Source organism: Vanessa cardui, chromosome 4, assembly GCF_905220365.1.
Source record: "Vanessa cardui chromosome 4, ilVanCard2.1, whole genome shotgun sequence".
NCBI classification, from domain to species: Eukaryota; Metazoa; Arthropoda; class Insecta; order Lepidoptera; family Nymphalidae; genus Vanessa; species Vanessa cardui.
This window is the reverse complement of record NC_061126.1, coordinates 7,249,441-7,392,945: the sequence shown is the minus strand read 5'-3', so window position 1 is coordinate 7,392,945 and position 143,505 is coordinate 7,249,441. Positions and strand designations below refer to the sequence as shown.

The window sequence follows — 143,505 nt, the reverse complement described above, 5'->3', positions numbered from 1 at the left end:
TTTCACTTGTGTGCACGAGTGTGTAACATTTCAGCAGACCTCGCAGTTGTTTGTGGCGCGCATCTCAAGGCGACGGGCCCTCCGCCGCAAATAATTCTGCTATTGTGAAACAGACGTCTTATCACCATTCCGAACCTTGCTCGGATCATACGAATTACGGTCAAGTTGACGATTTCAAGATTATTTTTATATTGATAATAAAATTTCCGTAGATGTATACAGAGATATATGTAAGTAAGTAATAATTCGATAGAGATATTATTCATACTTGATCTTACTCTATTAAGCATTTAATGACAAAGTTTGGTTACTTTAAATATCATATAAATAAAGAAATATATGTAACAATCTAATCTTTTAAGTGTCCCACGAACATGCTATAATTATGTGAATATGTAATAATTCATAATTAAACGCTTAGGCAACTATTAAAGTTTTAATAACACGTCTATTTAATTGAAATGCGATTAATGTTTCCTTCAAAAAATCAAATAACGAATTTGTAATAAACTAATTAATCTTCTAATATATATTATACTTTTACATAGTTTTCGTTTAAATAAATAAATACTAAATCATTCTTACCAATTCCATTGAATACGGTAAAATACCATTAGGTATACACTTTAAAAAAATCGTTATAAGATACATTAATACATAAGTGTGTCTTCTACATTATTCCGCAAGGCACACGCTGAAATGGAATAAATGATTCGGTCGTCTGCGATTAATAGAATCTGGGGCTTTTGAACTTGGAATTTATTCAACATTGACATGTAAACAGATGTCTTATTCATCACAAAAAATGCATGTTATGCATTATCTCAAAGGCATGCTGGTGATAAATGCGTCGGAGGCGGCGTCAATGCACTCTGTAGCATGCTAGGTCAGTTCCCTGTGACTCAGTCACTAATGCACCGTTACGTACATAGCGCATCGTGGTCTTTACTTTTATTAACAGACTTAGCCGCCAAATTGAGAATATTTCATATCGCTGTTGATCGCTGCTTTAGAACCTTCCCTCCTTTTTCACATTAAACTCAGTCAGCAATGGACGGTAAATATAAAGAAGTATTGTATTTGATTTTGTTTTTTGGTAACAAAATTCTATAGAAACGACTAGATGGATGCAGTCTTAACAGACAATTATCATTACCCACTGCTCCAGTGACTTCACAAAATGTACTTCCTCTGTTAATACTTTCGTTTTCAGTGTGTTTGTATTCTTAGCCTTAACCAATATTTATAAATATATTTTACAAAGTATAGAAAACCCAGCAATAAAATATTTTAAGCAATAAATTCTATGTTTAAATTAAATTAGATAATAAACAATTTGGTAATTTTATCAGTTTATTCAGTTAAAGATCTGCTTTTGAATTGAGAACTGAGCTTTACGAAGACTTAGATCCAATATTGATGCACTCTCATTTGAATACGATAACTGTTTATTATGTAATTGAAGCTACGACCATCTGCTTGTTTGCTTCACTTTCTCAGTTCCCTCAGGGAAAAGTGAGCAACCCTTCCGCGGACACCGGCCACCCTTCGGACATAGATTTTTTATCGAACACTAAATAAACTGCTTAATGAGAAATATCAGTAACGGAAACACTTCACTGAACATATCAGATTGTCCAATATTTAATTTCGCTCTTCATTTGTTTAATATATGCACTATATTTGAATTCCGATTTAACGGAAACGTTTAATTATAAACATTTAATTTGTAATGTGCATAATATGCAGATTAGATTATGTTTGGAAGGACATTGAGTTTTTTACACTATGAGATATACTTAACTATGAATATTACCAGTTCATAAATTTGGTAAAATTTATACTAGATGTAAAATATGAATATTTTTCCACAAACTGACTATCGATATAATGTTATGATTAGTTAATGATGTTACGGACACATGAGGACGTTAGTTGAGTTTGTTACCGTTAAATATTTAGATGATAAAGCTAGAAAAGGTACCTTAGTAGCTAAGACTATCTTGTACGAATAATATCTACTAATAATTTTGTCATATTTCTGTATTGTGTTTTAAACATATGAAAAACCATCTAAATACTGTCCTGACATCAGAAATCATTCTATATTTTTTTAATACATATACAACAACAATAATAAAAATATATTTAAAAATAACATGACTGATTCACCATTTTATTTGGACAATCAATAAGTTCAACAAGTAATTCAGATCACAAAGTAAATTAAGTATAAAATCAATAATTTATTGATTATCGTAAGTCAACTGATGAAACATATAAGGTAAATTAAATTTATTAACTACGATTAGCAGGCAGATGGTTAAAACTGCTAGGTAAATTTAAAATGAGCATGATATCGGACATGATCTGCAACTGTATGCGTCGGCGCAGCTTGTGTGCTCTGACCAATGACGGCTTGGACTCAAACGCATAAAATTAATTCACCACAAGGCAAATTTAAGGCACCCATTTAACAAACAGCCGAATGCTTTGTGACTGATAACTTTGCTCGGCGGATACCAATTAAAATAATTTGGTTTTATATAAATTATTGTTCATATAATGTTTATATTTAGTTATACTTTTATAAGAAATCGCGTCAAATTTCTAAGAACTTAAATATTCTTAGCTATTCGCTGTGTATCCCGTCTTCGTATTTAAGGAATAAAGTTACTTTCCCTTTTCCTTTATACTTTAAAGTTTAACTTACTATAAATTCTTTATTAGACAATACTAACGCAATAAAATAAATCATTGTTCCAAATTCCAGCTTTCTAGATCATATATTCAGCTGAGCATTGATAGTCAGGACTAAGGATATTTCAATGGAATCGTCTTGATGATATTCATATATAAGTATATTATGTTCTTTTTGCAAATATGGCAATGAAAATCCATTGTTCTTTGTTTCATAGTGAATTTATATACTTAAACCGGAAGGAATTCTTTTCATTTATTATGCAAATAATGTATTTATAAATCTTTTTAATTACGGCTGACCTACATCATACACGGAACGGAAACATTTTGTAGGATTGCGATTTATTGCGGACAGCTATGAGCCTCGCCAGACGGTGACCCTTTTGCTTTAATTGGCTACAAAATACAGGCAGCAAAAAAACTACGTAAAGAACCAAGGACTTCGTTTAAACTTGAATGAAATATCTTATACTTTAGATCGCACTCAGCGATTGCTCGTCGTAGTTATAAATATTTTCGTCTTCAATTACTTAATTATATAATAGCATTCTAGTAATAAACATAATTAACTGATACTTAAACTTTTATTTAAGCTTAGTAATTTGCTAACTTCAAAATCTATAGTGAATGTAATTTATAAAGTAGATATAATAAATATTTTATAACATATATATTTTTCTATCAACTAACATATGTATATTACAGTTATTGATAAACAAAACAATTTAAAAACAGTTATTGTTAAATAGAACGCAAGAGTTCGCTTCAATTAAAATTGTAATAATTTTTCAAATACATAATTGTTTTTAAAGTTCAAAGTAAATTTCTTTTAGCAATCATTTCTCGTTTTATAAAGTACAATAAGATAGAATATATTTCGTTTCTGTGCAATGAAGGTTGAATATGAAAAACGATGCTAAACATATGACATAATATACAAAAGTGTGTATTAGGCAAAAAACATGGGAAGATTGCATTAAATCTACAATAAATCTAATGACACGATGCTGTCTATAAATATAATCGAGACAGGTAGAATTTTGAACTAATGATACAGTGAAATTAAAAAGGTCAAATGTGAATATATTCTGTCAAAAAATAATGTATTATATTCCTTAAGCATAAGGTCTAATTTGTAGAAAAAGTCTTTGCATTCATCTTTTAGTTTTTTACGAGATTTTGTAGGGATGAGGGGGCGGCGAGAAGCAAGAGGTCGCTCGCTGAAAGGGTTGTGTGGGAACTGAGGGCACCTGCATCTGCACATGGTGCTCGCCAGTTACTTTTTTATGCATTTGGCAGGCAGATTAGACTGCTGCAGTATTTTTGTATTAATCCATCTGTTGTTGGAAATAAAACAATGACAAAGGCCTTGATTGAGGTAATTATATCGTTTGTGTATTAAATATTTAAAAATCAGAATGATCGTTGTTTACATAAATAATTTTAGTATTGAAATAACCGTGAAGTTTCTTTGAACGAGTTCTGACAAGGAAAGGGGCGGTTGCGAACTGTCGATTGCAACTGTTTGCCATGGCATTATCGTGTCGACGAACAAACTCATTACTAATGCCTGTTTCGCGTTATTGGATGCGCGACTAGCTTTAAAAGAACTACTTTACCATTGCAAATACTGTTACCTGTGGATCATTGAATAGGAAATTACAATATCGGTTGCATTATTAAGACGTGATGGTCGTTACCTAGCGAACTGCCCCTATTTCTCGCCACAATTTATTCATTTTGCAACACATCGACTTACAGCCTTTTCACCCTCCGCTCACGAGTTGCCGCCGATGAATTGTTAATGAGGCTAGCCATTAAAGGCCGCGAAAATTCACCCAATCGTGTACTAACGCGTTAACGAAAACATGGCACGCACGCTACCTCGAACGACTTATCTATTGAATCTTTTCAAGGGAAACGTTTCTTCTCTTTGTTTAATATTTAATACTGAGATGTTCTGACATTAACTTATGATTATATACTATACTAATTTTATACACAATATTTTAAGCGCATTGGAAAGAGCTTTAAAACTTTATTTTTAACAGAAAACGAGTTTTTAGCCGGGCCGGCCGAAATAAATATGCGCTTGAAACTCTACGTTTATTTTGAAGCAGGCTATATGTTATCTATTCATTTAAATTGTATTTACTAGTTTAATTTATTAATATTTGATAAATGATAACTCATTCAACATATCTGATTTATTCCTCTTTATATAATATGTAAATTTGAGCAAGTCGCCTTCATTCGTATAAGTTACAACGAATTAATTCATATTTATAAATTACATGTTAATGATCGTCGAAATGCTAATCAGCACACGCTAGGGATAAAGGCGTAAGCTCTTAATATAATCATTTACATGTAAAAGGCAATTCATGTGGAGTGTTAATCGGACGGCATTGTATTTTTTGCATAAGCGGATAACCCTTTCGAAGCTACCTGCGCCCGCGCCTCGACAATGAACTTGCGCATTGTATGCAAGCCGGGTTACGCAAGTAGGGTGACTAGGCAATAAACTATGAAATAGATTTATTTTTATTATAAATGTCTGTTCTTGATCGCATTTCTTGTAATTCTGGCATAAAAATTAAAGTTTCGTTAAAGTCTGATATTGTAATGATGAAAGTAGATTTTAGTTTTTTTTTAGATCTTGTGAATGTATACATTTAAGATATAGCGAACATTTTACATAATAGTAAAAAATCGGTACGAATTCAATCTATATTTTCCATAAATATATTTCTTTAAAAAATAACTGTTGTGTTTATTTAAAAGTACTATCTTATGGTAAGGTGTACCTTTACGCGGTAACAATGTCCAACCAATACTTGAAAATACAATTGTCACCCTACTTACTTTGAATTGAAAAGTACTATAAGGGAATTGAAGCGCAAAAAGTTTGTAAAAAAAAGTTTTTTATGCGATGCAATCTAGGTCAGGTGTATATTCAACCCTTTCAGAGCGTGGGAGTTGTACTTTTTTGCTAACAAAATACTCCATGTTGTGAATTGTGCAATACAGTTTTTTGTGAATTTATACAAGAGAAGTGTTTGCGATAATTTGTTCTCACAATTTTCAAAAGGATCGAGGAAGTGATGACAGTTATATAGATCAGAATCTCTTAACAACCGTTATATTCTGCAAAAACTTTCGAATCTCGAAATATATATGAGCAAAATACTAATCGTTAGAGGTCCTTAACTTAAATAATGATAAAACCCGTTTTTCTGTTTTACAGGTACCTACTGATGTTTTTTTGTTTCATAATTTGTTATAGACATACAACATTTTATAACTTCTAATCAATTTTCATACATACTACTCAGAATAATTAAGTCTGATAAGTATTTTGTCAGTAAAAAAAAATACAAGCTAACGACTTATAGAATGATTTCTTCTGCCGATAAGTTATTTGAAATAAATTAATGGCGTAGACAAGGAGACCGTTGGATAAACACGAGGGCTTTATAGAGGGGATAATGGTTGTAGTCAAAACGTATTTGCTGAAAGAATAATGATAGTTCGCGGCGGGGCAACCGGAAATCGTACATTCGCAGCAACTTCACTTCCGTTCCGTCATGTGTGTGACATGATTGCATCCATAAAAAACTAAATTTACAAGGATTTTCTTAATTATATCATAAATAGTTAAAGTTATTAAAATATGGTTAAACACTTACAGCATTTTAAGTATAAAAATAAGTGATTAGAATTTTAGGGGATTAGGATATCCTGACGTCGTCGGTGTTATTGATCGATCGTTTGCTATTGATGGTCATAACATACTCGTAGATTTACACTTCTATATGTATGTAACGTATTTACGTATGTTTGGCATGAGTATTGGTTATTAGTTTATAGTATGAGTTTATAGATATAAATATGTATTTAAACAATCGCAGACATGTCAAAATTAGTCTTAGTAATTACCAATAATTATTTTTTGTAAATTACACTGAGATATCACAGAGACAGGTTTCTTCACAGACGTCCTAATTTAAAATGTTGTATAAAATATTTGGTTGAAACTTATTCAAATAGCATAGTACTTTTTGTAGGTGCACAGTTCAGATTAGTGCGCGGCGTGAGAACGTGCTGCGTCGACTTACAACGCTGAAACTTGCAGGGGAGTTTTTGTTCAGGACAGTTCAATGAACTGTGCAAATGGCCCAAAATTTAACATTTTGCGTTTCGTTACTGAATATAATAACAATTTGAATATAGGCTGTCTGTTGTATATAAATTGGTTTCTCTTTGAATACATAAATTTTAAATACACAATAATGTTAATTTAAGTAAAACTTAGGCAAAAAATTATTAAGTTCTTTTGTATTTACCAAAAATCTTATAAAACAAAAAATATACATAATCTACAGCAATAGAAAATATTTAATAGATTTGTCTATTCTAAATATAAATATATTTTTGACAGTTAAATTGTGGTTATTAGTTTATCAAGTTTTATAATTATCGTAAGTATTAAAGTGTTATTAAATGTATAGTAAAGTTCTGTCTCTTGTTATTTTGGTCTCCATTTCAAAATAAACGAACTTATCACGTTGCATCCAAAATCAGAACGCGTTTCTTGTTTTTGTTGCCCTTTTTGCACAAAATTCTTTTTCACAAAAACGAATATACTAAATGTTTGCTTAGTGACAAAGCAAACCTTACACACGAAATATCTTAATCTTCTCAAGGGTTTTTATAAGTTAAATTGAAGCCAGGCAAAAAATACGATTAGAGAGACGAAAACCGCTCTGAGCTTAGGTATAAATACCTACCACTTATGTTACTTAAATTTCTTATTGCTTGTAGTTATTGGTCTAATAAGAAAATTGAAACATCGATTTGAAAATATTTCTTAATTAGTATTTATGTTTATGTTTTAAACTGCAGGTAAGTATAAAATATTTTTTAAGCATTTAATGTTCTTATACAAGAAAACAAATGTCTTTATAATTCATTTAATATCTCAGCTGCAGAATACAGTTATTCGACGACTCCTCCCACGGTTTTGCACACTTCTAATACAAAAAATTGGAATTTTATAAGATTTTCTCTACCTGCTCGTGTGGCTTGCAGATTTGATATCTTTTGTGAACAATTTTTTGCTTTAATTTGTGACAATTATACCGGTATATATGACTTTTTACCTGGGATCGCTTTTTTTCGTATTCTTTATTTTTAACGTTTCGCACGTTAGTTTGTTTTGGTGAAGATATCGTACGATGTGCCTTTACAGTTATTCTGTTGATATATGTGTTATGAATTTTAATGTTTTTATTTTTTCTTAACGAAATGAAAAGTATTATAAATAATTTTACTTATTAGTAACTGTGCTGTATTGAGATTTCTCGCAGAAATGTAAGTTCACAGTAGCAAACATCTCTCCATCACCTTTGACCCACGCTAGGCCTGTAAATCAAATCTAATTAAATGTATTTTATTGAAGCACAATAAGCAACAAAATTTTTTTGAATTATCAACATGTAAACCACAACTATGACCTTTTCAGAAAGCAGCTCCTAGTAAGAAGATTACGGGAAGCAAATGGTATAATTTTAGAACTCATTATTGTAAACTTTTTCTCTTTAAAAATGAAATAAACCTCATACTTACTAACTTACATCGCTTGTTTAAACCATTTTGGTATCAAGTTGAATAACTTTATAATCCTGTTGTGTTATATTTGCTTAAATAATTACTTGAATTAATGAACGTCGATACCTTTACCTTACAATTAAGAATACATACTTTATTCAGTCACTTTTTCCTTCCCATTTTGGAGCGTAAATATCAGTGTTAACATATGTATCTTAGCAAACTAGAGTAACACCTACCTTACTTTTTCCTACTATATTTCATTTCCTAAGATTTAAATAAGATATAGGTATAACCTATAGTTAAAAATAGAACTATAGGTACATTTTCAACTTAAAATTAAAGTGCACAGAATTGCATAGAAACTTCTGTCCCCCTTTTTAATACTTTGTGGGACGAACAAAATAAGTTTAGTAGCCCTTGTCCTTTCTTGACGATCATACTTTTCATTACCTACATTACAATTCGGCAACAAATTTTATCGAAATCTGTTCAGTGGCTTAGCCTTTCTAGGGTAAAAACAGATAATTCGTTTATTAAAGCAACGACTTAAGCTCAACACTAGTGTAGAGAAAAACACAATTTCACTCATTTTCATTGTTAGAATTTATGCATATTCTCATCGCGCTTAAATCGATTAGACCCGATCTATTAAAAGAAAAGAGTCTCAGGGATATAAATTCAGGTAGACCGATGATACTGCGTTTTATCAAACGGGTCGATTTTAAAAAACTCGATCTCTCTGCATTTGCCATTTAAAAAGGAACTAAAAAAACGCGATTGCCAGGCAAAGAATGGCTGAGAGACCGCGGGAAGGGTTAAGAATAAAACGTATGCTAGTGAGCAAAAAATTTTATAAAAACAATGTTTCTTATAAGACGGACGTAGAGTCATGGTCGTTGAGATAATTGTCCAAAAAGTTTCTATGGGGTAAAATTGTTTTAATAAATACTTCAAGTAAATCTCAATAAAATGTATGGAATGATTTTTCTAGAGGACTTGTACAATCTGCCATTGATTAGACAGAGTTTAAGGGACCAATTCTTTGCATCCGCTTTATACAACTTTAAGGGTATGTACAAATTGCAGCCAATAATCAAATTTTTTTTCACGTGTGGAAACAAAGCTGTAAAGAGGGGTATTTTTTGCGTCGCTTTCACAACATGTGCAATGCACAATCGTCTGACCCAGTTATACACTTCCTTTGCATTAAACTGTTAATAGAATATCCGCATTGATTCTAATAAAAACTGAGCTTTTTGTTTGTTTATAAACACTACTATTATGGCAGGATTTCTCTAAGTAGTATGCAATTTCATTTATAAAGAATTATATAACATTGATTTTTCTAAATAGCAAAGTTTCGTTATGTAGTGTGAATATTAACAAAATACTATTTCTTGATACTAATAATGTGCTTGAAAAAAATCATAAAAATTTAGTAATCTTATTTTAGAAAGTCATTAAAGAATTCCCAAGGAGTTTGACATCGGTCTGAAGTTGCCTGCGCACAATTATTTTAAAAGAGTTGACACACTGACAGCTAATTGGAATGCAGACATCTGCGGTGTTTTTGCCGAGCTGATGGCTAGAGGGCTAATCGCGACATCCCCTCGATAGTTTCTATTTCACGTAGCAACTTTTAAAGGGTTCTAAATTTTATTTATGCTTAGGAATTCCATTAAAATAAGACTTACCTATAATTTTACTTAAATATAGGTATATTTAAACATTCTATTCGAAGTTTCTAATATTGTGTTACGCATACATTTCTCATATGCATTGTAAACTATTTAAAATAAGTTATTTTACAATTCATCACATTAATTCATCCGCTAACTAGTGACTCATAACTTTAACACATACGGGCTTAAAATTCAAAAGTATTTAAAAAATATATGTAACGATTAACTAATTCAAACTTCAACGTGGTGGCTCTCTAATGTAGATGAATTAATATAATATATCTTACGGATAATATAGGATTTTAAACTAACATGGTTATTTTTATTATTAAAGTTATTAATTGAAAACGACATTGTCTACGAATGTCTCGTGAACAAGACATTCGTAGACAATGTCGAAATATCGAGCTCCACCGAACAAAAATAAAAGACATGGTAAATATCCCGAAATTAATAACTTACGGATAATGTCTGGATTTTCGTGTAGAAACTTAGGCTAATTCATTTTCAAGTCTCTACCTAATAAAAACATGGTATAGCGCTGAATATCAAGCATTTGCTATTGTTGATATTGATTTTAGTTAATTGATATTGAATGTAGGTACTAAGTAAAAATTTACTGTATATATCGTTAATTTCTTATTTTAAACATAAAATGTCTAATATAAAGTAAAAAACATACTCCATTATGATTGTGTCATAGTAACTAAATATACTTTTCTAAACTACATTAATTTGAAATTAATTCTACAATTTTAATAGTTTTACAATCTATTAAATTATTTAAGTGCAAGGCATTTTATTTTTGTTGCGTTAACAGATGATTAATGGCAAATGCAAACGATATGTTATTCCTAGAGTCTCCAAGGATTATAGCGAGTAAACATGTGTTTTAAGTTCTCTAATGGCGATGTTTTACAGAGAAGGGTTTCCCGCACTTCGCCTTTGCTATACATAGACTGGGCCCTCCTCAATACTCCGCACTAATTTCTAACCTTATTGTATGTAATCCTTCTTAAAGCAGTCATTCTTAACACAAGACCGGTATTGTTTTTATGTTTCCGGTGAATGAAATCGTTTCGATTTTGACGTTTTGACAAGCGCGATTGTTCTTAATTTCTTTAAAAAAACGCGCCATAATGATTCGTATAAAATATTGGATGTAAAAAAAATTATGACGCGATTTGTAGAACTTCGTGAGCGTATTCATGTACCAAGGTCTCATGTCTCGCAGAAGGTAATCGTAAATTAACTATTACGTCGTCTCAATACATAAAAACAATTTACATTTTACATAAATGTATATTATATATGATGTACCTATATAAATAAAACTGCTCGACCAATAAATGAATACTAATGTATATATTTAACTAATAAATATATAGCGGTATCTACAATATTATCTATTTAATATATAAAGATAAGAAGAACGAGTGTGCTAATTTATTCGCGATACCATACAACAGTCCGATACGGAGCGTGCTCACAGTCTAGACGTCTTCCGATTGGCTGGCACTGCGGGAGGGCGATCCTCCTTCCTCTCGCATGATGCGATTCGCGAACGACTACATACGACTCTATGGCGAATCGCGTCCTGCGAAAACAACATAGCGGAGCACGCACACAGACAAGTTTTATATCTTTACTTCTATAATCTCAATGCTAAACACACATACAAAGACTACCAGGCGCACATAAATATTTAATTTCGGAATATGTTAATACGTTAGGTATACTATGTTTTATCAAATTCGTTTACGAATAATTCGCTTTGCTAATGTCGGTATCGGGTTTTCTAATGTAATTCCGATTGCGAGGTGACTAAAATATGAAGAAATAGATAATAGAATAAATTGTATTGTAATCAATAGACTCACATGCACATTTTAATGAAACCAGTCTGCACGGTTGTGTAACGGCTGCCTTCAGAAACGCAACGGAGGTCAGAGGTCAGCGCAAAGCAAGTATGCATTATTTATAAGTTTGTTCGGTTTGATGTTATTCGTGTAAAGTTTAAAAAATATATGTTAGGATTGTAACCTTACTATCGCACATTAAAACATGTTAATAACCTCCAATTGAACTATCAATAACTTTGAATTTTAATAACGTTGTAATACGTACGTAATTTTAATAAAAAATTTTAATAAATGATGTGTTTTGCGGGAAAATTTAAATTGTTTTTGTGTAATGGGAAATAATTGTGATGTTAAAAATGATAGACACGTAATAGGGACTGCATGATTTTTAAAACTGTATTCAATATTCATGTTATTTAAACAAATAGTTTAATTTATTATAATTAAACAAAAACGTAACAAAATAGTTTTTTGCAAATACTTTGCGGAGATATCTCAGCATTTTTGCGGAGATATAAAATATCTCTATATCAATATCTATTCCATAACTAACGGTCCCCGTAGTTTTATATCTGTGAGAAAAAAACTTCGAAGCGGTCAGTGCAAAACTGCCCACTGGGCTAATGATCACCTAAACAAAACGCCAAACAAAAAACGGACCCGCAAATCCAACAATGCAAGGAAACAACAAAGAACAAAGGTGGAGTTTCCGTACAATACCCGACCATATTAATTACCCTTCTCAAGACTGTTTAACAAAGGAAAGGGTTTAATAAGCTTAGAGTAAATAAAGCAGTCGTAACTGGATGAACTGACCGCTGTTCGCTGACCGCTGCGTTTTATTTGCATTTATGAAATTCGATTTGACGTTTATTATACAAATTTTCGAAAGTAATTGCTCACAAAAGAACCACGGAACCATTAACTTTAAATTCTTAAAAGGAATTTAATAAAACTGTGACTTAATAGTGGTCAAAATTAAAACTAACTAGGATTTTTATTAATTCTAATGATTACGTGTAAAATATTAGGAATTTTACTATTCTAAACACCATGGGAAGATGCTACTTGTAATACATGTATTATTGATATCAATAATGATAGAAATAATGTAAGAAGTTCTGACCAAAAATTTTTTTTAAAGATTTTTTTGTTTGATTTACCTATTTTTTTACAATTTTTTTGACATGAGCAATTATGAGTTAATAAAATTTTAAGGTAACTATCACACGAATATAAAACTCAAGGAAACCGTTCTATAGTTAGGTATCACATTGTGCTCACTATACCTATGATTATGAAACGAGTTACCGTACTTTATAAAATATTCACTACCAAGGCTAAGGTACTTTCGCAGACCTTGTAAGGGACATCACTTGTCAAGCGTGGGTCAGAGGTGACGAACGGACAGAAATACAATGTTTCGATCGAAGCTATTTTAAACCACCCCAAAGACATGACCACTGACTGAATGCCGTATTTTATCACGAAATGTTTAAAATGATAAAAAATGTTTTTTAATTTAAACAATTTCACAATATTTCGCTTTTCAAAACTTATTGTTTTACACGAACTGATTGAAAACAAAGATAATTTAGTATGTTAACATATTTGTATTTAGGTATTGTTTAACATACAATAGCTAATGAGATATATTTGTTTGCAAAAGTTACTTTTACGAAATGAATGCAACTGATAAAGTTTTGCGATTAGTTTCAGAAATTGTGCAACAAAGGGATATTTTGTTTAACAAAGGCACTCGCAGGTGTGGGGTGAAGGCAAGGAATTCGCTAAAGGATTCGCGTTAGCCGTTGGTCACCTCTGACCGATGACCACCGACCTCATGTGACTGAGAACTTGAACCTAATCATGACATTGAAATATGAAAGATTTGGCAACCTTTCCTATTATTACTTTACTATTAATAAATAAAATTTAATAACTCTTTACAATTGAAGAGTTTGAAAAATTTAATCGTTACCCAGATTAATAATTAAAATATTTAGTCTAATATCAAATACCTCATACAAATTATTTGAATTTAAGTATGTACCTACAAAGTTACATTTCTATCAATTTATTTCCCACTATTTCATAACGTTTTTATAAACTATAGGTACAAGTAAATAACTACTTGGAATGTTAATTATTCTCGACGCAGTAAAATCCTAAATGATTTTTTTTATATTTTTTATTATTTATCTTTTTAAGACAAACAGATTAATATGGAAAATGTAATAATAAAACATCGCGATGGCTTGTGATTAATTCCCGTCAATGATTCGCAACCCCTCAACGAGCCGAGTCCAGCCGTTGACCACCTCTGACCGATGACCGCTGACCTCATGGGATCTACAACTTGTTTTATCTGTGCAAGTTCTGACATTGAACTTTGCAATCAAATTTTTGTAACGAAAAAAATAATTTCGACTGGTGTAAATAATGCCTGTGCGAAACTAGGTATAAGCAAGATATCTATATATCTAAGTTATGAGGAAAGCGATTTTCATGTCCTTATTAAAATATTTCTATGTTACAAAATAAAACCTTCAAATATAGAGTCACAATAATGGTGTTGCAATAATAAAATATCTAAATACCATCCAAACTCCAAAATCCAAAAAAAAGTTTTTGGCAACATTAGGTACCTATGTATTGTCATTAATGAATTCAAACCACTAGTTCGACATAAAAATTTAGTTTTATTATTTGTGATAACTTTTCAGAGTTTTATGTTGTTACCAGTATTTTTCTTAATTAAAAACTAAAATTTAAAGTATTTAATGCATCAAAACCAAACAAAAAAAATTATCACAATAAATTATATTGTAAAATGGTTAAAGATGTATTAATGTATTATTCCCCAGTTTAAAGCAATATAAAATCGGTTGCGAAAGGGTCGTATGTTCTAGCCGTTGCTCACCTGTGACCTGCCTATTGCAGCTATATTAGCATAACAAGAAAACGTATCTACCCTTAATATTAATATCAAAGATACATCTGAAATAAATTCGATCCTGATATTTTACGGCCTTCTTAAAAATAATTTCTATAGTGCATTTTTTAAAATTAATTTCCTTTTTGGATACGTATGTATTGTATAATCAAAATATAATTTTGTCTTTTAAATCGAATCAATGGCTTAATATAACATTAAACGGTTTAAGTACTTCAGACCGTTGCGTAATTGTCCGTTGTATTATGTATGATTTTTGGTAATTAAATTCTTAAATATTGTCACAGACGATAGTCTTTTCAAAATAATTATTAACAACATTTCCGTTTAAAATCTATTAAGAAATATGTACATAAAATTCTTATACTGAAATTATTTTATAAATAATGACGATTCAAACACACACAGAGAATAACATTTTTATTTAAAGCACAAGAAAATAAAATGGCAAAAAGAAGCACGTTTGGCACCATATTTAGTAAAAAAAAAAGTAAGTAAGTAGTTATTACTAAAACTGCTGTCAAAAACATGTTGTCCCGTTTAATAGCACAATCACAAATTAATAGATAAATCGGTGTACTTAACGTTTACTTGCATATTCTTTCAGAATGTTCTCGATCCTCTCTGGAAACTACAAGATTATAATTTAAAATGAATTTACGGTCAAATGTTACAATTAACATGAAATTGAATCGACTCTGACGATACCCACGTCAGAATTTCATATATTATAATTTCGCGATTTCTATGCATTAACTCACGCATTTATACCACTTTAAATACCCTGTTTCGCAATTTGAAACAATAAAGGTCATTGTTCGACGTGACATGATTTATTTTAAGCGTTTCCCCAGTCAATATCCTTTTAATTAGATTCGTACCTTTATTTTTGCGAGTGGCTTAGTATAGATTTTAATATGTATTGTATTTAGTTATTCAATTGACAAATATATTGATAATATTTAGCTCGATACCAAATCCCACAATTAGGAATTACGTAAAAAAAGGTCATATATATTTTAAATATTGCTTAAAAGAAGGAACTCATCGGCGAACTACCACGATTTTGCAAAATGTATATAATATTATTAATTTTACACAATTTTGTCGAACTAAAAATATTTTAAATAAATTCATGTCTATATATAGAATTAATTTCTGTAACCCAAGATGAGATTAATTAATCCGGAAAGCCGCGAGGTGTTGCCTGAAATAACTCCGCTTGTCACAGGTCTTAAACGCAGCCGGAACATCATTTGATACTTTTTATACTATTTTATTGGGCAACGTGATTGTACATAGACTTATAAAGAAGTTAGAATTACTTGACAATTAGATTTATATTCTACAATAAAACGAATATTTATATATATATATAGATTTATATATTATATATATTTGTTCTTATTGAATATTTCAGTGAGAAAAAATATGTAATTGAAGGATCAGGTATAAAATTATTGTTGATTTTTAACACAAAATTTATATCTTATTTCTTATGAAATATCTTTGCGGATCAGTAGAACTATTCAGTGAGATTATACTCGAAATACACGTCATAAAGAAGCATAAAATTCTAAAAGTTATATGTGACTTTGTCTGTAACAAAATTACAAACATAGTGCTTTTATCATCGTCTGACGCATTGGATCTTGGCCGTTTTGGATTTGCCATCCCATCGGATGATGCGAGGGGATAGAGAGTGCAAGCGGACTATCCATTGCGCACATATTTGCGCGCACTTTAGTTTATTACATCTTTGCATACTCTACGGCTAATATCTCTTGAGATCGGCCACCGCGGTCGAATTTGTTCAGGACAGTATCAATCGAAATTCAAAAAGAATATGAGCAAATAAAATGCGATGTTTTTATTAATATTATTCGTATTACAATTATATAAGTGTTATACGATAAGGAAGTTATATATGAGTTAGCAAGTCTTTTCTGATGTTTCTGTGTCTTTAACTCTGTACATGTGGAATGTAATATGTATTTTCATAGTATTTACCGGTGAGTAATAATAAGCCCGATCGCGCACATGTTACGCATGCGCTTTGCGCCCTTACGTGGGAAGTAGGAAGCTCGGATCTTTTTATTGGAGCTGTAATTAAGGAAACCTTCGTTGTAATTACAGGGGTGACTGCTATATTTAATTGCACTCTTTTTAATCCTTTTATTAGAAGACAATTTCGGAAGCCTCTATTTATTGAGTATACCTCAAAATTAATTTAAATTTCGAACATGGAAAAATATTACCTGGCAATTAAAAAATGGGACCAAGTATACCTTCCGAATATTTTTAATTTTCCATGTAAGTAATTGTTTTCAAACGTTCTTATTTGTGTACAATTTGCATTGACATTTTGATACGCATGTGTATATTAAACAAATTGTGACGACGAAACTCATTTATCGTTGTTTGTTTTAACTATATTACAGATATTTAGTTTAATTAGCCATTTGGCCATTTAAAGGGCAATTTGCATAGTCCGATAGCACTATCTCACTACTATTGTCAATAAACACAAGTTAGACAATGTTGTCGTAGGTTATGTGTTTATAACGATTACCTACTAATTGAACCAGTAGATACATTTTTAAGAAACTGATATTGTTTTTATTACAAATGGTATTAAACAAACACAATATAAGTATTAAATACACGTAGGAACATAAATTTGATTTTATATTCAATTTATTATTTTGTTTATGATACATACGAATCTTTCAATTCAATTGGGATACATGCATGTAGGTTAAAGTTTTTTATGTGTATAAAACTTTTAAAAAGCTAAATATCTTTAAAATAACACATCGTCAACTCTGTAACAAAATCGTTGTTAATGACGTCAAGGGCGCCATATTACATACATACGAATATAAATAAGAAAAGGAATATTTGCTTAACTCTACAATTCCTTTTGTTCTTCATAATCAAAAGTAAATTATTTACTATCACAATATTCACATGTGACCCAAATAATAATCAATCCTCATATATGAACAGACTAGTAACCCGAAATGTTTTATGTCATTTCACCTGTTTATGTATATCGGGAAGGTTAAGGATTTACTGTACGATGGTAAGTGGTGAGCACTTGTACGGTGATTTAGAAAAAGTCGTATCTGAGTACACCTCATTTATAATTTCTCTAAACGTTGGCTGGTTCACTAACCAACCAAAGTAAGACTTTACTTACAACAAAATCTTAGTCTCTATTTCCTTACTTTTTTTCTGAATGCGAAAATCGTCGTACTGTTATTTGTTATATAACCTACATAGCCTTTTGGAACAAAATATATTATATGGTCTTAAATCGGATTACTGAAGTAAAGGATTTATGTGTCCGATCAAACATCTCAGTTTTATAATGAAGATGTAGATTGGTTTTAAGACTTTTGCTAACTAATAAGATTACCAACAATCTTGACTATAGATATATGTATAGGTACCTCTTCACGTTAAAAATGACAGAAGTATGTTACGTTAAAGCGTGTGGGTCGAATAAAACAAGAAAATACAGTATTTTTTGGTTGTTTCTTTATGTTTGCTATTTATATTATTTGGTGTATGTCGGAGTCAGGAAGCGACGTCACGATTCGGGGCGCTGTCCGTAGCGAACGCGCCGCGTGTTGAGGCAGGCCGGGCTAAGCTCGTCATTTTTTAGTGAGTACAGACTACATATAAAACAGTTTTATTCTTGTGTCGTTAATTTTTGTTTAAAACTTAGGAATAGGGGCGTGTAAGGCATCTCGATCGGGTTCTTTAAATGTCTTATGAATTGGCTTATGAAAAGTGCGATTGTAACCGGTTTGTAGTAAAGTGACAATGACCGTAGATAAAACTAATGGTATTGATAAATCAACCGGAATATGTGTGAGCGAATAGACAAATGTCTAACGCAATGTTGATGTCGACAATAACGTAGAGTCATATTGTCAATTATTTAATAATTTTTCAGTAAAAATAGTAAGTAATTAGGCTCATAAAATTAAAAATTTTTATAATTATATTTAATGGAATTACTTTAATTCACTCAAATACGAGAAAAATTAAAAATTATAAATATATGTCAGTTATTCTGTTGACGGTACAAAATAAATGAAGAGACGCTACATAGAGTATGTACGGTACATAATGAATAACGGGATTGCTCGCCTTGGTCGACGCATCACAGATGCAATCCTTCATTCAATACTTAACATCTTTGATCATTCCTTATAATTAATAAAATAATAATAATAAATCAACCCAAAGAAAATATAAACTGCATTGATAAAATGTGATTTATGACTTTAGGTTTTCAATTAAAAAGAAAGGAAAGGAAGTGTTGTTAACAGTCTGTATATAGTTTGCGAAATAAATATGTTTATTCCTAATTATCTTTACTATAGTATATGTTAGGCATGCAGGTAAACATATTGGACCAATTTTTGACCATATTGATGAAAATACATGAAAACAAACACATTGTTTAACAATTAGAAAGAGTTCATCCAATTGGGTAAAATATATTACTGTGTTAATGATATGTATTCAGTTATTTTTTGTGATCAAATCCATTCTAGCATAGTATTTCTGGTTTCTTCAAAAATTGAAGGGAGCTATCATATAATGAAGTAGAAATGTATATATTTTTGAAATTGATTGGTACTGTCTACTGATGTATAATATTCATATTATAATAATTTATTATTATTTTACGCATGGCACTAGCAATTCGTGTGATAACACAATTTATTGTTGTAAAAAATGTTAGAAATGAGACATTACGTGTTAATCTGCTAAAATATACATCATAGGCACAGATATGCACAAACGTGCTAAACAGGTCGTCATTGTATTAAAACAAAATAAAATATCGCGTAACAAATAAACATTATACGCTAGCATTGAGCGAGTCTGCCTAAATAGTAAAATCCGGTCGGGATCATTGGCTAGCAAGTTTCGGCTGGCGAAGGGGGAAGGACGAAACGTCAGCGGGGGGACAGAAGTGCAATGTCCTCGCCAACATCGCCAGAGATGCCTTCCTTGACTCTTAGTCGCTTATCTAAACGTCGAAATTTATAAGGAAACATTCGAGGGCTTTGTGTACGTGACTAGCGCTTGATTTTATAAAGAGTTTATTCTTGATTGATGCTATTTGTTTTAGTAATGTAACGTTTCCGAGGCTACAACTATGAATTAATTGATATCTTAAATAATATTATATAAAATTGAAATTATTTCTTAAGCTGTTAGTTTGCTTCTAAGGAAGGACTAGTCAGTTGAAATTTTTAGGTAGGTACGAAGTGAATCGAAGTACCTACTATAGTATCCCTAATTAGTGACATTCGAACACGAGTATCCCTACTTTATCGGTGTCGATGACCAAAACTAAGGGAAGCTGAAGCCATAAAATCGACTACCAACCAGCACGAGGGTGAAACCTGTTATTATTCAGTTACAACACGTTCTTCATTAGTATTATGTTTTCAAACAATGTTATCTGAAGTTTTCATCAAGATCAGTACGACGAAATCGTCAACTTTAAGCCAAGGCATTTGATCTTCGCGTTTAATACTTGTAATGTCTCAATTTAAGTAATTTTATTTGTAACTTATTACGAATCTAGAATAAGAACTATGGGATATTATATCAATACATTCTTACGACATCTATTGGCGTTAGTCATGTTGAAATAAATTTTACGTTTAGTTCTTTTTGGCACTATGATCATAAGTATATTTAAATGACAAATATTTCATGTGAAAGTAATGTACTTTGTTGTATTTCCTATCGATCTAAAGATGTTGTAATATCCTAACATATTAAATAAATATCTGTATATAGGTACTATAAGAACATTCGCTTAATTTATTATAAAATGAAAACAATTACGCTTATCGCAAATTTCGTGAGCTATTAGCTGAAGCATACTTCGCGCTGTTATCTCGAGACGTCTAATGGAGTATTCGCAATTAAGAATCGATTAAATATTGGAAGGGTCACGTTTGCCAACATTAGTTGCGATAACTAAATTCATAAGTCGATTGAATTGTCGATAACCACAGTAGGTCCGCATTTCGGTGAAATTATATGCCGATTACAATAACATGCACTAAAGAACGTGCACTCTGAGTGTATCAGTACGAATATTTCTTGATTTGAACTAGGTCTATTAACCGACTTTATGTTCTTACAAAAAAAGATGTCCGTTGAGGTAATACGACACAGAGCAACGGGTGGGGCAGCTATTGAGTCTTGACCTTGGGGAAGGATCGAGACGTTCCTCGCGGTCCCTGACCTGACTATTTCGAGTAGCAAGTGCAGCGATGCCGCGCTGCATGCAATGTGCATACCGAAATAACCGCTTGGCCGCACGCCCCGCCCGCGCCCACGCCGGCGTCCGCCTTCGTCCGCCATTGTGCCAGGATGCGCAAGCGCTGCCTCGCACCCATACACGCCTATTAACGAACGCAATGAGCACTCAAGCCTTGAACACACATACGATAATGTCTTAATCTTTCAAATAGAAATAACTTCAGTCATAGACCCCTATATTTGGCTCAACTTAATGTTGTTGAAAACGGACTTTAATTATGTGTTAGATAAGTGTCCGCTCAAATGTCTACCTAATGTACGGTTAAGAAAAATGGTGAGAGCGACCGCTTGTTTGATCGACGAGGGAAAGGGTCCGCTCAAGGCTGCAGCTGATGCACTTTCTAGAAAAGTAGCACAGTACATTTAGATGCATTCATTATACTTTAAGTCGTTTTATAGATAAGTGTCACCTTCAAATATCCACTCATTTTTAATTGATAAGGTATTCATGTGAACTTAAAAATATCTGACATATTACGTTGTGACCCATCATAATCTACTTAAAAATTAGTCTATCAAGCTTTGCAAGTGATATTTTTGATACGATATTTGCTTGTAAGCAAATATCGTATCAAAAATATCACTTAGCAAAAGGTGTTTTGCATTTTAGTCATAGTTCTCTGAAACCAACTCTATTGGCAATAGTTTTCCTTTCGAGGCGCTATTTTAAGGCGAAATTGTGAACGAAAGAATTAAAGTTTAGTTTAGTTATGTTACTCGATGCGACAATCAGCCCTTCTTTAACTCACACATTGGTATCGCATTTGGATACATAATGGTGTGCGTGTGTTGTGTCTAATCTATTGCGCCCGCGCTGCACTCAAGGTCACTGGCCAACGCTGACGCGGCCCAGCGACCAATTTTAAATCGTCTGTCATTGCTTCGAAAGGAAATTTAATGATGACATACATTAGTACCTCATTAACGCCTAACATATTATACATGTTATGTAGGTATAATAAAAGTGCAATGATATCAAATGAATACCTATCATTAAAATATTGCGTTTTACTAAATGTTATGTTTATTACTAAATTAAAACTCGCTAATTTACTAGTAATCTAACCGTCAAATTGAATTTTAATAGGTTTTTTAATGAAATCGTCTGCATTGTGAAATGTTCCGTAGGTGAACAGTTTTAATAAGTTTACCTATTTTGTTTTACAAAATGTAATGGTAGATAAATATTATAGACCTATAGTATTATTTCAAAGCCATAAAAATATTATCTGTGACTAATTCAACTATTCAACATAGTAATAATGAATACTTTAAAGGGAGAACAGATACATTTCAACTAGATCATATCATCGAAGTAAGGGCGCAGCGAGGGTGGACCGCAACTTGTTCTGCCGAATGACTCTGTAGCGTCCGGGAGCGCGGCCAACGACCTGCCCAATCTCCGCTGCATTAGCATAGCAAGCAATATTCTTGTCAAAGAATGCATCTGTGTGCGTCCGCTGTCTGTTTGTGTGGTGCGCCTGCGCGCCCTCATCGCAAAGCAACTCCGTGTCTCATGTATACAGTTGAAGATTAGTCGCACACATGAACGTGAAGGTAGACATTTTTAACAAAAAATGTTGAATTTTAATCCAATAAAAATCGGTTTACGTATAATTTTACTAAAAAATATAAAATATATAAAAAAGATATATACTACTTATAACTTTTTCAAATACTTTTTGTATACACGTCTTAAATTCCGGTTTGATTAAAACATTGGTATGCCAATATTAACAGTTTGCACTATATTTACGTGCCTATAGAGAAAATAGCGATTTATTTTTAAATTGCCACTATACATGCATAAAAATATGTATATGTAGTTGGAATAATAACATTCAGAGCTCATGTGTGAACGTGGAATGCGGCGACACTGATACGAGTATAATTTTTAGTCACACTTGATAAAAAGATCAAGTTCAAAGGGCCAACTGTCTTGGTAGATATAATTTTCAGAAGAACTAGTTTTTTCTACTACGAACGATATGTATTGTTTACTAGTCGTTGTCAGGCGATCTTTACTCGGCGTATATTCTGTTTTTTTTTTAATAATTAAAAAGCATCAACTATGTTATTGCAACGTGTAGTCGACTTTTGTCAAATTCTATTAAAATTCATCAAATTCGTATATAATTTAGTAAAAACATCTAACAATGCAAGTTGCATTAAGAATATTAGTGACTACCTAGTAAAATAATTTTATATCAGAATCTGACCTAAGAAAGATCATAAAACAATAAAAAAAATTCACACGGTATAAATATTACGTAATTAGAAATAAAGAGAGTAGTTTTTATAAAAGATAATTAGTTTACAGCACACATAATCGAGTTCGGTAGCAGTATTGGCACATTGAACAAAGAGTTCATTGTACTCCTATAAAACCTTTTTGCAAAAAATTGCACCTATTTGCATACTCTCTTTGGAATATAAAAAGCTTAGGCGGCGAAATCTTTTTATACAAGTGTTTATCCCTTGTTGTTACGAATGGTTTGTTTTCGTACCTGCGAAGTTTTTTTTTCACTCGTGCTTTTGACGCGTCCATAAAACTAGTCATTGCGTAATTTTTCTGCATTGTAGAAACCCTTTCCGTCTGTTTTTATTATACCCCTTTATTTAACCCTGTGAGTCTTTAGTCGGCATCTTTGCGAAGATCTGCAACGTTAGAGGTGTATCGTAAAATAATAAAATTGCGCTATTATCTGCAGGAACATGCGCAATGTAGTAAAGGGTTGTCCGTAATATTGCGGCCTAGAGTTTCTCTTTTATTTGGCGACTCAGTGATTTTAAGGACCGTAAACGTAACGGTACTTTCTTTCCAATATACGATTTCAGTAATAGCATTCTAATGGAAGGCTCGAACTAAAATATATTATAAGATAAGTGAAATGTGACACGCACCCGACTATTATTTATCAAGAACATTGACATAAACTAACGCATTTAGAAACTTTTTATGTTAATTATCATTTCAAGTAAAGTATGATATTTCTTTATATGTCTTAAGAAATGTATTACTGTTCTTTTGTACTGAACTTTAAGGCTATATAGCATGTTTTGGCATTGAAAGCGGGTAGGATTGTACCTAGAAAGAAACCGAACACATAATAAACGGCAAAATATGTCTTAGGTGTAGTTTTTTAGGGCCTTAATTCAAATCACCGATAATGTTTTATGCGATCCTATATTTTTAAGTTTTATTCTTACAATAAAACATTTGTTGACATACAGCGTGCGTGTAAGTGCAAGTAAGAGCTTCGTAACACTAATTTCATGGTTGGATTCATTGATATAACAACATGAGGAATGTTTTATACTTCTAACAATGCCAATGTTTATGGGTAGAGCCACTTATCATTAGTTGACCCATTTGCTTGTCTGTCCTCCAAAAATAAAAGAATATTGATTTATCACTACTTAAGAGACTCATCAAGCATTTTTCGACCAAAACCTTATGTTTTTAAGGATATTCACAGATGTAAATATTGTTTGTCATATTACGGGATATATATTTGTGTGGGTATAAATAAGTTCTACTCGCACTTTGTATGTGTGTATAACTGTATATGGCTAAGTTTTAGTTTGAGTGGTGGGTAAGCCAGAGTAGTAAAGGCAAAAGGGACCTATCATCATAGATTCCGTGGTTGATGGCATATCGATGGTTGGATAAGTGGTTCCTATAAATTACATTGCTAGTCTATTGAAAAAGACATTTACAGTACCGTGTCTGCCTTACTAAAATAAAGTAAAAAAAAATAGATACGGATCTTATAATATTACACTAAGAATAATATATACTTACCTCTCATATCATTCGATGAAATTATAAATACTCAGCTAACAAAATATGTATAAATATATGATTTAAGTTACTATATGAGATATAAATTGATGTACAATAATTTTTAAGACACATTTTAAATATTATATTCATAAGTCGTCTCAAGAAAGAAGTAACTGTTTTATTTTTAATAAAACTTTCTTTCAATGGGCTAACTTAACCGGCGCTTGTTCAAAGGGACCGACATTTTATATCATCCCTATGTAAAGACGCCGCCTTTATGACTTTTTACCGAGCCTTTCTCCGACCACCCGTTAGATTTGCACAACGTACCTTAACTCTTATCATTTGTTTCCTTAACTAACGGTTACTTATCTTTGAAGTTAAAAAATGTAAAATTGCACAAAAGCATCCCTCTACATGGTCGTTCCTTACAATACATGTACATTAACACCTTATCAGCATTCGTGTATTTGTAAAGATCTGTTTGTTGCTCCGAGGAAGAGTTTTGCGAACTTTGGATAAAACAATGCATATTTGTGTATAGAGTTCACTCAGGTAATGAAAGGTCATTGCAAAAATAAATATTTTTCTTAAAGATATACAATATACAATGTTCTGCTAATGTGTTTGTTTTTAGAAATATAATAATTAGAGTACAAGTGAAGGTACCTTGTCAGTAATGGTCGAGTTCCTTATCACTCGCTTACATAAATTACAAATAATATAAAATCGTTGTAGAAAAATTGAGAACTTTCACGTTGTTGTCAAGTTGCTTTGTTAATAATTTATTACAAAACAAATAAATATTAGACTCGAAATGACAATCGATTATAGTAGCTTAGTAAAAAGGCCCTCAGAGAATAACGTACAACTTTCATCCATCACCCGTCCAATCAGATATACGAAGAAATAAAAAGGTACATATTTAAATCGCCTTAGTCCATTACCCGAACCACCTTAATTGAGGAGACGGCATAGAAAAACATTTTTACTGTTTGACATGACCGAGGTAAATGACAAAAGTCAATCTACACATCAATCGCCAAACATAGGAAATTTGGGAGGCAACACGCGACTACTCAATAATGTACGAAATATCGATGTGGGGCATCGCCACCACATGCGTGGTCGCGGACACATCCCTGGCCAAATGTTGTTTTAAACCGGAAAGTCGGAATTACTGAGTCGTCCATGCCCCCTTACGATCAATCGCAGATATCCAAGTGTTTTTTAATGTATGTTGCTCCACGACTATTATTTTCCTATTTCGTAATGATTTTTTAATATATTACTTCATAAATTAAGAAAACGTTTGAAAATTAAATTTAATTACACTTAGTTTTAGGTTTAGTATATTTAAATATTTGTAAATATAATACTCAAAACTACTACGTACCTACAATGGTGATCATTAAATTCTTCTGTCGAATCTGCGGAATGAGAGATATTACAAAGAACAATTTTATTTTCAATAGATTTTTCGGAATCTATTTTGAAATTTTATAAATATAATATTGTAAAATTAAGATTTGTTACTTTTAATGCTTTTCAAAAACTGGTGTGTTGACTTTAGTGACACGAGGCCGCTGGGCAAAAGCTTGGGGTGGAAGGGGGAAGGTGGTTGCCAAATGACACGTTCCTATCAATTATTCACACAAATTTCCCCGCTACATTTGCTTGTACAACACGAAATATATTTTAACGCATCAACAATCTACTACGTTTATAATTTCTACAATCTTAAATAAAAATTGTTTTGCGTGACAACGTTTCATAAATTCTAATGATGCTGTTAATTAAATTAAATTTAGATGCAACTATTTTGATTTTGGTTTTTAAAATTGAAGGTCATTGGTATAAGCAGTCGTATTGGGAGCAAATTAAAAGTAAGTCGAGCAGGGTGGGAGTGAAGCTATAGGTTTCAATAATTCAATGCACGTATTTTGGTCATGAGGTTGGTCGGCATTTGGTCGCTATATTTTGCTAGAATGTCTCGTCAATACTCTAATAATTAATTCCATACATTCTACTTTATGTGTCTACTTAGAAGTAAAAAGTTTTTATTGCCAAATTAAAACTTGATTGTCATGATAATGTGTGTTAATTTCATGTCGTTTTTATTTATATAAAATGCAAGGAATCTGTTTATTGTATTATCATTTTGAATATTACTATATATTTAATCTAACATAAAAATATCTACATATTAGCGTTGAAACCTTGGCCTCAAAACGGTTGTAACCTCGACAACCCGTAACTCGTGTTGTTTAACAATCTGTTGGTCACAAATATCGCAACTGTTTAGATAAATATTTAAGTTTTATGTTTGTTATTTCCTTCCGAACGCCAATAATAGTGGCACGTTACAAATTAATGTTCTTCATTAAACCAAATAAGTTTTTTATTAGATACATTTTTTGCCATTGTTTTTTTACTTCGTCTAAGCTTGTATTAAATGTACTAGGCGAACATAAATGTTATCCGAATATTGTAGGTATATGTGCGAAGTATATGTGTTTGATAACTATACGTCGCAAAAAGGCAACGCCCACAGCCAATCGTTGCCAAAATGATTCACGTTTAAACATATATCTATTTATGTAAAATATACATATGTATCATCCGATAAGATTATATTTGAATAGTGGTTCCGTTACTCTTCAAATGTATGTCTACGTAATATTAATTTGTATGATAAATTAAATATTGTTTTTCTATTACTATATAAAAATTAACGTCAGTAATTTCGCTTTAAAATAGTCACCGTATTGTATAAAAACGTTTATGATTATGTTCAAGGTGAAAAAAGTATTGATTTTTTGAATTATCATTATTCCAATAATTATTTCAAATAACATTCATACTCATATATGGATTATATAAAAGGAACCCCAAATTGACGCGTTAGATAATATTATATATAGAATAATGCTAACTCCATTATTCGTATGATGTCCTAGTACTTGGTTTGCTAATATAATTCATCGATGATTAGAAAACTAAGTCTTATTTAATTCAGTAGTAGTAGAGTTAATCCCTTGTTTGCCCTGTAAACTTGTTAAAAGTAAATTTAATTGAATAATTCGTCATGTAAAAAAGCATCAATATTGTATAATTAGGTAATCAAAATACATAAGTGTAAAAAAGTTTTTTTAAACTATTGAAGATTCGCAAATCTCATTTGCAATTATTATTTCATCTAAACATAAACATCTCTTTAAATTTATAATACCCTAGTACAATTGTGCGAATTTGACGTAATTTCGACGTTGTTACAAAACAAAGTTTTTTTGCATGTTTCGGAACTGGCACGCGCCACTCTCCAAACATCCGTCATTGTCGTGTCATCATTACGCTTGCTGCACAACAAAAGTGGACTGTACAAGACGACGGTGCATTTCTCAGTAGGTCGGGGATACCCTCATTCATGTACGAATTAGAATGTGCGAATTCTTGCCGTGTCCTTGGCAAGTGTGTGATAAAAACATCATATATATTTTTACATATGTGTGTGTGTGTGTGATCTGAGGTTGTCTATGTATTGGAATTGTTTAGAGGTTAGACTTCATATAACGATTATATTAATGTTCAAATTGGTAAAGTTATAATGATTATCAAATATTTAAAAACACGGATATTGTGTTATCATTAAATAACGTCGCTGTTATCGGACGAACGCACTTTATCTGCACGTACCTACGCATCGTGCGTGCGTATTGCATTTCGCGCCATACGCACTGTCTTCTCGCACGTTTACAAGTAATGTTGCATTCAAATGATTACTTTCGCAAACGAATTTCTAATGAATTCAACTATTATACGTGATATTTATTAGGAAACTATGTGCGTTACGCATGTATGAATTATGAAATAGAGAGATTTAAAATAAATCTAAATAAAAATCTATAAAACGCTGTAATAATTATTATGTAAATTTTGTTCTGAGAAATTTGAAATTATTTTTATCTATGTTTTGTCTATTTCAGACAGGTCATTGAAAAACTTAATTCAAATATAAAATTGTAATTAAATGTTCGAAATTCTGAATGGACTTAAGCTAACATTATACTCTGGTTTGTAGAACATAAAAAACACAAATTTATAGTCTAGGCATTGAATGAGAAGGAGGTCAGTTCGTCCTTAATTTAAAGTGAACTTATTTATTTCATTAAGTTGGAAAATAAAACATTTATTTTCAGGTTTTATACAAATGAATACCAAATTATATGTGTCAACAATAGTCGTTACATACAATGCAAATTTTGTTGATAATCTTACATGAGCGAACTGTTCAACTATGCCATACAAAATTTATATTATATAACGTTTAGCAATGTACGAATACGTGTTCGAACTTGATAATATAACAGCGAATACTAGCAACAGATAGTACTATCGGTACTGAGAACTAATGCACGCGATAACGGACGATAACGGAATGACAAATTGCAATATCAGCTACGAAAATAACCAAAAATGCATGCAACTAAAGTTGATGGCTTTCCTGAGTTATTAATGAACTCACTTTAAAACGTTCATTCGATATTGAAATAGTATTTCCGTACCGCCCATTTATTTACCTAGTCGTATTGTCAAGACCTAGTAGTAGTTTAGAGTGTATTATTTCTATTTATAAATGGTAAACAAAATATCTCAATTGTTTTTTGATAAAAATATAGTAAACTTTTTATGTATATAAAATGAACGACTTTTAGGACCTTGCGTATGGACCGTATAAGCATGTACTAGTAACATAAAAAGTGTAGTTCATTCATTTATTAATTGAATCTTTCTCTTCATTTAATAAAAGGTAGTATTAGTAGTAAAGTTTAATACTTTATTATCTATGAACAAAAAAAAAAACATTTCGTATTATGGTATATATTCAGGTTATGAGGTAAAGACATTTTCACCGCATTATAGGATCAGGTTATATTTGCCAACAATATTGTAGTCGTGAACAATCTTTTTTTGATACAAAAATGAGAAAAGGGGTTTACACTAAGCCTTTTGAAGCGGGTCGAATTGGGTATGGACAGTGAGACACATTCGCCTGCTTTTTGCTATTATTTGGATAATAAAACTGTCAGCATATTTCATGCTTAAGTGATATTTGCTACCAGACTTTTGTGTTTTAAATAAGCATTGGCGATTATAATGTTGAAATGAACCTTTTTGTTGTATTACGTCATAACAGTTTAAAAATATTTTAGCTACGATACGAACATTCCCAATGAATATCAATTTTTTTTTACGATATTTTGTTTTAATTAGTAAGAAGCTTAAGCTTTAAAGTAAGTAGTTTTTATATTGTGGTTCGTAATAAACATTATTATTCATAAGTAATTATACGATACAATCATGAGTTGTCTATTGTAGTGAAATACAACCCTACAATATTTACCCTAGCGGACATGGTCTCAATAAAACGGAGCTATTATAATAAAAATACAATTTTGGCCACAACCCCATGTCAACATTAATACGGGGTGTTTGCGAATAAACCGCTCGTAAACTTGCCTGCCTGTGATTAAGGTCCTTATAAACATATGTTAAATTTTTAAATGGTTATTTGCTCATAGTTTTAATAAATATGGAGTTTTAATTCACAATTAATGATTTCATATAGTAGCGTAAATAGAAAAAAAATCTTCACTTTATCTACTGATTACATTAAGAAAGTTTTAGGTATTACTTTCGGCTTATAATATTTCTATAATTTTACAGATAATTTTATTTTGAGATTGACAAGTATATAGGTTTTAGAATCTGAGAATTTTGGTATTATTATGAAAATTAAATACAATCGTACGTATAGTCACGTATTGGAATGTTATAAAAATATATAAGTTACTCACATTTACCGTAGTCTCAATCAATATTCGTCATTAGTTGAAATATAAATAAGTGAGTTTGACCGTTATCGCGGGCTATTATATGAACCTGTATATTTAGCTGAATGCGGACTAGTTTGTTGCGAATGATACCTGTAATTAGGGACTATCCGGCTATCGCGGTGTCATCTATTCGCACCACTGCGGTACTGTGCACGCGCGACGGAAATAACACATGACCATGTGTTATTGATTTTGTTTAAAAAGCGCACTGGCCTTCGTTTATTAATGTTTGCATGTTTACCAACACTGGTCGATTATTTTACCACTAAGATTGCAATGGCTGAAGAATTAAAACTAATTGAACGAAACATCCAAATGTTTAAACATTATGCAGATTTACTTTAATATTTTACATGTGAAAAATAACAAATAACGTAAAGGTAAATGATAACCTATGTAATATTAATTAATTAACATTTAAATAATGACCATCGTAGATATTTTCTTACATTTATTTCGTTAAAAACTACTTTCGATGGACGATTAAATAAAAAGTGTTTAAGCAACTAATTGAAAAATATATGTTAAACTGTGTTATTTAATTTGCAGGTGTTTTTCAGTCAACCAATTGAATATGCATCGACTCTACTATATTACTCTAGCAATCATTATATTATGGAGTTATAATAACTGCACGATCAAATATCAATTGTGAATGGAATTCAATTGCACGAACAATATTTATTAAGTAAATTACCTATTCTTATTATAGAGCTGAATTTAACTCAAATTCATTCATCTTATTACTGTTTTAAATTATTTAAATTTACAGGTTTAGCTAATTAAACTAAATATTTTGTAAAGATTATATTCTAGTTTCTGGTTTCAAGAGATCTTGTGTATGTAAAGCAGCTGATTTTATATTGTTTTTTAAGATGGGTGTTCCAACGATTTGGAAAGTTTGTTACGTTTCAAAGTAGGCTTGTATTTGTTTGGAATTTTCATAGGTATTACGAAATCGAGGCTGTTTTTTTTACATTTAGCGACATGAGTCGTAAATTAGTGAACCTTTTTATGGCTCATTAACGATGGGTGCGTAAATCAAGAACTACTTTACTCAATGCCAAAATAAGTGAATAACGACAATGGCTCTTGCGTAAAATAGAATGAGCGTTATGTACGAGTTTTTCTTTTTGAGCATGAATTTGTTTACTTATAACTTAGAATTTTTTGAAGTTACTAAACATACAATTTAATTCTATTTATAATAAGAACAGACTAGAATTAACCCCAACGTAAATGCAGTCCGAAAATGATTATTAATCTAACAAGCCATGTTTAGTATAGAAATAGTGAAACATTTGTTCCAAAACTTGTATAGGGCTCAAAATATTCTTTGGTCACATTTTCTACTTTCCAATGCATTTAAAATGCATCGTATCAGTGCAACGACCATGCTGCGATGGGACGATCTCTCGCGGCTAGCAGATCGAGTCCGTCCAAGGACGTCCACTTCGACATTACCATATAAAACACATAACGACTCTATTGCATACGTTAAAAGACTCATATTCGTTTGACAGGCGATAACTTTAATCCGCCGACCCAGCCAGTAAGAAAAATGATCCTGTATAAAAAAAATAAAAAAGTATAGAGCTCGCGGTTGTTTTATTTTGTAGAGCTTCGAGCGAAGCCAACATGGCCGCGACTCGGGAAGCGAATTATTTGAATAGTTATATTTAACTATACATAATACAAGTGTTTGGTTGTTTTCTAAAATTGCTTTACACATATGTCGAATTCATACGTTATATATCTTTTACTTGTATGGGAAATGTAGAAATAAAAATATCAAAAGTTGTTGACGTCGAAAAATATTAACCACTAAGAATTTTAATGTAAAAAAAAATTGTGAATAAACGCTCTTGACTTTTGGGATTTAAGTCAGGAAAAAAAAGTTCGTTACGCGCCTCATAGTCTGCAAGGCAGGTGCTCGCCGATATTTTGACAATGATAGTTAGCAGGACCGCCCTCGTTTAATTTAATAGTTAGTTTTTTCTATACACTCTTGACCCATTTCCAGTTCCGAATTATTATATGATAATATCTCTACTGAATTATACATTTTGATTAAAAACATTCATGTATTTTGATAACTCAACCTAATTAGTGCAATGTTCTTAATAATTGATCTTATTTATCACCGAGTAAATTTAAACAAAAGATGCTGTAGTGATTTTCATATTTAGTTAGGTAAATATATGTATAGTAGGGCATGGTCTCTTACAAATATAATTAAATAACAAAATAATAATAAACCATGTTTTAGGGATAGCAATAGACAATGACAGGAAAAAGTATATTGTTTCACCTCGGTCTCGGCTCTCGGGGAGTTTCGCTACAATGACTCGCATCCGGACTCGCCCGCTACTAGACGACGCTTACGAATTTCTGAATTAAACATTGTCAATTGTATAATTATATCAATAGAATCCTTTCTTATACCGTAGTTCAACTGCTGCGTGGGGAAATATACTTCGTACCTTTTTAACTAAATAACTTTGGTACATTTAATGTCACTGTAAAAAATGTATCATTAATAAATTGCTATTAAACAAATTGTAATCGAATTGAATAATTAACGAATTAATTTGTAATTATATCATAAATCTTTAATGTACTTAGTTAATTTAAAATTGATTTTCTATCCGTCATAGAAAAATAATTTCGCGTTAGGAATAATTAAAGAGATACTTTCATTAAATTAACTTTTGTTTAATATACGTCACGAGAGGGTTTACAACCCCAGATGATAGAGATAATATAAAATAATAAATTCACTAAGGGCGCGTGGCGGGAAGCTGATGACAAATGACGAAGCGGTCGGTACGCGTGAAATCACAATTATCTCTTTATACTGGCCACCAACCCTTCACTCATTATGCAAAGTTAATTCTGTAAATACCGCTAATTCATTTTAAAATGTATTCAAACCTAAAATATGTATTAATTTGCTTATAATTACATATTTTCATTACATTTTTCGTTACGATTACTTATTTAGCCAAGAACAATTTGATTACATTCGTTTCAAAATTCTTAACTGACCAGCAAGATTTATGTGTGTTTGCATGTAAATTATGAAATATATTTCGTATAGATTTTTAAAATCGAAAGTACAATAACTTTTTTCGTACGTCATCATCCTTTTCCGAAGGTTTACATAGACGAATAGTTTATTTATTTTTTCTATTACAATGATTACTGATTACAGCGTAATCGTATATTGTTACGATCACTTGATCCCTTATTTTCGGTTCATCAGTCGCGTCAATTTTGGAACTCAACAAGCCACCATGCGGGATCGCATTATTGCTTTTTTATTAGTTTTTTCTTTAACCCCCGCTTCGCATAAGTTTTTGCTGCGCGTGCGTCGTGGGATAGGTCGCGTCGCGTCGCTGTTTATGCTGGTATTAGCATAATGCTACTTTGGGAATACTATTGTTTATCAATTGTCACTTAAATTTTTATTGCAAATTTAACGTGGTTCCGTTTAAAGTTGACAGTGTACTAGTTGTTATAGTCTTATTTACCGCAATAAAACAAATAATTACGCTTGTCCGTGCCAAAGGTCGAAACTGTTAGAAATTTTAACAAAGGCACATTTGCATTTCTGCATTTGTATTTCCGGGGCAATAACCAAATTATCATCAAATTTAACGGTCGTGCGGTTGACCGCTGTTTTTACTTCTTACTACGTTTGTTATAACTAATACACTCATTAAAATTATTGCAAATACAACTGATCATTAGTTAATAATGTTGATTCATTTTCATTTCTTTATACATCATTTACAAACTAGGTTTGTTTTCTAAATAAGTAAAGTTACCTAGTTTATTATCACTCTAGTAAAATACCGTTACTGGAATTTCCCACAAATTCAAATAATAACCCAAAAAATCAGATCCTGTACAAAATGCAATGAATGAAAACGTCATCGATATGCAAATGATTGCGTCAAGAGCCCTCAACGAAATGCTGTTGAGTAGAGTGCCGCTGACATTCGCTGCCATTGTTTATACCCAAGAATTCGTACTTGAATAAATAGTTTCATGGGAAAATAAATTTAGCTGTTTAGTTATCGCATATTTAAAAAAAATACAGATTAATTGATAACCTCCTCCTTTTTGAAGTCGGTTGAAAACGATTAGAAGTATGATGATATACGTACTTGTCTTATATTAATGTTTATACCTATACGTAATACGTCACAGACAACTTTAGTGATATACGACTTTTTGTTTATGATTGATTCAATTGATTAAAATGCTTTTTCTTTATTGCTCGTAGCTACTTCGGCAATCCGCGTGTCCCGTATAATTATTAATAGATTAAGATTGACACAACGTACTATTAGTGTATTGTATTTATAGACAATTTGATGTCCTCCCATCACCAATTCAATGACACCCCCTTTATTTTTGTTTTTAAATCGGAAGATATCATGGATCAATCGAAATCCATCACAAATAATCCCTAAGTGTTGTTCACTTTATGCTAAACATTTTTTTTATATTATAACTTTAATTCTTAAACGTTGATCGTCCAAATATTGCCTAAAGTTTTCATAGATAATATTTCGTTTAATTCAATGAAGCGGGGAGGAAATTTTATTGAGTTATTTTATATTAAATTCTTGAAACTTCTTTTGCGTTACTCTTCAAGTTTGTTCATTTTGTATCAACTTACGAGTGTGTAGATACATACATACATAAAGCGGATGCTAGTTCTGTTAGACAAAAAATATTGCACACAGCTTGATCTATTTTTGAGTGCATTTCGCGCTATTTTGGCGTTCCCTACGCAGGCAATGTGTCATTGACCCCGTTTCACGGCGTTTGTTCACGTACTTTTGGGAAGTTTTAGGACGATTTACGTCGAGACGAATAACGCAACGAATGATATTTTGGGGCAACTTATATCACAGCGTTTTGAAGTCTTTAACTTTTTCCTCAATTTATCGAATGTACCTACTGAATTGTAAAGACTTTCTTATGTATTTATATACTTGTCAGAAATTTATTTTTTTCATAACATATGTTTTTTAATTGTTATAAGTACATATATAAATAAAATTGCGAATGCGAATTATTTCGTTAGAAGTAGCTTGTTATGTTACATTAAGAGTCGTAATAAGCAAAGAATCCTATATTTTTATATAATTAAACAAATTGCAGCTGTAAGTTATAGGCATTAGTTTATTTAATATAATTTGTGAAAGTATCTACCTCCCATCTAATATAAATGCTGGAAAGCATATTAATTCGATTTTTATGTTAATTAGCAAGACAAACTAAAAGAATACTCGATTTCGGTGACACGATGCGAAGTTCAACGTTAGCATACAAAGGGCCGGGGCGAGGCTACAGCTTTTTATGAGCCGATTTCGGCTTTAATCTATAGTGGATAGTGCACACGAGCACAACGCGGGCGTACAATGCTCGTGCGCACTCACGCACACATAGCAGGGTGCCCTCCTCAGCGGGCTGCAATTCGTCGTCGCGCCGCGGCCCCGCGCCTCCGCCCGCACGCAATTGCACTGCACTCCGACGCGGTGCGTGCGTAAAAAGCGCACGCAGGAGGTGCGGGGTAAGGCGGCGGAGAGGACCGCGAGCGCTAGCCTGCAACCAACAGTCACCGCTAGACGCTCGGAAGAGCACACCGCCCCCATAGGGCGCACAACTAACTCTCTCGCGCGAAACCACCCCCGATCGTGCTACGAACTTCGTACAGTGCCAATGCGAACTCTTGTAAAAAGTTTAAGAAGATTCATTTGACCGGCTTTCCTGAAACTGGATCTAAGTTATTTTCTAAAAACGGTAAGTTCAATAATTCTAATTAGTTTAATTTGTTTGTTTGGTTAAAATATTTTTATCAAAATAAAGTTCGAGAGAAACTTCAGTGTCATCGATTAATAATGGAACAGGTTTGTAAAATATTTTAGTTTTTTTTTTAATTTTCAATTTACTTGGATTTAAATGGACGATGAATAAGCCGTGTAGCTGAAACTCTTGTATTATGCAGATTTCTTTAGCTTTACTGGACTTGATATTCTTTAAGTTGATCAAGGGTAGTTGTTTGTCGTTCCCCCATGTTCGATATACCTGCCGAATAAAAGGTAAAAGTCAATTTGGCAGTAAGGAAGGGCTATAAAGCGATATATGTAAATGGGGAAGGGCGGTGCAGTCGGGCAGTCGCGCTCCTTCATGACATACGCTCGCACTTCGCGCTGACTGTCGGTCATAGCGCTTTTAACTCGAGACGTGCACGCATCGTTTAATCAAACATTTTTTTCGTTGGTGTTTTTGTAATAAGTTTATATTTTGTTGCTATCTACGATGTATCCTGGTTCTACATATGAAGGCGTTTTGCCAGGTACGTATTCGAATAATATAAAAATTATATAGTGTTTTAAAAGTGTACTTCTAAAGTGATGAGTTTATTTGTTTATTTTTGTTGCCAATTTTATGTTAATGTTATTAAAGTTACGAATATTTTATTAATTATGTGAACATAAATTTACTTGTAAACTTTTTGGTAGAGAATTTACTTTGATTGTAAATAATATAAACTTAATTTAGTTTAAAATATTAAGATTTATTATAAACTGTATATATTGACATAAATAAAATCTTTCATATTAAATTAGGATTGATAAAATACTTAAAAAAATGTTTTATATCGAAACATAAAAAAATAAACTTAAGTTATAAAAAATGTACTCGCTTTTATGCTAGTTTAATAATTTTTTTCACGTTCTAAAATATTTCATCGTTTTATTGTCATTTGTACTTATAAGAATTGAAAAAGGTTTATTTCAATATAAAATTAATTCTGGTTTTTATTTACAGAATCACAACTAAGAAAAATGGGGAGCAGCGAAGGGCAGCAAACTTTTTGTTTGAAATGGAATCACCATAAGACAAATTTGGTTGAAATCCTAGAGGCTTTAATTAAAGTCGAAACATACGTTGATTGTACATTAGTAGTTGATGATCAAGTCACATTTAAAGCACACCGGGTAGTGCTTGCTGCAAATTCTCCATACTTTCAATCAATACTCGCAGATGTGCCAATGGACCACTGCAGTATCCTATTTCCAGGAGTTAAGGATTTTGAAATGCGTGCTCTCCTCGAGTACATGTACACGGGAGAAGTTAATGTAACGCAAGCACATATACCTCGTATAATGAAAGTTGCGGAACAACTTGAGGTTAAAGGTTTGTTTGACATGACAGAACTACGTCGGCGGCCTGGAAGTAGCGAACGCACTCCGGCTGCCTCACCACCTCGCGTAGTACCAGCAGCGCCTTCTAGCGTTTCTCCGCCAGTACCTACTAGCCGCTGGCCACCTCCGCCTATCGCTCCTGCCCTCTCAGCCGCTTACGACTCGGCCGATATGAACCCGTTGAAGCGCAAGAAACTATCGAGTATGTTAGCTACTCGCGATACTCCAATATTAAGAAACGTTTTGGCTCAGGCTACACCCGTTGATTCATCCCAACCTATGTCACTCGTATGCCACCCTGTAAACCAGCACGAGTCAACACGCCTACACTCCAATGGATCAGCACATGAATCTGAACGCCCTATAAGTCCGCAACGTCCGTTTGATTATCGACCACGTCGATTGTCGTCCAGGGCCTCTTCTCCACACTATAATCGCTCAGACCGCTCGGAGGACGCACATTCGCCTTACACTGAAAGGTCCTTTGAAGATGACAACCAGAGATCTTTCCACCCCTCTCCTCCACCAGCAAATTTTCAACAAGATGTAAGAGCTGGATTAGCACCTTATGTTCCACCACAACAAAAACCTGAATGGAAACGGTACAAGCAATATACAAGGTCAGATATTATGTCTGCTATAGAATGCGTGCGTAATGGAATGAGCGCTCTGCAAGCCTCGCGTAAATACGGCGTTCCCTCACGTACGTTGTATGACAAAGTAAAAAAATTGGGCATTACGACGAGCCGGCCTATGAGTCGCGGAGTCAAAAGAGAATCTAACGGAGCCGCTTTTCCTTACGGCTTAAGTGGGACTGGAGGCAACGAAGACGGAACACCAACGACGCCACTTATTGATCCATCGTTCCTGCAACAAGCTTTAGAAGGAGCTACTCGAGACGGCGGGCGAGAGGCCTTACATGCAATGGCTTTGGCAGCAGCTGCCCATGCAGCATTAGCTCCCAGAACTCCACCTCGCTCAGCGCCGCAGTCACCGCGATCACCGATTGCTCACGACGATGATCATGTTGAGGACTTATCAGTGGCACGCCGACGTGATCCAGACCCACCATCAGGTGTTATTGTTCCACCTCGCAATTTCGCACTCGATTGTGGCAGCGAAAGAGATTGAATTGTATTGCGAAATCATGTAGAACATTTGAAAAGACTGACTTAGGCGTACAAAGTTAGAAGTAAGGCACTTATTGGTAGGTTACTGGTAGGACGCGCCGCGCGCGCATGCCACGCTGACCGGGCGCTCCGGCCGGGCGATTGCAATGGGCCCCGCGGCCACACATTTTCTACCTCTGTTCTTCTCTATTTATTTCCAAACGCTACTTATACCTGATAACGAAATCAAATTTCCGTTAACGGTATCGCAGCGTCTTTTTGTGATTTATTTTTGTTTATTTTCTTCTGTATTTTTTTATGTTTTATAACTTTTACGTCTTTGTTAATGTATAGGTTAACTTTTAATTAGCATATAATGTGTAACTTAAAGCGGTGACCGTACGATGATAGTAAGTACACCGCGTGCCTCGAGTAGGTCCACCTAGACGAGTTATTGTGCAATTTGTTGTCCGCGACTGTGATGTTTATAGACTGAAACGCCGCCATTACCTCACGCTCGCTACAGTTTTACTCTAGTCCGCAGCATCGCACAACAGGATCCTTTTCATTTCGAAGGTAATTTCAATCTGAAGGACCAGTGCGATGTATAAAGCTCATATCACTATATATAGCGACGTATTGATATTCTATCTACCTAATGTTACGGATTAGATTAATTTCATTGTTTGCGATTTGCCATAATTGTTCATTGTTGATATCTAGTTGTATTCACTTTTTTCTGAATATTGATTGATTTGCACAAGCACGGACGTTTTTTAGGTATAGGTAAGAAGTTCATAAGCACTTGAGAGGTGTGGATGCTCAATCATAAACATACTAAATTAAAAATAAATCGAGTTTCTTATTAATACGTAATAATTTTACCTAAGTATATTAAATTACATAGTTATATAACTAAATATCATTAAAAACTAAATAAATCTTCGTACCTTTTAACAATGCTAACTCTAAAACTGAAATAAGACCCGTTGTAGAGCCTATTTTATTTATTGAGTATAGATAACTATGTTGCACTTCTGCCTGTTAACTACTATAAAACAAAGCTATAATTTTATCGTATTGTTTAAGTTAATAATACTAATACTTTTATTTTGTAATATTTTGAAGACTGATTTGTTACTTTAGTCTAGTTTGAAAATGCCATAGATACTTGATAGTATTTGCATATAATATTTTTTTAAGTTATCGCGGGTTTGCGTAGTCACGCACTACTGAAGTGTCACAGTATTGTGCCTTGTTTGTGGAAATCTAGAAGTTTTACGGACATTCCAGTAGTTACAAATTGTGTTCTTTAGTAATTTATGAACACATCACATAGTCTTATTTAAATTTTATCCAATAGGTAGTTGGGTGGTTTTTAAAAACGTTTTCTTGTGTCGGGAACACAATATTATTATAAATGTGAATGTGAATTATTATTGATAATAAGCCTTATAATATACCTCATGATTTGTTTAGTTAAACAATATGTTATGTGATTATATCATTAATACCTACTTTCGTGCCTATATATAAAGTTAAGTATGATGTTATGCACTAGAGATCGTCATGTAGAGTTGTAGAAGTAAGTACTATATCTATAGTTGGCTATGTATGTACCTCTATTAGTAGATTAAATTAAATCGAGTTTGTTTTATCTCGTACCTAAATATTATAGTAAGAACTATATTTACAGATAATATAATGTTATAAATACAAATTAAACGTTTAATAACTGATGTTATGGATTTTATTGTACCTTAATTATTCCTATAAAAATTATAAATGAAAACCATTTGTGTCACAATTTTAATGTCTATGGTTCTCAAGATACTCTTAGAAAAATAACGTAACGTTCATTTACTAAAATTCGAATTAGATGTATAAATTAAAATATAGAGTATGTACCTTTTTACTAGGAACTCTTTATTAATAAGGTAGATAAGTCGACTAATTACACAAAGCTTTTGTCTCTATCTTTTGGATGTCAAATTATTGATGAGGGAAATAGATTTATGGGCGGTTATGTATTCACCTGCCATTCAGCTATTTAATGGTCTGTTAACTAAATTAATTCATTCCAAATTAAATCATTTATAATAATCGAATAACGTAAGAAAATTATAAGAGGTGTTGCGCCAGGTTAAAAGAATATTTATCTTACTTATTAACTTGTCAAAGATTTTTTTAATTAAATCTAATGAAGTTGAGTTACATAGTTAAATTAATATTCAATTTATATACGACTCATACAGATGTAAAATTTTGCAAGTTTGCATGTTGGAGGTTTGGATGGATGAAGCTTGTTCCAAATATTGAGTTGATTAATATTTGGAATGAAACTTTAGGATGGATATTAATTATCATCCTTAGAATATTTTCACCCTATATGTTATTGTTTGGTTAATATCAAGGGGGTTTTCGTAAAGATTCATTCTCCAACGTAAATTACTGAAAAAACGGTATTACAAATGCCAATTTGACAACCGCTGCCCTAATGGTAAGAGCACATAATTGTAGAGTTTGAATAGACTTAAATTCATTTTGTTTAGGCCTGTAAAACAAGGTGGGTATATAGAATCTATATATAGTCCTAGCGTCCTATAGTTCACATAGTACGGAGGGTAATATTTATCGGACTTGAGTTGCTAGCACTGTTTAATATCATTTTTATAAATGACATTATATTCCTTGCATAATAGTTATAACATGTATTTATTGTAACTATAAATATGCAGAGAATTTGTTAAAATAAATAAATATTACAATTAATTTGAAAAGTGATTATATACGAGTAAAGGAATATTTAAAATTAACTTTTATACAGGACAGCGTCTGCCGGGCTTAATTGTTAATGATGAAGTTGTCATAGAATACTATTTGTTTTGAAGATAATGGTTTTATTGTTTAGTCCAACTTAAAGTTTTTTAATCAAATAAGTTAAAAAATTGTAATCATAATAGAAAAATAGACACTTCCTATATGATTCGAACATCGAGTTTACTCACCGGACTACTTACTACCGGTAAAATTAGTATATTGTGCAGCAATCCTGTTTCATCGGCTAGTAAGCCGGGTAAAAGGAATATTACACACACTTTAGTAGCTTAATTTAGTGAAATAGCAAAATGTTTTTCTTCTTAATTTTCCTTCGATATAATAACGTATAAAGATCATATTCAATGACGTAAAAACAAATCACAAGTTCCAATTGGATAAAGCCGTAAGACATAACAAGAAAAAATGGTTTGATAAAATAGTTTATTGGATAAATTATTGTCAGTAGAATCGATCATTTAATATGGAAAAGTGTGTAAATACAATTAGTGCAACACATTATTTAATAAGAAGTTTAGACTTCAATTATTCTGTTTACTTCCAAAGATGTTATCGTAATAAGTAATTTGGATATATCATTTCATATATAATCCAATTAAAAATTCGAATCAGAGACAATAACTGACCCATTCGTATCCTCTTCCAATAAATATTTATGAAAGACTTCACTATGTCAGTTCAGCCAAGTTTTCAATATATTTTATTACTAGATACCTATGTAAGTATATATGCAATTGAAAAAAGTTCTTGTACTTAAAGAAATGTACTTGGATATAGACAGCAGATTTTATTATACTTTTCGAAGACCAAAACGTTACACACACGTAAACACACAATTGTTTAAAAACATAGGTAATACCTCAATGATTTTCTTTCTAGTTGACAGATATGTCAACGCGCAAAAAGTGAAGACTAGAAAACGTCCTAATTGGGACGTTTGCCTTTAGTCGCTTTCATCATAATTATACCAGTAATACTTTATAATACATCATTATTATGTAGTAATACGTTTGCGTAATTAAAACATCTAGTTATCCCTTTTACTTATTGTTTTTATCAAGCTATCCTTTTTACTTGTAACGAAATGTAAAATAAACGGTCCCCGGCGCGGCACACTTTTTCTGTAGTTTAGTATGGGTATAACATATCTGTTTATTAGAATATCATTGTAATACCTATTAATAATAATTAATATTTATTTGTGCTTAAAACTGTTCTGAAATTGAATTGATTTAATTGCAACGAGTAATAGGCCACCTGATGGTAAGTAGTTGCAGCCGCCCATTGACAATGGCGCTGTAAGAATTTTTCTCTACATCGCTAATGCGCCACTAACCTTGAGAACTAAGATGTTATGTCTTATATACCGACTCACTTACTTATCCAATCAGAACATGTCAATACTGTGTACCTATCATACTGATATTTGGAACTAGAATATTGAATATACAATACGGGCTTGCACAATGCCCTACTACCACCAAGAAAAAATAGGATTTTACCTAATAATATAAAAGGCAATCCCTCGCTGAATGCCGACGAGTAACTATGATACGTTATAGTATTTCAAAAATGACATATATAGTGCGTTTAGTGCTAGTTTTCGTAAATACCTTTTAATATTTTATATATTTTTGTTACATTACCTACAATTCTTACAATATTATAACTACCTGTAAGTGCTCAGTTGTCTTTCAATCGCTTAGGATTAAAAGTCCAACAAACCGTATAACGCTATGATTTTTTCGTAGGCGTCAACATAAAAACCGGAATTTGTAGAAGTTTCCAAAATACTTTTTTTTTTTTCATGCAATATTGTGAGTTCTGTGGATCTTAAAACATTCCCGATCCGGATTGGTTCTAGAATACTTGAGTTTAGTTAGAAGCTAAAAGCTTAATTAATTTAGTTTTAAAATTGCTTTTAAAAGTAGCGCCAAAGATTAGAATACCTACCTATACCGTACATATTATGATTATAATAAAATAATGTAAATGACATTAATAAATAATATAACTAACATAACATTCAAGTTTATATTTACTTATTAACTTTTAGCCAATACGACTTGTACTTAAATATTCTCCGTACAGTTTATGCATCTAGTAATCGCCATGGTAATCGCTTGAATTAATGTAGCAGCGCCATCTAGTGGTAAGTTACAACAAAGGCAGATATAAAAATCTTCTCAACAACGTGCCAACTTCATAGTAATATTGTTAAACCGGTGTCGAAATATTTCAGGCTTAAAGAAATATAACAAATATGATATATTATATTTGTTACTATGGTTTAACTCTACACTATGTCTTCGTATGAAAAAGTGGCATAAATATAAACTACTTTACCTTTCCAGATTTTTCTTTTGATGCCTTTATTAATTATTAATTGGGATTTATAAATTTAATTTAAATGAATATGAGGAGATTGCCTTTTGAAGATAGCTGTCTACTTTTATCTCTAATTTCATTTGACTCTACAGGTACCGGGCATTAACGTGTTTCGAATTTTAACTTTCAGTTTAGACACTTCAAATGCATATTTCACAAAAATACGTATTATGAAGCTTCGTCACTACCTCAACAATTTTTTTGTTACAAAAACGCGCCATCTATTAGTATCTATAGAACTAAGTGCAGTTTTTACGACAAAAGTTAACTTTGTTCGTTCACAGAGGGTACTGATTTCTATTCATAAATTGAAAGAAAATTTTAATTCAAAAAAATCAACTGGCCGTACTATTATTATATTGGCCTTAGACCGACGTATATTTTTTGTTAAGTTAAATATTGAAAATGCTTTTATAAAAATATTTTTTTTACATTACATATTTTTTAAACGAATCTGGCATTATGTGACGTAGAATCGTACCACTAAATTTCTATGTTTTGATTGGACGTTCTAAGTCACATGTCAAAATATATCAAAAGTACTATGGTGCTAGAATATTATAGTAAACAAGTATTATGGAATAAATCGTAATACTCTGTAAAAAACAAAAATATTACATATGCTCGGCCATAAATCGATAGTAATTTGTTTTGGAGGATTTCGACCGAAATGGAGCCTGAAGAATCATTTCTAAATAACGACGTATTTAATGTTCACGACATCGCAGAAATAGAAGGTAAGTAATGTGCGTATAATCGGCATTTAAAATGAAATTATGACTCAGAATAATAAACCTATTTTTCTAGATTTTCTGAGCGGATGTGATGGAGATTTTATGAAAAAGTTAGAAGAAGAGCTGGCTTATGTGGATCCTGATCCTGGTCTTTTGAATATAGATACGAAATTTAATTCCAATGTTTCATCACCTCAACTATCACCTTATTATAATGCACCGGGAAATCCTTTGGTGTCACAACATCCTCGTAATCGAAAGTCGCAAACTCAAGCTCCACAACCAAAGAGTAGTCCTGTATTAGATGCCTATGGGAGAGAGGAAGGTTATAATTTGAATATAGAAGCTGAAAGCACACCATTGCCGGATGTGACACAACATGGCCCTAAGCAACCAGCGCAAACACCAATGATTGTGCAACAAGTGATCCAAAGTCCTCTGTATGTCAACTTAGGGCACGGAAGCTTACAAAAACTGCCCAATGGCAAGGGATCACTTATACAGTTGGACAAAGTGTCACAGTTAAATCAAGCAAATAAATCACAAAAACCTTCTCAGCCTTTGCTCCTTCCAAATAATACAAAAGGAGTAACACCCGTTATATTAAAAAGTGATTCTAATTTCTCCCCTGTGATATTGCAATCAAATATTATAAGTCCTGAAACACAGACATTGATGTATACAAGTGCTCCAGTACAGAGTAAGTTTTTAAAATCTTTTAATTATAAACAAGACATAAAAGATAATTCTAAATTATTTCAACTAATGTCCTTATAGGTCAAGGAGTCATCACAAGTGCAAAATCTGGTAATGAGGGTCAGCCTATACACACTTTCTTTACAAGCAACAATGGGCCCACATTGCTAACTACAGGTATACCAGTTGTACTTGATGGTGACAAATTTTCTTTCAACCAAACATCAAATTCTGCTCCGCCTAAAGTCAAAGAAGTAAAGAGAAGTGCCCATAATGCTATAGAGCGCAGATATAGAACAAGCATTAATGATCGAATAGTAGAACTTAAGAATATGTTAGTTGGTGAAGAAGCTAAGGTAATCAAAATGCATTCTTTTTAATTAGTATAATATTTGCATTAAATAATGTTTAAATATTATATGTATACCAAACATTATGATAAATATTCTAATAATATACCATATACTTTTCATACCAGCTTATCAGGGTAGGTACTACCTAGCAATACTTAATATTGTTGTGTTCAAATTTTAAGGGTGAGTGCTGGTACCTGCAATTACATTAGTGTCATGTAACTGCAGGCACCAGGAAAATAACATCTTAGCTCGCAAGGTTGATGGCAAATTAATGTGTAAGCCATAATTAATATTTCTTACTATGCTATTATTCTCCATGGTGACCATGGTAACCTATAATATAAAAATATGACTTAGATTTATATTTAATTTTTATTGTAGTTAAATAAATCTGCAATATTAAGAAAAACTATAGACTATATTAAGTACCTGCAAAATCAAAATACAAGATTGAAGCAAGAAAACATAGCTCTAAAGCTTGCTTGTCAGAAGTCAGGGGTTAAGGAACTCGTGTTTGATGGACCATACACTCCACCACACAGTGACATCTCTTCGCCATATCACTGTTCTCAGGGTATGGATAGTGATTCTCCCTCATCGCCAGAATGTAAAGTAAGTTTTTTTAGATTGGATATAAAAATAGACTAACCAAGTCTTGGTACTGCAGTTTAAATAGAAATTATTAAGTATTCCAATGAAATATTAAATGGGAATCTGTTATTTAAACTGATATTCTGTAGGACATAATGTGCCAAATTTTTAAGTGTTTTTTTAATGTGTAAATAATTAAGTACACTGAATGAACTTTGTGTATCTGCTTTAAGTTTAAGGAATGGGTAGATGTAACAGAGGTATAACCTCTGTTATGGCTTATGCAAAATATAATATTTAATGATTAGTATGTCTTAACATAAAAACTTAAAAAAACTAAGTTTTGCATTTATGATATTAGTTTGGATAGTGTATCTCTTTATTTATTTCCAGATGGAAGAAAAATATTCAAAAATTATTATGGGAATGGGAGACCATTCGAGACTAGCCTTGTGTGCCTTTATGATTGGACTAATTGCCTTTAATCCGTTCAGTATTTTCTTTGGAGGAATTATGTCTGAATCTTTTACTAATGATTATTCAACAAGAGTTGACCAAAGAAGAATTTTGTCAGATGATAGCTATGGTAAGGTTTTGTTTTTAATAGAGAAAGTAATGATTATGTAATTAATGCCCTTATCCGATCACTGAAGTAAAGACAAACGAACACTTTTAACCTTGAAATCAAACAATATAATAGGCTATTTGACTGGTTTTTAAAATCCATTTTATATTATTTAGTAGAAGTTAAGGAACCCAGTAAAAGTTGATTTTTTTATTTCTAGTACATATTTGCAAAAAAATATCATATTAAAAATTCCATATTTAAATAGCGCGCAAAAACACTACTTGGACAATACGGCGATGCAATGGGATCGGTGACGTCACTTTCTTGTATTTTTTATCAGCGGTACTTATAGTAGAAAAGCAAAGTTAACAAGAAAGTGACTTCATCACAAGCCCGGCCAATCAGGAGCGTTTTGTGTCACGTGACGAACGTTTGAAAAAATGCATTTTTATTGATGGATTTTTTTAATAAATTAAGTATTATTTTCAACTTTCGTTAGTAAATAACCATTTTCAAACTCATAATATACACTGATTACAATAATTCACAATTTATTTTTCGCATTGTCAAATAGCCTATTGGTCAATATATTGAATAATTCAATCTAATGATGGATACTCAGTTTGTTACGGGAACTTTGAAAGCAGATATATTAAGTAGTTCAATGCAAAGTGCATATAAGTAGTTAAGTGGAACAGTGTTGTATTATTAATAAAGATATACGAATTAAGAACTGTTTGTAGTTCATATAATAATAGAGATATCAGAAAATAGATTATGTAAATCTATGTTTTGTTTATCTTTACTTTTTTGGAGAATTATAGGCTATAGTGATGTTTATATGAACACAATAATCTGATAATGTGGATTACAAAGGGAAGGTTTGTCCTTTTTGCAGTGGTTTTTAGAAATATCAAACAACTTAAATTTTTTTAGTGTTTACTTTTTCTTCTAGGTTACGAAAAATATTCAGTTAGAGATCAAACTAAGTAATATGATAATTGTTTAATATTATCAGTGTCTCATTACACGATTCTTTCAAAAATCTTATTAGAAGATCAATAAGACATTGAATGCACATAACAATTTTTTAGCTCATATTGTAACATGTATTGCATTTTATTTACCATTCCAACATCTATTGTATTGTACTGACCTTTCCAAAGTTTCAAAATATAAAATCAGTTAATATTATTTCATACGAAAGAGCCCTTTAATAAGGAAAATTAAAAAAAATAATGACACTTTAGTATATTTAAAATTATATTATTTTCAGGTTCGAGTACTTTATCTTGGGGAAATTGGTTATTTAACACGTTTTTAATATATCTCATCAATATCTTCGTTCTTGGAGGCTGTTTAATAAAGCTATTGGTTTATGGTGACTCAGTTCCTAAATCACAGTCCAAAGAGGCTGGCCTTTTCTATAAGCATAAACGACAAGCACATGATTATATGAAAAAGGTAAATATTCTATATTTTAATTTGAATTATGTAAGGTATTTGAATTAGGTAAGAATTTAAACAGAAGAATTAGAAAATAAGTTTTAACTGCCTTTTTTTAGTCATGTACACCGCAGATTCTTCTCTAAAAGGGGTGGTTTTAAAAAAAGTCTTCTATGTCTTTATATGGGACTCAAACTATCTCCATATGAAATTTCATTATAATCAGTTCAGCAATTTAAGCGTAAAGAAACAAACTGGGCGATTTTCATGTTTATAATAAGTATAGATTAACTTGCTCTTATTTTATTTCATAGGTTTATTATAAGTGAATGTTTGTTTTTAGAAAGACCTACCGAACGCACGCTTGGAACTACATCGAGCGTTATCTGCCTGCGGTAAGAGTGTGCAAGCGAGTGGCGGGCAAGGTCATGCTAAGTATTCTGCATTGGCGTCTGCGGCGTTGAGACAAGTGCTACAGCGTTTGCCCTTCGGTGGTTTCCTTGCAAGGAGAGCTGGTGACATATGGGGTGACAGGTAAACATGTTTTCTTTGTTACAAATTCTTATTAAACATTAAGCTAATGCTATATATCCACTACTTTCTGTATTAAATTACTATATACTTTTATATAATTATTTCCAACAATGATGATTATATGTCTTGAATTGATTGTGTAAGTTTGTCAGTTTTGTTAACTTTTACTGCTCCACTTCTTAAATTCGTAGCTTTGAGTTACATAACCTGTAAAATCTCCAAAGAAAGCCGATCAAAGGAATCGTTTGTTATGAACGTTTGGCAATCTTTGCAAAATCTTTACCTACATATAGTTCCCAAACGCAGAGTAACTACAGTGTCAGTCTACAAAAGACTTAAGGTATGGACTTGCCGAAGGATAAATAAGGATAGGTATAGGATAAGGATTGGTTAGTTACCTAGAGGAGAACCAAAGCTACCAATATATATAGCAAAATAAACAGACTGAACTAGCAGTGAACTGGTCACGAATGTCTAAGGACAAATGGCCTTTGAGCAGATAAGTTCGACATTGGTGACCGCATATTGCAAATGCAGTTTGTCAATATGCAGATGCAAAGGCGCCCAATTGCAGCAAAAGCGTCTAGCTAGGTAGACCAATGTTCCAAAAAGTTGGAACCAACTTCGAAGTCCGGCAGCTTAAGCTCTCTTGGGAGACGGCTATATACAGCAGTAGATAATAATTTGCTTATGATGGTGATCATGTTCAATAATAATAATTTAACTATGTATTAATGTGTTTCCTCGTTCGTACAGCCCTGCACGCAGAGCGACTCAACACTGGGCGGCCGAAGTTTCGACGGTGTCACATCGGCTCGCCCAACTCGAGATTCTATCGGGCGACAGCGGACGCAGTGAACGCGTACTTCTGGCATTGCAAGCGGTCAATTTAGCTGAAGTTACGACGAATAAGCAACTTCTAGCTGAAACCTACATCACTGCCGCATTGGTATTCAAGGATTACTTGCCGAAAATAGGCAACTGGCTCTGTGGGTAAGTTATAATTTTATACTTTGTTTCGCTAGCATTCATTTCAGACAGTTATTACATATAATATACATTTTGATTTTCCTTCGTGGTCCTAGGTAAAAATTTTTATTTTAAATATATTATTTATATTTATTACTATCGAGCAATTATCAACTGCAACCCAGAGTTGAACACATCAAAACATCAGTAATAGCCATGCACACTGTGGGCCGAATATTTTAAATCAAATATAGACTCGCTAATAAAATATAGACTCGAAATCGCTAAGTTAGCGTTTAAGAAAAATAACTAAATTAAAAAAAAAAAAACGATCGAAGAAGTGAGGCTTCGATGGAATATATTCGGCGTACTAAAGTGTCGGGGCTGCCGTGTTGTCGCAGCTACTACCTGCGGCTGTGCGTGCGCCGCTGCTGGGAGTGGTGCGGCGCGGGCGGCGCGGGCGGCGCGCGCGTGCGCTGGGCGGCGAGCGCGCGCGGCCAGCGCTACCTGCGCACGCGCCGCTGGGCCTACGACTCCACGCCCGCGCACGCGCTGTTCTCGCGCCCGCCCACCGCCACCGACCCGCTGGCCTACGCCATGAGGGTACGTATATGATTTACTCAAACAATCAAAGAAGAAATAAAGATACACAAACCATAGATTAACATATTTCATATTATTTACTGTTTTCACTGCAGACGTTTTTGATTAATACTATACTACTTAACTACTAATACCTACAAACAACAAACAAACTACAGCCTGTAAATTCCCACTGCTGGGCTAAAGGCCTCCTCTCCCTTTGAGGAGAAGGTTTTGGAACATATTCCCCCACGCTGTTCCAATGCGGGTTGGTGGAATACACATGTGGCAGAATTTTTATGAAAATTCAGGTTTCCTCACGATGTTCACTAATACCTACTTTAATTTAACTTCAATGTTCCGATACCGATTACGCCGTAATTTTAAAAAGACATTTTTTCTACGATAGAGTAAGGAATGAGTACATAAGAGGAAGTTTGAAAGTGACACCGATAGCAGAGAAGTTATGTGGAAGGCGGCTATCATGGTATAGTACGACACAACGTAGATGTCGCATCGGCAAAATTCGTAAAACCGATCACATCCGAATTGAGCACGCTATCCTATAAATCATCAATATTTATTTATCATGTGAATATGATCTTTACACAAACGTAATAACTTGTAATATCATATGACCTAATATATTCGTCAGTTTGACGCGTCGATTGACATGCACTTGCTTTGTCTGACGCGAGAATCTATAGCGACGAATAGCGTCAAATGGCGCGATAGGGAGCTATTTCTATTGGTTGTGTAAATCGGCAGTAATCGGTTTTATTTTCATTCCATTGCATTTTCCGATGCTACATCTAATTTGTGTCGTACTATATATGATTTACTCGTTACCGCAATCAAAGAAGAAATAAAGATACACAAACCATAGATTAACATCCTGAGAGCTGAGATGGCCCAGTAGTTAGAACGCGTGCATCTTAACCGATGATTGCGGGTTCAAACCCAGGCAAGCACCACTATATATATGTGCTTAATTGTGTTTATAATTCATCTCGTGCTCGGCGGTGAAGGAAAACATCGTGAGGAAACCTGCATGTGTCTAATTTCATCGAAATTCTGTCACATGTGCATTCCACCAACCCGCATTGGAACAGCGTGGTGGAATATGTTCCAATCTCTCTCCTTAATGGAAGAGGAAGCCTTATCTCAGCAGTGGGAAATTTACTGGCTGTTACTTTACTTTACTTTAGATTAACATATTTCATATTATTTACTGTTTGCACTGCAGAATTTTTTGATTAATACTATATCACTTAACTACTAATATCTACTTTAATTTTACTTCAATGTTCCGATACCGATTACGCCGATATTTTAAAAATACATTTTTTTCTACGATAGAGTAAGGAATGAGTACATAAGAGGAAGTTTGAAAGTGACAACGATAGCGGAGAAGTTATGGAGAAGGCGGCATGTAATGCGGAGGAATGAGGAACATATTGTGAGGAAGGCCTTGAGCATGGATGTGGATGGATATAGAGGTAGATGACGACCAAGGAAGCGATGGATGGATTGTGTGAAAGACGATATGGTTAGAAAGAGTGTTACTTGTGAGATGACGTCTGACGTCTGACAGAGAAGTATGGAAGGGGAAGAAATGTTGGGCCGCCCCAAATAACATTAGAATAAGGGCAGGAGGATGATGATTTTTTTCTAATTATTCGTAATCCCATATATTATTCTAGATCTCGATCTATAATATCCCATCAATTCAAACTTGAAGTTTTTATTCGTTATTATTTTCCTCTCGATATCGAATGATTTGCGAATGAAACACAATAGAAATCACTTTAACTTTACTGAGTGTGTTTGTCAAAGACGTCCACTGTTTTTATATTAAATGTATATTGTAATAAATATCGATTTAAATCTCGTCAGGCCTATCACCTGGAACTGCTCCAGAAAAGTCTTCAGATGCTCCTCTGTGCGGATGAACGCAGCAACACTCGCGACGTACTCGATATGGTCAAATTGATCACCGATGACGTTTCTACCGACGCCCCGCACCATACAGGTGGGCTTATTACGCAATTTTGTACACAAATGTTATTACAAAATAATTATATGGTAAAGGAATTACTTGATATAACTCATATATTTTAGTTTATATATATATAATATATATATATGAATATATATGAGACAACATCACATACATTACTCTGATCCCAATGTAAGTAGCTTAAGCACTTGTGTTATGAAAATCAGAAGTAACGACGGTACCACAAACACCCAGACCCAAGACAACGTAGAAAACTAATGGTAATCTACATCGACTCGACCGGGAATCGAACCCGGCACCTCAGAGTGGCGTACCCATGAAAACCGGTGTACACACCACTCGACCATGGAGGTCGTCAAAATCGAGTGAATCAATTGCAAGCCCGTTAACAGTTCTCAAGGCTGACAATGTATTGGATATATATTTTATTTGCTACAACATTATTTTACAAATATACTTTGGTTTGTTAAATGTTATTTACAAAAATCATACAAAAATTTTCGTACATTTAATTATTTCACTCGCGTCAGTTCAATCTCAGAAAGCAAGTGCATGTAAATCGACGTGTCAAATTGACGAATATGTTAGATCATATGATCTAACATATTATCATTTGTGTAAAGATCATATTAACATAAGAAATAAGTATTGTTAATTTGGGATAGCGTATAGTACGACACAACTTAGATGTAGCATCGGCAAAATTCGTAAAATCGATTACATCCGAATTGAGAACGCTATCTTTAAACAAACGTAATAACTTGTAATATCATATGACCTAATTATGTAATATTCGTCAATTCGACACGTCGATTTACATGCACTTGCTTTTTCGGGTTGAACTGACGCGAGAATCTTTAGCGACGAATAGCGTCGAATGGATCGATAAGGAGCTATTTCTATTGGTTGTGTAAATCGGCAGTAATTGTTTTTTTTTTCATTTCATTGCATTTGCCAATGCTACATCTAATTTTTTACTTAATTCCGATGCTACATCTAAGTTGTGGCATACTATACTTCACTTAAGAATTTGTTTAATGGGTTCAATGGCTAGAAGGCCTGTCGTTCAAATGCTAGACTCTTCATATGTTATGTTTACAACGTTCTCGGGAAATCGCTGGGCTTTTCAAATATTAAGAAACAGATCCATTCTTTAGAATTTAACATACAAAGATAATTTAAGGTTTTGAAGACTTTTTAAGAGTATTTACCTAAAAGACAACTACATAAAGATAACTACAGGCACAAGGGACATAACATCTTAGTTCCCAAGGTTAGTGGCGCAGTGACGATGTAAGGAATAGTTAATATTTCTCACAGCGTCATTGTCTATGGGTGATGGTGACCACTTACCATCAGGTGGCCCATATGCTCGTCCGCCAACCTATACCATAAAAAAAAAGAGGTATTATTGAAATCAAATGCAAAATGTGTTTTTATTCCTTGAATTAACTACAAAACTATTATATTAGGCTGCTGGGACCCGGTGATGGAGTGGTGGGCAAACATCGTGGGAGTGGCGGCGACCTGGCTATTGGCGGACTCTAAGAATGCGGCTGAAATTGGCGATAAACTAAACCTGCTACCGGAGGAACTTACCAACTGTGAAGATCCTTTGCCCGGGTATACACACTCTTATAAATATAACCTTCTGTCATCAATTTACTATTTAACACGAATCGTTTTCACCGGCTCTAAGCAGTTAAAACAATAATCTTTTATACTTAAATAAATAAATAAATATGAGACAACATCACATACATTACTCTGATCCCAATGTAAGTAGCTAAAGCACTTGTGTTATGGAAAATCAGAAGTAACGAAGGTACCACAAACACCCAGACCCAAGACAACATAGAAAACTTATGGTAACCTACATCGACTCGGCCGGGAATCGAACCCGGGACCTCAGAGTGGCGTACCCATGAAAACCGGTGTACACACCACTCGACCACGGAGGTCGTCTTAAACAATATTTTAAATTGCTTACCAATGAATACATTAAAAAGGTGGCTGACTTCTTTTTAACATATATTCTTCTGTATGTAAATATCAGTATCAGAATATAGCCAAATGTTTTAAATTTTTGTTGTTCTCACCCACTCATTTATCCAGCGAATCGGGCGGGTAATATGTAGTCTTATATAAATCGAATATTCCTCGATCGCCGATAGCTCGACTACGTGTGACGGCTTAGGAATTCTAATAACCGCGGTGTTTATAAAACATCGTGTATAGTTTATACATGCGTTATTAATAACTATTGTCCGCCGTAATGTAAACACGCAAGTATTTCTATTGTGGCGATGTCTCAGGGCTCTTCACGCGGCGTACAAAAGTCGGCGCGGTCTCCTAAGCCTCGCTCAGTGCAGAGATGAAGCCTCCATCGCAAGAACTTCGGAGACAATACTCAAGGTACGCTGTGTAATAAATCATTTTATATATTTTTTAATATTACCGTAATTCTCTATGTAGTATGTACTTGTAAATCTACAAACCCACCTTGGGTTTTGGCCTTATTGGGTCAAATTTTAGTCATTACATTTCTCTGTATACGTAGTTAGTATATATAGTTGGGTTATCAATAGAAATATTGCCAGTGACTTCCGAAGTTTGGAAGTGAGAAGTGTGTTCGTTCCCGTGTCTCGGAAAGCACGTAAAGGCCTTGGTACTGCTCGTGCGCTCTTTTCGGTTCTGTTGGACTTGCTGTAACACTGGATTATAAGAATGAGGGATTTGAAAGTACGTCTGTGTCTGTACACAGACTTGTTCACTACTAATATAGAAGGAGTACACACACTAGTAATATAAAAGGAGATATCATTCAGGAAATTGTCAAAGCATAAACGCTTTCACCGTGATTTTCAGTAGTATTCAGTTGTACTGACTGAAGAGCTCCTTAATTGAGGTGCAACGAAAAATGTTACATTGAAGCTTAGAAGAATAACAAACCAATAGTATTTGCACAAATATGCACCCCACACCTAAATCTTCAAACGATGTTTTCAACATTATGTGTAAATAAGGAGCCATTGTTATTGTCATTAAGAAAACAACAATTTTCTGATTATAATAGAGCATGGCTAGACTCCCAAGTGAATGTCGCGGTGATAGAAACCAATCAGGCTAATTTTTCATTTGTCTATTACATAAGGCGCTGTGTTTTTTGGAATTGACTTTTTTGTATAATAAGACAATATTCAATTTTAATATCTATATACAGGTAAACTATCAATACAATGAATAAAATTAAAGATCTATTTTAAGCTTTTTATATTGTCAGTAGTAATTTTTTATTGAAAGAATTGTGTATTTTTAAAGGTGTGCGACATTGCTGGAGCCAGACTAGCAGATTCATTGGCCTATTACTGTTGCCGGAAACCCACACAACTTATGATGGTATGAATCAAAACTTATAATATTAGATAATGTAAAATTTATAGACAATGAAGGTATCATATTTATACTATTGCAGTTTATAAGTATTTTTAAGTGATTGGTATTTTTTTTTTTATTTAATTAAATATATTTTTTTATGTTTCTCAGACAATGATGTTCTAGTAAACAGATATGTTATTAACGCGCAAAAAGTGAAGATTAGAAAACGTCCTAATTGGGACGTTTGCCTTAGTCGTTTTATGTTATAATACATCATAATTACGTAGTAATACGTTTTGCGTAATTAAAACATCTAGTTATCCCTTTTACTTATTGTTTTTATCAAGCTATACTTTTTACTTGTAACGAAATGTAAAATAAACGGTCCCCGGCGCGGCACACTTTTTTCTGTTGTTTACTATGGTTATAACATATCTGTTTATTAGAATATCATTGTTCTCAGCTCAATGTAGTTTTATTGGTTTTTGTAATTTATAGTTTTTTTATGTTTTATCAATAAGTCTATTTGAAGATTGACTATTGCGGGAGTGCATTGTAGTTGCATTGCACTTCTTTGTACAATGTGCAATATTACTACAAGGCAAATCTCGCTTTAGTTGCATTCATCGCATGCCATGACTTATTTGTGCTGTTTACTTTTGTATTGGATTCGGTAAGACTTTATTTTTTGTTTTTGTATTTTGTTTTTTACCACAATTTTATATTTCGGGCCCATCTGAAATCGTATGTTGTATTGTCCTTACATTCCTCTCGCACTTGCCTCGCAAAAAGTAAATAAAATATAATAAAATATAAAAGTTAATTATATTCTTTATTTAGCTGTACGCTGACTCGTACATTAGGACAAGTTAATCTTGACGATGGGCCAGTTTAAAGTCAGCGACGTACATACATAAAGTAACACATAACGTTACCATATGTACATAGAAACATTGAACACTCTAAGTCTAAAACATTGAGTTTTTTTAAATAATTTTTATGCTTTTAGCACTTCGCTTATGATCATAATTATATTTATTTCATTTTAGATGTTTCTATTTAATTGGTAATCCTATGTACAGTCAGCTTTATATATACAGTAGCAGATGTATGAAGCTGACTGTACCTACATTTAAATATATTTTTGCTATCGGTATGTATGAACACGTCCTCGGCGCGGTGCAGCTGCTGCAGGTTCTGTGCTGCGATTGGGTGCTGGAGGTGCGCGCGGGCGCGTGGGAGGCGAGTGCGGAGCCCGCCACGCCGCCCGCGCCCGCGCCGCCCGCCACGCCGCCCGCCGCGCCGCGCCACCTGCGCGCCTTCCAGCGCGACCTGCACTCCCTGCGGCGCCTCTCGCAGACCCTACCGGTACCCGGCGACCTTGATTCCCTCCTGTCTAACTTCTAAAACGGTTCTTCTCTTAAACTGTCTTTTTATACAGGAGGAACTGATTCATTACACCCTTTATTTCCTTCTGTCCATTTTCTAAAACGGTTCTTCTCTTAAACTGTTTTTTTTTTTTATATACAAGAGGAACTGATTCGTTACACTTCAAATTAACTTGTATTGATAATTTGAGCAATTCATTAGAGATTACTTTAGATTTTTAAGTTTGACGTGACATAGCGTGCCATTGACAGTATTATTGTAAAAAATAGTGTTTTATTAAATTTTTAAACTGTCTTTTTATACAGGAGGATCTAATTTGATACACTTCAAATTAACTTGTATTGATAATTTGAGCAATTCATTAGAGATTACTTTAGATTTTTAAGTTTGACGTGACATAGCGTGCCATTGACAGTATTATTGTAAAAAATAGTGTTTTATTAAATTTTTAAACTGTCTTTTTATACAGGAGGATCTAATTTGATACACTTCAAATTAACTTGTATTGATAATTTGAGCAATTCATTAGAGATTACTTTAGATTTTTAAGTTTGACGTGACATAGCGTGCCATTGACAGTATTATTGTAAAAAATAGTGTTTTATTAAATTTTTAAACTGTCTTTTTATACAGGAGGATCTAATTTGATACACTTCAAATTAACTTGTATTGATAATTTGAGCAATTCATTAGAGATTACTTTAGATTTTTAAGTTTGACGTGACATAGCGTGCCATTGACAGTATTATTGTAAAAAATAGTGTTTTATTAAATTTTTAAACTGTCTTTTTATACAGGAGGATCTAATTTGATACACTTCAAATTAACTTGTATTGATAATTTGAGCAATTCATTAGAGATTACTTTAGATTTTTAAGTTTGACGTGACATAGCGTGCCATTGACAGTATTATTGTAAAAAATAGTGTTTTATTAAATTTTTAAACTGTCTTTTTATACAGGAGGATCTAATTTGATACACTTCAAATTAACTTGTATTGATAATTTGAGCAATTCATTAGAGATTACTTTAGATTTTTAAGTTTGATGTGACAAAGCGTGCCATTGGCAGTATTAATGTAAACAATTAGTGTTTTTTTTTTTAATTTTGTATGAAATGTATTTGTAATAAATTTTGCATCTTTATACACTCATACACATAACTTCTACTTCGTCAAATCGCAAACTCTTCTGTATGTTATGATTAAAAAGGGATGCAGTTATTTCTTCACATATAAATGAAGGCGTTTCTAGATTTTATCTTTCATAAAACTTGCAATTTTTTTTTAAATAAATGGAGACAACATCACATACATTACTCTGGTCCCAATATAAGTAGCTGATGCACTTGTGTTATGGAAATCAGAAGTAACGACGGTACCACAAACACCCAGACCCAAGACAACATAGAAAACTAATGGTAATCTACATCGACTCGGCCAGGAATCGAACCCGGGACCTCATAGTGGCGTACCTATGAAAACCGGTGTACACACCACTCCACCATGGAGGTCGTCAAAAACTTGCTATTGGCTGTTAATATTTATTTTTATAACTCATAAAGAGTCCGATAATTATTTTATTGAATGTATTTTATTACTCGTAAAGATATTTATTTGTAAATTATTTTGTATATGTCCTTTTAAAAAACGTGTATAATAATATACTATTTGTTTTTATTCAGTGGGTGACATCGCGTGTGTTTCTGCACTCTGCAGTTTGTCGTATGATGGCGGGCGCGGCTCCGCGTCGCACGCAGCAACTGTTGGACGGCAGTCTGCGTCCACGCTTAAATCGCTCTTCGATTATATGTGGAAAAGGTAAGGAGTTTCATTTTTATTCATTTTCTAATTAAAACCATCACTTGCTTCCCATATTTTAATTGATACAAATTTTGCCAGACTCATTATTATTTTGTATTTTATGTTGTTATGGTATACTTTTAATTTCAAATGTGTTGACAAAGAAACAATCGATGAACAGACAAATCCAAAAAGGTTGTTGTTACTCGTTTTTAATAACAGTTAAATGTATATATATAGGATAAACAAAATGTGCACTAGTATGGGTCATTGACGTTCATAGTAATAATAATTATTACGAACGTATTAATTATAATTAAACGTGAATAGATCTTTAATGTGTGGAATGGAATGGAAGAAAGAAAAAAAATAACGCCATTTTTTCGCAAATCAATAGTGCACAATTTTTTTTTTATATATGGCTTTTATTTGTGCCAAGTGAACAATAAATGTAGATCAACCAAGCTCTTGACCAATGATATCGCATCAATTTGCTGTCAAATGTTTTTGTTTGGCTTTTTTCCTCTTTAAGGTTGGAATGGACTATATATATATTTGTATACACAATATAAATATTTTATATCAATTATGTTTAAAATTACGATAAAATATTATACACTAACATTATAAAATACTATACAACAATGATGTTGTAGTAAACAGATATGTCATTAACGCGCAAAAAGTGAAGTCTAGAAAACGTCCTAATTGGGACGTTTGCCTTTAGTCATTTTCATCATAATTATGCCAATAATACGTTATAATACATCATAATTAAGTAGTAATACGGTTTGCGTAATTAAAACATCTAGTTATCCCTTTTAATTATTGTTTGTTTTATTGATTTATTGTTTTTATCAAGCTATCCTTTTTACTTGTAACGAAATGTAAAATAAACGATCCCCGGCGCGGCAAACTTTTTTCTGTTATTTAGTATGGATATAACATATCTGTTTATTAGAATATCATTGCTATACAATGAACTGCTGTTAGAATATATATATTCATAGTTGTGAATCCATTCTACAACTAGTTTTAATACACACTTTTTGCATCAATTGCAATATATTTTTAGCAATTTGAAGTGACTAACTTCATTTGGCGATGTCAATTGCTTTTAAATGAATGTTTATAAATTCACTGATACTGTTCACTATGACTCTCTAACAAATACTAAACAACAGTGTAGCGTCTTCAAACTTCGAACTTAAGCTATGTAAGGATGGTACGTTCGATCATAGGAATTGTTTGCAAACAACACTTGCCATCTATAAATCAGGTCGGGTACTATTGAGACTAACCTCGTAGTAGAAATAAAAGCACTTAAAATGAACTGATTAAAATTGTATGAAAATGGGGAAATATTTTCAGTGGGTAAAATTCAAATAACGCTAAATTCCACGAGACCGTGAATGAATTTTAACTGAACAATTTTTAAATTAGGATGTTTCTGATTTATTCATTTGACATTTATTTAAATAAAATAATTTTTATTCACATAAGAATTAATGACATTTAATGCTTAAATATATACAAATATGAACTATAACTGATTAAAACTTTTATAGATAAGTTGTATAGATTTCATAATAATAGACATAAAAACACTTTTAAGTAGGCCCTTTTTAATAATAACTAATAATAATTAAACTTACTCGTCTCATAATTCTGTCTGTCTGTTTGTCACCTCAACAACACAGCTTCTAAACAAATTAGATATGTGGCATTGCACCTGTATATATATGTATATATACTGTCCAATGGGACATGAACGATAAAGGCACCGATTTCAATCAACAACTTTACTTGGTGGTAGGGCTTAGTGCAAGCCCGTCTGTTTAGGTACCACCCACTCATCAGTTATTCTACCGCCAAATAACAGTACTCAGTATTGTTGTGTTCCGGTTTGAAGGGTGAGTGAGCCAGTGTAACTACAGGCACAAGGGACATGACATCTTAGTTCCCAAGGTTGGTGTCACATTGACGATGTAAGGAATTTTAATATTTCTTACAGCGTCATTGTCTATGGGTGATGGCGACTACTTACCATTGGGTGGCCCATATGTTCGTCCGCCAAACTTTATTATAAACTTTGATATATGGTGAAGCCGGGATTGGTAAAACTGGGGCCGTGTAATTGCATATAGTTCAAAGGCGTGTTTCTTATATTTAAAAGAACGAGCGCTGGAAGGGGGGGGCGGCGAGGGCGAGCGGGCGGTGGCTCTGTACATGGCGTGCAAACACTTGCCGGCTGCCGTGCTTGCGGCGCCGGGCGAGCGCGCCGGCATGCTGGCTCAGGCCGCCGCCACCCTGCAGAAGATCGGCCACAGGAGCCGACTCCCTCACTGCTACCACCTCATGAAGTCCGTCGGAACTCTGCCCTCTGTACCGTGACGAAGAATATATTGACTCGGGTCAATAGAACAAAGATGTATTATATTATATTCAATTAAATTTTTCATAATAATTATAGATTTTTTTTACAATAAACGAAATATAATTTCAATATAAAGGTTTGTTTTATTTGTGATGGTGATGTAAATTTTTTATTTATGTTATACTTAGATAATCTGTTCTTCTACTTTCCGAATAATTTTTTTTAATAGTTTTATTTAAACGAAAGTACTTTTTTTAAGATTTGAAATGTCACATGCAAAGTTTTTTTTATATCTGTTATAGTTTTACTATCTATCACTATCGATCACGATGATGAGATAATGTGATATAATGTCGTCCTGACCGATTTCGACCACCACTCCAATAGTTCACAAGCGAGTACGCAAATCCAGGTGCGCTCTCTAATCATTTAATGACAAAAGAATTCTATGATATTGGAATTTTTAGTCACAAACGTCCGCATAGACTTCTGCCTAGTACTATATATTAAAAAAAATTCTACAGAAAAAACCCAAATATCTTCAAAGAAGTCCAAACCTGGGTTGACACGAGATTTGCGGATTTATACCAAGACTAATGAGGCAGTACCAATGCATATATGATATCTTCGGACAATATATACATAAAGAGTACTGTTGATGGTCGGTTTGTTCGTTGAACTATCTTTGTTTCCAATGTTGGAGACGCATTGACATTTTAAGGAATTTGTTTAAGTGTCGGTCTATTGATGGTGTTGACTAATTGCCAATAGGTGATCCTGATGAAGGTAAAAATATATTAACATTAATATGACGCCTGCTTATTGTTTCATTTATTTTCAAAGCTTTTTTCTCAGTTCAGGCCAGATAAGTAGTTTGGGACTAAACTTGAAACCGTGTCAGTGCCTAAAAACCATAACTTATTCATGTGCTTCATCTTCGGACATACTAATTGCCGATGCAGTCCAATCTGACTAGAATTCAAATATTTTTTCTTCATCTGTGTTTTAAGCGCTTATTGTAACACGATATCTTCTAACCAGGTGAGCCTTCAAAAATTAAGCCAATAAATATTTGTCAAGATACAAGTAAAATATATTTATACGAGACTCAGTGTAACAGAGAAGTCAATGGTTATAGTTTTAATGTGACTCTCCTTATCACTCTACTTTCTATAGTGTTAGATACTCTGTGGTCTGCTCAGAGTTAATGACATTAATAATTTGACAACAGATTAATGTATCGAATATTGTCAACTTGAATTCTGACACTTGCGCGAGATTTCGAAATATTATTGTTTTGAATAAATTCTAATATAAAGCTTTCCTAACATCGAGGGTGTAGCCAGTTTAACTCATTTAAAAAGTTTGAAATAATATCGAGTGTACCAGGTCATATTCATTGTCTGAATTATGGTTTGTAATATTCGTTAGAAATATCGATTATATTAGCCCTACGTAAACTGTATGTAATCGTATTTATTTCTACCTTAACTTGTCGTAACATGTTTCAGACAACCGCTATTAGTAGTTCTCAAAAAAAGAACGCGAATTCCAACAATGCTCAGCCCGGTGGAGTACGTAAAAAATCGGGACCGAAATTCGAGCTATCGGAAGAGCAACGAAGAGATATTAAAGAAGCTTTTGATTTGTTTGACACGGAAAACACCGGCAAAATTGATACAAAGGAACTAAAGGTCGCTATTAGGGCTCTTGGGTTTGAACCAAAAAAAGAAGAGATCAAGAAAATGATTGCAGAAATTGATAAAGGTGATGGAAAAGTTTCTTTTGAGGATTTCATGGATTTAATGACTGTGAAAATGGCAGAAAAGGATACAAAAGAAGAGATAATGAAAGCATTTAAATTGTTTGATGATGATGAAACAGGTATGTGGAACTTATGTTCAAAATCAAAATAAACTTTATTCAAGTAGGCTTTTATAAGCACTTTTGAGTCGTCATTTTACAATTAAGTGAAGCTACCACCTGTTCGGAAAGTAGATTCTACCGAGAAGAACCGGCAAGAAACTCAGTAGTTACTCTTTTTTAACATTTAAAAAATATAACGTCATGTTAATTAAATACAATTATTTAAATTAATGTATCCTGCTTGGAAGTCAACAAAAGTGTTGAATTTTAACTTTAATAACTAATCTGAATATTTAGTATAGTGTTTGGTATTTAACAATATTGGGTGGCTATAATTTTGTTATTGTATAATATTTTCAGGTAAAATTTCATTCAAAAATCTAAAACGAGTGGCACGGGAATTAGGTGAGACCTTAACTGATGAGGAGTTGCATGAAATGATTGATGAAGCTGATAGAGATGGTGATGGTGAAATCAATCAAGAAGAATTCTTAAGAATAATGAAGAAAACAAGCCTCTATTAATGATTTTAAAATTTGTGACAACTATTATAATAATATACTTTATTTTCTTGCACAAATTGCGTCTGTAATTATGTATTTTATGTAATTAAAATAGTTGATAAGTATATTACAATAAGTGATCAATTCTAATAATAACAGATACTTTATAGTATTATGTCTTGGTTTTATATTCAAATAATTTGCAACAGTATGTACTTATTATTTTAATAAATAATTACCTGTTAAAATCCTTTCTGATTGTACTAAATGCAGTCTTTTTAAATATTTATGTAATATCAATGTGTTCTTATTTTTACTGATTTCCTATGTGCTGTGGTTCATAATCTAATGTTAAGTCTATATTGTCTAAGAATCTATCACTGCACCAAACTGTTGTCTCCTCATATCCTAAACATTGTGACTGATACAGTAAATCTCATTTTCAAAGAATTTTACTATTATAAAATAAAAGCCTAATAAACTAGAAATTTCTAATTATATTATAAAAAAACTATTTTAATTAAAGGAATATATGAATCAAGAGGTATTTTTACTTATTATTATTAATTTTGATATAATTAGTTAATAATTTGCCATTTACTTAATATACCAAAATTTGAAGAGAGGCTGAATATTTATTATATCTAAAGTAAGGTATGAACCTAATTTTGGATCATTTATTTATAACTTTAAAAAATAAAACTCCATAATTATTTTGTAACTTTATTTGCACATATAACTCCTTTTTACTGCAACACACTCATAACATGTGGTAATAACAATCACTGCGCTTAAAGATACTTTTTCTGTAAAATGCTTTGTATAAGCTTATATATTTATGAAATAATAATATACAAAATAATTATATATTATTAGCTCAAAAGTCATGGTTCAATTTCAGCACAAAAAAATCCTGTATTTGAATACAATATTATAAAACTGCTTTTAATTAAGTTACAATATGTGACTACGGACTTTTTAGTTTTGATAGATGTTTTAGTATAGCAATTGATATTTTTGTTGACTAAATTAACATTGGAATAAATATTGTTATTTAAAATTTATTCCAATTTGAAATTTAACAATTTTTATTAATAATAAAAGCTATCTTTTTAACAATTAATAATGAATTAAGATGTTGTGGTTTTTAATGTAGCAGAAGTAATAACTTATTTATATAAAAGAAATATTTTGTGCTTACTGAGATATTTTACTGTAAAAACTAGTATGGACCCAATCCATAGTATAAAAAATTCGAATTTTAATCTACTTATATTAGAACATTGCTTAAACTATAGATTCATTAGTAACTTTTTAAGAAGTAGGTTTAATAGAATTTTATTTTAATTGGTTTCCTTTACAGTCCCTTCAGGCTGGCCGAAGTATGCCTTACAGCACATTTTGACAAATAATCCAGTTTCTACAACACCCGGGATCATTTTAATTGCATTATTTACCTTTTCCCAATCCAAATCTTGATCAGCAAACATCCAGTCTAGAATGAAGTTTCCATTATCTGTTACCACAGGACCCGCCTTCGCAACAGCACTTCTTAATTTAATTTCTCCACCGAACAATGAAATAATTTTATTTTTAATAGGAACATAGGCCATTGGAATCACTTCAATAGGTATACCTTTTTTATATCTATCACCTAATTTTTTGGAGTCTTTTGTGTAATCAGCAATCACAATAAGTTTTTTTGAACATGATGCTACAATTTTTTCCTGTAATAAACAACCTCCACCTCCTTTGATTAAGGTCAAATTTGAATCAACTTCATCGGCACCATCTATGGTAACATCTATCTCAGGATTTGTATCGAGTTCTCCCAACACTAGGTTATGTTTGTTTATTAACTGTTTTGCTTGAAATGATGTAGGAATGCATATAACTTTAAGGTTTTCAGTTTCCACACGCTCTGCTAAACGTTGCACGGCATACACTACCGTTGATCCACTTCCTACGCCGAAAATGCTATTGTTTTTTACAAATTCATCAACTGCTCGATATGCTGCTACTTGTTTTGCTTGTTCTAGAGACATGGTTCGCTTCGTATTTAAATATTGATGAAGATAAATATTCGCACTAGCAAAAAGCCGTATGCGTAATAAGTTTGGGACGAAATTCGATTTCAACATCCAATGCAGATGTTGGCTTGTCTGTTTATTTTTAGATAGGTAGTCTACGTCTAGATCTTACTTGTTAATATGTCGATTTATAGGTTATATACCACATTGTCTTGTAGAATGTAAACAGCCAGACGAAATGTCAAATGTCAATATAAACACGGTCGTCAGTCGTCACTCAGCACGTCACTATGAACTTAAGTACTCACTTAAAACGTATTGCGGGTACTGGTTATATTAAATCTATACTCGGTGGTCAGTGTTTTTAATTTACACATAAGTAAAGCGTGTAATTTTTCAGAAATTTTAAATGTTTATTGTGTATTGCGACTTTTACTAAACATTCTTTAGATTTGGTCATAATCAGAAGTCATTAATAAGTTATTCAATTATACTTATAATTGTACAAAAATACCATTTAATTAAACTTCAACACGTTTTTTCGCATGAATGTGTAGCGCAAGCTTAAAATGTAAGTTTGCGCCATATTATATTTTTTTAAAATGTGTTTGATTCTATCGTTTTTGTCATTCGCAACGTGTTTTTGTTTTTGTTTACTGAGCTTTTACTATGAACAAATCGTTTAACAACTAGATGATGAAGAACGGATGGCCATAAATCTTGTTATTTTGGTCAAGGCCTACTCGCCCTGCGGTACTATCTGCGCTTCCATTTTACCAGTTGAATAGCACTATATTATATAACCTACTAGGTACGAACGTTGATTTGTTGTAGACCTGTTTTAAATGTAGGTTCTTCTCCCACCGTCTGGGGAGATTATGTGACTGGTTACTCCACCGTCTAGACTATAGGAGAGTACGGCGATGATTTTGTAGCCTTAACTTCGATTTGCCTCTTACTAAATAAATTGTATTGTGCGTTGGTTGTGGATTGGAGTCGCATGAATAATTTTATCTAAAGCTGCCAATATCAATTCCTCTTCTTTATTTAGCTCTCGGTCATTTGTGTAATTAATGATGGAGCGTTGAGAGCGGGTTACAGCACGTATAGTATGAGCGGTGGGTGTACTTGTATTGTTGTATAAATATATGAAAATCATTTTAATTTTAGTAATTTTTAAATAAGAGTCAAAATCAATTATTCAATATTATACATGTTCAAATTTACCGACTTAGTGACAATGATTTTTATAGCTTTCCATGTAGCTATTTACTAATAATTTCATATCGAACATTCAAGGTCTAAGAATAAATGACAACCTTAGCTAAACGCTTTTATTGCCCAGACACTTAAATTGAGACGTTGTCCACACAATATGTCTCTAAATTATATACAAATATTTATGAGGGAGATATATACATAAAAGCCTTATTTTATTTTATTTTAGAAAAGCGTTTTGAGAAATAGATCGCAGTGCCACCCTAAATAACAGCGTGTCATTACTTTCATCGACTCAGCGACCCAGGTGGGGTGGGACGATGGTGGGTGGTAGAAGTGGAGGAGTAGCGGAGGAATCCCCAAATCATCTTCACACTTCTGAATCAGGGCTCGACTCGCTACACCTTCTCCTAAGTTGGATGGTTACCGCTCGTTCTCGGCACCAGTTAGAACCGGTAGATAGAAGAAGTATACTATCACCTACGTCTGCAGTTCGTATTATAAGTATCCTCTTACTGCTCATACGGCTATGACTGGCAGTGGGCTTCCGCGCCCTAATGCAGGCAGTGAAATTGTCGAACAAGCAACGAGATCATAATTTTGACATATATTTTAAACCCGATCCGGTTCCCAGTCTGAGGTATTGCTACTTTGGTCAAGTGGGACAGGACCTGTAAGCTATGCTTTGCTGTAATGACGCCCTATGAGCCAGTCAAACATACTTGAAAGCCTAAAACTATTAAAATAATATTGTAAAACGATGATCATACCACAGTGGCTAATTATTGTAGTAAATAAAACCTCTGAAGTTATGTATAGTAAAAAAATCCTAAAGACAAATTTAGCTCTGACCATCTTGGAATTGGAGGCTACCTTTATATATTTCGGAACATTTAACACCGAGTAGTAAATATCTCCACGCTGCTACTCGCATTAAATCAAAGGAAATGAAATATTGCTTCACTTGGATTAGGAACGGAAGATTTTAAGTACGCAAAGACGAAATTTAGTCAAGTAATATGAATAAAAAATGAACACAGTCTTAAACTCATGACATAAATTCCAATGTACATTGAGAACGTTATGCCTTTAATTTTTTTACTGTGTTAGAAATCTATGATCAAAACGTGCGAGGATTAAGAAATAAGATCAAATACGTGCTTAATTAAAAAAAAATATTAACTGAAACTTAAGCCAAGTAGTTATGATAATGAACTGTTTGATTTTAGCGGTATGTAGTCTAAGAAAAGTAATTTAAGTGTTCTCAGTGCTGTACTTGAGGTCTGAATTAATTTTCGTAACAGGAAACCAACTGTTTGTTAGAACATGGTTGTCGTATTTGGGTATAGTCTATATATGGTTGTTCCGGTTACTAAACAAAATCTAAATAAGGTTTTGGATAGTGTTAAAAAAGTTATTAATCATGTTGATGATTGATCGAGTGGCCTACTAAAGATTATACATATATGATTTCATCTAATTGTAATAATACTTAAGATTTTAAATAGCGTAAAAATAATGAAACAATCTTTACATCGCCGCTTGGCTTCCGACTTTACATATCTGATAAGTGGATGGTACCCAGACGGGATTGCTCTAAGGCCTACCACCGAGTTAGCAATAAGACCGCATTTGTACCCCCAGCATGTAATAAGTGATTGTGTATTGTAACAATAGTACTGAGCCTAATGTTTGTAAACATACTTATAAAACAATTCTTGCAATATTACAAGTTTAGAAAGAAATCTGAATTAGGTATCTTTAATTTCACATAATATAAAACTGGAGAAATTTGTCCAACTGGAAAAATTGATATGGAACAGAAAGAACGTTTACCTAACCGGTGTGTTACTCCGAAACAACGAATTGAGAGACTTTCATAGTATGCCATAAAACCATCCTTTTTGAGTGGATTGAATTATGTTAGGAGGTGAGTTCGCAAACTGTTGTCAATGGTTTTGAATTTAAAAACTATCTAACCTATTCTGGAATCCCTCAGGATTTACATTTTACCTCTTTTAAGACATTTCCTCAGAAATAAAATTCTCTGATATCGTACACAGGCTTAGTGTAAATAAATAATCTTCGGTTAAAAAAAAAAAAGTTGTAAAAGGTGTAGAAGTGGTGTGTGCAGGTGCACTTCGATTGTAAAAAAAAATCGCTAATTTTCTTTCACCTGTACTTTTCTGGTCTATTTCCTCTTCCGAGTGTTTAATTGATTCACCATCATCATCATCACACTCACTTAGTGTGTGATGATTCTATATTAAATAAAGACATCTGATTTTTTTTTATTCTACATAGAAAAATAGTATTAAGGCAAAAGCGCTAATTTAAAATTTTGAGTATGTTGTTAAATACATAGATAACACTAAATAAAATTACGAAAAGAAACTACAATTTTATGGTTCCGTAATAAATTTCAGAAATTTTAAACTAATTGGAATAATATTATAAAAGATTACGAGGAATAAACGATGAGAAAAAGAAACAAACAATTAATAAATATATACATATATTAATAAAGGGGAATGGGAACTTGTTCCAAAGACAAGCAGCGCGAACAGAGAAAGCAGTAAAAATAAAATACATATCTAAATGGCAACCCAAAATAGGAGCAAATCGTTTGAATGTATGATCTTATTTGTCTGAGAGTTTTATTTGCATGGTAGTTGGAGTCAAAGTGAGTAGAGTAAAGAGGCAAAACTTTTACTTTTCTATTGCACAAATCACACAACAGAATAGTTGTTTCTCAAATTATTTGTTCTGTCACGTGACAATTTTGAATATATATTTGCTTCGACCAGTACAACAAAGTCTTAAATTATTTTTGAGCCCTTATTCATACAGTTTATCTTACTTACAAAAATAAGAATGATGAAATCATTCGCCCTATTTAAGTAATATTTTGGTATCGCCTTGCAATTTCTGTAGACGTGGTTGTGTTGTCTGTGACTTTCGCGTATTTTCCTATTGTTTGGTAGTCGGTAGTTTTATGTGCGTGATTATTTTTGTATCCAGATAGCGCTGTCATCAAAGTTTTTGGATTACAGTTAAAAAATAAAGCTCTTAATTTGGGTGCGAAAGAGTTAAATCTTATACATGGATACTTGAAGAACGTGTTAAAATAACATATTTCCTATCGTAAAAGAATTGGTTTTGTATTTAAAAACAAACAAAAAGTTTAATCTTGTAAAATATACTCGATAATTTATAAACCATGATATATTTTACGTTGTGGGCGGGCTACCTGGCTTGTATATTTTAGAGCTAGTTTTAAGATATACCTTCTTGTTAATATTAAAACAAAGAGCTCATGTTGCGCATATAAATTAATATTGAGCACCTTCGATTAAATTTTAAAACGAATTATTAACCAGTGAATATCGTTGGGGAAAAGGTGTTCTAGTCTGGAGACCGCGTCTCGGCAAACGTATTGTAGGACGTCCTCGGGAACGGTGGTGTGACGACTTATGCAAGACGGCTGGCAGGAGCTGGATGCGAGTAGCCCAAGAAGATCTCAGTGGCGTGCAATTGAAGAGGCCTATGTCCAGCAGTGGATGGAAATGGGCTGATGGATTGGATGGGATTGGATATCGATATTTTTGTAAAGCTTTTTCCTTTTGAAGAAATGTGCGTGTAACTTTACTATTCAAAGATAAAATACTTACTCAGTTGAAGTCTTACCGGCTTCGGTCAAAAAATTTTAATATTTTGACCAGTTTTTTATCTATTTATTACAATAAGAATTATATTAATCTAAAAAGGATAATTTACATTGTTTCACAAGAAACAGAAATATAGACAAGTATCTATTTGTAGAGCTGAGAAAATATAGATAAGCTTACTTAATCTTGTCTGAATTGTAATGAATTGGAGAATTAAATCTATATCGTGAAGTCTTTTAAGAAAATATGATTTATATTGAATATATTTAATCACTATTTTTTCTTATGAATATTTAAATAATTTTACCTAATATTCTTTCGTTTTATACATTTCAGCAATAAATACATGGAATAAACAACGAACGAAGACATTTTCATGCCATTGTTTTAAACGTGCACATTATTTATATAATAAGAATATATTTTCTTTTATTTCTTATCCAAATCTTTCTTAATATTGATTGAGAAGTATTAACGATCATTTTATATTTACGATGTGTTTTGTTATTTGTTCGACTGCTAATCAAGTAGTTGTCGAAATATTGTATCCATTAGTCATTGAATTTAAATGTAACAGACGGCTCGAATGCAATTTGCCAAACTTATACCCAAGCTGTATTCGGTTGCAAGCCAATTTTCCGCCAAACGCCGCCTAGCGATCTGCTATTACGTTTGTTCGCGAGACAACCGCTCGTGTGGTAACCATTTCACGCTCGATTTCATCTCTGCCACTAAAATAGGGACGTAACTATAGTATGTTGTACACAGGGTATATTCTAAAAATCACGTTAGCAAAAATTTGTTACATTAAGAGTTTTCACGAATCTTTTAACAATAGATATGATACATCATGGAATCTCTTACCTAGATTCGATACATTCGTTGATTTTTTTGCATATGAAGTAATAAATGGAACATCAGTGGAAGATGATGGCTTGATGAATGAAAATGATTCACCAATATATCCTTAAAGGATCCCGATCTTCTTACTTAGCCGTTATCCGCACGGTCGGTTTATTTCAATTTCCTTCATAAAAGACGCCATTCTCGGATTTGAAGTAGATTTATCATGCTCGGATAAAGCGGGCACTTTTTGTGCTTTTCTTGTGCCTGGATCTGACCCGAGATCTGTCCACTTAATGTGAATAATGGTGTGCGATGGAAAACGAATGCGAACCCGAACACAAAAGACAACAATACGAAGCGATTTTAAGATTTGATACAAGGATTTTGTTAAGATAATATTGCGCTGCGTGATATCTACGCGAATCGTCTTAAGTATAATATCGAGCAAAGAGATTTGTTTTCATGAGTTCTTTATATTTTTATACAACAAGTTGATAGCTGGCCTGTCAAGTTAATGGGTATATACGTACCGTTTTCGTATTTATATTTTCAAATAAAACAGCGGTCACTGAACCAATTTGTCCAATGGTTTTTTTTAAATAATTATATTTTGAAATATTTTTATACTAACTAGATAATTACATCATTAAATATCTAATATAACAGAAAGCAGTAAATATAGTTCTATAGTATTCTTATATATCAGCTAAAAGCTGTAAGGTATTCGGTTTTCAAGCTAATTTGCATTAGATCCCAAAATAACTCGTAAGAAAAAAGTTTTGTATAAAGAAATACTTATAATAAAAAAATTACTACAGAAAGTAGCCATATTTTTTGTGTTTGATTAAATATAATAAATTAAACAGAAATTAAACACATTTAAATGATAAAAACCAAGTGCAGCGAATCGCTGACCGTGTACGCAAGTCGTTTATCCGAGGTAGTGTCAGAGTCCGTGACGTAGCGGATAAGCACCGAGACCGTCGTCTGAGGTAGTATGGCCATGTTGTGCGTCGACCTGAGGACTACGTCGGAAAAATCTGCCTTGATGTGTTTGTCCCTGGAACTAGGGCTCCCGGACACCCAAGGAAGCGATTGGACTTACAGAGGATGTTGCTAAAGACTGGCAATAACCGGGAATAAGAACGGCCATATTTACAAAGCTTCATAAAAATGCCACCTGATATGATACGATAACTCCATATATTGTAATTAGAAATTACCATTGTAATATATCAAGATAGGATTAGCAATCGCTAGTCTCCAATTTTTTTGTTGGTCCGAAGGACAGTTTTTACATAAGCAAAATAAAAAATAAGAATTTAATATAGATCATCGTACAATTTAAAATTGTACAAATACTTTTATTTCATAATATAGGTAATACGTCAATTTATTTATTCAACATATAAGTTTTCCTTCTCAATATTCTAATTTATTCGTATTACATTGCATTGAGAATGTATTAAAATAGCATCGCTCCTTATTCTGGATAGATATTTAATACACACCATCATAGCGGGATCGAGGCGATGATATCCGCGGAATGTGTGCCGTCTAGATAATCGATTCTAGCAGCAAAACCCTTTCGATCCGTGAGAGATGCACTCGAGATGAAGTTCCAGGTGCCAATAAACATACTTACAGTTATGTTGCGTTGTACAAGGAAATATGATATATTTCTGAGATGTAATCATATCTTTGTAGTTACAATGTTACAATTATTATTCTAATGAAAAAAGAATTTGGCTAAATATGTATTCAGTTTCGGCTGGAGTTTTAAAGTTGGATTTATTTAAGCAGCAAATCCGGCTCGGCATCTTTTCACTGGAGTTGTTAAAATGATTAATTTTGTTAATCTAATTCATTTCTTCGCATAAAAAATGCGATGAAAACATAACCAATCTGTATATTTATTAAATATTTTTTATATATTTTGTTTTAAGTATAATTAAGAAGTACAATTATCATTTAATATACAGGATAAAACAATTTTGGTATGTCATTTGTAGCACAATAAAATTACGATGTTCAGAATGTTGATCATGCTTCCAAAATACTATACAATAAACATTAATTTAATAAATTTAAAAGAAACACAATGTAAATCGTGTTTGTTTTTATAACAATATTGGTATGTATTAAAGTGAATGCCTACTCTGTATAAATGTAAGCTGATTTTTGTTCGAATTGTACTGAATATAAATAGTTAAATCTACTACTCTAATACAATTTGTAGTAAACCATGATCCCGACGCTAAGGTGGCATTATCGGATTGAAAAAAAATGTTACAAAACAGTTATGTAAGTTGGAAAATGTAACTTGGTGTTCGGAAGTAAAGTTGGTATTGGTTCGTGAATCGGAACGTGAGTGCGATGGCGAGTTTTACAATGTTCATGTGACGGCGGAACCTTTTTGTTGGGTCCTTTGTGCGGAGAATCCGCGATGCCCCTGGGGCCAGGAGCACGATTTCCATTACACGCGAGAGTTTTCGAAGAGACCTTTGCATTTCAAAAATTTTACGCCACGTTTGTATTTCCTTTAATAAGATGTTTAGGATCTTTATCATTTAATCACTGATCTTTAGAAAACGGAATATTATAACGAATGACATAACGTTGACCTTCAAAACTTTAACTCATTTAGGTATTATTTAATATTATGCTAGTACGAATACGTGGAAATTAAAGTTAGAAAAAATGGAACGCAATATTTTTCCTAAAAATATTTTTACTGGTGTAAAATTCAATAATATGCATTTAGCTGAGATGGGGCATAAATGATGCAATAACGTCAAGTCACGTTTGGACAGTATTTTGAGTTGAAAGTTGTGCACCAGCTGCTGCTAGCAGGGATGCGGACCACTTTTGAATGACTTAAATATTTTTTTATTACAGTCATCCTTACAATGCACGATAACTAATACCGAAAACTTAAAAAAATGCAAGTGACACTTGTACCGCGTATGATGTAAATTGTTTTAAAATAAATTGTTTAACATAAAATGTGGGACATTTGATGTTAAACAATTTAGGTGAGTTGTAAAATTAATTTGAATATTATTTTGATATTAATGCTGGCTTATGAATTAATGCGGCTATAAAAATATGTAATTTTCGACGATAACGGTATGTATATCTTCAAGGAGAATATAGGCTATAATGTATGTTCTATCTATATCAATTACGCTAAGGGATATTATTATTATGAGTTTTCGGTAATCGTAATTACAAAAGTTATCGTCGTAGTCACCCGAATAAATGGTATCATTTGTTGGAAATATTTGAATCGCAATGGTAATGTCAGGTGATTCCGTAGCTCAGGCCTGGCAACAATACAGTAAAAACGTTCGTCGTAATTATGATCATTTTGCTAGCCATTTCATTAACATGAGCCTGCATAAGCGTTTCACATTGTGTCCAATTAAATCAATAGCTTAATTGAAATGAAAAGGACGTTTTGATTTTCTGTTTTTTTTTTAGTTATTTTATCCATATAAAGGAGTGGTACTTTGTCATATTAATAAACATAGAAAATTAATTGTAATCGAAAATAAATCATGATGTAAAAAATATATGTATACAATTCCTAAAGTAAAACTTATTTCACCTGAAATCGAAGTAACACTAAACTACTGAGTTCTCACAGGGATAATCTGAACAAAAGTATACATACTACATTGATAACTAAATATAACAATACGCCAAAACAGATATTTACGAAATAAAAATAATAATTAAAATTGATTAACGCATAAATCTTAAAACAAATTTAATACTTGTACCGCCAATTTCTTCGTACTATATCTTTGCTTTGAGTTTAAGTGTGTAAAATAAAAATCCAATCAATGGCTAGTAAGTTTCTGCAGCGCTAGATAAATTAATATTCACCTGTAATGAGACGATACAATTTTAGTAAAAAAAAAAACAGTATATAATAATAATTTAAATGTTTAGAATTTAACGTTCTTAAAACAATTATATAACTAAAAGGATTGCTTGTCAGACGGGGTCGAGGTGTGGGCACCCACGTGTGGAACGAGGGTTGGAGTGAATTTTCTGCTCTGCCGCGCGCCGAGATGAAGAGACCTCTAGAAAACTAACCACTAAAAGCTGCAGATATAAAGTCCGGACAAAATGTTCATTCTTTGAGCTCTATTCTAAAATACGATGTAAGTATTCTTTTAGCAATGTTGTGAAAATCGTTTCCAGCTGTAAATGATACCTACTGTAAAATAATTCAGAAACTAAGTGTGATTGGATGTGTAAAGCATATATTTTTATTACTGATCCTAGGAACTTTTTTGACATAACTAAAACCCATTATGTATATAATTGGATTATATATAATCATGTCAATAGATGAATTGACGTCAGAAATATTCATACAGGTTTGTAAATAGCATCATTGATATACCAAATCCGTGTTAAACAAGTATTTGCGTACAATTCAAATTCTATTCGCGTTCGGACGCAAAGCGTTTCACCTGCCATAGTTTATTACCTATTCAACGGACTCGCACAAATAAAATTGTATAATGCATAAGCGAATAGCGAGTGGCGAGTTTGATTTACGAGGGAGCGGGTGGCCGCCTGAGTCACGCGCTGAATAACAAACATAGGGCCATTCAAACTCCGTCCTACCGTAACAAACCTAAATACCCATTTCAGTTACATTAGCGTATCATTTTCATGTCTATACAACGTATTGAATTCTGTGGTAAGCCAATATTTTTCATGTTTACAAAATACGTCCTGTATATCGTCCATAGGCGGGATAGGGCTTACATGTAGGGATAGGATTTTGTTAAAATTATGCACATGCAGGTTTTTTCATGATGCTTGTCTTCACCGCCGAGCACGATATCAATTGAAACATAAATTAAACACATGAGAAATTAGTGGTATTTGCCTGAACTTGGCCCGCCAGCTACGCGACTTTTCACCACTGGACCATCACGACACAATTTCGTTTACAAAACTTGTTATTGTCAAGTGAATAACTTAACTTTTTTTAGGTGAAAAATATTAAGTGAAATGTGTTTTTGTTCAAGCTATTATTGGAAAACAGATAAATGAATTTAATTTATTCATTTTAGATATTCACTGTATTACATGTTTATTATTGATAACAAAGTAAATTTTAATTATATTTTATTTATTGTTCCTGTATACAATAATTGAAGTGAGTTTTGTATTTCAATGAAAATGTTTATATGAAGTTTATATTCGTAATAGAGAATAAAGGGATAGTATTGTGATACACCATAACACATGAAAATACTCTTTATGGTCAAGCCTTTCTATTGACCTCCGGGATGCGGTTACACAAAATCCCTTAAGGACTGTTTGACATGAATCTGCTTTTAAATATCCGTTATTCGATAAATGTTTCAGTCCTATAACACTGCTAATTAAATTGAATACTTATACGAAACTATGTATCTATGTTATGACATAAACTTTTAAAACATTTGATTAATTTTAAAATATGTAAATATATTTTAATTTTTTCTGAATGATTCCGCAACATTTTTCAGTCTTCAAAATGTTACGTAGACGATACAGAGGTAATCAGCTAATGGAACGTGTTAAGGTACTTTCATGAAGATCTTAATCAGGTCAAAATCTTCGATCAAGACATACCTACGTATTTGCGATTATAAATCGTACCTACATATATTATTTGATGGAAATTCTAAGTACGCAATAATGGGTGAAATAGGTGTAGGATGCCTTTTTAAATAAAATTTGTAAAATGCTTTATGTTCCAATTTCAAATTTAAATGAATATTATAAAGTGTAATGGCTCGTCCAAAATGACTCTATTTGATACATACATACTCGGAATAAAACAATGTAATGACTAGAAAAAAAGTAACAGCTTTTTCATGCCATTGCTATGGTTACTTTTCTTTTGAGTATAAGGTATACCTAACATGAAGTTTCCTGGGATGTATGGGTTTGAACCCGCAAATTTCATGTAATAATCACGTTTTCTATGTTCAGTAAAGATATAATAATGCTTACTTCGCTACTGGTACATCTTGACCATAACATCTCTTTCCTCTTAATTACAATCAAAGAGGAAAACCCTATCTTGAAATGATATAATAAGTGTGATATTAGTATCTACAATATCCATATACAAAGATTATTTCATGTATAAGCATTATGTTCATTGGAGCAGATGTATAACGGCTTCGAGAAAAAAAGGTAACATTGCTAACGATCCTCCAAGGAAGATACAAATACTGTAAGAAATATTTATGGAGGTTTTTCGCAATGGAATCCCTGAGGAAAGCGGCTGCGACCGAGTGCCCTCTGAAAATGGGAGAAAACACGATACAAATCCCTCGCCACGCATAATTCTTAATACTGGGATTATAGAACGGCTTTCTTAAGGCTTGGGTGCCAAAAGAAAGATAACAAGCAATTAGTATGTGCTAAAAAGTAGCTGGAAATTGGCGACCGTAAAATTGTTAGCAATTTTAAAGTTAAACATTTATTTTATGTTACATTATTTAGACTTTCTTTCGAAAATATATAACGAATTTTATTTAAATTTAACGATTTCAGAAAATTAAAAAATTAAAAATCGAAATGTTTAAAGAATAAATAAAAATCACTCATAGCTTACAAACGTTCAAATAAAATGACATAAGTTTTGTATTCATGTTAAAACATTGATCACGTTGCTATCGTTTCGCGTGTCAAATTATTTCGGTGATTTTTGTCAAAACTATTTATTAATCAGCATAATAGGGCGATTCGTAAACTAATTATGTACGAGTAGTAATACAAAATAGTTGACACGCCAATAGGATTAATTTAACACGCGAAATGATTTTATAGATTTGTACTAATTATGAATTTTGTTATTAAATTTAGCAATTGCACTTATTTATAGCCAATGTTATATTTCTTTTATTTGAAATATTATTATAATATTCCACTCTGTATCATATACGAAAAAGCAGAAACAAATTCAAGGTACAGTTCACACGACGTTATGGTTCTCATTTATTTATTAAAATATATTTTATGTAATATTTAATTTTCCCTATGATTGGATCAATCTCATTTCAACTGGTATCGAAAGAGAACTCGATAACGTCCAATAATCGATATCAAGAGCTCGCATGGGTATTGAGAGCCAACGTTCTCACAGTACCATTTAGGGTTCAAAGAAGAGTTTGCATCAGTCAAGTGTCTGGATAGAAAACTTTGTCAAAACTTTTTCCATGGCCAACAAACAAACGTTGCATAGAACCAAAAAAAAAATTAATCGTCAGTAGCATAACAGATTGAGTATCACACATCGAAAAATTAAAGGTTCGGCCCTACTGAAACTAGTGTCCACACTCTTAGCGCAAGCATTAATAGGTATAATAATGTACGCTTATTACGAGTACCTTCTGCTATTGCATTTTATATTCTTTTAAACAAATATTTCAATAATCATTATTATCGATATATTTATCGTTGCTTCGATTGTCAATTTTACTTATATAATGAGGTATGCTAAAAGCTCTTAACTAACAAACGGCTTGAGAATATTAGTGTCAATTTTGATAGAGTAACTTCTTTTTTTAACTATTTTTATTACAGCAAAAATATTTTTATTAAGAATATGAACAGTTAATATTATTATGACAATGTTTAACAAAAAATAAATTCAGTTTCGATAAGTTGCGTACTTTTGTACGCTTTCACCTGGGCCTCGTAAATATCACACAGGACCATAAAATGCATTAGTAAAGTCTGCTTTGAATAATACGGACCCAGTGAGCTTTCAGGAGCGAAATAAAATTCTAAATAGGCGTTCTAGAAGATCGTCGAACGTTTTACTGTTTCGTGCAGTATGAAGAGTTTGTCATTAATGCCATTATTTTCTAATTATATCTTTATATATGGTAGGGTATTTTTCAAACCCGTCTGGGTAGGTAGCATCCACTCATTATATATTGTACAGCAAAACCTCGTAGCTCTTATGGTTGTTGACGCATTGATGAAGTGAGAAATGGTTCATCATCAGATGGCCCATTTGCCTCCTAATGTATAATTAAAACTAAAATAAAAATTCACTATTATTTTATTTTTAATTTTTCTTTGTTTCTCTCACTGTAATTTTTAGTTCAATACAAAATTATTATATTTTAACATCAAAACTATTTAATTTATACTTTTTTTTATTTCAAGATCTATATGTATATTGTACGTGCCTCAAGTTTATCCCAACTTACAATTGTATTTTTTTAATTTATTAAAATGAATACACCGTTGTATTGGTCACTTTTTTATCCATACATATAATAATAATATTGAAGTGTGTGTTTGTAATATTAAAATAGCATTTTTTTACTCAATGCATATGTGAAAATGTTATTTTTACAATTTTAGACGGTATGTCTGTCTGCCTGTCTGTTTTGTTCCGGCTAATCTCTGGAACGGCTGGACCGATTTTGACGGGACTTTCATTGGGAGATAACTGATATGATTGGGAGTAACTTAGGCTATAATTTTTTTTATATTCAAAGGCGTACAAGGTCGCGTGCACAGCTATTTATTAATATATCTACACCATAGAGTGCAGCTGTAATTACGCGGCCTGACGAAACTGTATCATTTGTGTTGGCGGTATAATAGATATAGAACTTTTAATAAAACCTCGGTATTTTTGGTATCAAAAACTATATCTATCCAGTCACAAAGGCGCTACCCTCAACGTCCAAAGGCGTTTTAATAAAATAAACTTGACAAATATAATGTAATTTGTATTTTTGGCCATCTTTATTCTCAGTCATTTCACGCACACTAAGGCATCTTGTAACGAGCTTCACTCGCTCATATTAATGCGAGGCGATAACATTTTAACGTGGGAGGCGCGCCTTCGACAGTGAATACTGTAGACAAACCTAAATATTTTACCTGTACACACTTACTTATTTTTTTGCTATCGGCCAAATCAGCTGTGAGTACTGTGTAAACTTTTTGTTTATCGGTGATAACATTCGCCCAATCAATTGATTAATACAAAGTCTTAAATCGTAATCCATAAGACTGCATGGCCCAGTGGCTAAAACTCGTTAATTTCAGACAAAAAAATAGCTGATTTTCTGTGTGCGGCATTTGTGTTTATAATTTATATCATGCCCCGTGGTAAAGGAAAACTTTGTATTTGTATCACATTTGAGGACCTCCGTTAACAAGTAGTGTGTACGCCGGTTTTCAGTCACGGGTTCGATTCCCGGCCGAGTCGATGCAGAAAAAGTTCATTAATTTTCTATGTTGTCTTAGGGGTGGGTGGGTGTTTGTGGTACCGTCATTACTTCTGATTTTCCATAACACAAGTGCTTTAGCTATTAACATTGGGATCAGAGTAATGAATGTGATGTTGTCTCATATTTATTTACATGACTCTGAATCCACCAATCCACATCAGAGAAGCAAGATGAATTAGGCTCCTAATCTTCTTAAGGAAGGCTTGAATTTTTTTTAGGAAATTTATAGAATACTATATTTTTATAGATGTACGGTATAACGTATAGTCAGAATCCGTTTTACAAAAATTACAAAACAAAACACTACAATACCAATAGAATTACAACTACAACAAATAACATAAATGTATTTGGATTTATTCTCATTTAGCTCTTGATTCATAGCGTGGTGATTTAATTTTTATTTACAAAGTTTCTTTATCGTTAGAATCTATGTTATTGAAAAGTTGTTTCGAATCAGTGCATGTTAATTAAGTAATGGATCCTCAGGGTGTAATCGCGAAGGGCTCGGCGTAATTAATTAATGGCTATTCATCTCTCACTAAGTTTAATGTGATGACTTTAAAATTTGTTCCTAAGCTTAATTTATTTTTATATATTGCAAACACATTAAATAAAAACATAGAATTAAAATTAAGACTTTGTCCAGGATCAAATAATTTACCCTTATCATACCTTATTAACGCTTGCAATAACATTTCTAACCTATTTTCTTTTATTAATAAATTGATCTCGTTTTAGTTACTGAATATTACAAAAGCTAGCTCTAGACAATGCACACTGCAAGAATAACTTTTTATTGGGAGGCGATTCGACAAGAAATATTGAAGAAGTTAGATTGAGGAAGCGACGACATTGTTATTATCGTTTCAACCCTGTTCTGTTCGACAGCCGTTCGAGCTCTGAAACAATCTTTTCACTTCAATTGGATGTTGCACAGCGAAACCTCGTCGGTCGACGGCTATGATCCCCGACAGCCATTCATATCTTTTGACTTATCCGTTTTTTTATAAGCCACGTCTCATTTCATGGAGTTCAGCGACGCAAAAGTTTCTAGGGGAAAAAAATTGTTTGTTAGAAAAGCATTCTTGAAAGGTAAATAAAAAAATTAGATTTACTGAACGAACAATTGAGCGCACTTTAAACAGCGCCGGGCCGCAGCCCAAGAGAGCGGAAGCGAAAATTTCAGCTTTCCCTATGAATTTTTTGTCGTACTTACTTCTAAAACAAAGCGTAATGACCCGCACGGCACGCATTTGTTCGCGAACAATCCGAATAGGCCATTTTTCATCTCGAACAATTGAGGGCGGTGCTCCGACACAATTGGCAGAGTATTTTGTCAAGCATTTGTCGTACGAGCGAGACTCGAGTATACGACATTATAAGTGCACTCCATGCTTCCGCACCGGTACATAATTATTATAGTTTCAGAAATGTCGTTTACATTTATAGGTAATACCGAGCTGGGTAATATTGATTAAGCACTTTATTTCTGTGCTGTAAATTTGTATCTAAGTAGGTATATTAAAATGTGGTCTTGACTCTCAATAATTTAAAATATAGTTTTTTTCACGAGAAGCGTATGAAATTGTTAACTCATTTTAACAGGGTAATACAATTTTTATGGTCGGCTTAATACGAGTCTACATTAATGTATTAATTTTCGTGATCAAAGCAGTTTATAACAAATATTACTTTCCTCTTTGCCAACATCGCCTCTATGCGCTTGCATATAAAATACATGTTTGATGTACACAACTCAATTTTAAATTTATAATATAAATAATTCTCTTATTATATCCCGAAATCATATAAACCGATGCACATATATATTCTGTAATTAATCACTTGCGGAAGCGTATTGTCCGTAGCGATACTCATAAAATCTCGCCTCTTATGATTTTCATAGCGGCTGAAGGCATTACGTTGGAATTTTTCGTTTTATTTTATGGTGGCGCGTACTGTCGCGAAGAAATATTGGCTCGGCGGAATAGCTCGTAAAGAAAACAGTTTCCTTTCCACGGGGCTCCACGCCGCGCCGCAACTACCAGGCCGACCTATACTTACATTTATTATTAGTTAAGCTTTGTATTTTCTATGATTTTCATAACTAACAAAGGGAATTAAAAGAAATTGTATAATTTATCTTCTTTGTTTCTTTATGTTTTATTAATGAAACAATTAAGTAGAACGGTATGTATTTTATAAATAGGTAAGTATGACTACACTACTACTACTGACACTTAGACTACGCAGTGCCGATGACGAGATTATAAACTATTTTCTCAAATAGTATATTCGCATAATTTTATGGTAAATTAAAACTTTAAAACACCTTGTTTCCTATCTCCTATCAATAAAAAAAAATATTTTAAGAGAACGAATCTGTTATGAAACAAATATTTTTTGTTTGTCAATAATTTCTTATTCATTTTGACATTAATTCCTATATGTAGTTTATGTATACTTCGTTGTTACTTCAGATATAATTTCCAATATTATCGATATCGCAATTTCGACAGTTATACAACATGTTCCTCCAAATACGTTTCATAAAATCGTCCTTTGAATGCTGGAAAAATAAAACACATTTGAGAAATTTAAAATTGAGAGGAGAAAGAATTAATATATGTATACATATACACACATACATATATATGTGACTGTATATATATTTGATATAGTTGATTTTAATTTTAGAATATTTGAAGTCTCAATTAAATTACCTGTCGTGGTATTCTTTTGTGTTCTTTCAGACCGCTAGTAACTTCTGGTTCCAAAAGTGGTTCGGGTTCCAATGTTTTGTATCTGTAAATTGTAAAAAGTTTGTTTTAAATATATAAATATTAGTAGAAGTTAATAATGCACATAAACACAATAACACACGTTATTGTGTTTGTGTGCATTAGCATGCGCTGTGTACATTTCGAAATTGCCAAATTTCTTACAAATATTTCTTAATCAAAAGGCTAGTGACGATAGTCGGTGTTAACAGTTGATAGCTATAGACGTGCTCTTAATGATATAAATAGGTATGCCAGAGCTATAAGTTTGTACAATAAATCAGATTCCTAAGAATTTACAAGAATTACCGCAACGTTATTTAAGTAAGCTTCGTGATAGACGAAGATTTGTTAAAATAAAAAATAAATTGTTAAATATTATTTTCTTAAATATTTTGCTAGATATTTCATTTTAGTAAGTAGCAATCAAAACGGCCCCAAATTCATGTGTGCCTAAGGGTCCCAGCAAAGCGTGAGACGGCTCTGAATCCACCCGTCCGCCCATCGAAACCATAAAATAAAAGATTTTTGAAATAATGCCTACGAAGAAAAAGAAAAGCGAGGGATTTGTGTTACATACAATCCTTGAACGAGTATGTTAACTGAGTGTTCGTTTGCTATAGAACAAGCTGTATATCAGTGTTTTTATCCACATGTAACGTATATGTAAATAAATATATAATAAAGTTATGTAACAACCAACCTAATAACGTAGGGTATTTAAATATCTATTAAGTATCTAAAAACGAATACTTTCAAAGGTAATATATATAGATTTGCATTATATGTCAAAACTTGTAAATATAAAAGTCAGTGTTAATACACAGATAGCATACGGCTTACATACATAAAATTCAAAGACACGTTATCATACAAAACGATAAATACCAAATACCAACATAATAAATACTAAGAACTTCATAAGAGTATTATATCTTACCTTGGTTTCGCATCACTGAGTATAAGGACGGAAATACAAATTAATATTAGTAAAGATTTGTCCATTTTTAAAACCGTTTCACAATAAATGCGTCTTTAATTACAATACTGGTAATGATACGAACGATCTAAATTTATTATATATTAAATGTATACAGAACTTGTAAGAGGTCACAAAGATAGCGTCTTATTGCGAATAACAAGTACCAAGTGACTTCGTTTTACAAGACTACTTATATTTTAAGACTTTATTCGGATCTGTTTTGCAATTAATAAAATAAAGTCTTTAAAATATATTTTTTTGTTAACAACATAATTCACCATTTGATGATAAGGCTTTGTGCAAACCCATCTGGATAAGAATCCGCTCATCGGATAATGTACTGCCAAAAAGCAGTACTCAGTATTACTGTGTTCCCGTTTAAAGGGTGAGTGAACTAGTGTAACTTCAGGTACAAAGGAGATAACATTTTAGTTAAGTAAGGAATAGTTATTTCAATATTTCTTACAGTGTCATTTACTATGTCCGCTGCTGACCTACTACATAAATTTAAAAAAAATTAAGTGATGTCAGTTACATATTGTACTTAATCGTTACAATAAACTTATTTCGAATAAATAAACCTGGCAATAAATATTTATTTTATAAAAAAGTATAATTTAAATGTGAAGTATTTTTACAGTATTTTTTTATAAAAACAAACAGGAAAACTTAAATATTGCATTTATTTCAAAATTAAATGTAACTTATTTTTGTCATAAATTTCGGTGTTTTATCGAGATTTGGAGCAACTGTTTTGGCGTTGTCCTATTTTATTATACGATTTTATTAATATATGTATATTTTTATATAGATTGTCCGAAGTATAGTCGTCAAAGACAACTTTTTCACGAAGTACTAATTGTTGGTTTAGTCGAGATAAGTCATTTATAATTAAGCTCGAATTGATAGCTATAAAGTCGGTTTGAGGAGCTTTATTCGTTTACGTAAACTTTGAGATTGACTCTAACAAGGCTTGGAGAGGCGGAGAGCGCGCTGGTGATTTCTACTCTTAAAATCCAATTTAAATGCATTCCTCTGTGCCACAGGAGGGCCCGCCGATACGCTCCAGGGGCCAATTAACTTATTCATCCTTAACATTTCATTGCTCAACTTCGGTACCAATCTTGGCTTACGTTTCTCACTTGACCCGTTTGTTTTAGAGATATTTTATATTGATTTCAATTTTAAATTGCTTTAATTTTTAGTTTCATCAAATTTGTCCAGTTCAATCATAATATGTTTTTTTTTTGTATATTCAAAAACACAGCCACTAAGTCCCAGTAACATAAATAAATCATATCGTAATCGTATGAATTTGCGTATCGATAAATTATTTCTACAGGTTATCAAAAAACTCTCGTAAAAGTGTAGTGGAAAGAACTCCAAATTTATCCAAGTATAAATAAAGGCTTTTAAACGGTAGTAGGACACTTAAAAGCTATCCTTTTTTACTATTGTTAGTTTTAGTTCATGTATACGAGAAATTCTTAGTATTTTACTAATGGCGTACTTGTTGTAGTGTTACGTTGTAATCCCCTAATCTTATACGTTAATAAGTAATCGCTCGTCGAACAAATAAATTATGAATATAACTGCAATTGCATTGAAATACAACTGTAAAAAAAATTAGCGCCACGCTGAGTATGAAGTTGAGATATATATTATAATATATCTGTACTGCAAGCTTAACAAGTGCATTACTCGCAAGGTTAAGCTATAACCAAATCCAACTTACATAATTTTTGTAATTTTGTGTACGCAATGCGTTAGTGTATATCCGCTGAAAAAAACGCGATTAAAGTATCAAAATAATATGATTGTTGTTTCTAACTCTTCGAAATAATAACCTCGATTATTAAAAAATATAACAGAATTAGGATCCACCTAACGCGTTCATTACTTACTTTCCGAAGAAAAAGTCATTTAAAATGCAATTTAAACATCCTAATAGAAACGTTCGCACTAAGAATTGTTGCAAACTGTAATGGGTTCAGGTGAAATTAACGCAGAAAAATAGGAAAAGTTAGAACGAGTTCCCCGCCAAGGTTTTTTGCCATCGCCAAGTAGGGCTGTGATTGTAAACTGCTGAATTTATAATAGCATTTTCGAACTCCACTTCATCTGGAAGTTTCAACCGGCTAGTAATTTAACTTCAAAGTAATATAGATTTCATTGCAGTAATAAAAGAGTTTATGAATATTATGTCTATTTATCTAATAACGTTATGACACTTATACATATTTAATTAAGGACGCAATTTTGATTTAGGTAAACTACGATGCATCTGTGAGTTAAAAATGTGAAAGAAAACACTCACTGAATGAACTAAATAACCAACTGTAGCTACTAACTAAACGCTTTTTGAAATTAGTTTTTTTTTTAAACGAGAGACTACTTGTAAAAGAGCTCTCTGCACCAAAGAGAAGGTGTGGAGCTTACTTCATCACGCTACTTCGAGTATATACACAGAGAGAGTGGACATACGTGTGGCAGAATTAGTAACGATACATGGAGGTTCCAATAATACATATAACGATAAAAATAATTGAAAACTACAAATATTGTACCTGCTTAATTTGTTTCGGATTTTCGTATCTCCACTAGACCCTGGGCTATATATCTTTTTTAAATTTTTTCTAACATATCGGAAAAATACCTCTTAAAACAGAATAACTCTTAATCCGAGTTTAATTAGGCATGTGATGTTTATTTTCCATACATTTTAATAAATAGCGTAATATAGGTTACATTGAAATTAACATTTATGAATATTAAAAACAAAAACAAACGATTTGCAAATTCGTTTTTTAAATTTATTTGTAATTATAGAAGATACATACGAAACATATAGTTAAATAAATTGATCTGTACCCCCTTACCCCTTCTTCTATATAATTATTTTGTATTCAATAAAAACGTTCCTTTGAAAACATTCTCGGACCCTATTTATTTGGAGAGATGCGATGACTCAAGCAGATTCGCGATATCTCGCCGCCGTCTGTGGATTACTTTGCAAGTCTTTTATAGGAGAGAATACCAGTATCATCACTACTTAAGGATATTAAAATCCCTTCTATTCGTGTAAGGAGCTTGTTTTCTTAACGGCGAAGCATTTATCGAATAATCCCGATAAAGCGGGAATTGAGTGCGTAGGTATTTTTTTATATAATTTTAATTTATTGAATACAAATAACATGTAATGTAGATGATTTATATTTATTATTGTAGAACACGTTTAAAATAGACTTTAGTGGAAAGAGTTTAGGAAGAGTTTTTTTAATTACTGGTGAGGAAATTCAGTCTCGTTATTACGATATAAGTAAATGTAATTATTATTTAGTATTGTACATAAGTTTTGGATGTTACTGTCGTCGAGTAGAGTTATTTACCCAATAAAATTAAGTTTGTTTTGAACAACTAATATTTATCTACTATGGCCTTCATCCCAATATTAATCTGGATAGGTTATCAGTTCTTATTTCATGTCAGTTCAAATCCTCGTCTCGTTCTAGATAGAAGCTTAGAAGGAAAGAATGAATAAAACAATAATAATTATTATCGCTTTGCTTGCATTAGCGACTTTTGTTCAAGGAAAATCGTGTCATTCAAGGTAAGATGATTTGTAAATTAATCAGAAGCCTTGAACACATATATTATAAAAAAAATCTGTTTTGACATCATGTCTTCAGATTTGAATTTAGAATAAATATTAATATTCACCTAAAGAGATATAAAATAGTGTGTAAAAAAAGTTGTTAGTGCATTTCCATTAATTTGTTTATTTATCTTAGTATTAAAGTCTAGTTCCTATTCCAGGAAAAGTTGCCATAACTCCAACAAAAGTGACAGCGACGAGGTAAGTACTTCATTTAATAAAATAAATATGAATAAATTAAGTGGCTTATTTAAATGTATGATAATAAATTTTTATTCTCATTCACAATCACACTTATCCAATTCTGTTGTTGTTGCTATTTCTTTAGCAATGTATAAGACAATATTGCTAGAAAGATTGTTATTTTTGTTCAGTTGTATGTTAATTTTATTTTCAAATAGACTAAAATAATAATGCTTGGTAGGAAATATGTTTTATCATTATTTTTTATTATTTGAATGTATGCCTGATTTACTAATGTCATCATAACGATTGTGTTATTGTTGCCATTTGTATTAATAATAATGATTTAAATATTATTATATAAGTTGTAATTTTGATATAACTCACATGTTTTTTCAACATTATTTAATTTTTTAGATATATACTATATTTTATTCTTTTTATTTTCACTTTATAAAATATTACGTAAATTATAAAAAATAATATGGTTTTGATTTCTTAACAATTAAAACAGCAGATTACATCTGCAAGTAGCTAATTCAGCCTTGAGTGTTTTTTTTAAATTAATTTATTTTTACCGAAGGAAATATTTTCTGTTAAATGTCCAGATTGCAGCAGTATATTGTCAAAAAAATATATACAATGTTATAATAATATTTCATGTTTTATGTTTCACAAATATGTTTATATTGTACTAGCCGTATGCCTGATGGAATATACCATTGAAAAACATTGTAACGTCAGCCTTTTTTTAACAGAAATATATTATATAACAGATTCCTGATAAATTGTTGAAACAGAAAAAAGAAAATTACTTCACAAAAATAAATTAAATTGGAAATCTAAACTACCTGGTAAATTTGTATGCAACTTAATATTTGTATACTCCAGTTTTGTATGTTAATACTGCTGAAAAAAATATGTTCCTTGGGGATTGTAAAATCCGAGTATTTAAATGTAATCAGTCTTCGAATGAGGTCGTAGCCACAGCTTGTTATTAATATATATGTTAGTATGTTATAAGCAAAAATATTTTTATTTTAAGCTTATATGACATTTGTAAATTATTAAAATATGTATTTATTGGTTACAGAGTGATTCTAGAGAAACTAAAAAATGTGATGATTCATCTTCATCGTCTTCATCGTCGTCATCAGAGGAGGACAATGATTGTAATGGAGTAAGACCCTTTACTTTTAAATAATAAATTAAAAAAGGCTCCTCAGTCGTGTTCACATTAATCAAATTTAATAAATGAACTGTTAAATTCACAGCAATTTAAATAGCCCAACAGACTTTAAATTAAATTCATCCAAAATTGTGTCCATAAAATGAACTTTTTTGCTAAATAAGTACATGTTTATTGATCAATAAATGATCGTCAACTAAAGTCTCAGCGCCTGAATCTGCTGATACAAGGAATAAAAGTCATAATCTCATTATATTTAATTAATTGTAGAACTACTAGCAGTTCGAAATGTTGATTTTATAAAGATAAGTTTATCTTCGTAAGATATACTATAAAGTTTCTGATACGATATCCTATATCTAAGATATCCCGACTCGTAAATAAACCAATCAATGGTAAGTAGATATCACCATGAACATTCATTGCTGTTGTAAGAAATGAAGACATTTTGAACTCGGTATTAACTTGGTACCGATTTGTTATAACCTTGTTTCTGTAGTTACACTCCACACTCAGGCTTCATACTGGATCACTATAATACCAAGAATTTCTCATTGGTAGTTGAATATTATGATAAAGTCGTACTTAGGTACTAAGACGGACTTGTACTTAGCCACCAAGTAAATTTATCCATTTGAATTATTCGAAATCTTAAAATGAGAAATACAAATGAGAAAATGCAATACACTATGTATTGCATTGTATATATAATAAGTAACAATACAATTTTATCAGGACCGAAAAAAGAAACATGACAGTTCATCTTCCTCCTCGTCATCATCATCATCAGAGGAAGATAAAGAAGAAAAAGGATGTTCTAAAAAAAAATCTGGTCACGGTGTAAGTTGACACTAATTATTACATATATGTATCTATATAACCAGTTCTGCACCCGCGGCTTTGTGACAGGTTAAGTAACTGAATCTAATGCCTCCGTTTGGTTGGTTTTGGTCCTGACGATCTCGTACTGAACAAGTTAAATACTGCAAGCGCAACAAACAAATAAACGAAATTCTTCTTAAGGAATTACAATATTAGTAACAATATTATATGCTCGAATCTCAGAATTAACGCAAACACTGCGAATTGTTAAGAAAAGAAATATTATATTTATATAGCATGGATTTTATAAACAAGCTAACTAATTGTTTCAACACACACTGTAAATATAACAATTATTTATAGTTATATTAACATAACTCTGTAAAAGCCCTGCTCTTAGTAAAAAAAAATTATGCCGAAATGATTATATATTGTTTTTATAAGTTTAATAATTTCGACCTTACCTTAAACCAGTATTTAATATTCTATGAATTGGGTATATTCCTTTTATATGTTAACAATTGCATTGAAAACATGAAGTTGTTTTAAAATACCCAATCGGTCAGTTATTTCGAGAAAATTAGCCGCCAAGCTCCAGAGCGAATGAAATCGTTGGAGCGAAATACACATTTTGTAGAGGATAATTAAAATAAAATCGAACACTCTAAGAAACAAGAATAAAAGTGAAATGTAGTTTTAAAACATCTCTGTTCTAATTTGAAACCTAGATATTTGTCTATTGAATATTTCAAACTATTTGAAGTTGAAATTATATAAATATTCAATAATATAAATCAGAATAATAACTAAAATTGTATTATTTTTTTCCTATTTATTCAAAAGAACTTAATAACATTTTTTAATTGACTAGTTTCAGAGAAATTGTAAAGAAAGTAAGAAAGACAATGACTCATCCTCATCATCATCTTCATCATCAGAGGATGAAGACAATGATTGCAATGGAGTAAGATCACTTTATTGCAAACATGATTTCAAAACATGAGAGAACTATTAATAAAAACAATAAATTATTGTCATATCTGACAGGATGGAAAAAAGAAACAGGAGAGTTCGTCTTCTTCTTCGTCATCGTCTTCATCATCTTCGGATGAAGATGAAAAAAGTAAAGAATGTAATGGGTCAAAAAAGAAGTCAAGTCATCACGTAAGTATTTTCTGTGCACTTGAACATATGTATATATATTTCATGCTGTTGTTTGTTGTTGAGATTTATAGGGGTAGATCACCATAAAAAGTTACAAGAAAATTATTCATTCTCTAGCGCTTGTGGCTTTTTCCGTGTTTGAATTTTACAAAAAAGTTTTTTTTTGTAGCTAAGTTAGTCCTCATCAGTTATCTGCCAGTGAATGTCAAAGTCGGTCCAGTTGTTCCAGAGATTAGCCGGAACAAACACACAGATAGACAAAAATTGTAAAAAAATGTCATTTTGGTATGCGTACCATCTATACATACATATGAATTTCGTAAAAAGCGGTTATTTAAATATTAAAAACAGACACTTCAATTTTATTGTATATCCTATATCTATAGGTATCATCTATGTATAAAATTAATTCGATTAACGATTTTGGGTGTTTAATGCTTTTTTATAAGCGTATATAATTTTTGCATTTATTTTTTCAAGCACGAGTATAAAAATCAATTTTGTTTCTTTTACAGCACAAAAAGGCAACTCATTTAAAGAACAAGAATTGAAACTGCAAACTTAGAATCTCAGAAGATTGACGATTATTTTTAGTTATATTTAAAATACTTTGAATAATAATCTTTGAAATATCAAAATTATATTTCGAGGCAGATTGTTGTAAATAAATAGTAAGTAAATACTTTTAGTGTAATAGTTAATAATAAATAAACAATACGTGTCATGTTTTTATCTATATGTTCAAAAAAAGATAATGACTGATTATGTCTCAGGCATAATCCATTACGATCTTTTGAACGTTTGAATATTAATAATAGCAATATTTTTCGTTAAACTAAATCTTTCCAGGTATAATATGTAAGAAGTTTTGTGTTATCCCGAATCACAGTATCTTCAGGGGTGCCTCAAGGGTAATATTTAGATCCTCTGACTTTCATTAGCTTAACATTTGGTAACAACGTCAAAATAATGTTGAAAAATAATTTCTTAAATGATTGCAAGCAGCATCCAAGTAATCTCAACTTAATTATTGAGTGTTAAAAAATATTATTGAGCCTTAAAAAGATAAGAAGAATTGTTGTAGTATGTCTAACAGCTAAACAATATTTGAATGCATCGAGGCTGACTCGCAATTGACTGTAAAAAGTACGTTAAACCCTGATAAATATTTATTTAGACAAATAATTACCATTATAATATAATGATATGCAGAGCTAACCAAATATTTGCTTTTCTAATGACAAATACGAATTAGTTTAGGGATCTGTAATAATATTCTTAATGTACAGTCTTGTCAGAAAAAATTGTTCTAAAATTTGATTTTGATACAAAATACACTGTGAACGTATTGAAGCAATTATTTAAAGCTTAGTCTTCGAATGTTGAGTTAGCAATTTGGTTTGTCAAATTTACATTTAAGGATTACGCAGAAAGAACGCTCTTTAAAGTACGAAAACTTGTTATGAGACGCTTTTGTAATAATATTACATAAAATTGTTAATTTTCATAGAGACTGTTCAATTATAATTAATTTTATTGACATAAGCACCAAGTATCTAAGTGTTTTTTTTACAGATTATCACATATTTTTATTAAAATAAGAATTAATAACATTAAATATATGCAAATGTGAACTAAAACTAGTTACTGTATAATCTTGACCGCGTGGTATGGTGGCAAGAATGCTAGCAGCATTTCCCCGTTGAATCGCAATTCCGATCCTCTGGAATCCTCTCAAAAAACGAACCAGTCCTACTGTTACCAGTGGAGGCAATGAGGCGACGTGTTATACTTTTGATAAAGCCTTTTGTACCACTATTCCAAAGGCCAAGCGTTTCGACAGCAAATTTTTACCAAAGCAACCCATCTATCTACACAGAGTAAAAATACACTTTTGTACATTACTAAACTTAGACATAATTTATAGACGAAAATGCTGTACACCGGGCAGCTTTATCACTGATGTGACGATGTCTTCAAGGGAATTTTAAGAAAAAAAAAGTAAGACTATACAGATTCTATGAGATATTGTAAAATTAATCCTAGAAAGTCATATGTTTACAAAAAAAGCGGCAATACAACATAATCATAAACAACGGATTGTCCCTATAATGCTAACGTCATTTGTTTTGGGATCTAGGAAAAGAAAACGCACCACTACCAGCACTAAATTGGTCAACAATTGTATGATGTCTTTAGCTTACAACTCTGTAAACCTTGTATATAACCATATAGGCGCAAACACGTATGTCAACCATGAGTCATCAAAACGAAATATCTAGAAAAACTGTTTTACTATTTAAATAATATCGTTCTCTATTAATCTGAGTTAAAAGTTCTTCACAATAAGAAAAATATTATTTGTGTATTTTCAAAAATTTAAATTTTTCGATCGATTGGTTAAGTTAATACATTTTATTTTATTAAATATACAACTTAAGCATAAGCTATTCATTTATTGCTAGCAAATCATTGTCATTCATTAGTAAATACGCACAAGATCATTCCAATGTTTTGTTAGCATACAACGCTGTTGTAACACGACCTTCAGCAACATCGAATTATTTGTTAATTATTAGTAAATCTTAAACAATAGCGCCAGTTTTGTATAAAATATACTTCAAATTGTTATTACTAAAGATTTAAATACGATAGAACTAATCATTCATTTGATCTATATTTACATTGTGCTTATTTGACGTTTTAGTTTTTGTTGCTATTTGCTGGCTCAGAATGTTACGAAATAAATCTAATATTTAGTTCATTGTGTAAACATAAATTTAATTAAAAATATAATTTCAGCTAAAGAGTCGATTGATTCAAACTACTATATAATTTTAATCAAATATCTTATTAGAATTCTGGTTAACAATATCATCACGTTACTAAGGGATGGGCATTTTAATTACAAAATAGCTTTCGTGCTTGTATTGCGTTTCCCGAATTTTTCATACGGAGATAACATTAACGTCAAAGGATGCTTCGAATTTTACTATAATCGTAATATTATATCATAATATTTTTAACGTAACTATCAGGAATCGATATATTAATAGGTCAAACATATTCATAGCGATAGTTAAATAAAAACTGGTTTTGAAATATCAAATTGGTCAGTTATTTCGAGAAAATTAGCCGCCTTCCTCCCGAACGAATGAAATCGCTGAAGCGAGCCTGTATTGCGGGCTTTACTAACGAGAATTTTACAATGATGAACAGAGAGCACTCCGTAGTCATAATAAAAAGAGGTGTGTCGGTTATTATAAACCTATATAGCCCGGACTGTAGACATGTTTTTATTTTAATTCACTTATAAAGAAAATATATCCATTTTAAAGTTTCAACTTCAGTCATTAAAAATGTGATTTTTCTCGAAATCCTATTACGTCATAAATCAAACATAAAATATGACTTAAAAAATAAATTTAGTTTTATTGCTATATGGAGGTCAATAAATAATATACGTACAATGATTGGCATTAAAATATTACAATAATCTTGTTTTTATTATAATAATTAATTTTAGTTGAAGATTACTTTATTTTATTATATTATAATCAGTAAAAATTGCGGATGTATGTCTGGGTACAGTTATTAAGTAACAAATATTCGATAACATAACAAGTCCATTTGCTGGAAGTTGAGGTTGATAAGCGTTTGGTCGATATCCATTGAATCTATTATTATAAAATGGCGCGTCCGCTTACGCAAATAGTTGTGTTCCATGTTATTCTACAATTGTTGCTACAAGTGGACGCGTCACCTCATTCGGTTCAAGATTTTAAGAGTTTGTTTGCAAATCCAGTAAAAGATTTTATAAAATTGTTTACACAGACAGATCCACGTAATTTGGGTGAAAGTAAAGGTGAAAGTAATCAGAAGAACGTTACAAAGGATAAGACGAGCCATAAAATGATAGAAGTGCCAAATAACTCTGAAGTCACATGTAAGGAAGGAACAGTGAAGGACATAAATGGAGTGTGTAGGACACCGTGGTGATCGAATGTTAAAGACAAATATTGTTATCAAATTGACGCAGTTAACTTAATACATTTCGTTGAGATGGACGTAAAAATTGTTCTCGTCTCGGTATTTATTGTGTGTGTGATCGGAAGTGGAGAGACAGGTGTTGTTTTTAATTTTCACGACAAACTTCGCTTGGCCACTACTACTCAGAAAAATGTTCAGTCTAGTCAAGTCATCAGAATTCCAGACCTCGAATGCCCTGATGGATATCGTAGGGATCAACTGGGAAATTGCAGGCAAAGATTATAAAGGTACTTATTATAAGCTTCGGTTATATAGTATTTTGAGTGTTAACGTGTAAATTTACAAAATACATCGATTTTTACTTAACAACTTGTTGTTTCATTTTATTTTCTCGTTTCGTTGTAGTATCATTGATGTGTTAATCTCTGTCAACAAATAATACAATAAACGAATGTTGATTTAAATCAATTTTCAATGTTGAATCATATCGCTAAAATCATTTTTAATAAATCACAAGTTTATGACTTTTAATTGTAGTCCCTTTTATTTTAACAGGTAGAAAATAAAAAATAGTTAAAGAAATTTTCAACGATGAAGCCACTCAGGAAGCATAATTATGATAACGATATGCGAAGTAGTTAACAAGCTATACTAGATGACCAATATAATCTGATAGTAAATGACATATTTGACTTAAATTCTGATAATATCACATATCAAACACTTGAGTCATTCAGTTCTAAGTAAGTATTTTTATATCAGTGAGCACAAACATATATTGAACAAGATTTTTATAATGTTAACTATTTGTAGCTATAATGTAGTGATAAAACTAAAATACACTTCGATAAACTAATATAGGGAAAAGCTTATTCAATATAAAAATGGAACAACAGCTATTTAATCTTAATTAAGATAAAAATGTATTTTTTTAATAAAATTTTATTTATTAAAATTTATTGTTTAATTTCTCAACGTAAAACTCAAAATGAAAATCTTTGAATACTTATAAGCGTCGATTTAATCCTGAGACTATTCACCTAATTTTAAAATTTTTTTTTTATAATGCCATCTAGACGTCACTTATAAACTTTACATTCCAATTTTATATTAAGAAAACTTTAACATTCACAAAAAAGGTTTTATGTTGTGCATTCAATCATGACAACGATATTTTAACTATAATAAATCTATCTATCAAATATCTCTCTGCTTAATATTTGTTTTTGTTAACAAAATAATCTGCAGTTAAATCATTAATACTATAAACTCAAATAGATTTATTTTAGCAGTAATTTGTTTATTATTTCAATGTTATCGTTAACGGCTGTTTGTTTTGTTATTAGCCCTAAAATAAATTAATGTTATTATAATTAGTAGGTACTGATATTAACTCATTATTAATTAATAGCAGTCATTTTTTGTGAATTGTACCCTAGTAGTAATATGTAAATATAACATTTATATATAATTAGATGTCCATAAAATGCAAATTGATATGTGTGTAAACAGCCAATGTAAGAGGATAAGTTATTATATATGATTCGACTATAACACTGTTACATTTCCAATGGATAAGATAAGTTAGTATTTTAAATACCGCTCAAGTATGAAGTAGTTGATTTAATATATCAAAATGTTTGGAGTTTTTTTTTTAATTTTAAAAAAACGCCGTAACGGTTATATACAATAACTAGGCGGAGCTGTATTTACTAAATTCAAAATTCCCTACTTATTTCTGATAAAATAATTATAATTGATTTAGTTTCGTTCAGTAATTTAACCCTGTCTACATTCTGTCTGTCTTCATCTACATTGTATATAATAATGAAAATGTATATACGTAACCGAATTTGATATATTGCATCCTTTGATATTTTTCCAATTTGATACATTTTTATACATAACAACGTTTAATTTATTTATTATAAGAGGGCGGACTCATGTTCTTACGTCACCAATGCGCCACCAACCTAGAGGGCTGAGATGTTACGGCCGTTATGCATACATTAATAGTACCGTCACCATATATTGCAAGTAGCGCTGTTTACCGGTACAATAAGTGGCGACTGGGTGGTAGATTGGGTAAGTACAGGCTTAAAGTCTATAATAAAATATGCTTTTATGCATATTGCTTAATTTGTAGATAAATTACAATCTCCCGTAATTTATTATATATTATAGTTTTATTGACAACTCGCTGCCTAGTCTTCTAAGTCTTTTTCCAGTCTTCTTGGCGTAGAATAACGTCTCTGAACTGAGGTCACCACCACTACTATTGAAATTTCTATTAAATATATTTGTAGAGGATGTACATTTCTGTTTGAAATGACTCGACTGTATTTTGTATTTTTGCATTAATAATTATAATTAAAAATAAAATCGACTTAAAGTTAGGCTGGATGTAGGTTTCAAATAATACCATTGATATTGAGATGAAGATGATGATCAGAGATGGGACCTTTTACCCATACCAAACTCAAAGCCAAAATAATCAAAATCTGTTCTTTCGCATAAAATTTAAGTGCAAACTAAGGTACAATTATAAATATACATTGTGAATATCTCCTTTTTTTTAAATTGGCTAAAAATGTTTAATATTAAAAGATAAAATTAAGTATGGTGTTTGTAACGTAATAAAAACTGAAGGTTTTTTCCTCAAAGTTGGAAGTTCAAAAACAGGTGAACGACACATGTCAGTAGTTTGACAAACCTACAAAACCAATAAATTTATTTCTATTTAAAAAAGGTTGTTTATATGTAATATAACTCTGTATGTATATTGCAAAATTTATATGTCGAATGGAATAGGAGAATCGTGTGTTTATAATTAAACTTAGAATCACGTTACTGTAAGAGAATAATAAAAAGTCATTATTAAGTATTAATATATAATTTTTAATATCAGTTTTACATTAATGAAAATTTAATCGTTAAGTTTAAACCAAAATAATTATATTGATGGTAATTTGATCGAATATTTAAAAAAATGCTTTTAATGAAATACCATAAATTCAGTCTTGTAATTGCATATTACGAATACTGTATTCGATAATTATTAATTAAAACGTCTATGGGGCAAAACTCTTAATTTATCGTCTGATATATAAATTTGTTTCTTTGTGTTATAGTATGGCTGTTCACCCCGTCCTTGATGGTTGGTCTCGCTTATGGTAACACCCGAATTAGAAAGTATAGGTACCCCATTTACATAAATGAGATTAGTGTTATCTGTGCCTTGGCCAATTCTAGTGTACATACGAGATACGTCACCGTTATTGAAACTTGGGTGAATTTTTTTTCTTGAATTTGAGTTGAGTTTATTCCAATTATGTCGATTGTTAGTTTGTTGTGTATTTGTTGATCTTCTATAAGCAGGTCTTCTAGCTGCTGTGTCAGATGGATCTAAAATGTCCACATTATCTTGTATATAAATTTTGTTCCGATTTCCAATTCCGTTACCAATATTGGTAATAGTTGCTCCTCTTCTAGAGTTTCGTGTATTATCCGTGTTATGAAAATAAACATCTGTATCGCCGCTTCGTCTTTCATACACTTCTACTATGTTATTTTTACCTTGTCCATTTCCAATATTAACGATACTCACTCCATCTGTATTGCCTCTCCTGAAGTTTTCAGTATTTAAATAAATTGTGTCAGGGTTATCGAATCTTTGAGGATAATAATTTCTAATTTTTTTACCAACATAGTTATTGGTTGCTTTTTTAGTGTTTTCTATTATTAATATATCTGCTTTCGTATTGTCGGATTCTTGAATAGGATTATTGTTAAAGCGGTTATCTAAATTTGGTTTATGTTGACGCTTAGGATGACTTCCATAGAAATTGTCTAGCAACTGGTTGCGATTTGCATCAGTGTTTCTATAATAATTATCAGAATAATTTGGCACAGTCATTTCGTCTGAGTAGTCAGTATTATGAGTTTGTCTTTTTATTCGGATTGGTAAGACGAAAATAGGCTGAAATAGAAATTTACATTAATTTTAACTATAAAAAATTTGAAAATAATAACGTCGTATAAAAATAAAAATGTGTTTATTCTTTGTTGGTAAGCGATCACGCGAATGTGTCACCTGATGATATGTTCATTATCGCCTAGAAATTGGCGCCGTAAATAATATTAACTAACTATTCTTTACATTCCTAATGCGTCACAGATCTATAAAACCAAGATGTTACGTCTTTTGGGCCTCAACATTTTACTGGCTCACTTGTCAAAAATACCAGAATGTAATAATATTATGTACACAAATTAGATGTAGCATCGGAAAATGCAATGGAATGAAAATAAAACCGATTACTGACGATTCACACAACCAATAGAAATAGCTCCCTATCGCGCCATTCGACGCTATTCGTCGCTATAGATTCTCGCGTCAGAGAAAGCAAGTACATGTATGTATATCGGCGTGTCAGATAGACGAATATATTCGGTCATATGATATTACAAGTTATTACGTTTGTGCGAAGATCATATTAGCATGAGAAATAAATATTGATAATTTGGGACAGCGTACTCAATTCGGATGTGATCGGTTTTACGAATTTTGCCGATGCTACATCTAAGTTGTGTCGTACACCTAGTATCATTTAGCGGTAGAAAAAAGAATAATCGATGATTGTGTAGTACTTGAGAAGGCTGGCAAGCACAAAGAAAGCAATATCTATATATTAATTGTACAAGAATAGTAATCAATAACAATCATGTTTTAAAAGTCAATACAGAAGAGCAGGTTATTCGAAAATTGAATGTTAGCGTCTTTATTAAATTTCTTTTTTTAATGATAAATATATGTATATGCTGCAAACTCTGTTATTTTTACAAGACAAAATATTCGTATTTTAACAGAGCTGTAAAAGATTTAAATAGAGAGAAAAATTTACAGTAAACTATTATTACACTCAATAAATTTAAACTAATTGATATTATTATATGAAACAGTTTTGATAAATAATAATAATATAAAATTAATTCGGAATGTTATCACACCGATAAACGTCTCATTTTATGAGAAACATATTTGTATAAGTTAAGTAATATTTTTTAATAGATATTTACTTAAAGATAAATATTTCCGGCATTTTATTAACAAATTGATTGATGACTCACTGAAATGTAGTCAGTATATGTTTTATGTGAGTTGGTTTCTTCATATCTGTAAATAAAGGAGTTTCTGTTAAAATACACGATTCTTAATTTTTTTTTGTGAATACAGATTAAATTTACAAAATAAAAGTGTACGTTGCGGCTAATATGAAAAAAAATGTATATTAACGAAAAATAAGGTTATTGAAATAATTTATAATTGTTGAGATCAAAATGAATATGACGTTAGAATTTAATTAATTCAAAAAAATATTTTTTGTTTGAATGAATTATTAGTATACGGTATATACTTTATTCACACACAAGGGAATAGAGATTGGCGGTAAGCATGACAACATAAGCGAGTTATGTCGTCACGGCGTCAACGTTTCATATAATAAGTTATAAATTATGATAAATAAATATTTGAGTCATTATTTGTACGAGGGGCGACTTAAATTAAAAAAAAAAAATGTTGCCACAAATCAACGAGGCACTGTGTCCTCTCACCCAGTTCTAAATAAATATTTGCTTAAGTATGAATCAAACTGCCAACGTCAATGCGTTTTGAGTAATATTAATTTAAACTTTATAAATACTTGTATAACATCCCAAGAAATATTGGATAAATCTTTATCAGCATGATCAGGTGGCATAATACAGACGCATTATGCCAATGCTGGACGTAGACCCCCCCCCCTCCAAAGAGGCCACTCCAGAACCTTCTAACCACAACGACAATTAGTTTCTCTACAGGCGTGACCGGCCAATACTCTGAGATACGTTGTCGGATCACCTCGTTCGTTGGATAAAATAAACATCAATAAATTGCTCCAATTATCGATGGCCGATGGGGCCGACGAGTTCTTAAGTAGCGACCACGGACTGGAAGAATTAACGTGGGTAAGCCCCTACAAGGTAGTCCGACAATCTGGAAAGCTTCTGGGTGCGGGCTGCACAAGACCGGTCGTTGTGGCGATCCTTGAGGGATACCAGCAGTGGATATCCAACGGTTTAATGATGATAATGAAATTGCAATATCAAAACTTTTGTTTTTTATTGTATTTTACAATTATTAAAAGCAGCTGCTGTTAAAATTACAGATGAATTGATAACCTCCTTCTTTTTGAAGTCGGTTGAAAACTAATGAAACGGTTTATTTTGGTACTTCTTTTAACTAGTTATTGCCCACACCTACACTCGAGGTTAAGCGTTTAAACGTAAAGGTTTAGGTATAAAAGTAAATTCTATCTCAATGCAATACCTAGTCTCTCCTGGTTTTTTTAAGAAAATCTTTTTTTAGGACTATGTGTATTCTTCAATTAGGATTGATGATTACGACACAATGTTAAACATTTACTTGATTAAGAGTGTGCGTGTGTTCCTTTTAAGTGTGTTTAAATTAAGATGGATCTTACATCAATCTAAATTCACGTGATCCAGTCTTGTCGTCATCTTTTTCTTTTTGATAATTATATTATTTAACATGTATTATATATACATTGTTGAAGAACCAAATAAAATAAATAAATAAAAATATTAATTTCAAGCCTCAGGGGGAAGTTGATTCAATTGTTACACTATGCTTGCTTATCCCATAGTGATGAGATGATAGACGGGGATGCTTTTGCAGTTTCTACTGTATAAATCGGATTCATCAATATCTTCAATTCCATATTGTTCATAGAGTGTACTACTCACATAACTTCCGACTTCGCAAAGTTAATACGATTACTTAATTCCTGGGGCGTATAATTTGTTTCTATAGTTACAATCCACAGATATTTTTAACATAGCGTATTGAAAATTTTATAGCCCATATGAAAATAGCATTAGTAAATAAGGAATTTTATTCAATACAATGGTATATTCAAGATAAAAAGCGTGGACTTAGTACACATACTTAATAGATATTATTGGTTGATTTCTAGACAAAAATATAACAATTTATGGTAGCTTGCTTTTTTGAGCCTACTTGAATAAAATGTAACTTTAATTTTGATTGAATTTCTTTTCCATGATATTCATTTATATTTATTAATAATTACTATATTGATAATTTGGAACTATTCAGCTACTCTTCTTGTTTGTATACACAACGAAATTAATTGTTGAAAATGCGATATTTATAGCAGATTTTGCTGAAAATTTTATTAATATAAAAATACCAATACAAAAACTCTATACACATTTATGTTGTTAAATTTGCAATGAACGAATGGATGGATTTCATTCGTCGTTCGTTACATTTCAATATAACTTTGTTTTTAAAACGTTTATAATAACAATTTTATTTATATTATTGTACTCGTCACTATAATTTGTTAATTACATAGGTTCACAATATAAGTAGGTCATGTTTGTCTGAGAAGTATTGTAATTGCATTGATAGTTAATATTATTTTTATTGTTTATAATAGTGACCGGCTCGAAATATAGGCAGCACTATTGTCGATATATGATTATCTAGTTTCGGGGTTTTGTTTATTTTATCGAAGGTTTGATTTAAATACTTGGTACTTTTTATTTGTATCCCGGGAAGAGTTATTATTACGGAACACTAAAAGTAGCGGAACGACTGCAGGCTGAAACAGTTCTGACAAAAACCATTACACATTTGCAATACATAAAAAAGAAAACAAAATTACTCTTTGAAATATTATTCTATTTGAATACATAGTAAATACCTTTAATTATGAAGCCGGGACAACTTAATCATTACGAGCCGCCTACTGGTATGGGAGTTGTTGATTCGATCCTTACCCCTTGGGCTATTGTCATTCCTATTCCCGACACAGGCTTCACGTTTAATTGGTATAGAAAAGAGGAATAGCAATTCCTTGCAGAATATTTCATAGTCCGTCAAACAACGCAGTTAATCATCTTATTTATTATAAATATAGTCAACATTAGCCTAAGATTTCGCATATCAGACGAATTTGTTTCACTGTATCTAATTGAAATTAAGGACACATTTTAATACTTTAATTGATAATATGATAATTGGATAATATAATATTATTATACTATTGATAATTTACTTTAATAATAAAATCCTTTGTGAGTGAATTCACTCAAAACATTTTGGTCCGTATTCTAATTTTAAAGTATTTCGCAAAAGATTGAAAAATAATAATGATTATCACATCAATTGAAACTCATACCTTGGAAATCCATAGTTATGTGTCTTTGCTTGATGTAAGGAAAAAATAAACACGCAAATAAAAACAAATACAACTCTGCGCATAATTATAAGTTTAGTTAAATTGACACGACTTGTATCGTCTATATTGTTTTAAACACTGAAGATATTTACTTTAAAATAATTTATATATTTAATATGATACACATATAATGTCACTATAATAACTTGCAGGTCACATGATAAAGGAAAACTTAACCCTAAAGACGATAAAGCTTGCTTTTCATTATTTATTTATTTTGACGTATCAGCATAGACTTTTTTATTTTTAATTTAAAATTAGAACCCATAGCATAGTTTGAAGATAGTTTTAGAGTTGTTTTACGTGTGTGAATTCGACTCAATTATATATCCAGACAATATGTTATCTATTCTTCCGGTGTAACTGGCTGGGCTTGAAATAAGTGAATATGTGATCTCGTGCTTTGTGTGCTACTCTGGTAATTATTTTCAAACGCCATATCCTGATTATTATTAATTTTATCCATAGCATTAGAGCTATTTGTATCAGAGTAAGTCGTACTTTCTTGACTTTTATCCTCATCTATATCAGAATTTATTGCAGGAATATTAGAAGTTTCCCTTAATTTTGCTGAATTCCGGTAAGGAGTATTTCTATCACGTGGAGGCGGTTTCCGGTTATTTGGAGTTACCCAGTTTGGTGGAGGCCGTTCTGGTTGAAACTGTCTTTCTGTCAGTGGTGGTCGTCGATATTGTGGAGGTCCTTGTGGAGGTGGACGAGGTGGAAGATTTCTATACGGAGGAGGTTCATATCGAGAAGGGCTTCTCTGAGGGAATTGTCTTCTGGAAGGTGGTGGTGGAGGCACTTCTCGCCGAAAAGGTTCTCTATTAAGCGGTGGTGGTTCATGATATGGTGGGCCACCGTGACGCGGCGGCCAGGGCCTCGCTTGTCTATCAGGCCGTGTACTGCCTAATTGAGAAGAACGCGTTTTAATGTTATGAGAGATATCTTCGTTATATGAACTTCTTTCATAAGGTGGCTTCCTCAACGATCTTGGATATGCTTCAATTTCTCTATTAACGGGAGTTGCTTCGTAATTATTTGGCCTTTCATGAGCACGGTAAAAATGCCAGGGTCTTCTATTTTCAATACCTTCATATCGGGGATATTCATCGTAAAAACTGCCATAGTTAGAATTTCTATTACGAGTATCTCGTTTATTGCGACTGTGATTTATTATACGTGTGTCCTTTGGTGCAATTTTTGGATTAGATTTTGTGGTTTTTATAAAACATCCTTTAATTCCATGGTTTTCGGTATTGTTTGGTATATTAGCCCCGTTTTCAATATAAATACTGCTACGATTCTCTGCGTCACTACCTGAAATTGGAAAAATCGAAAGTAAAAGTATTTTATTTGATAAATGTAATTATAATATTTTGATACTGCATATTTAATGAAATAATTATCAGGGCTATTCTTGACGAGTAATTAAGAGTTCAATATTGATAAAATGGGAAAACCTAATTGACTTGATATATAAAGTGATATGTTATATGATTGATAGTGTCATTCATATTAAGATTAATTGTTATTAAATATCAAGGGATTTTTTTTTATAGAATTTGTCCCATTTGCTGTTGAAGAGTAGTGGTACAAAAAGTTTTATTAAAAATATAACACCTCGGCCAATTTCCTTTACTGACGACAGGTCTGGTTTTATGTTTTGTCCATTTAATCGTAATAAGGATTAATTCGGTATTCGGGAAAATACTGCTAGCGTTATTAATTTTTAAGAATATGAGGAATATCCAATTTCCTTGAGGAATTAGTGATTTTCCTTTATGTCCGCCCTTTTAAGCTTATCAGCTATGTTAGGAGTGGATACCACAATAGTCCAAGGAGTCAGGAGCGATCCTGCGACTTTTTACATGGCTAGGCGGGCCGTACACCATTGCGTCTTTGAGGCTTAAAATTTTTGCCAGCATTCCTCACGCTCATGATTTATACACTGGTTATTTTTTTTATTATTATTTGTATGTACTTAACGCTGTGTTAATAACTTTTATAAAAAATATTAAATTTTACAGAAGATGCAGGATCAAATTAGGAGTAATTATTTAAACCATTTTGTGCCCTCTTCTTTCAAATATCAAATACATGGTGACATAAAGATAGAATAAAAACTCAGGGTCGTGTATGTTACGTACGAACATTTAACTTTCAAGTCACTAGCCAAAAACAACAAATAGATTAAATAAATAATTCAATACATAGAGATTAGAGATATCTGATTACCTAACCACAGCTAAAGTTAGACTAATTATTCATAGAAAAAAATACGCACATATATTTTTTTTTTTGATTAATAAACTAAATATTTAGTAAAAAATAATGTAAGTTAGTTTACCTTCCTTTATAATATTATCCGAGGTAACACAGCCATGTAAAAACGAACATAAAATTATGAATATTCTCATAAATGACATTATCGTAATATTTTTAATTATTATTGGTAAATTTCAGAATACACATGTTAAATTATTGAGCGTTATATCGTCTACTAGTCTTTACATTACTGACTCACTCTGTGAACATAAGCTGTCGTCAAGCGGTATGATAGACCGGTTAAAAGTTGTTTTGTGGTACCTGCGTATTTGCTTTACACTTGGCTACTTTATCAAGAGTCAATAAATATTTGTCGTCAATTATGCAAAAAATAATGTGCTTTTTGAGTAGATATTTTTTTTATTCTCACAGTATGTTGTAAACATGTATTCAGTTTGAAATTAAATCCATTGTATTATGGAATACAATTTAATTGATTTTTAAAATATAATACGTTTGTACGTATACGAAAAACTGAATGTAACATTATTTCATTTTTAAAGCTTAGGACAGTAAGATGTGTTAATGAGTTCATATTTTTGGAGTTCATCATCAGATATTAGGTAAAAAAAAGCTATGGAGTTCAAGCTCAACAACACAAACAACATCAACACCAGCCTGTAAATTCCCACTGCTGGGCTAAAGGCCTCCTCTCCCTTTTGAGGAGAAGGTTTGGAACATATTCCACCACGCTGTTCCAATGCGGATTGGTGGAATATGTGCCAGAATTTCTAGGAAATTTGTCACATGCAGGTTTCCTCACGATGTTTTCCTTCACCGCTGAGCACGAGATGAATTGGGTGGGTTTGAATCCGCAATCATGGGTTAAGATGCACGCGTTCTAACCACTGGGCCATCTCGACTCAAGTCGTCAACATCTCATTCAAGCTCATTTCATGCCAAATTCATCAAATTGGGTTCAGTGGGTCTGCAATTAAAGAGCAATAGACTGACAGACAAAGTTTTTTTTCGCATTTACACTAATAAAGAAATAATCATTGTTTTCGAATAACATAAAATTATGATAATGGGATCCAATTTTAGCTATTGAAAATATTGCCAATTTCCTGATGATAATCTCAAATCACAATATTGCGTATTCAAAAAAATCTTGTTTGTGTCTGTTTGTAGGTATAACTTGTTCGGCGTCTTTTTTCCTCATGTTGAGATCAAATCTTAATATACCTATACCAAAAATAATAAATAATATTCGAAAATTCGAAGCATTATAATATATATATACAAATCAAATTAGGTACGTATTTTTATAGTTTATAGTTTCAGTATATTTAGACGTCAGTTTAATTTTTTTTCATTACTTATAAATATAATTTTCACTGAGTTATAATACATATTTTTTGTATCTTTTAAAATTGGAAAAGATACACAAAAGGAAAAACATTCTGCTTTGCCATTTCACTACAAGTTGCTTCAATATTAATCGTATCTACTATAAAATTGTACGTTGTTCCGACTGCGTATATGTGCGACACTCGATTCAGTGTTCGTTTGATAACAACGGAATGATAAAATTATTACATTTGCAACGCAGTATAATCGAGTATATGCTGAGTGATAAGGTCAACAGAACCATTTTTGAGTCTGTTTTAGAATGTCATAAAATAAAAGTAATGTTAAACACAACATATTTGAATTAAATTACAGTCTTATTTTTATTTGTATATAACAACTTATTATATACTTGGTGGTAGCGCTTTGTGCAAGCCCGTGTGGGTAGGTACCACCCACTCACCAGTTATTCTACCGCCAAATAACAGTACTCAGTATTGTTGTGTTCCGGTGAGAAGGGTGAATGAGCCAGTGTAACTACAGGCACAAGAGACATAATATCTTAGTTCTCAAGGTTAGTGGCGCCTTGACGATTTAAGGAATAGTTAATATTTCTCTTTGTCATTGTCTATGGGTAATGGTAACCACTTACCATCAGGTGGCCCATATGCTCGTCCGCCAACCTATACCGTAAAAAAAAATAACAAATAAAAATAGCCATTGTGCAAATGGTAAACATAATCTTCCGTGTATTGTGTGGTTAACATTTCATATAAAATCCAATTGACGACGATTCTTTGTTTAAATCAAATCGTTGTTTCATCCACATTCCTTAGAAATTATTTTGCCAGATGTTCGAAAATCTATAGATTTGTGATGGACAATTGGAATCAGATAGTAAATTGCTAATGGTTAGTAATCAAATATTTTGAAGATAAAGAAACAATACAAAAATTTGTATCGTTTCGATTTATAGATAAGAGATAGATACTTATTGTTTCTTTTGTTTAGCAAATTAAAAATTAAAGTCGGTTCGGTGAATAAAAGTATATCCATCTGATATGATCTAAGATAGTCCAGCAAAAGACTTGGCAGACTAATTTTTACAAATGTTTAATATAACAAAGGAATTGTCAGAAGGCGATCATTTCATCTCCAGTTTTACTTCCAATGTAAATAATAATAAATAATAAATATGAGACAACATCTCATACATTACTCCGATCCCAATGTAAGTAGCTAAAGCACTTGTGTTATGACACCCAGACCCAAGACAACATAGAAAACTATTGATAATCTACATCGACTCAACCGGGAATCAAACCCAGGACCTCGGAGTGGCGTACCTATGAAAACCGGTGTAGACACCACTCGACCACGGAGGTCGTCAATGTGCTATCTGTGCTACGAACTAACCCACCGTTTGCAAAATTGGTTAACAAATTTGAAAAATTGACAACAACGCCATTTTGTAAGGTTTTTGGGATCCTATTGTAAAACCGCATCCATTGCCTCACACGAGAGTCATTGATTCTATTCAGTCGAGTAATACGAGGTTTTGTTTAGTTTTATACGAACGTCATGAGCATCACACTATTTACAAAACTATTAATACGTTGTACAAACATAACAGATTATGTATTGTGAAGCAACAGGTAAAATATCAACTGTGATTTTATTAAAACGGTTTATATTAGCTACAACAGTAATTAAATTTATCACTTTACAGATATATACATTGTCTACGATCTGAAATTACCTTACATTTTCCAGGCAAACCGTAAAAAAAAACAAGGGTTTGAGTTGCTAAAATCGAAATGTCATTGTCATATTTACAATTTTATTATAATACTTCTAAGCCACGTTGAGCTCAGTAGCACGCGATAAGTGATCCTGTGGCGCCCACTAAAAGACGGAGAGTGTGGCGCTGGTTTTTAGTAGGTATTTCGATGTGCCGGGGCGCAGTCGGCGTCTTGGGCTCCGGTAAGTCCCACATACCTTCACGTTAGGGAAACGGCCACGTTGAGCTGCCACTACTGACGATCTTTTCACTATTTATAATTTTCCAAATCGTTTTTAATCCATCATGTGCATTCTTGATTTTATTTTAATGGACCTGTATATCATATATGTTTACATATTTAGCGAAAATCTTATATGTTTTAAATTTTTTATTTCTATGCTAACCCAATCATTAGATAAGGTTTGTGTATTAACTATTGTAGAAGTGAAAATGGGATTGAATTTGCTTCAAATGAACTTAATTAAAGTGTTGTATTAAAGATTACTATAAGATACGAACTTGGCCATAATATGTATTACTTCTAAACTCCTCTATACGATTTTTGGTCAATGGAGCAATTTTGTAAGTAAAATTTTAAAATATTGGACGTCTCAAATTATCTGAAAAACCGAATTGCAGGTATACCAAATATTAGGCCTGTAAGTAACCTAGTATATTTGTATTTTTGTTTTGCAATACGACATAAATTAAGTCTGGCTCACGTAAAGTGAAATGTAAAAGCCACTTACCTAATGTTGAAAGCAGCGACAATCTCATTCGGGGCGACAAATTGAGAACACCTTCCGGCGGGCGACGCCGCAGCCACACCGGCCGTACTCTGGTAAATAGCTATTTATTGTGGCGTACACAGAGACACCTGTCTCCTATATGAGAAAATCGTAATGAAACTATTTAGTTTAGAAATTCCATGTAAAACTATTTTGTCGTAAATTAGGTTATTTTACAGAAATTACCTATTGGTTTCTATTTACAGACATTTAATGGCACTGATAGTATTGTGGACCGTTGTAATAAATAAATAAACTATGTAAATGAACACACAAATACAAGAGTCAGAACAGAGTATTATGATGATATTGTTTGGACCAAATATGGCCTGAGAGACTGTTCTCCCTAGCTAGCCTGCGCAGGAGATAAGTTAGTTAACAATAAAGCTATGGTCCCATATTATTTTATAATTTGCTGCAACATTGTAGTTGGTCTTTTAGTTATTACTAATACAATTAAATTATTTGTTTAGTTCAATGGCAAGCATATAAATCTGTTTCTGAAGTCCTGAGATGAAACCCTGTATTATATTTTAATAATACAGGGTAATATTTTTTTTTTGTCACGTATTTTACAGTAGTGGCTAGGAGCAGAAAAGCACGAGAAAGCAGGTCTAACGTCTAAACTCTTTTCAATTATTTCAGATTGTCGCCCTGAAATAGAGGGAATAGTGTACAAGCGCTCGTAAAATAATAATATAACATGTAAATATTAATATTTTTGTTTAATATTTATGAAGTATCAATTTTGTTTTTCAGCAAATTTTTTTAGAAGTGACTATTTTTCAGTTCGGGTTCGGGGCGAGTCACTTTAATATGGAAACGCGATGATTTTCTCCGGAAACCCATGCGTTATCCCGGTCGTTTGTTAAGCTCTCGAATTATGTGGTGCCCGAGGGAGCTCTACGGGGAGTTACACAAAACAAATTTTACTTTTTTGCTCAGAAATTTACTTTCTACCTGCCTGGGCACCGTGGGTAAATAATAGTCTTCTTTAATACAAACAGCAATTTGGTGGAATTGTTTTAGTTTTTATAGGGGATTGTAGAGCGTTTGCGCACAAAAAAGAAATTGCGATTAAAGATTTACTCGGCGAGCGTACCGATTAGAGCTAGCTTGTAATGATTTCGAGACCGAATATTTATTGTGTTTGTGATTACGCGCTGTTTCATAAATTGATTTGTATAATGTTACACTGACGTTGATAAAAAAGAATATAATCGTACTGCAAGTTCGTATTTCAAATAAAAATGCGTTCTTTATAAAATGGAAAATGAAAATAAACTAGTCCGTTGTAGTATTGCGAAGATTTTGTACAGTTGATTGATTCGCTTACCATGGAGTATTTAATAGGTTATATGACAATTGACTGAATCGATAGATGTTTATGTTATATTATTTGCCGAGATTTCTTTATTAAAAAATCATTAGTGAATAAAAAAAATAATAACTGGATATTTTTGGGTTCAAATTGTGCAAACCTCTGATTATCGTTTATATACTTAATTTCTGTCTGTTTATAGAAAATAACATAAGGTAACTTACCTGTTTTGGGTACAATTAGCCACATAAGTATCGACCACTCTCAGGAGCAGTGTGGAGGAATAAGTTCCCAAATTCAAGTGGAAAAAAATGATTTTCTATTACTTTTCTACTATTTATAAAACCATAAAAAATATTCTGACTGTGATGTTATAAGTGTGTTTCATTTACACTTATAAGTTCAAATTCCTTTGTTTTTATTCATATTTGATGTTGTGTTTTGCTGGCTTATGTCATGTTTCTATTTTTGTTTAATCGTTATTCGTGTATCAAACGAATAATGTTTTTCTAACGATTTGACAAGTGGAATGTAACAAGTACATGACATCATTGTTTATCAGCTTTTAGTGTTACTATTTTGTTTGTCACTAATAGATTAAACTGCCCGGTGTGTTGAGTGGCTCAGTGATGAGAGGGCGAGTTTCGAGGTCCTAAGTTAACATCCAAGGTCATTCCAATAAAAAGCTTGTAAAGTTGAGTTTTCTCTCAATACATTTTCAGACAGTTCGAATTTTGAACTCTTATATTCGAAATTTGAAAGTTGGTAGTGTTAATACTTCAGAGCCTCAGAAAGCACTTGAAATTTTGCGCCTGGTCTTTCTGGATGAGTTGGATTGCTATCTAACTCAAACAGAGAAAGTCAGAGACAACAGTCCAAACCGATTATGAAAATGAGGGAACAGAGACTGCGCTTGAGTTTGCGCACGCATATTCAAGCGCTGTATTACTAATAAATATCAAAGCGGATTAACATAAAATTATAAAGCATATTTTATTAGTAGAAAAGTACTACGCAGAACCAGAATATAAGTGAATAATTAATTGTTAGAAAATGAATTATGAGGTAACTAGTATGAGTGTTTTGGTGTACTGAGTACATTCTCCTTTATTAATTATAAAAAACTCATTTTAAAATCTATAGACCAAATCATACAAACATTCCTCATTATAAAGCAAAGTATTATGGTTCTTGACTTGATTATACCTTAAGCATTCTGAACCTTTATGGTAAATGAAATAATTATTGTAAGGTTAAAAAATAAACTAGCCATTAAAGGTTTGAAGCAAAATGTTTTATTGTTAGTGTTACGACGGCAATAAAATGCAAATATGGCATTAGCGCAAAAAGACTGCGTATTGTGTAGCTTGCTTACTCATGCTAGGTTAAAATTGCATTTAAATATCTAAAATAGATCCAGGCATTGTGATTTAAATATCAAAACAAGTTGCTTTCAAAATAATTTAAGTAAGCAACTTCTGGTGCAACAGACTTAGTATAAGAGGTATTGATAACCACACAGGGAGCACGTAAACAACGGGGTTATAAAGTTACGTTGTGGTGTTGTCACGGCGGACTAACACAAATAGCTCAATTAAACGGGACCGCTGTATCCAGAACATCGGCCCGACAACAAATGGACGAGTCATCTGTTCACGTACCACGTCGCATTCTAAATTGGTTGCGTGCCACGCTTTTTTTGCAAGTTTCGAATTAACCAATGCAATCAATCAAGTCCGATTCGAACGAATATTTACTGCTCTGCTGTAACAGTGCCATTTATTTTCGTACACGCAGAAATGTATGATGTTTCCGACTGAAAAATTCAATGCCTAAAGTTAGATTTTTCTCGATTTTTTCTTTGATACTTTAAAAGGTTACAGAATATTTCAAAGGCTCGTTTTGTTAAAATATTTTTTGTAAGGTTTAGTTGTATTAATCAAAAAGCAATAAGTTCTCGTTTCTAGTCGCGGAACAACTAGCACAAGCACAACTCTCGAGAAAGTTCCTTCGAGGCAATACGGCCGCCTGCTTAATTGGCTAGAGTTTTCGCTTAATATTTACAAGTTTTAAGCAAATGCAGTTGAAATGCATTCGAGAGTTTGGAGTAATACACTGCTTTATACTTTAACTACGTTTTCTTGTCGAATTTTAATTGGATTTTGTTTGAGCCAAATGTGTATCGTTTGACATAACTACTTTATTTTAAAGTAAGTATATCTCTAGGGTATTGTTGCTATTGCTTTATTCGGCGTATCGTTTTATTGATATCTACTGTAACATTACGATTCAAAAGTAAATTTATGAGGCTATTTGAATAAAGAATAATATTAATTCACTTAGTAAATACAAAAAGGATGTGTTACGGGTTTTTCATTGCTATTATGTACGAAGAAGTCATTTTAAAGTTTTTCAAGATAAATAGCTAACGTCGATAAGAAGAGAGTATCCTACATGAATTATTCCTAAATTACAGGCAAGACATGATATTTAGTCCAATTTAAGAAAAACTGATAAAATTTAGATTTGTTAATTTACTTCAGTATGATTGGTTATTGTTCGAAACTTGCCTTTGACACAGTCGTCGTCCAATGAGCGTCCAGTATTTACACTGACTAGTCAAACTGACTTTGTCCGTCTAATCAGAAACTGGCAGTTTGTCAGATCAGACTAAACTTAATAAATACGAATATAATTTAAAATATTTTATGTAACGTTAAATGCATTAAAATAAATAACATTTTTGTTGTACAATACAAGAAGCGTTTCTTGGTTAATTTAAAAATAATTAAGTTTGTGTTAATAAATTATAGATTTTATAGAAGCCTGATTAAGTTTTACATGATGATATTCCGTCCTTTGTGCAATCTGATAACTTATGTGTATACATGGCGTAACGTTGAAGTGTTCTTTGAAAATTGAAGTAGGTATAGACGGCGAAACTTTATTAATATTGTAACGTACTTAATATATTATTACATCATTAAGCACCTCGCCTTAAAAAATAAATTATATACTAAAGCCGAGAATACACAGACTTTTATATTCATAGCATTAAACCATACGATTATTACACTTTACCGTGCATAATTACGTAGTGTTTATAAACTTCCTTATAGGTCTAGTGGTTAGCTTATGGGGGCATTATAGACAAACTTGACCCACTACCACAATGCTCAGCGAATGCTCATAGAGACCTTTCCGGAGTAGTTCGCAGACCACGCGGTCGCGATAGGTCATGTTAACGTAGTTGGTCATATAACGGCTAATTTGTTTGGGGGCGTTACAGACACTCCTCTATCTGATATATGCTACAACGGTTAGTTCTCGTTGTTTAAAAGTGAGGCAGTGGATGTGCCTTTTTTCTGGTAACCATACTGGCAATGGGGTCTGATACATATTGGCGTTGTGAGAAAGTAAGTGAGCATTATTGGCAATTTAAGGAATTAAATCGCCAGTGTTGCTCACTTACTTTCTTATCCTAGTATTACTGTTTTTAGTACAATATATGATGAGTGAGTGCTGCCTACCCAGACGGACTTACATAAACACCTACCAAGTAAACTTCTTTAGTATGGAGTGCCGTTCCATAGAATTATATCAACGAGGTATATCGTACATTTGCTCATTGCGTGAGGTACCTCTATATGAGAGGAGTCCGATATGGTACTACTCGTTTTTATTACATAATTATCCACAATTATATCTCCAACTCAGGTAACTGTCTCGGTTGGGAATGAGTGCTATACCTGTTATCACTGTGGATAACATAATAATTATTATAGTGGAAATAAATTCATTTATTCTAAAATATAATTAAGTCATTATTTGTATGTTTATCTTTATATTCAATTGATGTCGTAAGGATATTAGATTCATTATACGAGGAAATATATAAGTGCAATTTTTTGGTACTTATGAATGGTCAACAAGAACGAAACACAAGCCAAACCACAGCCTGTAAATTTTCAACTGCCTGGCTAAGGTCTTAACTCCCTTTCGAGGATAAGGCTTGGAACGTATTCCACCACACTGTTCCAATGCGGTTTGGTGGAATGCACATGTGACAGAATCTCAATGAAATTAGACACATGCAGGTTTTCTCATGATGTTTTCCTTCACCACCGAGCACGAGATGGATTAATGAATTATAAACACAAATTAAGCACATGAATATTCCGTAGTGCTTGCCTGGGTTTGAACTCGCAATCATCGGTTAAGATGCACACGTTCTTACCACTGGGTTATCTCGAATAATCGCGAGTTAATAAATAATAAAACTCTGATAGTAGGATAATGACGTAGCCAATTAATATAACGTAAGCCGTTCATTTTTAAGTCAACCATATGTTAGATAAATTGCCACTTTGATTAGTGATGTCCTCACTACATATCTTTACTTAAAAGTTTTTATTAAATTCGTGTATACAAAACGAATAAAGAACGACCAAATATGATACTAAAACAAAATGTTGGATTTGAAATGTTTGATAATTAATTAACTGAAAGACACGACCTTCTTAAAATCGTAGTGTTCGAGCACGACTTCTTTATAGTATTATGATGTTATGTCCGATATACCTTATTTACCTTCTCAACTTCTATTGTAATTTTTAGTTTAAGTCATTGGTCAAACGAGCTCTGACGCGTTCATTATACATAGGTCATTGTACAACTTTGAATCAAATATTTACTAGAAAAATATCCGGGTTCTCATTAATAAAGTCTCTAGGTCAATTACTGAGTTCCAGCTCTGTAATGGATCCAAGGCTCTTTCATACTTATAATTAAAGCATAAAACTATGACCTTTCGTAATTCAGAGATTATTATATTATTTTTCATTCTCTCCACGAGTCATCGAATTAATTTGTCTATTTACATTTATATTCTTACAAGCCAATCATATTAATGTATTTAACTTGTTGGCGGGGTTTTGTGCAAGTTCGTCCAAACAACAGTATTGTTGTTTTCCGGTTAAAAGGGTGAGTGAGCCAGTGTGACAGGCCAGGGACATAATATCTTTGATTCTAAGGTCGTGGTCCTATTGGCTACGTTAGCTTTATAGGTCCTCCTTCTTATCATATATTTTACCAGATGGATTGTAAAACAAATTATATAACATAATATAATAGAACTGGTAAAAAAACACGTAGATACATACACAATCATAAAAAAATATATTTAACAAAAAAGACGAGCGCAAGGATAACACTTGTGATTCACTTTGTGTGTGTGATCATAGTTTAAATAGTATTGTTAGATACAAGACTCGTACCTTTCAGGCATTTTAGATAATGTGGCCTATAAATTCAACAATTAAGATACTATTGTTTGTGACATCAAAGTGTAGAGAAATATTCAAATATGTTGACGCCACGAGCAGGCATGTAACTTCCAAGGGTATTTTGTAATATCAAAGTCTTCAGGGCGTTTTATGTTAAGTAATTTAATAAACCGTCGTCTAGTACAATATGTCTTTGCTTAATTTAATCAATAATGTTACGCGTGATTGTGTTACTAGATTGTACGTGGGGCGTCGTCAGTGCGTTAGATAAAATATTACATTATCAAAAATATTGTAATAGCTTGTAGGCTCACGGTTGAGTAATCTTGGCTGAGTAGTACGTTGCTTCAGAGCGAGTTGGTGTTATGCGTGGTAAATTTTATACTGTCATATAGGTTAATTCACCTTATATTCGCCAACACAATATTAGTAATATCCTTAGTATTATCTGGATTTGAATCCGCGAACACTTCACACCACGTGGTTCTAAACAATCGGTCGTTTCAGCTCCATCATTATCATGAGAAATAAATATTTTGTTTTATAATCACAACTAACGCTTTTTTATACCTATTAATATTTGTATATAACTAGTTTGACAAAAATACTATAGAGACTGAGTTTCTTTCGCCGGTTCTTCTCAAGTCTGAGTGTTTCCTTTTTTAAGAAAGTGTAATGTTTTTACATTGAATTAAGGAATTTGAGTTTGAGTTGAGTTTAAGTTTGTACCTGTATCCAAATTATTTTAAGATAAATTTTGATTATTTGATTACATTTTTATCGAATCATTTACAGAAATTTTCCATATAGCTATTGTAGCATCGAAAAGTATCTTTATTAACACTATTTGAATATTATTCATAGTATGTAGTCACAATACGGGCCTTATTCGTCACCAACGCTGTTTACACAAACACGGACATAAGTTTGCATATTCGTACAACTGCGACATCGACTTTTCAAATCTCATATTATGGCGCGATAACTCGTTCTAAATGTATTCACGGGCTTTATAATCCGTTTCGTATAAAAAAAATTACACTTATTAAATTATAATAAATATTCAATTTATTTTTAATATACCATGTATGCGTTCAAAATTTAATAATTAAATTAAAATGGTTCTAAACCAAATTCCAATAACGTCTAGAAATTTGTTAGTAGTTTACTTGGTGGTAGGGCCTTGTGCAAGCCCGTCTGGGTAGGTACCACCCACTTATCAGTCATTCTACCGCCAAATAACAGTACTCAGTATTGTTGTGTTCCGGTTTGAAGGGTGAGTGAGCCAGGCACAAGGGTCATAATATCTTATAATAGTTCCCAAGGTTGGTGGCACATTGACGATGTAAGGAATAATTAATATTTCTTACAGCGTCATTGTCTATGGGTGATGGTGACCACTTACCATCAGGTGGCCTATATGCTCGTCAAATAGTAAAGTAAATGTATGTAAGCTATAGAATTTATGTCATTATATTATATTATTTAGATATAATTATTCTGTTGATAATTTTGTGCCTAAGTGTAAACAAAGTATTTTTAGTTTTGGTTTTAAAATGTCATTTTCTACTAATAGTAATAAGCCGCGGGCTAAAACTAGTATTAAAATAATTCCTACTAAGTATTTAATATATCTAGGAAAGTGTTTGTAAGCAGAATTCTGAGTATACACGATAAAAAAACAGTTTTCCTTGAAGGGTCCTGTACAGTGAAATAACATTTGAAAAACAATATCTTCTTCAATGTCTCAGTTTATCGGTCGGAGTCAATGGCGGGCTTTACAAAAGTGTCACGTAATATGTAAATTGTTTAGATCGCGATGTGTCCCGACTGTCAAAAACATCCGGCGTCGTATAGATCTGGACCGATTTTTTTTTCTCAATGATGACTTCACTTTCTAAGACAGGGAAAGCTATATTCATTGAAATATTGCAATGTCTTATTTATGAAGTAATAAATAGAAATTCTGTATACCTACATAAATAATATGTATTATATTTTAACTGTAAATTAAGAATATAAAACATGTAAACTGTATATAGTAATAGGAAAATCAGTACATTAGATGATAGGTCCATGAACACTCGATACGGAAGTTCATAAAATTATTCATTTACGGAATTAATGTTAGCGTAACAGCGGAAAAGTGTAAGAAAATATTTTGTTATTTGCAGAACTCTGGACACGGTCTGATTATAACGAGGTAGTACATAAACATGTATATAAGTTATCATGTCTGGAGCATTTAATGTATCTTCCACAGCAGTGAGTTGCGACTCGTATGCATTTTACTAATTATTTTAAAAGGAATGTGTCTTCACGCTTGGCCAGCGCAGCAACGGCGTGCACTTTTATCTAGAGTGACGCTTAATGGTGCAACAATTTCGTGCGAATCTCACGTCGCGACGCCTTTGTTTAAATATGCAGCATGTCACCACCGGTGACGTACTCGAAATATTACAACGTTCGCCCGTTAGCATAATAAAACGAGCATCGCTACGGGCGGCGCATTAAACTGCACTAACGAGGTGTGCAGGGAAATCAAATGTCGTACTCATTACATTATATTTTCTGCTAGATACACGTATCCTATCTTATTTTTAACTGAAATGCCGATTTGTAAAATAAAATTTGTGAATCATTGATTATTTTGAAAATGGAATTAAAAAATAACGTCGTTAATAAACTTTTCGTTATTTGAATCAATGGTTGACATAATTTCCTTTAGTTTAAATTATATTCGAATCAAGGAAAATTGAGTCAATATACTTTCTTTTTTATTACAAATTATCGTCATTAATATGAGTCAACTTTAATAAAGATCTTATTATGATGGAAAATACTTTTCTCTTATAAATTACCTAATGGTTTCAAGAAGCAAGAGCAGATGCTAGTAATATTTGTATCTGAGGAACCGGACAAGATTGTTTGCATCGCTAACAGTTAACGTTGCACATGAATTGCATACATAATTAAATTACCAACAAGATGAAACTTTTCCAAGATGATAAATTATTGGTAGCATGTATAGACTATTAATGTAATAAAATAATTCTAGTTTAATTTATTAGAAAATTGTATACAATATAAACAGAAACGACTTAATATAAATAGAGCAGACAACAATTTATTCTATATAATAAAGCAGAATTTAAAATACTCCTCGGGTTATTGAATGCTGAGAAGAAACAATCTAATGAAGTAATCCGATAACCACTCGAAAGGATTTTAAGTCTGAGGTGAAAGAGTTAAAGCAATTTCATTTGGCTTCGGGGCGGTTGCTCTCATACTGAGAACTTAATACTGAATGAACGGCGAACGCGGAAATTATTTCCGAATACCTTCGTTTAATTTTTTTAATAGTTTTATTTTGGTTACTTAGTGTTTATAATAAATCGAGCGAATAATTTCTGACTGCGGATTTTGTTTTGATAATTTAGAAATTATTAAGGCGTGGATAGAAACATATTAAAATATAAATGGTAGATTTGTTTTTTCTACGATATGTAGGTTAGGTTAGGTTAGTTGTAAGTGATCGCCCATATATAAATCGCCAATGCGTTACTAACCTTGGAAACTAAGATGTAATGTCAATTGTGCCTGTAGTTACACTGTCTCACCGACCCTTCAACTCGGGATACAATCAAATTAAGTATCGATGAGTAATGGTTTAAACTGTTAAGTCCATCGTTGAATAAAAATAAAATCAAAATACACGAAAAAAAATAGCCAAAATAATATATAGACTATTGGTAAATAACCCACAGAAATTCAATACCTAAGGACTATCCTGTTTTCCAAAGAGTATAAAGATAAGTTTTACGAAGCTTAGGAGAAGAATAACAAGAGTATGCGAATCATAATTGTGTATATAAAAATTAACAAACATTGAATATGAGAATATGATTTGGTTTTACTTTCCTCGAAGCTCGGTTAAATCTCGGTTAGTTAGTTTATTCATGCACTGACACTAAATATCCTCATCTTAGTACGCTCGTAGCGTCGCAGCAGTAGTATTTTCTCATAGACGCCAACGAGATTGAACAGGAGTAAGGCGATCATAACTCACACTTAAATGGAGCCCGAGGTGTAATCTCGGCGTGGATACGCAATAATCCCAACCGTCCATTCTATCAACTAAGCCTTATACTTTTGTATCATTATTCTCTATTCCCTCTCCGTGACCAGATATGACAGAAATAAGGATTTACTACGACGAACAATTCTTATAAATGCATGCTTTTGTGATAAGTGTGATAGTTCTTTTTAATGAACTAGTGAAGTGATTGCGATAACGAAAAATAAAGTACATGCAAAGTTTGTTATCTACATATGTCGATCATAACTATAATACATATACTAATATTTCTTGTATAAAAACGTTAATTTTGTTTCGGATTAAAGTAAAAAATATCATACTATATAAGTTTTGACTGGAAAATTTGTTGCATATTTGTAAGATATAGTTTAATATGCCAACAAAGTCGGAGCTAAAGATTCATCACTATCTTGCAAGCCCGAATTCGACCACTGCTGGATTTGTCCATGCGATATAAAAGTATGTTACACAAAGTACTTATGTATTAAAATATGTAGCTAAAACTTCACACACCGATGTCCCTTTCATAGTACATACAGTATGGATGTACATATAATATATTAGTAACCCGCTCCGGCTTCGCACGGGTGCAATAGTGATACTAAATATACTACAGAATTTGTTTATTTACGACAAAAAATTGCACTTCTAAAATTATCAGTGTTTCTTTACTATATTGTTCACGTATTATATACAAAAACCTTCCCCTCGAATCACACTATCTATTAAAAAAAAACCGCATCAAAATCCGTTGCGTAGTTTTAAAGATTTAAGCGTACAAAGGTACATAGGGACCGACAGAGAGAGACATACTATGTAAAGATATGTGTATGTATATTACAACAGAAAGTTTTATTGTAAGTCTTTACTAATTTTATCGTAATTTGTGTTTTTTACTACTATGTACCTATATTACTAATGGGAGTAGGTAGATGTGTTTATTTGACGTAAACGAAATATGAAGCATTTTATGTATAAACATTTAACAGTTCTTAAATAAATAAGTATCTAAACATCGGGATTAAATTCGTTTTAAGTAAATAACGTCTAAAGTCAACATACAAAATATGGAACGTGTTTTCATGGCATTTCAAAGTTAATTTTTGTCTTTATTAAAGCTAACCACAAATATTGCCAGTATGAAATACTATGTACAAGTTTTATTTAATATATTATGAGATGTATTCTGGTCTTTCGAGATTATTTTAATTAAGTTTTGCATAACGAATTCCAAGAAAACGGTCGCTTTGTTTGAGCTAAAAGCCACAATTCACTTGAAATGAAGTTTAAATTAGTACTTTGGTAAGTGCTAGCACAATCATCTACAACTGTATTATGTATGTTGTACTTCTGAATACTTATCCGTCTGTTGACTTTCATAAGATGGTTTACAGACTAACTTAATTTATGTAAGCTACACAAGAACTATGTCATAGTGGGTTATTTAATTGTAACTTGAACTCAAATCTGTCAAGACCTTATTGTTTTATTTATTTGTTATTTAGTTGCCTTACATTCATACACTCCTCCCGGTACTTTGGACGCTTTTAGGTGCCTTATCGACAATCCTTTGAACGCATATGCAACACTTCAAGATGATCTATCGAATAGTTAAGTAAGAAATAAATAAACAAACTCATTTTCCTATTAATTATATTAGGATGGTATTTACAGTATTAAATTACGATTTATTAATATTCTTAATATATATAAAATGTGAGAAATAAATAGTAATGAAAATAATTCTTTAAATAAATGCGGAACCTCTACTGCAAAAAAGTGAACTGCAACATCTACATGAAGTCGTTTAAGCTCTTCAGTCAATTTGCCGTGTCGAGAACTTCTTTCAAAAGTTTGCGCTTAGGCACCGTGTAAAGGCCATTTACATATTATTGAATTTTTATACTACCGTCTAATCGATTTTGATGTAGGCCACTTCATTTCGTAGGAAAGTCACTAATGGCTTTTAAACATCCTTTGATCTTAAGCGTTGTTATAGATGCTTAAATGTAATTAACAAACTTTTTTAAATTACTACTTCGATTAATTTATGCTAAAAATGAATAAGGTCAATTATTAATAAGATTAATTATAGTTGATTTATCATTGATTGTTATCATTTTCATTTTTATTCTAAATTTTTTTATAATCAAATTCGAAAAATTAAATATCTATAATTTATTATTTTATTTAACTAATTAAGTATTGTTATATATATGTTAAATACAGTTTATAACGTTTTAAATGAATTCTGGAAATACATTTGTAATAAAATATTGTATAGATGCGACGATATATCCAAGCTTTAAAGCAAAACGTCCGTCGTATGTGCCCAGATATAATCCACGCAACTAACTGCACATTCAATTTAGATTCGTGCATAATGCATAGGGCGGGTAAGCACGGGCCGAGGGAACATTTGCCGTATCTAATTACGCATTATGCTTTGCCATGTAGACAGGCACGTCTACCGATGATGAATATTAGATCATAGTCCTACCTACAATACTAGCGTCGATATTGCAACCGACGCTCTGTCGGTAATTGCTTTGTTCAACAGTGACTGGCTTATCAATGAAGACACGAGTATATAAGCATTATAACAAGCACATTCAAGGCTCAACAATAAGGATCAGCCTTTCTTGATGTGTACAGTAAGCGACCTCTCTTAGACATTATTTGAATAGTAATTTCATAATATATTTTGTTATTATTGTAGGTCTATTTAAGATTCCTCTTATGTCAGATGTGTGTTATTATAAGCATAAGGCATTGCCTTAGTTAATGCGCTGCTGACCGTGAGAACTCAAAAGCTATTATATGAGTTCTATTTATAATCTTGGAGCTCAAAACTGTCTTCGGCATCATTTTAATAAATTGGGTACACTAATTTCTCAATATGTTTACAATAATGTTAGGTATATTCACAATAGTATAAATGTATTTATAACAAGTACTATATAGACGAGAGGGAAAAAGGTAAACTAAGAACAGAGCTTCTGACTTCTTCTGAGTCATTTTTCGTGGGGCACGATATTCGTTTCTGTAATAAGATTATACAGTAATTTTTAACTTTAGGATAATCAAAAAAGAAAAAAAAAACAATCAAAAAACATTTATTAATAACACGTTTTATCAATACAAGATTATATCAATGATAAAAAGCGTGGATTTACTGTTAATTTCTATTTAGAGTATATATCAACTGTCGGTTGTACTCGGTAGAATTTACTTTGCGAACCGGTTGTAGTTTTAAAATCAATTCAAAACTGTAACATAACGATTCAAATACACTCTTAAGGGCGTACTTTTTTTCTCTCAATTCAAACCATATTGACTTACAATCGTAATTGATCAATATGGACTTTGGTTCAAACAAGATATGCTTAACATACTAGCCAAACAACAGGGGGAAGTAAAGGAAACTTCCAAAACGATAATAATACGACTTCCAAAATTCGTACGGCTAATATTATGTAGCTTAAAACGTATTAGTTTTTATAATAAACTGCCGTAGTTATAAATAATAAGTTTATATATTTATATATAAAGAGTCATATTTAAATATGGAACGAATTCGTTACTCCAGGGAGAAATTATTAACTTACATTTTTCAACAACAACAACAGATTCTAATAAAATGGTCAATTTTATTATCAATTTAAATAATGTAGTTGTCAATATTTTGTGACGTAAGTGTATGTGTTCGTACCACGTTAAAAAGGTTTGAAAAGGAGTATCGTGTTCCAATATTATAAATAGAATGGACAGCTCTTTTCTGTAAAATGTAGCAATATTTGAAGGATTACCCCAAACTGATATGGCATAAGACTTAATACTCACCGACCATAAGCTATATATGCTGAGTCTTTAAGAAGACTCGAATTTATTGTGATTCTTAAAAATACTGTCTTTTGTATATGATACAGAGAGGTGGAAGGAGTAATACGCCGTGAAGGAAAGTAGTCCCCACCACCCAAAATTTTAACTATTTTTACATCGCATATTCGTCACCATCTTTGGCAACTAAGATTCTATGTCCCTTGTGTCTATAGTTATGCTGTTTCACTCAACCTTCATCCGGAATACCACATCAATAAGCAAAGCTACTTGATAGTAGAATATATTATGACGAGTGAGTGGCGCTTACCCAGTCAGGTTTACTCAAAGTCTTACAGTTTTAATTTTACTTTCTAATAAGGTAGGCCAAAAACTATACACCAAACTTAATCTATCATTAAAAAAGTCGTGCATCCCTGATAACGGAATGCGTCTTACATCATGTTTTTCCTGCCTTCTTTAAAAAATTATAAATTATCGTCAGCAGACAATACTATCGTAAAGTATAGTATTAACATAGTCAGGAATATGTATAATAAATAAATAAATATGAGACAACATCACATACATTACTCTGATCCCAATGTAAGTAGCTAAAGCACTTGTGTTATGGAAAATCAGAAGGAACGACGATACCAAAAACACCCAGACTCAAGACAACATAAAGAACTAATTTATTTTTATTTTATTTATTTTTTATTATAATTTATTTTTTATTAAATATCATTCTACATTGACTCGGCCGGGAGTCGAAACCGGGACCTCGGAGTGGCGTACCCATGAAAACCGGTGTACACACCACTCGACTACGGAGGGCGTCAAAATGTGTTAATAGATTTAAAAATATATATTAGAAATATAAGAGATACTCTTGGAAGACCCATTTTAGCCCAAATCCAGAAGACTATTGAGTATTAAGTAAGGATATTTACGTTTCATACTCTAATATTTAAGCTTCTCGTGTTCTACATACTCAAATTCTTTAAGACATGTCTCTAACAACACGTAACACGTCGATTGCATTCTGTGCTATTCTTGCATCAGTTATTAAGTGATTTCTGGTAAATCCGATTTGCTCAAAATATATGAAGTATTTGTATCGAAATGCAAGAAATAAGTTGATTTAATATAAATTTTCCAATATGTTATATAAATATGGAATTTTAGAAAAATACCTGTACTGGAATCACTTCTGTTTCCCATCTTTTAAAGTGGAAAAAAAATTACTGAATTTAATTAAAACATTTTAAAAACTATTAGATTTTTTTATAGGGCCGTTCAATTTGAATGGAATAAGAAAAAAAATTCTATTTATCTTATGAGTTATTTATTATATATTAAGTTTATAATGTATTCTATTCATGATAGCAATTATTTAAGGCATTTTGTCCTTATTAGGACGTGGGTAAGTACAATTACAAATATACTACTTGTCCATTTGTACTAGAACAAAAATAACAATGACTGTTTTTTTATTTAACCCACGTGCATTACTTTCGCGCGTTACGGTTTTGAGCGTAACTTCTAATAAACCTATACTTTATAAACTTAGGACAATCATTGACTCGACCCTCACTATCACTGAGCTGAAACTGTCGTATTTCCTCATAAGGGAGGAGAAAATACCGTCATAACTCACGGTTACTCAGTTCCCTGGCGTGTTGTAAAGATGCCCTTAACACTAGTCTTCATTTTCACTGTATATAGTGCATTTATCCGTGTCTTAGATTTTTATAACACTTGCTGGCTTAAAATTTGCACCTATGATATTCAAAAATAGAATTATTATTTAATTTTTTTTTGTTTAACACCAATACCAAATAATGAATACTCGTTTAGTTAGATATCAGCTCTCTTTTTAATTGAAAGCAATAATTAAGAAATGACGTCGTAAATAAAATCGACCAATACGCACTTATTATTTAAGTTGATAGTGAAGTATTATTTTGTTTAAAGTTATATACATAATGATGAATAGAACATACACAAAGAGATCATCCAAAATGGCGAAGAGCGTACATTGGCCCACGCGGTGCGCGCAGCTAACAGCCCTTCCCTCTATTCCTCACTATTTAGCAGGTGCCAGTGTTCCCACGTCTCCCCCGCTAAAGGTTATTGGGCCTTCTTTCACGCTTTTTATTGCCTGAACACAGTTTGAACTCAATTATTTTTATGGTCGGGTAAATTGCTATTTTGTTGCTTCATCATGATTATTAAGACGAAATTAGTTTCACGATTGATAGTATTTTTTATTTGGCAATTTTCCCAAAGTTTTCGGTTAACGTTATTTTTTAAATATTAGTTTCCTTAATGCTTTGATATTGAGGGATGATGCAGCAGACAATGTTATTTATTATTAAATGCTGTTTTGAATTAATAGTAATTAGCTCGTTTAAAAATGTTAACGTCTTAATCGATTTCGATAATGGCGAAAAGTCTCAAGGGAGACAAGTGCACCTTTTAACTCAATTATCACTTTTATAATCCGATACGTTTGGGAGGAATTCAGCAGTTGAGCATCAGTATGGAGAAGTAATCAAGGTCCTGAAAATATTTTTATTTGCTTGCCCATAGTTTTGATTTCAATTTCTTGTTATAAGTCGCCTTATAAGGTAAAAACTAGGTCAGTAACATAGTAATAATATGACTCGACTAGTTATCATTCATAGATAATTAATGCGTCATTTTAATATTATAATGATAATTAATTCTACAAGTGACTATAAGTAGAAAGGTGACGTCGTATAAGTTGCTTCATGTGATATGTATTTTTATACTATTATAAAATATTTTAGAGGTTACTTACATGTTTCTTATGTATTTCAAGACACATAAACAATTAACGTAACTATCATTGGTTCCGAAAGATATACTTCAAACCTATGAAAATATTCGATTTTCAAAAGTCACATTTTGTATTATTATTACATTTATTTTCTTTATTTAAAAATCGGTTAATTATATATCAATTACGTTATTCAAAGATACAAGAGGATACAAGAGGCAACGTCGCAAATTGTTTTACGTGTTTTATCATTTCGGGATAATTTTATTAATTTAAAATAATGAATCTGATCAAAATGTGCGTTGCGGTTTGTTTTCATTACAAAAGGTAATTTCATAGAAATCGTTGATTTGTAAGGACATTCTTATACAAAAGTTTGAACATTTTAGGTCCTTACTTAGTTAATATATAATACCAATTTTATAAATATTGGAAATTGGGACATGAGCTGAGATGGCCCAATGGTAAGAACGCGTGCATCTTAATCGATGATTTCGGGACAAACCCAGGCAGGCACTTCTACATATATATGTGCTTAATTTGTGTTTATAATTCATCTCCAGCTCGGCGGTGAAGGAAAACATCGTGAGGAAACCTCCATGTGTCTAATTTCATCGAAATTCTGCCACATGTGCATTCCACCAACCCGCATTGGAACAGCCTGGTGGAATATGTTACGAACCCTTTCCTTATTAGGAGAGGAGGCCTTAGTCCAGAAGTGGGAAAATTACGGGCTGTTACTTTACTTTACGTTTACTTTAAAAATAGGGACTATATAGCTGATGACTTTGGGGTAGATTTTCAACTGTTGAAATTTTTTTTTTCTCTAAATAATGAATATCTTTCGCTCTGACTTGTTAAAATTAAATTTTCGTATTTAATCCATTTCAGATGCGATTTTTAAAAACGAATTACTCCGACATATATCATTACGATGATATTTCTTCGATCAATATTAAAAGTTCTGCATCTTAATGGAAGATTATTTAACGAAAACTTTTGTTTGAAAAATCAAATACAGACCATTCGTCGAAACCGTCTCAAACATTATGTAGCAGCCAACAACCATACAAACAGCATAATTACGTATCGCTACATGCTTGGGTCATTGACGAGAACTAGTAATCAACTGTGACTTCAAACAATCAGAAATGTATGTTAAATTTGCAGTAAAGAGGCCAAAAATGATGTCAAAATTAAAAAAATATTTATTCAAACACAAACTAATTTTTAATAAGTAGTCTTATTGCTTTTAGAAAACAAAGATTTTTTCAAAAAAATACGGCAAGAAACAGTTGTGCAATAGATTGATTATTTCGACTATTAAATTAAATGGACAATTAAATACAACTGACTTATTAGTAGAGTTATTGTGATATATACTAATATAATACGCCCTAAGGCTAGGTTTTTTAGTATGTATAAAAATACCTAATTAAATTCAAAGTAGCACTTAGCTTTTTAAGTGCTCTTTTACAAAGCGACATTTCACATGTGTCCCGTCTCTAGCAAAGCCTTTACCCTGGACATGTAAAAGGACACAAGCAGATTTTAAAAATGTTTGTTACGTTACGCTTTGATATCGAGCTCTTTGGTGTCACGAGAAAATCATATGCACGCTTGAAAAACATGTTATCCACGTTCATTTTTGTAACCTACACGTGGACGGACTACTTTTAATGTTAGTCATGTAAATTACTAAAGGGAATGATACATTACACTTTTGAAAATTTTTGATAGTCATACTGAAATAACTAGAATTACTATCTTTATTGTTCATGTCCTCGTACTATTTTATCTTTTACTCAACACAATAATATGCGAGATAATTAAACATGACTTAATGCAATAATAGAACGAGTCATTTGTAATAGAAAATTTCTAAAATAAAATATTAACAGTGTACAATAATTTTTCACGGATTGCGATTACGTGCTCGCTTGAAAACAACCTGTACAATCAGAAAAGTAAACGTCACTAAATGTATTTCCAGGAGCGGCGAGAATTGAATTTTCAGAGACAGGAAAAAAAACGAAACACAGTTTTATTTAAACGACTGATTTGAGAGCAAACACCTACCGTAGACGGGAAAGAAGCAGCCCGCATCTCAATATAGCGGATCGTATGGTACATTCTACGTGCAATAATCAAATATAGTTTTGTTACTATGATTAAATCTATGATTTTTTTGTCTTCATTATTTATTATGAGTAAAATGACGATTGCAATTAAATAAGAATTATATCTACATGGAAGTTTAAGACACATAGTTGAAGTTAAGAATTATAACGAAGTTAAGAATAATTTAAACATGCTTTGCTATTATCGAAAATGATATTTATGTATGTAGATGACTGATGAATATTGCCATAGTTAGGTAAATATGCCTCGCATAAAAGATCGGCGAGGCATTCGGGATTACGAAAATATTCGAGGGCAAAATCTTAATTAGCGTGTTTTCTTTGATTACAGCCATCATGCACCGGGTGCGTGGAACTGCTCAGTTCAGGTAACTCCGCGTTATAAGTAAATTACATAGCTTTCTCTCAGAAAAGGGATCTATTATAAGAGTAATAAAAAAGTAACGCAGGCAACGAGTGCGCATTTCATTTATGAATGTTTTAAATTTATTAGAAACTTAAAACAGGTTGATGTAACATTATAACAATATTTAAGTTATTTAAAAAAAATTAATGACATAACTCTGTCGAAAAATATATTTCTTATGACCCAAATTCAAAGTATTTATTTATTTAAAAAAAAAACTTGTGTGTGAAATAAATAAATAAAATTTTACTATAAATGTATTCATTGGTATAATTTTATTATTTAATTATTTATTACAATAATGATCAATTTATATGTAAACAGAAATGTTGCAGGTGTTAAAACACCTGCCTGACTTTTTTTTTCAAAAACTCTTCTCTCTATATATCTTTAAAAATTATAACAGATAATATTTCTAGATGTAGCATTGAACCAATTATTTTAGTAAATGGTTGAAGTATTTAAATTTTAACTAATAATAGTACTGGTCGTCTTTCATACCATAATAAATTGTTTAAAATATAAGTAAACGTAATTTGAAACAGAAGAAAAATGAGATCCAGCTAGACGATACTGTGACATTATTATAAAAAAAATAATGTTTCAATAAATATGAATGAAATGTTAAACACTTTATAGTTTTATGTTTGACATAACGTGTGTTTTCATTGGCTGTATGAACGATGTATAAATATTAACTTTATATTTTATATGTTGAATTCTGCCTGCAAACAAATTTGAATAAAATGCTCCAAATATATATATTTTTTTATATTAAAGCATTCAAAATATATAAATGAAATGAATAAACAAAAAAAAAAATTATATTTCTCGAGAACAGGACGACGAAATCCCGGCCTCGTTCAGTTTCGCGGTCAATTGTAAGGTATAGCCAAATTGGCATCTAAAATCTGGTGTGATCAGCGAGGCAAGGCGATATTTTGCGTTGACCCATCGCCTGAAATTACACAAGGCGCAAATTCAGGCTCACGTGAGTACTGCTCTTATTTCTGGGCGGGAGCTTCCCAAGTACAATCTTCTTCCAGTTGACCGTATTAAACGCAAAGTGGCTCGAGTTGTCGACAATCAAGCCTTTTCCAACCTGCTTCAACATTTTGCTTTGGGTAGATGTGGATCACTCTGACTTTTCTACCGTATTAGTCACTAGGAATGTTCCAAGGAATTGTTTGGATGAATCCCAACTGCTGAATTTTGGACATCGCTTCAGAATTCAAAGTTTAATCCGCACCATATAGATTTAAATACAACAATTTCTCGTCGCCTGCACATTTCTCAAAGGCCGGCAACACACCTGCAAACGTAAAGGTGAGCCTCGCGCTCGTTTGCCATCAATAGCATAAAAAATATATGAATGATAAAAAAATGATATTTTTCACAGTTTTTTGACAGTTTTTCTATTTTATGTTATCGATGTGTGTGAAAAATATAATGTCATCTCGTGAATATTCGAGTTACTGTGGTTTGATTTATTATATGAGATAAAAAAATATATTCAATATGAAAATCAAAATCATCATTCTCCTGCTCTTATCCCAATTTTATTTGGGGTCGGCACAGCATGTCTTCTCCTTTCATACTTCTCTGTCAGACGTCATCTCACAAGTAACATTCTTTCTAGCCATATCATCTTTCACACAAGCCATCCATCGTTTCCTTGGTCGTCCTCTACCTGTATATCCATCCACATCCATGCTCAAGGCCTTCCTCACAATGTGTTCCTCATTCCTCCGCATTACATGCCCATACCATGATAGCCGCCTTCCACATAACTTCTCGGCTATCGGTGTCACTTTCAAATTTCCTCTTATATACTGAATTATGAAAATCAAAAATATATTATAATTATTTCCTAGTTCATTTTATTAATTAATATTTGTTTCTATGTTAATGACGGACGATATGGCATGTTATATTTTCATTTTTATATTTATTAATGGTATTAAAGTGGCGTCATATAAATAAACAGAACCATTTTGGTAGTATTGTTTTTATTTTAGAAACATATTGTATATATGTCATGATGATGATGATGTTTTTATTTTAATGATTTTATTTGGCGGATGGGCTAATCGACTTGATGATCAGTGGTAATTAAGAAATATTAATTATTCCTAATGTCTATGAACTAGGATGTTATATCCCTTATGACTGTAGTTACACTGGCTTACCGTTCAAATGGAAACACAACGATGCTAAGTAATGCCGCTTGGCGGAAGAATATCTGATGAGTGAGTACTTACCCAATCGGGCCTGCACAAAGCAACCACCGAGTCACATTCAGGCCATTATTTTCGAAGATTGACTTCTGTATAAATTGCTCGATTCCTTATTACTTTAATAAACTTTTGCTAAATAATGTTTTTCATCTCCTCTTGTCGACAGAACAAATTGCTTCATTTTTGGCGCGAGGACATTAACAGTGAAATTTATCACCTGTGTATGGGCTTGTTGCTGTCGTTTGTAAATTATTCTACTTGCTGCTTTTTCGTTGGTTTTATTAAATTAATTAATATTTTTTCATACGGTTTTTGCATATTTAATATTAAAATATACGAACGGAAAATGTTTTACTTTGCTACCTTTTATTATGTCAATTACAGTCGTATATTTGAATTATATTAATATGAATTATTTTTTGATGAAAAAGGTTCAGTTTGTTAAAAATATGGCAGAGGGACACAGAAACTGATCGGAGTGAGGTCATCAAACAGCAGCAACATGTTGCATGGAAATGATGTTTAATATTGTGGTAAAGGATATATGTTATCAAAAAGTTAAATTTTAAATTAATTAATCAATAATTAAATAATAATATGGAACAGATCAAGCTCATGTACCTAATGCTAAAATACTGATTTCCTTTTTTATTGTCATTATATTTTAACAGTCACCAAATTATTTTAAAGAAATTATGGCCTCTATGTTCCAGTTCCCATAATATCTCATTGTTATGGATAATAGATCGTGATTAGCGAGTGACGATAGCATGCGTGAGTGATGATGCCGCCCAATGAGACGAAGTTGGTCCCGCTGTCCTTTTGTGGCTTCATAGGCGTAGTGAAATCATGTAACCCGCAGAAACACCTCACGTTTTCAAAACTTGAGTAAGTTTAATCAGTATCAGCTAAAGTAAATCACGAGATATGCTATCACATATGTAGTTAAATTTTCGCGTTTGTTTTAAAATAATAAATATGAATAATTTCAATTCCCTAGTTTGGTCAACATGCACGTGACAGATGGCCGGTGGCGCCCGAGCAAGATAATTAACACGTTTTATTTTTGCTCCAACAAAACTTTATTAATACCGCGCGGCTTAGTCTTTGAGAGAAGCAAACTTTCCTAATGAAGTCGGCCCGTGGAATAACCACTTTTAATTTGTTTATTTTGCAAAGAAGAAATCAAAAGTGGCGAGTTTTTGTCAACTTTTATCAAAGGGTTCTTTAACGTTAATAAAGATTAGTTACGGACAAATTAAACTGACGATAATAATGTCATTAAGTAATATAAATATAACAATAAAATTACTTGGGAGAAATTACATCAACATATTGATTTTATAAGTTCTATTGGGCGACTTTATAAGATTATATGTTTCAAGTTAAACCTACACAATGTTTTGTAATTCAAATTAGACTTTGTGATTTAATACTAACATCGCAAATGTCATGAGACAAACTGCGTGTAAAACAAAATTTAAATTGATGAAAATAAATAAGTGGTAACGATCGGTAAAAAAAATATACCGATTCACAGACTACGTATTCGACTTTCATAGCTACTGTTTTTCATGAAATAAAATGTTTATTTTTGTCTGCTGCCGTTAAGTACTTATTGTGTAAGGTAGTTTATTCTATTCTACTTATATTATAAATGCGAAAGTTTGTAAGGATGGATATATGTCTGTTTGTTACTCTTTCACGAAAAAACGACTTAAGGAATTTGTCTAAAAATTTGCAGTAATATAGGTTATACATCAGAATAAAACAGGCTAAAATTCATAATAATTTAAGTATTTAGTACGACTGCGGATTCGGTGCAGGTTTAGTATTAGGGTAGTTTACAATAAATGAAAACTAATCTAAATTTGTTTATCATTGTCGAAAAATAAAGCAGAAATTGTATTAAAAATTCAAAACGGTGTGTTAACATAGATTTCATCGTAATATACGCGTCAGATTTCAAATGTCAAGCATAGTGAGGGTGTCAAAATCTGAGCAAATGTGTTTATGCAAATTAGCAACTCCATTAACATTGCCTTCCTGCGAGACTGGATATGCGCGTGTTTGTTGTATAAATATCGCATGACATGACAGTAGAACATTTTTCATTAATTATGCAAACATCATATTGTATGAATCGAAAATTATTTTAGTGTTTAATTTTAAATGGTCATTATTGAGGTAACAATTTACATTTCTTTTGAAACAAAATGTGTTAATTCATTATTATATAAATAATGATTATCGTTTGTACAAATAAATGCAAGAAAACATCAATGAATTGTCCCACGATAAGACAAAGACAATAAACCCTATAACGAAGGCGGTTTATTAAGAGTTTTTATTTACGTTGACTTGTTTCAAACTAATTCTGTGAAGCACTTGTGGATGGTGATAAAAAAAGCATGCAAATCGTAATAGATTTTAGTATGTGGTTTGAACTTAATGACGTAATTACTTAGACTAAATGTATTTACTATAATGTTTAAATGTATGTATATAATAATATTCTCCACTGGTTGTTGTGGATACAAATACGACTGAATTTCATTCGAAACTCGCCAGTTTTCCCTCAACTTTTAACGAGCGATTAAAAATTATAAAACTTAATCGTATTTCAATCCAACATCTTTAAATTTCAATTTCTATAATGTCTACAATTTTTCGTTTTCTTCTCAGGTTTTTCCGCTTCCAAGATATTTAAAATTATTGAATCGACAAATTCTGTATACTATGTTGTATTTTCGTCAATGAATTCTGGCTAAACTCTAAGAAAATCATCTGAAAATAATAATGTAATAATAAGACTTAAGTTTATATTAACCTCATAATATAAACAGATATTATAATAGAGTTAAGTTTAAAGGTTGATATTTCAATAAATTTAAATGTTTAATAAGTTCATTTTATAAAAAATATATATTGATGAAGAGGAATATTAATATTATTATTATAATGTTATTAACTCTCTGACCTATTTACGTCCTTTTTTTGTTTTCCTTACTAGATTAAAAAGTATTTTGAGCAATTCTACTATGAAGATGATATATTCATTATTTGGCGTACTCGCGCCGTGGTATTATATTATCTAATTTTCGTAAGCCTTGGCAGCATGAAAAGTTGAATTGATTACTTCCAATATCATATCGAAGCTAACACTGTCTAAACTATAATAAGTCCTGTGATGTATTGCCATATCTTAATTATTATTTAGTTTGTAATTATTGGTAAGTTTACTTTTTTTTATTTTATATACTACTAATTGTAGAGTTTTCGCTTTGGAAGGTCTTTGTGTAAAAGAGACTTTGCTGGATTTCAAAATCCTTCATATCAAATTTTATTACATTTAAACTTAGTCTTTAACGGCTTAAAGGACAGAAGACAGATGGAGTTATATTCTCATTTAGTATAATTGTGAAAGTAATTCTAATATTTTGTATAGACTCAGCAACAAAGCTCAAGTATATAATAACTTGACCAAACAAGAGGAAAAATTCTTATGATTTTAAAACATCGTTTTTAAAAGTATTACACGAATTATATCTTATTATTTTTTATCTAAAATTGTATTATTTGATCAAATATCTACTTCCATATCCTGTAAATAGAAACTAAATGTATGGAATGTTCAGGCATTACGGGAGCTAAGTCGGTTTACTCCGAGTGCCGCAAATATGCGTGCAATGTAAATTTGATACCTGCTACGCCGCGGTCAGACACCGGCCTACCTTCATCTACTATGCTACGAATCTCGCAGGCATACTAAGATAATCTACGAGCTGAATAAATTTTATTACAAATTGAATAGTCATGCATTTCGAAAAATTAAATTATTAAAGAGTTATGTTGAATTATTTTATGTGTAACCCAGTCGAATTTTTTATTGTAACAAAATTATTATTTTATTATTAAAACTTTGCTACTACATATTACATACATATACATATATAGTTAAACAATTAAACCTTAAAATGGTGCAATTTCTACGTTGTTGGAGAAATAGTAGGTGTGTAAGGAGAGTTCGTGTGGCTCGAATGGTCGGAGTTGGACAGTTCCACCGACATTAGAAGGCTTTATGTCTTCGCCGAATGGAGTACGTGACTTCAATATCTCAATTAAGTACTTTATAGCAATAGTAATTACGTCGTTAACTTCTGTGCGCCTGTCCAATTTTAAAAGAACTTTTAATTGAGGCCACGCATTTTTTTTATACCTTTTTGGTGACCGTTATAAATGACGCCAAAATAAATGTTTTCAGATCGCTTAATATTTTATTTATACGACTGCGTATTTTTTAATTGAACTCGTGAAAAAGTTTGTATATCGAGCAGTATGTTGGCCATACGTTATGCCAAATACTAAACAAAAAGTTTACATAAGGAAACGTGGGTATTATTCCATTACGACTTTTCATTGAGGGTTGCAGGTTGCAGGCTTTTTTGCTAAAATTTTTATCACTAAGAATCAATTATACTAACTACTGGGGCGCAATATTATTTTGTTATTATTGGTTTTATAAATCAAGTTTCAAGTTCAATGTAATTGTAACATAACTTTATTTGTAAAACCAATTAATTTACATAAATGAAATTTAATTATTTACAGTCTAGGTTATGTGTAATAACTTTATATTACATTTTTTTATTCTTTGTTGTAGGTTAGAAATCAAAAATGCATATAGTCTTAAAATATACTTTTAAATATCCAAACACTCATTTGTTGTAAATTATAATAAGCACGAAAACAATATATTTTTAATAATCCAAATTATAAAATAAATATTAGGATTTTGTGCAATCCAGCCTGGGCATCGCTGACCTGCAAGACTTAGCAATAGAATATAGTTGTATTCCAGTTTGAAGGGCGAATAATCCTGTGTAACTACAGGCACAGTGTATTAACGATGTAAGCAATGGTTAATATTTCTTACGACGTCAATGTAGTTTGTGGTGGTGACTGTTTAACATCAGGTTGGCTGTCTGCCTATTTCAAAAAAGCAAAAAAATGACAATGTATGCTAAGAACAAAGGAAGTTTAAAATTATAAATTTTAACCTTAGACGTAGACAAAAGTTAAAAAATAGTAGCTTGTTTTAGTTAAATACGAATACACTGGTATATTTCAAATGAAATGAATACTAAGAAAGTATCTTTTATGTTATTTAAACAAAAAGAAAGTACAAATGTCTATGTTTTCTGAACTCAATGCTGTATTTCAAATAGTAATCCCGTGAAAGGGAATGTAATACAAGGCGCAAGTTGCATCGGCAAAGTGCAATTCGCAAAGCCACAACGATTGTGAGGATTTATCAATATACGTAGGGAGATTTGCTTTTGGTGCGCCTAGTATTCTTTCCATGCTTTCGTCGGATTACGAACGTGGGTTTCCATTTTAAATGCGATACACTGAAGTAAATCAAACTACTAGTGAGTGTAGTGAAATTGCATCAAATCCACTGGAATTATATTTTACAAAACATGAACGACTTTATAAATGTTTTCTTAGGGATGATTTGTTACCATGTGTATCTTCTTCTTTCAAATGTCAAATTAAATCGGACGGAAAGAGAGATATAATTGTTTAATGATACAATAGTATACAGCGTATATTAATAAAGATGTGTTTCTAATGTAAAAGTCAATTTTTGTTTTTACAAAAAAATTGATACATATCTTTTTTGTAATCTTTAGATAGATATAACACTAAACTTGTATCATACGTTACAAATACATAACTAAGCTAAGCAATACATAGCTAACTAAGCTTTTGCATATAGTTAATTTGTCTATAATTTATCTAGGTATCCGCAGCGAAGTAGAATAATGATGAAACCTACATGTGTCGTTGTAAATCTACCCCATGTATCAACAAACTGGCCGTGGAGACGGCTTGTAGAATTAGTACTGAGCATTTTCTTCGTGACGACATGAGATCTTTGCTCACTGCTGAAACATTTACGGGTTGTTACTTACTTAGTTTAACTAAGGCCAGGACCGCACTGGGAAATGTTGCTCCTCAAATTTGACCACATCGCATTAGATTCGTATCGAATCAAAGTTCAACCCTCCAATATTCAATCATGAATGAAATACGTATAGATACAAGTGTGTAGGTATTACAAAATTAAAAGAAATATTTTGTAGTGCGAGTTAGACTTCAAAAATTAAAAGTCTAAGGACTCCAATCTTCATTTCTGAGTGATGATAAAAGCAAAACCAATGTTGGTCAATGTAAATATCTGGAAGCTTTATATTAAGGTTAATAAATAAATTAATAGCTTTTTTGCTTTTGAGTCGTTCATACTGTTTTTGTTACCTAGACAAACAAAAGGAATTTCATATGCAAAGGGGACATAAGCACGAATCTGAAACAAATCCAAAAAGATAATACTTAGATAGTAGTCCCGAGCTTGGATTTTTACGATACGCTGAATTTACAATCGCCTACGAAAGCACACTGTCTTGAACAATCCCTTTGTTTGTTCTATTCAAATCCAATGCTAATACGTTCACAGAATCAAAGCGAACCGATGTTCTTTGCATCGCTGAAAAAGGAAATTTAAGCTAAGCAATAAAATCGCCCTACTTTTGTATACAGATTCCATACAGTTTACTAACATTTTATTTTGAACTTCATAATATAAGTCGTTTCAAAAATGTATGAAAGAAAAATGACCGTAGAAATAAGTTGATCGAGCTTAGTTCTCTACAACATTAGTGGCAATTGACAGGCCACTAGTAACCCACCTAATGGCAGTGGGTCCTCCCGAAAAGTTGGTAACTTGCGAAATCTATCGGCAACCGTTCTGCTTCTTTACGAGCCTCCATTATCATCGCTTTTGCGTTTTCCGATAAAACGTGCTACCCCTACTTTTAATAGCCGTTTGCCGGAGTTCAAATAGACTATAAAAAGTGTAATATTTTCAATTTTAAGGACATTATCGTTCGAGAATTGATTTCAATGCAAATAAATCACTGCAACTAAACATGACGGAAAGTTTAAGCGTTAAAGTGAGCGTTACTTACATCGGTACGCGGTTCATAAATAAAAATAAAACTTAGACCGCTAACTTTCCACTTAACTTCTCTGAACTGTTAGCTTCCTGTTTTTAAAAGTCCGTTGCTTTTTTGTTTTACTCAAGAAAGCGCTTTAGGGTTGTAAGTTTAAAGCAGCTCCTAACACCTTGCTGCAAACTTAAGTGCATCCTTTTAGTTCATTTCCATAAATAATAGCGATAAATGCTTTCCGATAACACTAATATACCTTTTTCAAATAGCTTAACTTTATAATTTATATTGAACTGAAATAAATATTAACGTGTGAAGAATATTACGGTACGCTGAAATAAGTGTCACTCTCTTGACTCCGACACAGATAAAGTTTGGGTTAAATACGTTAAAACTGTATTCCAATCATATATTCATTTAGAGAATTCAGAGATATTATTAGTTATAAAAAATAATATTTTATTTTTACATTCTTAAACTTACGTTCGAGATTTGAAATCTTTCTGAAATATAATTAAAATGTTTGCTAATGACTCGAAGCAATGTTTTGTGTAAATAACATATTTTATACACTCTTATAGACGACCTAGCTATACACAGTGGGAATAAATTATGCTGCTAATTACACCCGATTTTATTCCTTGAGTTGTTTTGAAAAATTTTGTGAGTGAATGGTTTTATAAAATTATAAGTTCATGTTAAATTGAAGGTAAATTGTTTTCAAGGATTTAAAAGTCGAAGGAATAAAAATAAAACGAACATCGGCGGTTCCATTTCCTTTGCGCTACCGGCCAATTGAACATTCAACTTTTTATTTTATCCAATTTACTTCGTTTTATTTAAGTAAATGGAGCAAATCTTTTCACTTCGATTTTCTTGGGATGATTTTTATTAATTGGATAACGTTAGGTGCTTGACAATTAAAAAAAAAACCTTCGTTCGACCTAGATATTTATTTTGTTCAGTATTTGTTTAGATATTATAGACGTAAAATTATACAAGGAGATTAAAATAAAGAATGTTTCTGAAATTCTGAATTTAATCAATATTTATATGAAAATATATCGTTAAAAACAGAGATATCGAAAGCAGAAATTTTCAAGGTTCATTCGCATTCATAAGTCGCTTAGGTCAAGACCATAATATTTTCAATGACCGTCGGGAACCATTATGGTAATATTCCATTTTTTGCGAGCGTCTGTGTCATTTAAATTTTTCGGTCATTCCTTTCATTCATTTTTATTGTCAAATTTGTTATATTATTTTGGAGTGAATAAAACATATTATATTCTGATCCACTGTATGCTATTTATAAAAAATCGTTTACATTATATTTCGATTATTAAATTGATGATAAAGCCTAACCTAACTTAGGTAGGAAAAGTAATATGAATTTAATGTGATTGTTTTGATATACGTACTTGTTTTTCCTGCGTATCCCTTTGCGGTAAGAAGCTACTCAAATTTCTCATGATACAAGTTACGATAGTCGAACGAAACTTTTTTTTTAAACCCATCATTGTCAGTTTGGTCAAGGCAATAAACTTTTAGGCCATAACACAGCCAGGTTGCATAATAATGAAATGGATGTTGGATGGATAGATTACCCGGGTCGGCACTGTCTACTGCCTTGTGTCTACGTCAATTATGCACATACATGGCAGACAATGAACAAGGCCTATCGCACCAATCTGTTGGGCGCACCTGACGCTAAGCGTGACGTGCGGATTCTCTTTGTACTCTCCACAACTCGTATTGTGCGGTAGCATTAGCCCGCATTATAGTAAACTCTTGCTGTATAATACTGCAATATGTAATGCATAATTACATTAAGGATTGTTAATATTCTCTGTATGATGGCGTATGATATTACGATGTTTACGGTCACAACATTTTTACAAAGGACACAGTTTACAAATAGTCGGTTTAATATCGTCATTTTGTTTTTATATCAATATTTACTGACATATTTAGATGAAAATAAGCTACTGTTGAGTACCGTGGCTGAACAGTAAATCTTTGCCCAGCCCTGGGGCTGGTATTGGGGATCACTGATGTTGCTTTTATAAAAAAAAACTTATTTAATATTCAGAAATAATCTGATCAGAACAGTAATTAGTCACGTCACAAAGCTATAGACTCCAAAGATCGCTGTCAGTAGCGCGAATAAGTTTACATTTAGTTAATTAAAAGATTACACACGAATGGGTAATTAACATCGGATTTGTTCCCTCGTCTGTTACGCAGTCTCGTCGGGATAAATTGCTGCAACATTATTACTCAAGCGTGCTGCAAATATTTTCTCAAAATAATCTGTTATTCTCAACATTATTAATTCAAAATAATGCAATTTTGAATATATATAAATCTGAAGTTTTTGCACGTTTTGCGTTATGTAAAATTTGTCCTTATTAAAAATACGACGATGTTTGTTACATAATGTTTAATATGTTATAATATAGGAATAGTAAGATATGTCAAAAATGTACAAATGATTACAATAGGGCTGTCACTCTCATATTTATTAGATCCCTCGAGTTATAAACATTCAACGAAATAATATTAATACTATATTGGCTTTTTTAAATCAAAATGAATATGTGTTCCAATTTTTCTGTGAATTGTGGAATGATTTGAAAAGAATTATAAATTTTATAAGCATCAATTTAACTTTTAATGCAAATTAAGGCAATAAGTTGTTTTCATAAAAAGTTATCTTAATTTACTTAATGCTTATTGCATATGTAGCTGTATACTGAACTCAAGGGTTGTCTGAAGAGATTCGATTACATATGATTGCCTGTTGCGACTCATGCATCTTTATTTTTCTTTGATTTCCTCATATACATTTTAGTTTTATATTTTTGAAATTCTATAGAGTGTAAGTACAAACAAATGATGCTTATTATTTCGATTTGAAATGATGCAAAAGTAACTTAATACCTCTTTACAATAAAACTTTTTTGTATTCGTTACAAACGATGTATCTTACATTCTATGACTTACAGTTAAAGATACTTAGTTTCTTTAGTATAATAATACATTATAGGTTCCGTTTGAACGCTATAGAATTTGAAATAGATCAAAGACTCGAAAATCAATAACGTAAAGAGCCGGAAACATTCAATGAATGAAAGGGTTTGGGGTTTAGCCGAATTTTAATTTGAAATTGGAACGTTTTAGCTTATACTTGAAATAACTGTTAAAAATTAAATGTCGGTGTCGCTTTTGACGTTTATTTGACCCAGTTAGCATTAAAAATTTTGTATTGTAAAGCTTTCGGTTAAGTTTCGCCTCAAGGGTCACGACTAAACGAATATAAATGAATCTTATATTTATGATACTTTTCTTCGTTGCCTTTTTTCTTGGTAGTATTTTATTGCTCGTGAAAGGGTAAAAATTGTTTTGCTGACAGATTTACGAGGAAATATTTGGCATTTATTTTAACTGCAAATGTATTTTTCGGGATAAAGCTTGCAAACTAAACAAACATTCCGAGTAATTATAATTACAAATCTTAACTTCTGATGCGGTATTTTGTAAATAAAAATAATGATTCGATCCTATCAATTCCTAAGTTTAAAGTAACCGAAAATCAGATTTCAGTATTATTAATTAATCTGAGATCCGTTATATTGAAGTGTTACAGCGCGAAGAGGCTTGAAGGCTGCTAACTCGATAACAAGACACAACAGCTCTCCTAATTGCAATTTATTGCAGGTACTACAAACAAGTCTGTTTCACCCGACGCTCACGTATTTTAAATTAATTTGTAAATTTCGACAAGCAATTAGATCCTACGCTG

The 143,505-nt window shown here is 32.0% G+C and overlaps 6 protein-coding genes and 1 long non-coding RNA gene across 7 annotated transcripts; 4 read left to right on the top strand and 3 right to left on the bottom strand.

The window, feature by feature from the left end:
- Nucleotides 1-37,726: 37,726 nt before the first annotated feature.
- Nucleotides 37,727-39,226, top strand: LOC124544460. The gene has a single exon (XM_047123024.1). The coding sequence runs from the start codon at nt 37,736-37,738 to the stop codon at nt 39,224-39,226; it is 1,491 nt and encodes a 496-aa protein (XP_046978980.1). The 5' UTR covers nt 37,727-37,735.
- A 5,709-nt stretch (nt 39,227-44,935) lies between these two features.
- Nucleotides 44,936-62,002, top strand: LOC124544103 (sterol regulatory element-binding protein 1). The gene is made up of 16 exons (XM_047122539.1): nt 44,936-45,167; nt 45,238-45,864; nt 45,942-46,216; nt 46,598-46,828; nt 47,201-47,393; nt 48,652-48,839; nt 49,165-49,355; nt 50,112-50,348; nt 50,726-50,927; nt 52,803-52,938; nt 54,399-54,549; nt 55,242-55,341; nt 56,248-56,325; nt 57,490-57,672; nt 59,377-59,512; nt 61,671-62,002. The coding sequence occupies exons 1-16, from the start codon at nt 45,101-45,103 to the stop codon at nt 61,886-61,888; spliced, it is 3,213 nt and encodes a 1,070-aa protein (XP_046978495.1). The 5' UTR covers nt 44,936-45,100; the 3' UTR covers nt 61,889-62,002.
- Nucleotides 62,003-63,093: 1,091 nt separating this feature from the next.
- On the top strand, nt 63,094-64,781 carry LOC124544125 (caltractin). Its single transcript, XM_047122573.1, has 3 exons — nt 63,094-63,284; nt 63,383-63,755; nt 64,098-64,781. Exons 1-3 carry the CDS (start codon nt 63,282-63,284, stop codon nt 64,259-64,261), a joined length of 540 nt encoding a protein of 179 aa, XP_046978529.1. The 5' UTR covers nt 63,094-63,281; the 3' UTR covers nt 64,262-64,781.
- A 177-nt stretch (nt 64,782-64,958) lies between these two features.
- Nucleotides 64,959-66,564, bottom strand: LOC124544406 (ribose-5-phosphate isomerase). The gene has a single exon (XM_047122939.1). The coding sequence runs from the start codon at nt 66,379-66,381 to the stop codon at nt 65,584-65,586; it is 798 nt and encodes a 265-aa protein (XP_046978895.1). The 5' UTR covers nt 66,382-66,564; the 3' UTR covers nt 64,959-65,583.
- A 15,252-nt stretch (nt 66,565-81,816) lies between these two features.
- Nucleotides 81,817-83,480, bottom strand: LOC124544324. Its single transcript, XR_006967531.1, has 2 exons — nt 82,506-83,480; nt 81,817-82,339 (listed from the first exon to the last, which is right to left on the bottom strand). It is a non-coding gene; the product is annotated as an uncharacterized LOC124544324 (long non-coding RNA).
- A 5,049-nt stretch (nt 83,481-88,529) lies between these two features.
- On the top strand, nt 88,530-92,744 carry LOC124544330 (lisH domain-containing protein C1711.05-like). The gene is made up of 7 exons (XM_047122831.1): nt 88,530-88,661; nt 88,868-88,907; nt 89,983-90,069; nt 90,814-90,918; nt 91,778-91,864; nt 91,948-92,064; nt 92,580-92,744. Exons 1-7 carry the CDS (start codon nt 88,585-88,587, stop codon nt 92,613-92,615), a joined length of 549 nt encoding a protein of 182 aa, XP_046978787.1. The 5' UTR covers nt 88,530-88,584; the 3' UTR covers nt 92,616-92,744.
- Nucleotides 92,745-99,023: 6,279 nt separating this feature from the next.
- Nucleotides 99,024-105,344, bottom strand: LOC124544329 (probable serine/threonine-protein kinase clkA). Its single transcript, XM_047122830.1, has 3 exons — nt 104,325-105,344; nt 101,185-101,230; nt 99,024-100,033 (listed from the first exon to the last, which is right to left on the bottom strand). Exons 1-3 carry the CDS (start codon nt 104,405-104,407, stop codon nt 99,113-99,115), a joined length of 1,050 nt encoding a protein of 349 aa, XP_046978786.1. The 5' UTR covers nt 104,408-105,344; the 3' UTR covers nt 99,024-99,112.
- Nucleotides 105,345-143,505: the final 38,161 nt, after the last annotated feature.

Bases quoted from the DNA above. Each gene is read 5' to 3' on its own strand.
- LOC124544460 (XM_047123024.1), top strand. From the start codon at position 37,736: ATGGGGAGCAGCGAAGGGCAGCAAACTTTTTGTTTGAAATGGAATCAC.
- LOC124544103 (XM_047122539.1), top strand. From the start codon at position 45,101: ATGGAGCCTGAAGAATCATTTCTAAATAACGACGTATTTAATGTTCAC. The intron at 47,394-48,651 runs GTAAGGTTTTGT...TATTATTTTCAG, and splicing joins TTTGTCAGATGATAGCTATG to GTTCGAGTACTTTATCTTGG. The intron at 55,342-56,247 runs GTACGCTGTGTA...GTATTTTTAAAG, and splicing joins CTTCGGAGACAATACTCAAG to GTGTGCGACATTGCTGGAGC.
- LOC124544125 (XM_047122573.1), top strand. The intron at 63,756-64,097 runs GTATGTGGAACT...TAATATTTTCAG, and splicing joins GTTTGATGATGATGAAACAG to GTAAAATTTCATTCAAAAAT.
- LOC124544329 (XM_047122830.1), bottom strand. From the start codon at position 104,407: ATGCGCAGAGTTGTATTTGTTTTTATTTGCGTGTTTATTTTTTCCTTA. The intron at 101,231-104,324 runs GTATGAGTTTCA...CTTTATTTACAG, and splicing joins CATAACTATGGATTTCCAAG to ATATGAAGAAACCAACTCAC. The intron at 100,034-101,184 runs GTGAGTCATCAA...TTTCTATTTCAG, and splicing joins CATATACTGACTACATTTCA to CCTATTTTCGTCTTACCAAT.
- LOC124544330 (XM_047122831.1), top strand. From the start codon at position 88,585: ATGAATAAAACAATAATAATTATTATCGCTTTGCTTGCATTAGCGACT. The intron at 88,662-88,867 runs GTAAGATGATTT...TTCCTATTCCAG, and splicing joins GGAAAATCGTGTCATTCAAG to GAAAAGTTGCCATAACTCCA. The intron at 91,865-91,947 runs GTAAGATCACTT...CATATCTGACAG, and splicing joins AAGACAATGATTGCAATGGA to GATGGAAAAAAGAAACAGGA.
- LOC124544406 (XM_047122939.1), bottom strand. From the start codon at position 66,381: ATGTTGAAATCGAATTTCGTCCCAAACTTATTACGCATACGGCTTTTT.